At 36.3% G+C, this 109,139-nt stretch overlaps 3 protein-coding genes across 4 annotated transcripts; 2 read left to right on the top strand and 1 right to left on the bottom strand.

Annotated features, from left to right (window-relative positions):
- Nucleotides 1–26,016: 26,016 nt before the first annotated feature.
- MS3_00006122 (uncharacterized protein) lies at nucleotides 26,017–28,155 on the bottom strand. Its single transcript, XM_051214229.1, has one exon. The coding sequence runs from the start codon at nucleotides 26,822–26,824 to the stop codon at nucleotides 26,513–26,515; it is 312 nt and encodes a 103-aa protein (XP_051067380.1). The 5' UTR covers nucleotides 26,825–28,155; the 3' UTR covers nucleotides 26,017–26,512.
- An 11,319-nt stretch (nucleotides 28,156–39,474) lies between these two features.
- Nucleotides 39,475–91,769, top strand: MS3_00010736 (uncharacterized protein). The gene is made up of 26 exons (XM_051219131.1): nucleotides 39,475–39,540; nucleotides 39,580–39,813; nucleotides 39,853–40,094; nucleotides 41,818–41,891; nucleotides 43,818–43,893; nucleotides 46,128–46,322; nucleotides 47,290–47,428; nucleotides 50,006–50,064; nucleotides 51,883–52,056; nucleotides 54,106–54,213; nucleotides 56,606–56,770; nucleotides 58,130–58,249; nucleotides 60,352–60,558; nucleotides 62,712–62,777; nucleotides 65,627–66,009; nucleotides 68,246–68,417; nucleotides 72,666–72,768; nucleotides 73,988–74,137; nucleotides 75,334–75,431; nucleotides 78,162–78,262; nucleotides 79,111–79,276; nucleotides 80,455–80,566; nucleotides 82,198–82,335; nucleotides 84,830–84,915; nucleotides 87,819–87,980; nucleotides 91,515–91,769. Exons 3-26 carry the CDS (start codon nucleotides 39,972–39,974, stop codon nucleotides 91,590–91,592), a joined length of 3,255 nt encoding a protein of 1,084 aa, XP_051067379.1. The 5' UTR covers nucleotides 39,475–39,540; nucleotides 39,580–39,813; nucleotides 39,853–39,971; the 3' UTR covers nucleotides 91,593–91,769.
- Nucleotides 91,770–96,235: 4,466 nt separating this feature from the next.
- Nucleotides 96,236–107,072, top strand: MS3_00010735 (uncharacterized protein). 2 transcript variants are annotated; one of them, XM_051219130.1, is made up of 8 exons: nucleotides 96,236–96,298; nucleotides 96,358–96,392; nucleotides 98,693–98,732; nucleotides 99,720–99,850; nucleotides 101,017–101,094; nucleotides 101,773–101,830; nucleotides 103,256–103,362; nucleotides 107,001–107,072. In XM_051219130.1, the coding sequence occupies exons 1-8, from the start codon at nucleotides 96,253–96,255 to the stop codon at nucleotides 107,055–107,057; spliced, it is 552 nt and encodes a 183-aa protein (XP_051067377.1). In that variant the 5' UTR covers nucleotides 96,236–96,252; the 3' UTR covers nucleotides 107,058–107,072. The 2 variants fall into 2 exon arrangements, with proteins under 2 accessions (XP_051067377.1, XP_051067378.1); XM_051219129.1 differs by lacking the exons at nucleotides 96,358–96,392; nucleotides 98,693–98,732 and adding an exon at nucleotides 106,456–106,509.
- The last annotated feature ends 2,067 nt before the right edge of the window (nucleotides 107,073–109,139 follow it).

Raw genomic sequence — 109,139 nt, 5'->3', positions numbered from 1 at the left:
CTCTGACGTATCTTGTGTGGGATCTGAAGTAGATGTAGGGATCTCGCTAATACGTTTGATAGGTCTAGCAATGGGTCTCAAGTTATTGAGTAGGGCACTGTTATCGACGTGTGCTGGTTTGAGACGATCAATGATGGCGATCTCGACGCGGCCATGTCGACCAGTCTAGAAGGTCTTTTCGTGACGAGAAATCACGTGGAAATTTCCTTTGTAAGGCTGTTGCAGGGGTTTGCGTACCGAATCTACTCGTATGAAAACGTGTGAACAGGTAGATAAGTCTCAAGGGAGAGTGACCTGTCGCTGTTGTATATGAGTTGACACCGGAAGCAGTGTTCGCATAAATTCAGATAGTCTGATTTACCGAAATCGTTACTGCTCCATGGTGTGAAAAGTTCCCCAGGCAGACGCAATCTCGTGCCGTATACCAGTTCAGTGGCGGAACATTGAATATCTGCCTTCAAGCTCGTGCTAATACCTAAAAACACGAGCGGTAAGGTTTCATACCAATTGTCCTTTTCGTGTGCTCGAAGAGCACTTTTAAGTTGGCGATGAAACCGTTCAACTAAACCATTTGATGCTGGATGGTAGGCGGTAGTGCGTATGCGTTCCGTACCAAGCAGCCGGGTCAGCGAGGAGAATAACACGGACTCGAATTGTTGTCCACGGTCAGTCGTGACAGTCGAGGGACAACCGTATAAAGCTATCCATCGTTCTACGAAGCGGTGAGCAACTGTCTCCGCCATGATAGACGTGATGGGTATAGCTTCAGGCCATCTTGTAAAACGATCGATGCACGTGAGTATTTAATCATACCCGTGCGATGTTGGCAATGGTCCCACAATGTCCATATGGACATGATCGAGGCGAGCATCAGGCGTAGCGAACGTGCCGATGGGGGGAGCTACGTGCCTGTTCACTTTTGATCGTTGACATCGTAAGCATTGCTTTAGCCACATGAGGACATGTTTATTCATGGACGGCCAGACGTATCGTGCAGCGATGAGGTGTAATGTGGCTGCGATACCTGGATGAGACAATCCATGTAGGGCATCGAAGACGGGACGACGGCAAGCAGAGGTTACGATGGGTGAGGGGAGACCAGTAGAAATACCACACGGGATAGTACCTGAGCTGGTAGCTAGGGGTACTTTAAGGCACTGAAAGGATGTAGGATGTTGTGTTTCTGCGCAGGAGGGATCGTTTGCTTGGGCTGTAGCCACGGCAGTAAGATCGAGCGCCGGTGAAGTGACTGCATTCACTTGAATACGTGACAGAGCGTCAGCAACGTAGTTCGACTCGCCTTTAATGTGACGAAGGTCTGTCGTGAACTGAGAGATATAGTCCAAATGTCTGCATTCTCGAGGTGAGTAACAGTCAGACTTGGTATGCAGAGCGTACGTTAAAGGCTTACGGTCGGTCAATAAGATGAAATTGCGACTTTCTACAGAGTGCCGGAAATGTTTGATGGCACAGTAGGCTGCTAGCAGCTCTCGACTATAAGCGCTATATCTCGTCTCCGTGGGAGTAAGGCGTCATGAGAAAAATTCAAGAGGTTGCCAACTACCGGAAACGTTCTGTTGAATAATGGCTCGTACGGCAAAATCCGCTGCATCAACCGCTATACTAAGCATGGCTGGTGGGTCATAATGTGCGAAGAGTTTAACTTGAGCTAGATCCGTTTTGGCCCCTGAGAATGCAGTATTCGCGGTATCGTTCAATTCTAATTTGCGTGGATTACCGTGAAGTAAGTCGATTAATGGTCGTGACTGTTCTGCCGCGTGTGGGATAGAACGCCGGTAGAAGTTACCCAAACCAATCTTCGGAAAAATAGTCGTGTCCTTGAGTGATTCCGTGGTGTCGTGTATGTGAGAGATGGGATGGCTATCGAAGCGTGTAGCTACATTTAATGCTCGTTAGTTGCCGCATGGTATCCAACTAACCCCATTCCTTTTGCGCACCATGTAAAGAGGTGAGGCCCAGGAACTATGAGAAGGATGAATAATACCAGTAGCTAGTGAATTGTCAAACTCACGTTTAGCGAAAGCTTACTTGTCCGGTGCCAGGAGGTGAGGTCTCGCCGTGACTTGTGGTCGGCGAATGACTGTGTGGTGTACCACACGATTGGTCACCGATGAAATCCCCTGGAGTGGTTTAGTTAATTCGGGGAATTTCTCGAATAAAGCGTGGAATTTATTGTCACGCGAATAAAAGATGCCTAGGATTCGGTACGCGTTTGTGTGAGCTTTGAAGCCCATGAATTTACTGTTCGACGAAGTATCAATTAGCTGCAGACTACGTGAATCGACTAACAATTCATGGTGCTGTAGGATATCAATACCGAGTATGGCCGTGGGAGAATCGGCAGTAATGAACGTCCTCAGATACTGTCGTCTGTAGCCCAGGTTGACCGCGAGTTGTTGTGTAACATAGGTAGGAATGGCTGAGCCATTCGCAGCGAGTAACTGAAGCGTCGTAGCTTGTGACTTACCTGATTGAGTGGTTTGTCCTCGAGCAGGGCAGTGATCGTTGGTTGGATGTGTGCCGGAAACGATTCGAGCCTATATTTCTTAAAAATTTCGGAGTCGGTTGCCGTAGGTCCCACGAGAGACTGCAGGCACGCGAGGTAGGGGCTCGTCTTAGCATCACACGTGGGGGTGACGTGACGGGTCTCGAACTGAGACTTCAGTGCCGCGAACCAAACTTCGGGATCCTGGGGGATAAAAGATACATGTCGAAAATGGTTAACCTATACATTAGAGTCTATTATACTAATGCTATTCTTATCGTTATCCGTCATTTCAAGTTGTTGCCGAAATATTATATATTGAAAAATATCAATATTAAAATGTGCAACAGACGTGGATATATAAGTAACAGACTCAACTCAATTGTCTTCTTTGGAAGATTTGACCGTGATTGAAAAGTGTTCGTGGTTTTGGCTCACCAACTATAGCGTGGCGTCGAGTCACGTTTGGCTATGATCACCACTACAAGGAGTATTTGCGTACCAGAACAGGCTGAACCTTCGAGTAAACCAGAAATCAGAAGGTGATTGAAGGTTGTACCGAGATATATTTGTCGGTGATGTGGTATTAAAATAATACCGAGATCGTGCCAAAGGAGTACAAGCGGAACTACTGAACAAACGTAAGTTTGTGCAAGGTTACAATCAACGGAAGGAAGAATGTCTTTAATACAGTAAAACAATCATTGGTACAACTGATTATAATAATAATTGCTTTAATTAGACCATTTGCGTTCTCTTGATAAAAGTAGGTTACTACAAACTCATAAACTGACCTGTCAGTTAGAGTTGAATTGAGTGCAACCAAAACGATCATTGGAATGATCATATATACTGGCACCGATAACCAGAGTTGATTGAGAAAATAAAGTTGAACAACCATAATCTATGGATATAGCGTTTTAGTAAGTAGTCATAGTGTTAGAACCCGAAACCCAGTACAATATGATTAATGTATCCTTATTGTTGAGACACGTAGAGTTTAGTTCGATAGTATGAGTGCCACCTGACTACTTTCAACGTTCATCTTACTCGAAACCGCAAAAGTGAATTGAACACTTTTAACCAACCCCATTTTCTCTCACTCATAATTTGTTTTTACATGAATGAGATGACGTTGTTCAGTGGTGGATTCCCGTGTTCCAGTGTTATGCAGAACTGTCTCAATTCTCATAATTGATTCATTGTGTTAGTAGCTTAAACCTGAATAGATACACACTCACGTATTGTTGAGTGTGAATTGTGGAAGTGTTTGCAGATCAAGTTGGAATTGTCTGTAATGGCTTATGAACAGAAGAATCTCATACGACAAGTCAAAGAGCATATGAATTCCCCATATCAATCACTCACTACCTTTTCAATGAACATGAGAAATATACGAAATCTTCCACTTGAGTTAGTCAGAGCAAATATGAAACGTTTGAATATCGATTGTGACAATGTTGCTCTCATAATGCTCAATCGTGCTTCCATTTCTATTCGTGTGTGAGATGAGCTGTTCGGTAGGTTGATTTTCTTGGAGTGCTTAATTCCAATGTGGACAATATTAAGCAACATATGCATAGATTGTGGTTAATCAACTCTACTTTCTAAATCAGCTCTGGTTATCGGTGGCAGTATATATGATCATTCCAATGATCGATTTCGTTGCACTCAATTCAACTGTACCTGACAGGTCAGTTCATGAGTTTATCTATGATTGCCTGCCAGGACTGGTGAAAGATTTAATCTTCACACTATACTACTCAATAATACTGAACCTTTGCATTTGTCTCAAACAGATTTCGTTTGAGATGTGTCGATGAAAATTCTACTGTTTTCAGAAGGTGACATCAAACAACGACATAAAGTTCCAGTCAGTTAACAGTATCCAACTCTGTTGAGCTATCCGATTTTATGTACGAGACCTGATTTAGGAAGGCAGTACGATTGTGAAGTGTTCCCATTATTGTTTAACATACAACAACTAATATCTAATATTTTGTGATCTCATTTTTATTCGTTGTACAGATGCTCTGTCGATATAGCGGTTCATGAAGATAGATCAGCTGATGCAAGAAAATAATCTACCATCTGGACTCGAGTTGATTGACAAATGAATCTGAAAATAGTACTAACTGTTTGAAAATCGGACTCCATATATGATGAGGTATTAGAGAAAATGAGTGATTATGTATTAGTGTGGAGTATGCGAATATTATTTGGATACCAAGTTGTATTGTTTGGGTTAAAACTAGGTGGTTGAATATGTTGTTGTGTCTCATTCCATTGTGTACAACAAACAGAGTCTAATCTACTACTTTTATTCACGTAAACGTACAAGGCAATCTTCAAATCAGATGTGATGTTAGCTCAAACACATCACTAATATTTCACATCGTAGATGCACGACATTAATTGGTGCATAAAAGCCTCAAAAATTGTCAACAGACAGGAAATATCAAGACTACTTCATTTTCATACGTCAACTCATCCTGATAATTTTGAAGAAGACAAACAACAGTGAATATTTCAGTTTATCTAAGCCATCATCGTCCACATGGGACTGATTGGAAATATCTTCTATTGTGGAATGAAATGTTTATGGATGGATCGTTGACTGCCTTCAGTTAGACAACGGTAACCAATCTAGAAGCATTGAACATCTGTTACAGCTTAGTAAGGAGCTCGTTGGCAGTGTGCACACATCACCATGACAAGGATAGAAACCCTCATCTTTGTGTTGACATGGTGAATGGATCACCTTAGATGCACTGAGTTGCAATCGAACATTGTGTGATCAAATTGAATGAGATATTAGTTAGTTTGTGTACCACATGGTGAGTCATGCAGTTCTACGAATATTACTCCAATCCTCTTCTCATATATCTACTCACAATACGCATTCATGCTTCTGTATCGAAAAATGTAAAGGGTAGACTAGTTTGAGAAGTTCCACTAATGTGAATGTGGAAATATTGGAGTGAATAATGTGGATTTTTTCTCGTTGTGGATTTTCATGTTCGGATAACCGGCTTATCATTCTGTGTTAAAGTTTCGGAACGTTCAGTACGTCCAATTGGGGTAGTTGTGTTCGGTTCGATTTACATTGGATTGGTATAGTTTCCTGAATATCCTACTTTCCAGAAGGGTGGACGAGTATCTACAAGGCAATATTTTCTCGATACACTCATACTGATCAACATCGTTCATTCTCATGGCTTCTCACGTCTTCATTACACAATGAATCGTGCTCAGTGTATCAGACACTAAACTAGAGAGTTATGCTCTGACGATAGTGTAGAATGATGAACACGTAAACTAACAAACTCACCACTGAACAACCGTTATCCAAACTGATTCGTCGACGGTTATTTCTCCGAATCGAGAAATGAGAAAAATGTCGACGCTGTCAGTCAGAAAACACTCTTCCTAAGACCTGATTGTAGGGAGGACATGGTGGGTGACATATCGACAAGTCGACGTGGAAGATTGACTGAATGGAGGTTTGACGCTGTTAAGTTTCATGTCACTTTGCTGACACAGTCTCCCGCTCTCACTTTGCAGATAGTGAATATCGCATCGAAATAGAAGAAACATTCCTGTTTTTGCATCCAGCTCCGAATAGTTTGCCGGAAGGAGTAATATTACCACTCCCTTACATAGCTGAAGCTGTCTGCACCGACTTCAAAAAGCCGAACCTATGCTTTCAAAAGAGCTGTGTGCAGCCTACTTAGTTATCTTTGCCCACTATAAGGTTGACGCATACCACAGCCACACACCAATCCAACATTGACACAATCATTCCGACATAAAACATTTCTCCTATTCAACATCGTATTATTAAATTGATCACAGTACACCACTCTTCACACATTTAACATACTTAGGTGAATTTCCAACTTCACAAGTGATACATTTTGCATACAATCCAGACACATGAAACTCACTATTGGATTCACGATTGACACATAAACACATTACATCGATCACAGTTGTGCAATAATTATGGAGTCTAAATTTCAGAGCCTGATGATTAACTTATTGAAAATGTTTTCCCATTCTAATTCCACTTTATTATCTCACTTGATAGTTTTATGGGACTAATTCCCACAACAGTGATGGATCTGGTTGGAAAATGAGAATTCATCTATGAAACAATGCACACATTAGGGATCGAATGAAGATAAATTCAGTTGCGCGATAGTCAGTAGCTACGAGAAAAGTAATTCCTCCATGTGATTGACGAGAATATGCGGATCTGTTGTCCGCAACACAATGAGGTAGATCATTAACACTAAAAATCGACAGTCCAGTCGTTCATGGAGGAGATGAACTACGAACAAGTTGAGTATTGAAGATGGATGCAACTTTGCAAAAACAGACTAAGGGGTGTCGAATTACAAGCAATACGAGTAAGGTGTTCATCAGTCCTCGTTTGGCCATTTGTTCGACCGTTTTTATTTCAACATGCAACCTATTTACAATGATAAAAATATTTGATTGGTATGAAAATTTGTCATCATCAGTTGACGGTGACCACTTTGTAGGGGATGAAATCACAACGATGAGGCAAGTGTTTGTGGACAATCCCTAACCAAATAGTGATCGTTGATGTGAAACACTGTGAAATATGTGAAATTGATGTTCAAATGTGTTCTTATTGTGGAATTCATCGTTGGGACTGAATCAGTGGAGTGATTGTGCACACAACATGGAGAACACGTTCAGCAAGAAAATATCTAGTCATGGAGTAGTTCTGTGAGGCCAACAATGTATATTAGAAATCCACAAATGACAGATATTCAATCACCAATTTCACCTACAGCCTAAATCCCTCATCAAATATATTGAGACGTGTTAATAAACTGGAAGATTTAATTTGGATAGGGTGATAAGAAGACACAGTTTATCAGGATTATGTGATATATTAGCGCAATACATTTCAAACAACCTAATCACACGTATACTGTTTCAAAACATCTATACATAAAAATAGAAATGTCAACTAGACAAATGGAGGTTAGGAGGAGCCCAAGATAATAAGATAAATATGAAAAAACGATTTGAAACCTCATCACGCTGAATAATATGCTGATATTACCAAGAAAGATTTAAGTTGAGAACAAACTTAATTTGAATACATAAAGTGGTTTGAATTTTCATTTGGCTGAGGCTTCAATAAACCCTAGTATACGCCCTTTAACACATTTTGTACAACACCACAAAAGACTTTTTAAAATCAATCTTATGACCTGTTTCAACTACATGTTAGGCAATAAAAGATGATGGATGTTTATCATCTACTCTTATCCGATCATTTGATTTTACTTGTTTCCGCAAACATTTAGGCACATGTTCAGATACCCTAATTTGCAGATTATGGTTACTCCTCCCTGTGTATGTGTGGCCACACGCACACACGCGCGCACTTAAATTGGAAACAGTGTGATATGACGCAATCGCCTTCATGTCTTTTAGGTTTTGGTGAAGCATGGGCCTTGTTTTTCCCCTGATAATGACCTTTTTTATGTAGTACGTTTTGTTAGCAACTGATTTATCACTTGTTTCAGTAAAAGGCTATTTGAATCACCTTTGAACAGTAAGGTTGTGTAGACAGGCTGTTTTGTGCCAAGGCTGTAGTGGGCCTCACTATACCATCATCTTCCTATGTCGGAAACCGGGAAGAGCATTCAAATAGCAATGGACATGAGGAGATACAAGTTAGCAGTACTGGGAATTAGCGAAACCCACTGGACCCAAGCTGGACAGAAAAGGCTAGCTACGGGAGAGTTGCTGCTATACTCCGGTCACGAAGAGGACAATGCTCCACACACTCAGGGAGTCGCTCTTATGCTGTCCAAAGTAGCACGGAATGCACTTGTAGGATGGGAATCTCAGGGATCCAGAATCATCAAAACATCATTCAAAACAAATAAGGAGGGGATCACAATGAATATTATCCAATATTATGCACCCACCAATGATAGCAACCACGACATTAAAGATCAGTTCTACGAGCGGCTACAGTTAATCATTGAGAAATGCCCAAGGAAAGACCTAACTATTCTGATGGGAGATCTAAATGCCAAAGTCGGAATAGACTACACTGGATATGAAGATATCATGGGACGACATGGACTGGGAGAAAGAAACGAAAATGGAGAAAGATTTGCAAATTTGTGCGCGTTCAACAAATTGGTCATAGGAGGCACAATATTTCCACACAAGCGTATACACAAGGCTACATGGATCTCACTGGACCACACTACAGAGAACCAAATCGATCATATTTGCATCAACAAAAAATTCCGAAGGACAATGGGAGATGTGAGAACCAGGAGAGGTGCTGACGTAGCTTCAGATCACCACCTAGTTGTGGCCAATTTAGAACTGAAGCTAAAAAAGAACTGGACAACTGGACAAACAGCACTACAAAGATTCAATACAGCCTTCCTTCGAGATACTGACAAACTCAATGAATTCAAGATAGCTCTCAACAACAGGTTCCAAGCCTTACAAGATCTACTGAAAGAAGAAGAAACTACTATGGAGGACAACTGGAAAGGCATCAAGGAAGCATTAACTTCAACGTGTCAAGAGGTTCTGGGTCTAAAGAAATACCATCATAAGGAATGGATCTCTACAGAAACACTGGACAAGATCAAAAAAAGGAAGAACTAGAAGGCAGCAATAAACAACAGCCGAACACGAGCAGAGAAAGTCCAAGCACAAGCTGAATACATAGAAGCAAACAAACAAGTGAAGAGGAGCATTAGAGCCGACAAGAAGAAATACGTAGAAAAACTAGCAACGACGGCAGAAAAAGCTGCTAGAGAAGGAAATATGAAACAGCTTCACGATACAACGAAGAAACTAGCAAGGAAATACAGTAAACCAGAGAGGCCGGTCAAAGACAAAGAAGGCAAGCCAACCACCGAAATTCAACAGCAGCGGAATAGATTGGTAGAGTGCTTCGACAAACTCCTGAATAGGCCAGCTCCAATGAATTCACAGGACATCGAAGCAGCACACATAGATCTTCTTATTGATGTCACTCCACCAACGGCGGAAGAAATCTGAATGGCTATCAGACAAATCAAGAGAGGGAAAGCAAGAGGACCTGACAATATACTAGCTGAAGCACTGAAATCAGACATCGAAGTAACCACAAGCATGCTTTATCTTCTATTCAAAAAGATTTGGGAGGAGGAACAAGTGCCGATGGACTGGAAAGAAGGACACCTCATCAAGATTCCAAAGAAAGGAGATCTGAGCAAATGTGAAAACTACAGAGGCATCACACTATTGTCAGTACCAGGGAAAGTCTTCAACAGAGTTTTGCTGAACCGGATGAAAGAAGCAGTAGACGCCCAACTTCGAGATCAACAAGCTAGATTCCGTAATGATCAGTCGTGCACAGACCAAATTGCAACACTACGGATCATCGTCGAACAATCAGTTGAGTGGAACTCATCACTACACATCAACTTCATTGATTATGAAAAGGCATTCGACAGTGTAGATAGGAGGACATTATGGAAACTTCTTCGACACTACGGAGTTCCTGAGAAGATTGTCAATATTATCCGGAACTCATACGACGGACTACAGTGCAAAGTAGTGCATAGGGGACAGCTGACAGATGCATTCCAAGTAAGGACCGGAGTCAGACAAGGTTGTTTACTCTCTCCCTTCCTTTTTCTTCTGGTGGTCGACTGGATTATGAAGACCTCAACATCTGAAGGAAAACACGGAATACAATGGACAGCTCAGAACCAATTAGACGATTTGGACTTCGCAGATGACCTAGCCCTCCTATCATGTACACACGAACAGATGCAGATGAAGACAGCCAGTGTAGCAGCAGACTCTGCATCAGTAGGCCTCAGCATACACAAAGGGAAAACCAAGGTCCTCAAATTCAAAGTGAACAAACCAACTTCCAGCTGAAGAAGAAATTAGGAAAAGATGATGGAAATGGATAGGACATACATTACGCAAACCATCAAACTGCATCACGAGGCTAGCCCTAACTTGGAATCCTGAAGGGAAGCGAAAAAGAGGAAGGCCAAAGAACACACTGCGTCGGATAATAGAAGCAGATATAAAAACGATAAATTACAACTGGACGGAGCTAGAAAGGATTGCCCAGTTCAGGGTTCGATGGAGAATGCTGGTGAGCGGCCTATGCTACTTCACGAGGAGTAACAGGCGTAAGTAAGTAAGTAAGTAAATACAAACAACGGGATAATACAAAATAATGCAAACTGCATTGTTCAGTGAATTGATATGTACATTTTCTTATAATTATGAGGTCACAACAGCGAGGCATGGCGCGCACTTGTCTACTAACAACACGTACCTCTCAACAGTTCGAAATATCACAAAAACTAACGTCCGTTCATTACACAATACAAAGCGTACATGGAAAACACTATTTAGAATGAATAGGTTTTATTCATCTCGAATTCAAACACGACTATATTACAGTGAGTTGAATTGAGAGGTGTGTGGAAAAATGGGTAGTGGACAGTGTGACACAAACAAGTAAGAATAATCCACAATTCAACTGGTGCCTCAGTAAGTGCTTGCATAAGTGTTTGGTTTGTAAGCATTGGGTTTGTAAGTATTGGGTTTGCCACCTTTGCCACCTTTGCTACCACCCTTGCCACCGCCATGACCCTTTCCATGGCCATTGTCTTTACCACCACCCTTCCCATGGCCGTTGCCACCGTAGCCTTGATTACCACCATAGGGAGCAGGGAAAGCTTCATCGAAGCCATATCCACAGCCTCCACCATTGCAACCACCACCATAGCCGCCACCGCCACCGCCACCACCACCACCACCACCACCACCACCGTAACCACCACAATCGTCACCATTGCAACCACCACCATACCCGCCGCCACCCTCATAGCCACCGCCACCACCACCATATCCGCCACCCTCATAGCCACCACCACCGCCACCACCATATCCGCCACCCTCATAGCCACCACCACCACCACCATATCTGCCACCCTCATAGCCACCACCACCACCACCATTTCCGCCACCCTCATAGCCACCACCACCACCACCACCATATCCGCCACCACCATACCCACCATCTCCATAACCGCCACCACAATCACTACCGTAGCAATCACCACCGTAATCATTCGGACTTTCATGTGATATTTGGTAGGCGGTGGCGTAACCAATGGCTACTAAGAAGACGAGTGTGAGCGACGATCTCATTTTTCCAATTGTCTGTGTTGTTGTATTCGGTGTGATGATATGTAAACTAGTGTGATTTGTCATTTATATATTGTTTTTGATTATGGATTGGAAGAGTTGTGCCTCTCTAAGTGCATCATTATTCAATACATATTACGCTTGTGCACTCTACTGTTGAACTGTCTTTTGTGTAATCGTTAATGATAGTTGAGCGTGATAATTAAAAATATCGATGAAACAGTTAGTTCACAAATTACTCACTATTTTAATTCCACCGTTGGAATTCGTTAGCATGTGTTTTATCGGAACCGTTGATTAAGTCTTCACTGAATGAGACCAAACTCTTTTTGATGACACTGAAAAGTGATGTATTTCTGGACACACAAATTTTAAATAAACAAGTTAAAGAAAATTTTATTTAAACTTAACTTGTTGACCTCATGGACGATGTTGTAACGACCTTAAATAAGGGATTTCTGGCAGTCAACAGACCATTCTTCATATTGTCATATTTCATACATGACAATATCAATTAATACAGTAAACCAGATACTAGTAATAAAAATACTTCGTTTGTTCAGACTATATTCTCTCAGGAAAGTGTCATATGTCAGTAATTTAGGGACAACAAGGTACAATCATCATTGGATGACCATAAGACAAGCCAGTTTCTATTTCAGATTTAAACTCATTATTAGTATTTGCTTAACATAGTTTATCCTCATTGTTGAGACACGTAGAGTTTAGTTCGATAGTATGAGTGCCACCTGACTACTTTCAACGTTCATCTTACTCGAAACCGCAAAAGTGAATTGAACACTTTTAACCAACCCCATTTTCTCTCACTCATAATTTGTTTTTACATGAATGAGATGACGTTGTTCAGTGGTGGATTCCCGTGTTCCAGTGTTATGCAGAACTGTCTCAATTCTCATAATTGATTCATTGTGTTAGTAGCTTAAACCTGAATAGATACACACTCACGTATTGTTGAGTGTGAATTGTGGAAGTGTTTGCAGATCAAGTTGGAATTGTCTGTAATGGCTTATGAACAGAAGAATCTCATACGACAAGTCAAAGAGCATATGAATTCCCCATATCAATCACTTGTAGTGACTCACATTTATCACGAGAACACGACTGGTTTAATAAAAACAATTATTATTATAACCAACTGTATCAGTGTTTGTTTGAATGTGCTTTTGTTTGACTGTGCTAATGACAGCTATTTTGTGCTTCCATTCTTTTACACACACTTTGATTGTAACTTCGCGCGAATTCGGTTACGTTCTGTAACCAAGCTTGTATCCTGGCACGATCTCGGTATCCTTTCGATGCCACGAGATCGCCAGCAAATATAACTCGACTTGGTCCATTAATTGCCTTCTGATATTTGACTTCTCGGAGATTTTATGGATTTATTTGGTTACGTCCAACCTTCGCCTTCTGATTTATTTGGCACGTGTTTATTGGTAGCGGTGTTCATAGTTTACCTCAACTCGACGCCACGCTACAATTGGTGATCCCAAAGTTTGGGACACGCGACAATTGGTGAGCCCAAAGTTTGGAACACGCCTCAACCTCGGGTCAAATCTTCCAAAGAAGCCAATTTGGTGAGTCTATTATTTACCTATCCACGTCTGTCGTATATTTTCATATTAATTTTTAATATATAATATACACGACATGACGGATAGCGATAAGAATACTATTAATGTTATAGACTCAGACGTACAGGCCATTCATTTTCGACCTGTATCATTTATCCCCCACGACCCTGAGGTCTGGTTTGCTGCGTTAGAGTCTCAGTTCGAGACTCATCACATCACGAGCCAAAGGCAAAAATACGCCTACGCTCTCGAGTCATTACCCGGGGACCATTTAGTAGCTGTTCGTGAGGTTGTTCTCAATTCTAACGTGCCTAATGTTTATGATCGCCTCAAAGAGGCAATTCTCCGACATTTCCTCCCATCAAGGGAGGAACGATTGAGGACACTGTTAGCACGTCACCCCTGGGTGATGCTAAACCAGCCACCACCTCACGCGCCTGCAATCTCTTGCAGGACCAACAGCAAGTGACTCAGAAATAGTTAAGGAATTGTGGCTCGAGTCACTACCAGCGCATATCCAACCCACTGTGACGGCACTGCTCGAGGACTCACCGCTTGACCAGGTAGCCCTCATAGCAGATAAAATTTTAGCGAGGACTAGCAATAAAGACACCTATGTAGTTGCTTCAACGGCACGTCCTAAAGTAGACTTGGACGCCGGTCATTCCTCAGCTCATGGCGACAGGGACGGGTGTATCCACACACGTCTTAGTTTTCAGGACCGTTGTAACGTACCCCAACCCTACGTCCCCCGAGTTCGCTCAAGTTCTCGCAAACGCGTCACCACTCGCCCAAAGGGCATCTTCCAAGCCACGCCGAAAGGCGGCTACGGAAGCGAGTGACAGTTGGTGCTGGTTCCATAGGTCCTTCGGGTCTGGCGCCCGCCGTTGTCGAGCACCATGCTCATACAAGGCGGGAAACGCCAGCGCCGGCGAGTAAAAGCGGCCGTACTCGCCGGCCCTTCATCCCAGGTTGGCCGCCTATTCTATGTGCACGATTAACGCACGAACGCTAGGTTCCTAGTAGACACTGGGGCCCAAGTTTCTGTCATACCACGAGATAGCAGCAAGTCACAAGCCACAGTGCTTCGACTACGCACTGCGAATGGCTCAGTCATTCTTACCTACGGTACACGACAACTCGCGGTCAACCTGGGCAACCGACGACGGTATCTGTGGACGTTCATCATTGCTGATGTTCCCACAGCCATACTAGGTATCGATTTTCTACAGCACTATGAATTGCTTGTCGATTCACGTAGGCTGCAGCTAATCGATACTTCGTCGAACAGCAAATTCATGGGCTGTAAAGCCCACATGAACGCGTACCGAATCCTCGGCACTTTTTACTCACGTGACGATAAATTCCACGCCTTATTCGAGAAATTCCCCGTACTCACTAAACAACTCGAGGAGCTTCCATCGGTGACCAATCGTGTGGTACACCACATAGTCACTCGCGGACCGCCAGTCACGGCACGACCTCGCCGACTGGCACCGGACAAATTAGCTTTTGCTAAGCGTGAGTTTGACAATTTACTAGCTACTGGTATTTTTCGTCCTTCTCACAGTCCATGGGCCTCTCCTCTACACATGGTGCGCAAAAAAGATGTGGTTAGTTGGAGACCATGCGGCGACTACCGAGCTCTAAACGTAGTTACGCGCTTTGATAGCTACCCCATCCCCCACATACACGACATCACGGCATCACTCAAAGGCACGACTATCTTTTCTAAGATCGACCTGGTACGAGCATATCATCAGATCCCGGTCGCTCTTGAAGACATCGAAAAGACTGCTATCACGACTCCTTTCGGTTTGTTTGAGTTCCTACGAATGCCATTTGTATTACGGAATGCTGCTCAAACTTTTCAAAGGTTTATCGATAGCATTGTACGAGACCTCGATTTTGTTCACGTCTATATTGATGACCTGCTAATCGCATCATCAAACGTAGATGAACATTATCAACATCTTACGCTATTATTCCAACGCCTTTCGGATAATGGAATAGTAGTTAACCCAGACAAATGCGAGTTAGGTAAACGAGAAATCATATTTCTGGGTCATGTTATCAAGCAAGAGGGTATTTTACCTTGTGAGGACAAAGTGCAAGCAATAAAGGAGTACAACGAGCCGTCCTCACTCAAGGAACTGAAGGCTTTTCTCGGTTTGGTTAACTTCTACCGTCGTTTCATCCCACACGCGGCAGAACGGTTACGACCACTAACCGACTTATTACGCGGCAACCCACGTAGATTGGAAATGAACGATTCTGCACGTACTGCATTCACTGAAATCAAAACGGCTCTTGCGCAAGCCACTCTTCTCGCCCATCACGATCCGTCAGCCACGCTTAGTATAGCGGTTGATGCATCCGATGTCGCTATAGGAGCAGTTATGCAACAAAACATCTCCGGTAGTTGGCAACCTCTCGAGTTTTTCTCACGACGCCTTACTACCACGGAGACGAGATATAGCGCTTTTGGTCGCGAGCTGCTAGCAGCCTACTGCGCCATCAAACATTTTCGGCACGCAGTAGAAGGACGTCAATTCATTTTATTCACCGACCATAAGCCCTTAATGTATGCTTTGCATACCAAGTCTGACCGCTACTCACCATGAGAGTGTAGGCATTTGGACTATATCTCTCAGTTCACGACAGACCTTCGTCACATCCAAGGCAAGTCGAACTGTGTTGCCGATGCTCTATCACGAATCCAAATGAATGCAGTTACCTTGCCGGTGCTCGATCTTCCTGCTATGGCCGCTGCCCAAGCAAACGATCCCGGTTGTACAAAAGCACCGCACTCTACGTCTCTTCAGTATCAGGAAGTACCTCTAGCCACGACTTCTGGCACCATTCTATGTGATACGTCTACCGGTCTTCCTCGACCCATCGTACCCTCTGCTTATCGCCGTCTCGTATTTGATGCCCTGCATGGATTATCTCACCCAGGTATCGCAGCTACTTTACGCCTCATCGCTGCACGATACGTCTGGCCGTCTATGAATAAAGATGTTCGTATGTGGGCGAAGCAATGCTTACAATGTCAACGATCAAAAGTGCACAGGCACGTAGCCGCCCCCCTCGGTACATTCGCTACGCCTGATGCTCGCTTCGATCACGTTCACTTAGACATTGTAGGACCACTGCCACCATCGCACGGGTATGATCACATACTCACGTGCATCGACCGCTTCACCAGATGGCCCGAAGCTATACCCATCACGTCTATCACGGCGGAGACAGTTGCTCACCGCTTCGTAGAACGATGGATAGCTTTATACGGTTGTCCCTCGACTGTCACGACTGACCGAGGACAACAATTCGAGTCCGCACTATTCTCCTCACTTACTCGGCTGCTTGGTACGGAACGCATACGCACTACCGCCTACCATCCAGCTTCAAACGGTTTAGTTGAAAGGTTTCACCGTCAACTTAAAAGTGCTCTTTGAGCACACGAAAACGACGACTGGTACGAAACCTTACCGCTCGTTCTTTTAGGTATCAGAACGAGTTTAAAGGCAGATATCCAATGCTCCGCCGCTGAACTGGTATACGGCACGACATTGCGTCTGCCCGGAGAATTCTTCACACCACGGAGCAGACCTCATTTCGGTAAACCAGACTACGTCCATCGACTGTCTGCATTTATGCGAACGCTGCCTCCGGTGTCAACTCGAATACAACATCGACAGGTCGCTCTCCCTCGAGAGTTATCTACCTGTTCACATGTTTTCATACGAGTAGATTCGGTACGCAAACCTTGGCAACAACCTTACGAAGGCTCTTTTCACGTGATCGCTCGTCACGAAAAGACCTTCAAGGGTGATCGACATGGCCGCGTCGAGATCGTCAGCATTGATCGTCTCAAACTAGCACACGTCGATGACAGTGCCCTATCTGATAACCTGAGATTCAATGCTAGACCAAGCAAACCTCTTAGAGGGATCCTCAAACCATCTTCAGGTCCCACGCTGGATGCATCTGAGACCTCACTCTCACGTCCCAGTCAACAGCACGCGTCATCTGCACCGTCTACGGACGAGACGACAGTCTCACGTCCAGATCAGCAGACCACGCCGCCCTTGACTTCGGATGAGATTGCAGGCTCACGCGACACGAACGAGACTGCCGTCTCACGTTTCGGTCGCCGAGTACGGTTGCCCGTACGCTTCCGCGACTAGTCGCACAGTGAACAACCGATACGGTGTAGTGTTATTCCTATACTACACGCATGCTACACTCTTCTCTTTTTTGATTTTCTTTTCGTTTCCTGAGCCCACGCCCTCGACCACCTCCGTTTGGTTCCGTCGACTTCAGTCAACTTTGGCGAAAGCTGGACTGGCCACACATGCTCTTGTCAACGCACTCAGTCGATATAGTGGTTTCGAATGCTTGGCATACGCTTGGTCTCGAACATGGTCGTTACGGTCGCTTCTGGTCTTTTGGCTCAACGTGGTTTCGTCCTACGTCTGCAGCGTTTCTGGTCCGCATTCCCTACGAACGCAATCCTCAGATTCTGGATACAAACCACTCTCGTGCAGCATGCCAACTCAAGCAATACATACAGCACATCGCTCCTGGTGTGTTCCAAAATACGGTTCACGAATTGTAGCGTGTTGTTCATGGTTTATCCTCATTGTTGAGACACGTAGAGTTTAGTTCGATAGTATGAGTGCCACCTGACTACTTTCAACGTTCATCTTACTCGAAACCGCAAAAGTGAATTGAACACTTTTAACCAACCCCATTTTCTCTCACTCATAATTTGTTTTTACATGAATGAGATGACGTTGTTCAGTGGTGGATTCCCGTGTTCCAGTGTTATGCAGAACTGTCTCAATTCTCATAATTGATTCATTGTGTTAGTAGCTTAAACCTGAATAGATACACACTCACGTATTGTTGAGTGTGAATTGTGGAAGTGTTTGCAGATCAAGTTGGAATTGTCTGTAATGGCTTATGAACAGAAGAATCTCATACGACAAGTCAAAGAGCATATGAATTCCCCATATCAATCACTCACTACCTTTTCAATGAACATGAGAAATATACGAAATCTTCCACTTGAGTTAGTCAGAGCAAATATGAAACGTTTGAATATCGATTGTGACAATGTTGCTCTCATAATGCTCAATCGTGCTTCCATTTCTATTCGTGTGTGAGATGAGCTGTTCGGTAGGTTGATTTTCTTGGAGTGCTTAATTCCAATGTGGACAATATTAAGCAACATATGCATAGATTGTGGTTAATCAACTCTACTTTCTAAATCAGCTCTGGTTATCGGTGACAGTATATATGATCATTCCAATGATCGATTTCGTTGCACTCAATTCAACTGTACCTGACAGGTCAGTTCATGAGTTTATCTATGATTGCCTGCCAGGACTGGTGAAAGATTTAATCTTCACACTATACTACTCAATAATACTGAACCTTTGCATTTGTCTCAAACAGATTTCGTTTGAGATGTGTCGATGAAAATTCTACTGTTTTCAGAAGGTGACATCAAACAACGACATAAAGTTCCAGTCAGTTAACAGTATCCAACTCTGTTGAGCTATCCGATTTTATGTACGAGACCTGATTTAGGAAGGCAGTACGATTGTGAAGTGTTCCCATTATTGTTTAACATACAACAACTAATATCTAATATTTTGTGATCTCATTTTTATTCGTTGTACAGATGCTCTGTCGATATAGCGGTTCATGAAGATAGATCAGCTGATGCAAGAAAATAATCTACCATCTGGACTCGAGTTGATTGACAAATGAATCTGAAAATAGTACTAACTGTTTGAAAATCGGACTCCATATATGATGAGGTATTAGAGAAAATGAGTGATTATGTATTAGTGTGGAGTATGCGAATATTATTTGGATACCAAGTTGTATTGTTTGGGTTAAAACTAGGTGGTTGAATATGTTGTTGTGTCTCATTCCATTGTGTACAACAAACAGAGTCTAATCTACTACTTTTATTCACGTAAACGTACAAGGCAATCTTCAAATCAGATGTGATGTTAGCTCAAACACATCACTAATATTTCACATCGTAGATGCACGACATTAATTGGTGCATAAAAGCCTCAAAAATTGTCAACAGACAGGAAATATCAAGACTACTTCATTTTCATACGTCAACTCATCCTGATAATTTTGAAGAAGACAAACAACAGTGAATATTTCAGTTTATCTAAGCCATCATCGTCCACATGGGACTGATTGGAAATATCTTCTATTGTGGAATGAAATGTTTATGGATGGATCGTTGACTGCCTTCAGTTAGACAACGGTAACCAATCTAGAAGCACTGAACATCTGTTACAGCTTAGTAAGGAGCTCGTTGGCAGTGTGCACACATCACCATGACAAGGATAGAAACCCTCATCTTTGTGTTGACATGGTGAATGGATCACCTTAGATGCACTGAGTTGCAATCGAACATTGTGTGATCAAATTGAATGAGATATTAGTTAGTTTGTGTACCACATGGTGAGTCATGCAGTTCTACGAATATTACTCCAATCCTCTTCTCATATATCTACTCACAATACGCATTCATGCTTCTGTATCGAAAAATGTAAAGGGTAGACTAGTTTGAGAAGTTCCACTAATGTGAATGTGGAAATATTGGAGTGAATAATGTGGATTTTTTCTCGTTGTGGATTTTCATGTTCGGATAACCGGCTTATCATTCTGTGTTAAAGTTTCGGAACGTTCAGTACGTCCAATTGGGGTAGTTGTGTTCGGTTCGATTTACATTGGATTGGTATAGTTTCCTGAATATCCTACTTTCCAGAAGGGTGGACGAGTATCTACAAGGCAATATTTTCTCGATACACTCATACTGATCAACATCGTTCATTCTCATGGCTTCTCACGTCTTCATTACACAATGAATCGTGCTCAGTGTATCAGACACTAAACTAGAGAGTTATGCTCTGACGATAGTGTAGAATGATGAACACGTAAACTAACAAACTCACCACTGAACAACCGTTATCCAAACTGATTCGTCGACGGTTATTTCTCCGAATCGAGAAATGAGAAAAATGTCGACGCTGTCAGTCAGAAAACACTCTTCCTAAGACCTGATTGTAGGGAGGACATGGTGGGTGACATATCGACAAGTCGACGTGGAAGATTGACTGAATGGAGGTTTGACGCTGTTAAGTTTCATGTCACTTTGCTGACACAGTCTCCCGCTCTCACTTTGCAGATAGTGAATATCGCATCGAAATAGAAGAAACATTCCTGTTTTTGCATCCAGCTCCGAATAGTTTGCCGGAAGGAGTAATATTACCACTCCCTTACATAGCTGAAGCTGTCTGCACCGACTTCAAAAAGCCGAACCTATGCTTTCAAAAGAGCTGTGTGCAGCCTACTTAGTTATCTTTGCCCACTATAAGGTTGACGCATACCACAGCCACACACCAATCCAACATTGACACAATCATTCCGACATAAAACATTTCTCCTATTCAACATCGTATTATTAAATTGATCACAGTACACCACTCTTCACACATTTAACATACTTAGGTGAATTTCCAACTTCACAAGTGATACATTTTGCATACAATCCAGACACATGAAACTCACTATTGGATTCACGATTGACACATAAACACATTACATCGATCACAGTTGTGCAATAATTATGGAGTCTAAATTTCAGAGCCTGATGATTAACTTATTGAAAATGTTTTCCCATTCTAATTCCACTTTATTATCTCACTTGATAGTTTTATGGGACTAATTCCCACAACAGTGATGGATCTGGTTGGAAAATGAGAATTCATCTATGAAACAATGCACACATTAGGGATCGAATGAAGATAAATTCAGTTGCGCGATAGTCAGTAGCTACGAGAAAAGTAATTCCTCCATGTGATTGACGAGAATATGCGGATCTGTTGTCCGCAACACAATGAGGTAGATCATTAACACTAAAAATCGACAGTCCAGTCGTTCATGGAGGAGATGAACTACGAACAAGTTGAGTATTGAAGATGGATGCAACTTTGCAAAAAACAGACTAAGGGGGTGTCGAATTACAAGCAATACGAGTAAGGTGTTCATCAGTCCTCGTTTGGCCATTTGTTCGACCGTTTTTATTTCAACATGCAACCTATTTACAATGATAAAAATATTTGATTGGTATGAAAATTTGTCATCATCAGTTGACGGTGACCACTTTGTAGGGGATGAAATCACAACGATGAGGCAAGTGTTTGTGGACAATCCCTAACCAAATAGTGATCGTTGATGTGCAACACTGTGAAATATGTGAAATTGATGTTCAAATGTGTTCTTATTGTGGAATTCATCGTTGGGACTGAATCAGTGGAGTGATTGTGCACACAACATGGAGAACACGTTCAGCAAGAAAATATCTAGTCATGGAGTAGTTCTGTGAGGCCAACAATGTATATTAGAAATCCACAAATGACAGATATTCAATCACCAATTTCACCTACAGCCTAAATCCCTCATCAAATATATTGAGACGTGTTAATAAACTGGAAGATTTAATTTGGATAGGGTGATAAGAAGACACAGTTTATCAGGATTATGTGATATATTAGCGCAATACATTTCAAACAACCTAATCACACGTATACTGTTTCAAAACATCTATACATAAAAATAGAAATGTCAACTAGACAAATGGAGGTTAGGAGGAGCCAAAGATAATAAGATAAATATGAAAAAACGATTTGAAACCTCATCACGCTGAATAATATGCTGATATTACCAAGAAAGATTTAAGTTGAGAACAAACTTAATTTGAATACATAAAGTGGTTTGAATTTTCATTTGGCTGAGGCTTCAATAAACCCTAGTATACGCCCTTTAACACATTTTGTACAACACCACAAAAGACTTTTTAAAATCAATCTTATGACCTGTTTCAACTACATGTTAGGCAATAAAAGATGATGGATGTTTATCATCTACTCTTATCCGATCATTTGATTTTACTTGTTTCCGCAAACATTTAGGCACATGTTCAGATACCCTAATTTGCAGATTATGGTTACTCCTCCCTGTGTATGTGTGGCCACACGCACACACGCGCACTTAAATTGATAGAAACAGTGTGATATGACGCAATCGCCTTCATGTCTTTTAGGTTTTGGTGAAGCATGGGCCTTGTTTTTCCCCTGATAATGACCTTTTTATGTAGTACGTTTTGTTAGCAACTGATTTATCACTTGTTTCAGTAAAAGGCTATTTGAATCACCTTTGAACAGTAAGGTTGTGTAGACAGGCTGTTTTGTGCCAAGGCTGTAGTGGGCCTCACTATACCATCACCTTCCTATCTATTTATGAATTTTAACGGATAACTACTTTCCATTTGTGTTTTGTTCAACAACCTAACGTCGTCATCAGTATCATAGTCTGTGCAAATAAGATTAATCCTGTTAGATAGGCCCACTATCATAACCCTTTTGCATTGTACTGGGCAGTAACTATAATAAATATGATATTGGCCTGTCCAAGTTGGCTTTCTAAAAATGGATCGTTCGACGGAACTGTCTTCTCTTCTACTTATAAGTATATCTAAGAAAGGAAGTTGGTCACTCTTCTCCTCTTCCCATAACAGATTGATGCAGTTTTGATAAACGTCAAATTTATTCAACAAACATGTCATGTGGTCCTTTCATTCACAGATAACTATAATATCATCCACGTATCTCTTATAAAGTGACCTGCGTTCGACCAGGGTATTCAGCTACATTCATGGTATTCGCCATGAACACATCTGCTGATAAACAATCTAGACAATCGAGTGAAATGGGATAGATGGAGTGTGGTTAACAGTGGAATTTAGGCTGAGCGTGGACTTAATGTAGTTTCATTTCACCTTTTGCAGATTGCCTCCACCCAAACGACGAGTCCGAACTAGAACAAAACGCGTGTCCTAGATTCCACTACTAGCCACATTCCATCTATCCTACATTAGTTCGTGTCATAATGGTTATATCGAGACAATCCACATACGATGTCTATGTGTCAACCAAGACTGGTCAAATTACAGTCAAATATACCAACAACGGGATAATACAAAATAATGCAAACTGCATTGTTCAGTGAATTGATATGTACATTTTCTTATAATTATGAGGTCACAACAGCGAGGCATGGCGCGCACTTGTCTACTAACAACACGTACCTCTCAACAGTTCGAAATATCACAAAAACTAACGTCCGTTCATCACACAATATAAAGCGTACATGGAAAACACTATTTAGAATGAATAGGTTTTATTCATCTCGAATTCAAACACGACTATATTACAGTGAGTTGAATTGAGAGGTGTGTGGAAAAATGGGTAGTGGACAGTGTGACACAAACAAGTAAGAATAATCCACAATTCAACTGGTGCCTCAGTAAGTGCTTGCATAAGTGTTTGGTTTGTAAGCATTGGGTTTGTAAGTATTGGGTTTGTAAGTATTGGGTTTGTAAGCATTGGGTTTGTAAGTATTGGGTTTGCCACCTTTGCCACCTTTGCTACCACCCTTGCCACCGCCATGACCCTTTCCATGGCCATTGTCTTTACCACCACCCTTCCCATGGCCGTTGCCACCGTAGCCTTGATTACCACCATAGGGAGCAGGGAAAGCTTCATCGAAGCCATATCCACAGCCTCCACCATTGCAACCACCACCATAGCCGCCACCGCCACCACCACCACCACCACCGTAACCACCACAATCGTCACCATTGCAACCACCACCATACCCGCCGCCACCCTCATAGCCACCGCCACCGCCACCACCACCACCACCATATCCGCCACCCTCATAGCCACCACCACCACCACCATATCTGCCACCCTCATAGCCACCACCACCACCACCACCATTTCCGCCACCCTCATAGCCACCACCACCACCACCACCACCACCATATCCGCCACCACCATACCCACCATCTCCATAACCGCCACCACAATCACTACCGTAGCAATCACCACCGTAATCATTCGGACTTTCATGTGATATTTGGTAGGCGGTGGCGTAACCAATGGCTACTAAGAAGACGAGTGTGAGCGACGATCTCATTTTTCCAATTGTCTGTGTTGTTGTATTCGGTGTGATGATATGTAAACTAGTGTGATTTGTCATTTATATATTGTTTTTGATTATGGATTGGAAGAGTTGTGCCTCTCTAAGTGCATCATTATTCAATACATATTACGCTTGTGCACTCTACTGTTGAACTGTCTTTTGTGTAATCGTTAATGATAGTTGAGCGTGATAATTAAAAATATCGATGAAACAGTTAGTTCACAAATTACTCACTATTTTAATTCCACCGTTGGAATTCGTTAGCATGTGTTTTATCGGAACCGTTGATTAAGTCTTCACTGAATGAGACCAAACTCTTTTTGATGACACTGAAAAGTGATGTATTTCTGGACACACAAATTTTAAATAAACAAGTTAAAGAAAATTTTATTTAAACTTAACTTGTTGACCTCATGGACGATGTTGTAACGACCTTAAATAAGGGATTTCTGGCAGTCAACAGACCATTCTTCATATTGTCATATTTCATACATGACAATATCAATTAATACAGTAAACCAGATACTAGTAATAAAAATACTTCGTTTGTTCAGACTATATTCTCTCAGGAAAGTGTCATATGTCAGTAATTTAGGGACAACAAGGTACAATCATCATTGGATGACCATAAGACAAGCCAGTTTCTATTTCAGATTTAAACTCATTATTAGTATTTGCTTAACATAGTTTATCCTCATTGTTGAGACACGTAGAGTTTAGTTCGATAGTATGAGTGCCACCTGACTACTTTCAACGTTCATCTTACTCGAAACCGCAAAAGTGAATTGAACACTTTTAACCAACCCCATTTTCTCTCACTCATAATTTGTTTTTACATGAATGAGATGACGTTGTTCAGTGGTGGATTCCCGTGTTCCAGTGTTATGCAGAACTGTCTCAATTCTCATAATTGATTCATTGTGTTAGTAGCTTAAACCTGAATAGATACACACTCACGTATTGTTGAGTGTGAATTGTGGAAGTGTTTGCAGATCAAGTTGGAATTGTCTGTAATGGCTTATGAACAGAAGAATCTCATACGACAAGTCAAAGAGCATATGAATTCCCCATATCAATCACTCACTACCTTTTCAATGAACATGAGAAATATACGAAATCTTCCACTTGAGTTAGTCAGAGCAAATATGAAACGTTTGAATATCGATTGTGACAATGTTGCTCTCATAATGCTCAATCGTGCTTCCATTTCTATTCGTGTGTGAGATGAGCTGTTTTGGCAAGTTGATTTACAGTTTGATATTTTGAAGTCTACTGCATCAACTCATCAAAGCTTTCCAAGAAACCTCACAACAGTCTGAGTAAGCAATCTAGTTAGTTCATCGGTGACAGGTACGTATTTTCCATACACTGATTGGTACTCATGGTAAGTGCTTTTGTTGAATTCACATATACAGTTTCGGACTGGATGTTGTGAATACACTTACAGATTAATGGAATGTGTTCTCGGATAATGACGTTCTTGATTGTAATAACCCTTATTTCGTTTACTGAGATAGTCATGAAACAATTAGTGGACGGAGTAGAAACTAATATTGAATGAATTAGGTTATAGCATGTAGGAATGGTTGTAAACTGGCGTTTGCTCAATAAATGACTAGTTTGCATTATACCATTCATTTGGTTTCATTTGATTTATACGGGTACATTGGTGAACGTCGGCAAAGAGCACAATTGCGATTATTATTGACTGTCAACTTGTGTCTAGCACAAACACGTAGTCTAGAAAACCATCATGTGTGTTCCGAAATTCAATCCAGTAGAACTAATTATAGTGCAAGGCTTGTAATATGCAAATCGTGTTGAAGAATTTGAGTAAGAGGATTTACTAAAATAAGGTATTAGTATAGGTATTAGTAACAGTGATAGAGGAAAAAGAAGTTTTAGTGATAGTGTTAGTCGTCGTAGCAATAATAATAATAATAATATTAATAATAATAATAATAATAGTAGTTGTTGTTGTTGTAGTGTGAGTAGTAGTAGTGGTATTAGTGGTATTGTTTCTAGTGTTCGTAGTATTAGTAGTAGTAATATTTCTCCTTTCTGTTCGGCCAGTGTAGTTGCTTTGTCAGGTACACGCAAATTTATGAATACAATTGTCTGTAACATGAAAGGAGTGCTTGTCAACCTTTGATTGAGTTATTGAACATGTTGTTTTATACAGAATTAATAGTTCGATTGCTGGATAAGTTCTGGCTAATGCAATGTTAAGCCTCCTTCCGATTGTGTTTGCGACGTCATCGCTTCTAAAGTTGAGATTTATAGATATCGGTTTTTCAATAGCTGTAGTCATTTCCGTCTTATTTCCTTTGGGATTTTTATATTTGTCAATAAATTTATGCGGACAACAGTTGTCTGTTAGGTATTTTTCAACGTTCATCAGTTCTTCTTCCAGTTTGTCGGTGGTATTGTGACATGTATATTCAGTGATTTTTATAACGACAAAATAAAAACCACATTTCTTCCGATTTGTCACAGTTTATATGTAACCACATTTATGTTGAATATCTATTGTTTCTCTGTATCAATAGTAAGGAAACGAACATAATTGTTTGGTTATATACACACATTACCGCGATTGTTAAAATGTAAACGCTATCTCCGCCGTCTGTTCTTCTGCTTTATTGGCTACGGTCTTTGATTGAAGATTATAATAGTGTTATAACATCCTTTAGGCCTTCCCTTGCTACGTTAGAGTTTTGAACTGGATCATTATTAATCTTTCTCATTACGCCGTCGGTGCCACCACGTGCAGGGGAACCTTTGTTGGTCAAGTGAACTAATTTGTGGTTGTCATCTCAAAGAGCAGCTTACAAGTAACATTCATTTCATAACAACTGTCATCATTTTGTTGTTTAACATACCATTTATATTGTAACTGTAATTTGTTACCTTTTTGCTTTGCAAATATTCATTCTTACCACCATTCTTTGTGTTTCACTTTATTCAGTATGTTTTGGTTTCTCACTATCAAGTATGGGTTAGGCAAATAATGCTGCAGACTTAATAGTGATTGGAAATACTCTAATAAACCTTCTTCCTCACTCATAATCTTTTCACTTAGTAACTGTTTGTGTGCTTGCTAATGGAAATTTTGTGTAGCAGTATCATTCTCATTACAGCAGATAAAAAGCCTATTTTTACCCAACTTAAATTTAAATGTGCTAATGTCACAGGATCAATCAATATGAGACTAAAAACTGCGTGGACAAGGACTTATCCTGCAGCTAAATTGATTTTTTTATTGGTTTTTTTATCTTCACGTTTTCCATGTATACAAAAAGAAAGAGTAATAAATCTTCTTTACCCTGGTAACAAAAACCCCCTTTATTTATTTATTACGTCATTATACCCACTCTTTCTGAAGTTTAAATTACATCATACATAACTGGCTGATTTCAATTCATATCTTTCTTTATTACCTCTAATTTATTTTCATTTACTTAGTTACACAATCATCTAATATTTGTTAACTTCTTGAGTTCTAATCACTATTTCAATGTTCTGAAACTTTCGAGGCAATTCCAGACAAAAATTTTATAACCTAATTAACTTTAATGGAATGTTTGCTACATCATGATACATTTGTTCATCTTTAATCACCCTCTTATGTTAAGTATGTCAATATCTGTAATAACACTGATTTTCAAATATTTAAGGTTGTAAGCAGCTGATGGAGAAATTAACGAAATAAAATGAATCCATATATTATTCTGCACCAATATTTGTTCTTGCTCTCTTTAAGATAATAAAGGGAAGTATGTGTATATAAAATAATGACCAGATGCTTATTGTCTATGTAAATGATTGATATTACTCACTGTTAGGTTTCCAATAGCATTGATTAATATCAGAACGGGTGGTTATGGACATTATAGTAATTTTAATAGTTCAATGCTTTCAGGTGTTCAATGGTGGTCTTACTTAGGTCGACGAATGAATTTAACTGTTAAAATGACATCGATTAAGGCATTAATTGATTACTTGACATTATTTATTTGTTACTTATAAATGCTTTAAAAGCAAATTTCTCATGTATTTTGATTTGTTTTTTCTAGTCCTGGAGTGTAATGTAATGTAATAGGTTTCTTCAGTTATCTAGATTAAAAGTCATTTTGTATTATATATTCGTGACATTATAACTGATGAGTGATTATGAGCAACAGTAAAATGGTTTTGAGAAACGTTAACTACTTATTAGTGTCAATAGATTTGAATCATAGATTAATGTAATGAACTAAGATCAAGTTTTAGAGTCAGAATTAGAATAAGGATTTTCATAACAAACTGACACGAACTATAATGTCAGACTGTTATTTATCCATAAAGATCAATGAACTTAGAGCCAAAATCTACCATTACCATTTCCATTACGCCTGTTACTCCTCGTGAAGGAGCATAGGCCGCTCAGCAGTGTTCTCCATCCAACCCTGAACTGGGCAATCCTTTTCAGCTCTTTCCAGTTGTTATTCATCCTTTTCATATCTGATTCTATTTCCCGACGTAATGTGTTCTTTGGCCTTCCTCTTTTCCGCTTCCCTTCAGGATTCCAAATTAGGGCTAGCCTCGTGATGCAGTTTGATGGTTTGCGTAATGTATGTCCTATCCATTTCCATCATCTTTTCCTAATTTCTTCTTCAGCTGGAAGTTGGTTTGTTCTCTCCCACAAAAGGTTGTTGCTGATGGTATTCAGCCATTGGATGTTGAGTATCTTGCGTAAACAGCTATTTATAAATACTTGTACCTTCTTGATGGTGGCTGTTGTAGTTCTCCACGTTTCAGCTCCGTACATTAGAACTGTCTTGACGTTGGTATTGAAGATTCGGACTTTGGTAGAGCCAAAATCTAAGTCTCTGTTAAATCTGATTGGTTTTTTCAGAAATTATAGTTTTATCCATGTACATAAATCGGTAATCGATGCATTAACTAAGCATTAAATGATGAAATTTGATTTTCAGCAGTGATTTCAAGTTTAACTACCATTACGTAACTGAATGAATATACATCTCACGAATAATTTTATAATTTGTAGATTTTATAAAAGAAAACTAACACAATAATGAAGTAGTAAATTCGTGAATCGATTGATGATCAACAAGGATCTTTGTATTACAATGGCTTTCCTTTGAACCTAATTGTAACCATATTACATCTTCAAAGATTTACAGATTAATAGAATGAGACATATGACAGAACATTTTTGTTTTCAATATATTTTTCATCTTACATTACTCTTATAATACAGTAATATTTATGAACAAATTCAGCTTCAGCTGTTGAACTTTAGTTAAACGTGTAAATTTAGTCCAGAGTGGATATCAACCATGTGATCCAAATAAATCCATCTGATGAGTTGTAAAGAGGATGAAAAACACATTTTGGATCCCATTAATAACTTAGTTCTATATAGAGGAAATAATTTATGTAACTTCACATTTTTGTAACTGGATACTCTAAGGCAGAAATACAAATTATTTTATTGAGATATAGCTTAAGGTAAGAGTCTGAGAGAGAGAGAGAAAGTGAGCCTTATCTCATGAATATGAGAAAGGTTTGTGAACGAAATTAATCATCACGTTAAATTATGCGATTGGGGCTGTAAGACCCTTTTCGAATCTTTTGTGTGTGAAAATCCCTTCACGTATACATTTGCAGTTTGTTCCTATTGATTCCTTTAGTTGTAAGTTGTTAGTCTTTTTGATTCCACTTGAGTTGTTAATATTTGCATTTTATTATGGTTTTTATTTTTTTTACGCCTTCACTAAGTTTCCGTGTTTCTTCTTGAACTACATTTATGTTGTTTTACTTGGTACTTAGTCTTGGCAGCAGCCATATTGGTTTGTTCCTCCTTTTGATTGCATTGCTTGTATTGACTGGAATTTTGCATTTTTGATTGCGAATTGAGGCACTCTTCCAGAATTTGAAACACTCTGTGTTATAAAGCAACCAAATATTATCTTTTGAACGAATCTGTGCGTGGTCTATCCAGACAGGATAGAACGATATTTATTTGTAGTGATTGGTAATTTTCTCTTATCCTTTATCAACTTCCTTATTTATTGTAATTTAGATTTGATTAATTGAACAATTATTGGTTGGATAGCTGGGTGGTCATATTTGTTTAGGTAACGATGTACATTTAAATTTATGATGAAATATAGAACTGTCATTTTACCCAATTACTTTGTTTTGGTTTCAAACGGGCAAGGGCGCGTATCTAACCCACCTAGACAGCTATTCTTCAGTTCAAACCTTATATTGGATCTTACAGGGACCATTTTATTTTCAATAAACAGATTTGTCTCATCATATAACATGTGGAATGCTGGTTAGCAATGTAGATAAAAGCAATCAAAATCATACTACCACATATTTTAAACTACAAATATAAATGTATTTGCCAAAGTAGCTATATTATTGAAGACAACAAAAGATTTTTACCTGTTTTCATAAATATGCTACACGAAACGTCCATGATTAGGGTACTAATTAACGAAAGATGTTGTCCGAAATCCGCTTAAATCACCTATTGATTTCAGTGAAACATTTGTTCAAAACTAGGAATGATAAATTAACTATTCAGTTCAAGTATACGGGTTTTAACATGTTCATCATTAGATCTACAGTCTTTAGTTGTTATCACATCTAAGGTTGCTATGTGTTCATTCTTGTAGTATCTCGATTGATAACAAAACGATTATCCACAATTCCTCAGTTGTTTATGATTATTGTAAATAATTTACATTAAGAAATTATTTAGAATCGGAATTTTTTCTTAAGTAGATAATAAATTCATTTTGTGCCGTTTGTTTGAATCATCCCATTGATATTTAGGATTGCAATTTATCAGTCTCTTATTGCCACATATACACTGTGTACGGATTGTCTCAATATTGCCTTAAGTCACAAGCACAAGTGACCAGCAGAGAAATTCACGACGCGCGTTTCGTCCTATTGGGACTCGTCAGCTAGATGTACCTGCATTCCAGAGTTGATGTTCACTTCGGGATGAGATGGCATTTGAAGTGAATGGTAGTGGATTCTAGTCATCGAGTCGATATCAACTCTGGGATGCAGATATATCCAACTGACCAGTTCTAAATACGACGAAACGCACATCCTGGATTCTATTACTAACCACAATCCATCTTTGCTTAAGTACATTATATATATATATATATATATATATATATATATATATATATATATATATATATATATATATATATATATATATATATATATATCCATGTCTACTATGGTAACTTTTTAAATAAGAAATTTCATTCATTTGCTTATCACATATTGAATATTAATCTTTGAACATGCCAATTAGATATTTGTAAATAACACTGTTAACAATAGTGTTCTATAAAAAAATAATAAATCATCATTAAGTACATGGTTTACAGTGCAACAAGTACATTCATACATATTTACTCAATCATATCCGTTGTATATATATATATATATATATATATATATGCATCTAAGAAATTATTTTGTAAATAATGCTAATACATGAATGATTGATCTCTAACACAATAATTGATTCCATATTATCGCTTCTAATATTCGTTGAAATTACAATGTATATACTCGTTTACTTTTCTAATTGCATTAATCAAAATGTCATTAGAATTTTGTCAAGGTTTAGAATTAACTGGAAAATTGTCGAGAATCAGACAACATAAGATAACTGTTTAACTGTTGTTTAGGACCTCTTAGTAATGTATTTTTATTATATTCGTAGGTTACTAGTCTTTAATCATATTTGTCTTCGGAGTGTTACTAACATATGTGGGAATTGTTGAGTGAAGATTTCCGAGGTTAAGTACATACTACCACGTAATATGGGTAGACGAGGAATAATATTGTTGACCTTCATCGACTGAGGTGATTCGGACATATATTAGGTATGTCCAACTACCTCCTATTTAAATGCTCAATGTTGGTTGGGTAGTAGGTTGGAAGAAAACTAGAAGAGACTAAATCAAAACGTAGCATCTTTCTATTAATTTATTGGCTGTACGTTTGAGCCATGTACGTGAATACAGATTTCTTGGTTGAGGTTAGCACAGCTATTGAGATCAGTGGTTGGAGACGCTGGATGACTTACATTGAAACTGGTTTCAATGTAGTAGATTCATCCTTTCATTGACCTAGAATATCTGTGCTTAGACTCCGCAGATTTATTCTGTCTCCTTAAATTCCATTACTTATGTCTAGTTTTTTCTACCGCTACTGACACTGCATGTAGTGGACCTCAGCAAAAGAATATATTAAGGATGTGATCTTCAATTTTGTCATCAAAGACATTGTTGAATAAACATGTCACCACATGTTCCTCCTTTATCATGTCATTTGATTTTATAATCTCATCTGGCTGTCCCGATTAAGTACGTCAGTTTGAACCGGTGTAAATATGTGACAGGTTTTACGTTGAAAATGATTGACTACCTGATTGTGTATTTGCGGTCGCATATGTGTTCAAGCCCAAAATTTCTATATATTATGGTCAACAAATTACTGTTATACCGTTGAACTGGTGTTCACTGGTTTGTATTATCAACTTTGACAGTTTGTAACAAACGTTATGTTCAATCCAAAATACTTTATACAAACTGTTCATCTTGACTGACAGTAATATCTGTTTAATACATAAATTTAAAAGTTTTTTTTGACGAAATCATTCACTTAAGCTGTATATTCGTATTTATAGTTGTTTGGTAAATATATGTCTATAGAAGGATAGAAGTGATTGCATCAGGACTCAACTTATCGAATGAGGTTTCATAATAATCAAAGGTTTAGAGAGGAGAATACAAGGATGAAAATAACTTACGGATCAGAATTATAAAGGATAATTGTCCGCTTGACAGATATGGACAAAAATGTAAAACATGAAGGTTGTAATATCAATTGAATAATAATCATGGGAAATTGTTTATGGATAATAATAACTGATTACAGTTTAAAGTAACAAAACACTGACTTGGTATTGTTTGGCTTGTATCTTCCCATTGAGTTTTAAGACTGCAATCGATCAGTCTGTTATTGGCATATGTGCATACCGTGCGTATGCCTCGATATTGCCTTAATTCGCAAGCTTTTTGTAAGCGATGATGGATAGTGTCTAGTGAATTTAAATTCACCCCATTGCACAAGCGAGTGGCTATCATGACTCAGTAGCTGAGTGGATAACGCGATGGCGTTTGGGGCGGATGGTACCGAGTTCGAGTCCCAGAGTGAACATCAACTCTGAGATGCAGGCATATCCAGCTGACTAGTACCAAATAAGATGAAACGCGCGTCCTGGATTCCACCGCTAGCCACTATCCATCAATAATAACAAAACAATCATTCGAAAAATCAAAGAAATCCTAATAATAAAACCAAAACATTCTACAGAAGGGAGTTGAGACTAAGGAAGGACAAGACTTTCGACACATCGCTTCTGCACACAGATTTCGTGGTTGGACTGGCGGGTGGCCAAAGCCTCAGCAGTGCATAAGTTTTTGTTCAACCTCCCTTCGATCCGGCTCCTTTGACCGTGTAGATCAATTTAAAAGACTCCTTCGGAGTGACGTGCCTGAAGCTCATTAGATGCTCCTGTATTGAACAGGTGATTGGTTCGCGTTCTCCTTTTAAGAGCCACTCCGGTAGTGTTCTGAAATGCGTTTAGAAAGTGGCCGCTTTATGCGACCAGTGTAATCTGCCCCGTAGGAGCACGTGAATCTATAGATATATAATGATCTGGCCCAAAGCGTTTTTCCCTAGTACATCTGCGGATGACAGGCCGACGTGAGAAGACAATACGAGCTTACCTGAACAAAAAGTTTATTCAGGGATTTTGAAATCCATTTATTCAAGGGTTCGGCAACCGTATCTTCTTTTAATATGATATTCCTAAAAAGAGCTACTTCTGCGATGTGGTGAAACTATTGCAGCTTCATCAGTTTGTCTACAGAAATCATTATGAAATCTGAATTGCGCATTGGTTATTCACCAATCCAACCACAAAATCTGTGTGCAGAAGCGATATGTCGAAAGTCTCGTCCTTCCTTGGTCTTAACTCCCTTCTGTAGAATGTTTTGGTTTTATTATTAGGGTTTTTGATTTTTTGAATGAGTGTTTTGTTACTTTAAACTGTAATCAGTTATTATTATCCATAAACAATTTCCCATGATTATTATTCAATTGATATTACAACCTTCATGTTTTACATTTTTGTCCATATCTGTCAAGCGGACAATTATCCTTTATAATTCTGATCCGTAAGTTATTTTCATCCTTGTATTCTCCTCTCTAAACCTTTGATTATTATGAAACCTCATTCGATAACTTAAGTCTGGAATCACTTTATGATTCAGTTGTAAAAAATCTTCAAACCACTTTAGTAAAGAATCAATGACTACAAGTACGTAATATTTGCCAAGAAATGAACCACAACAGTCTGGATGAATTATCTGCCAAGCCTCAGACGAAACTGGCTATCGAGTGCACTTCGAAATCTGACTTTTCAACTTATGAGATTTTACACAGTCGTTTGCTGTACGACATATATCTGCATTTGTCTCAGGCCACCAACATGTGAGCCTTGCCAAAGACTCCATTTCCTCAAGACTTGAATGTCCACTATGAAGATCTTCAGGAATAGATTTACACAATGAAGGAGGAATAACAACACGATAATTTAGACACAAAATACCATCAGGAGTAGTGGATAAGTCATCTCGCTTTGAAAAGTAGACAGGAAATCTACGATCCGGATTGGCATTCCATCTTCTCCGTATGGCATTGAGAATGCATCCAAAGTATCTACGAGTTCCTGTAATGAGATCTGGACGTTTCACTGGTAACTGTTGCACCAACAAACAGTCTGAAGTATTAATAGGTCTATCTTGTGATGATTGTCGAGAAATGTAGCCGACAGGTTGAATTTGTTTGACACTCCTGTGCTGGACCGTATATTCACTCAAAGTAATACTCCATCGTTGAACCATAGCAACTGGAGAACGTACTCAAGATTTTTCAGGATGATAAATAAACTTTAAAGCTTCATGGTCAGTAACAACAGTGAATTTCTTTCCGAATAAATGTTTACGAAGTCTCTTGATGGCCCGAAACAAACCTAATGCTTCTCGCTGAGTTTGAGAATAACCTTCTTCAGCAACGGAAGATTTGCTCGAAACACAGATTACTGAGCTAATACCCACAGGTGATGCATCGGTAACAAGTATAGAATGTACACTGGGTGAGTAGGTTCGAAGAACAGCAACACTTCGACAAAAATGTAATAGACTTCCTATGCAGGAAGGATATTTACCATACGATAAACATTTACCAAACTTTCTCTCACCTTTGTGATCTGCTGTGCAATTCCTTGTTGAATCATCTTTCTGTTACAACTTGTTGTTTGAATGTTTATTGTTTTGGCTCTTTTAATGCTACTTTTTGTATCTGGTCGTCGCTGATTGTTATGTCGGAAACGCTTACCACTTATACTCGAAACGAGGGACCTCTGCAATTCCTACGACGCGAAAGTAAGAACACAAAGACTGGTATAAGTGGTGATTCATTAACCCCAAAACACGACGACTCTAGTCGAAAATGCAGTCATTTGTCTATTGTTTGTATTTTCATATTTCCAAAAAATAGGAACCATTTATGAACAAACGCAAGTTTGATCGACTATAATAGTGTGTTTCATCATGACGACCAAATAACGTATCAGAACTTTTCACCGCCCGGATACCAAGTTTATTCACTGCTCCAGAATTGATACATGCAGTTCTGACATCTTGAAACGAACAGTTTGGCATCCTCAATAACTCTCTTTCCAGACGATGCATGTTAATTCCTGCGATTAGTCGATCCCTCAGCTGCACCTGAAGTTGACCATCAAAGTTGCATTTAGCAGCTTGTGTTTGAAATTCAGGGATGAATTCTATAACGTTTTGGCTAATCTGACGAATCATCTTATGAAATTTCGCTCTCTCACTCCACATGATTTAATAGTAGTTCCCAAAGAATCGCATGGGGAAGTGAGATAAACTTTTCTTGAAATGCCAAGGATTTTGATAAACCGTACGCTACTTTCCCAGTGAATGTGACAACATATGCCACAACTTTATCATCCTTCAAATCTTTCCTGGTCATGCTTCAGACTTCAAACCTCGCCATATAATCCTTAAAAGCTTCAGATTTTGAGTGTATACCCATTTGTTCAATCACAGGCTTCATCGCGACGCCAATATGATGTTTAGAATTGTTTGAATTAAATCCAAACTAAGGTTTGAACTGAAGAATACCACGTACAGATTCCTTCGTAAGATATTATTTGGTTGCTCTATAACACAGTGCTTCCAATTCTGGATAAGTGCTTCAACTCACAAGCAGAAAACGCACATTTCCAGTGAATGCAAGCGGCACAATCAAAGGGGAACGAATCAATATGGCTGTCGCCAAAACTAAGCATCAACTAAAGCAACATAAATGTAGTTCAGGAAGAAACATAGAAACTCAATGAAGGCGTAGGAAAAGTGAAAAAACTATAGTAAAATACAAATATTACCATCTCAAATGGAATCATAAAGACTAACTGAAGGAGTCAATAGGAACAGATTACATGTGTATATATAGAGGGATTTTCGCACACAAAACCTTTAAAATGGATCTTATGCCCAAAAACAGCGCAATTCAAACCGAACAGAACTAAGCGGGTAGAAATGAACGTATTGTATTCGGTAATCGAATTAAGGAGGACATCAAGCACGAAGGAATCATTGGTTCATACAAACAACACAATTTCTTTAGAACTTAAATGATACTAATAAATAAGGAATCCATACACCACGAACAACTGTCTTGGAAATCCTATGATTTATCTACTGTTATATTACACGTAAGAATAAGTTCATGATCTTTCACTACAGATTATGGAACATCGGCCTAAATCATGATCCAACAATGACAGCGGAAAAAGCTGTAAGATAAGTGTAGCAGTTTGAACCATCTGCTTTTAGTTTTGATTACAAGATTATCTTAAACTGAGGCTTGTGCCATTACTGTTTTACCTAATAAATGTAAGTGCACTGTTGCCCTTTCTCTCCCTTTTGGTGATTGTCTGGATTATAAAGACCCCCACATTTCAAGGGAAGCACGGAATAGAATGATCAACTTGGATGCAACTAGATGACTTCGACTTCGCAGATGACGTAGCCTTTACTTCCCACACACACGAACAAGTACAGGTCAAGCAAATCAATGTAGCGGAGGCTACTGCATCAGTAAGCCTCAACACACACAATGAAAAGAAACAAGATCCTCAAGTACAACACAAAAAACACCTACACAATCACACTCGATGGCGAAAATCTGAGAGAAGTGGAAGGTTTCATGTATCTAGGTGGCATCACCGTTGCACAATGAGGATCGGATGCAGATGTAAAGGCGAGGACTGACACAGAAAGGGCTGCATTCCTATAAGTGAAGAACATATGGAACTCAAAACAACTATCAACCAACATCAAAGTCAAAATCTTTAATATGAACATTTAGACAGTTAATTCTATAGGACAGAGCTGAAACATGGAGAACTAACACAACCATCATCAAAAAGGTACAAGCAATAGTAGTGTGACTTTAATTTATAGGCGACTTCTGAGAGACAGCAAGGTGACCTTTATACTGTTGATCTGGTTGCTAATGCTGAGTGAATGTTACAAAGCAGTGTGGTGAATTAAACTTATAATTTACTGTTGATGGTTGATGTCAGGAATTGGACATACGATTTTCATCGCGGAATGACATCAGCTGAAAAGTGAGAACTCTATTTAGTCAAAGAAAGAATTTCGCGCCAAAATTCAAAGCCCGCTACCCTGAATCTGGTTGTCTTATCCACAAATTATGGTCTCGCCGTTTTTATAAACAATTGTCTGCGCAAGGTACTCAGTGTCCGTTGGCCTTATACCATCATCAGAAACCTCCTGCAAGTGTGAATAAACCAAACTCCAGCTAAGGAGAAAATTAGGGAGAGGTGCTGGATGTGGTAGGACATTGTTTTATGCATTAAACTGCATTCGTCTAAATTCTCTCTCATATTTTTCGGTTTGGGTAGATCTGAGTAAACATTGTTTTGTCACAGGTCTTTGTTATGAAAAGACTGTGGATCCTCTAGGTACCTTTTGAGATACTTAGCACACAATGTGTTGCAATATGTTTCCTGACTTCTGGGAGTGCAGTAAGATTGATCCAGTTTCTTGACACAACTGCTTATTCATGCCTTTTACCACCGCAAGTTATTGCATGATATGTGTAATCCATTTTACTGGATACTTATGTGCTTAAAACTCTTCTGTTTATTCTGATGATTAATATTTAGCCAAGAATGAGATGAAATCAGCCATGTATGGTTTTTAAAGTTTGATGTCTTCCAAGTTTTCAATCAACTTATACGTATTTTTGAGTCCCTATGTTTAGAGAACAACAAAATGTATTGATAGGAACAGGGGAATGAGGGAACCCTGACGTACATCGGAAGTTGTTTTTGTTGGTATGATTGCACTCGATTCAAAGTTTGTGATATAATAGCAATTGGTTTCGTCCCCAGGTTATTCCATAAGTAACAAACATTTTGATGTATGATTCATTACCATACCCTTTTCTGTTCCAAAGCCATTGCGATTTAAAAGTAACGTCCTGCACTATGTTTTTCTACCCTCATGCTTAGCTGGACATAATTATATTTTTCACGGTTGGTTCTACGCAGTGGTCTTTTTAGTCATCTACTTATTAATAGGTCTTTTTACACTAATCTCAATCGGGAATAAGTGGAGTGGTGATTCAGCTGACTCGCCTTCTCTTCCGCTCGTGCTTTTCAATCAATCAGGTGATGAAGAAATTTCTGTTTTTTAACACAGCTTGACAAAAATTAATTATTTGTGACAAACCTCTTCATGGACAAATGAGTTGTTTAAACTACCTATTTCTAAAGGTGAAACTCTTGACCTACATATGAATGTAAACAGATGGTATGGATACCGCGCAAGTTTGGTCCTTCAAGGTCAAAGGAAAGGATGGTGTTGCCAACTGGTATAATTGTTCCAGAAATATTACTCAGTTTTCTTGCAGTATATGGGATCTGTGCTATAGTCCAGATGGATCGCAACTTATTGTAGCTTCCGGGAACTTAGTATGGGTATACAGGGCCGATAACGGCAGTCTGATTAAGAACCTGAAAGGTCACAAGGATACAGTTTACTGCGTTGCATATGCTCATGATTCCAGTATATTTGCAAGCGGGTCATCCGACAAGTATGTAATCATCTGGAAGTCGTCTACGTTAGAAGGCTTGCTGAAATATGTGTAAGTGCTCGTTTCATATTGATATTGATATATTATCAGGCACAATGAATCAATTCAGTGTTTGGAATTCAACCCTGTTACTGTGCTTCTAGCTAGCACTGGGAGTACAGATTTCGGTTAGTCCATATGTATTATTTAACATACTAGGTTTCTGGACTATGGATCAAAAGTCGGTCGTTAAAACTAAGATATTGGCTCGTCCTACGTGTTGTAGTTGGAAGTCTGATGGACAGCTTTTAGCTATTGGTCTTTATAACGGTGTTATTAGCATTCGTAATAAGGTAATTACGTTTTGATACACCTACATTTTACAAACTTTGTGTGTGTCTTTTTGATTGAAACATATCAAACGTCTGTGCATACTGATGTGTCAAAAATTGATTTCCACTGATTATTTACTACGGTCGTTAGACGATGAATTAAATTACCTCCTAAAAACTGAGTCCATTTAGGCGGATTACAAAACTGGTAATACCTTTGCACTAGTGATTATTGATCAACAAACAATATACTCTCCCAGTGTCTTTAGAAAAATTATGGTAATCTTTGACGGTGTTAGTACTTCAAAGACTTAATATCAATGTCGATATCACTTCTTCTTCTTGTAAAGTGTTTTAGTGGCTTGGTTACCTGTTTGTGTACTTACATATCTATGTAGTCAGAACACTGCATCAACCACAAAAATTACTAGTTTCCATGGATATTTTGGAAAATTTTGATATAGGTTTGGGAATAATATTAACAAGTTTAGTGTTAAACTCACTAAGGAAGCTTGTTTTTGAAAGAAAAGCATTCTATCTTTTATATTCAATTAATCACACCTAGACGATTCATAATATTTATATTTGTTTAATTTGTTACGATAAGGTAAGCACTAAGTATCCATGGTAGATGGATTTCTACCATTAACTCTGAACTCGTGCTATAGGCCGTGATCCACACCGTACAGATTTTGAAATTTTTATATGTACACCATGTTTTGACCTGATGATCATAAATCCACTAACAATGACGTTGCATAACTGATATACATTTCCATGCAATTAGAAAAATTGACTTTTTAGGACATGGCTGACGTCGGTTTTTATGACTTTTTACTTTAATAGCAGTTTTTCAGGTATCACAAAGTGATTTAGTAACAGTGTAATAAAGGTATAGGCAGGTTGATCACTGAGGTTATTATGCTAAAGATTTTTAAAACATTTTAACTATTTTTGTTATTATTGGGATTTATATTTATGTCAAAAATACCCGTAATGTTTTAGCACATTGGTGTGTAATTATGTAAAAACTCTTATCTACTAATGAATTATAAGGGGATAACACTAATCAGAGCATTGAATATATTATATGATAAGGACGTTCCAAGATCTGTTTAAAATGCACTGTAGTTTCTGTGAATGGACCAGCGTTTAAAGATAACAAATATGGTGAACACATATGAAGATATTGCATTAAGAATATAAATAAAGCGTTTGCTAAAACATAAAGCAGTATCATTTCACAGTAATACTAAGTGGAAATACATTTTTAAAGTTTCGAAAAGTGATAAAGACAAAGTTGGTTTGTACTGCCCAACAGCTTTGGGATCTTTCCCCGTTTAACCAGCCAGTAAACAGCGGGGGTAAATGCATTATTAGATATAAAGTCTGGCACCATTACATTACAGCTGATTTCGTATCATTATGACAACCTAATCATCGCTCTTATTCCTGATCGCGAACACTAGTTTCTAATTCTATATTGATACATGCGCCGAGAACTTAAGGGGTTTTGCACGCTAACTAATGCCTCAAAAGTATAGCACAGTTTTGTCGTGATAAAGTTTTACACAGGCTTGCATATTATTGTTTACGCTTGTTTTGTAAAGTCTAATCTTAATAATTGAGGCCTATATATATGGCGCTTGAAGCAGTTATCCTTCAGTAAGTTAGATTACAGTTCATTTCATTTAAATAATTATTTACGTGGACAATATTTGAATGCTTTATATATTTGTTCTAGGAAACTGAGGAAGTAGTGAAAATTGAACGCACAGGCAATCCAATTATATGGCACGTTAAATGGAATCCATCAAAGTAAACTGATATATATATATATATATATATATATATATATATATATATATTTTAATAACTTTTGGTTAATGACGAGATTGAAATGTCTTAGATCAATATTCTCCTCTTATTTTATACACTTTTTGCTGTCTAATGTTGATAACCATAATTTAATTGTCCATTGTAAGTTATTCTCCCAAATTTTTATCCGGACAGTTTCTTTTGCTACAGATGCTCTCACTGACTAATATAAAGGGTAACCGTGGTCGATTTAAGATTTTGCATTGCGTAATCGACGATTCATTCTCTTATCATCTTTTTATTACACCCTTTTCTATTATTACTCACTGTTAAAGAAATAATCGTTGTTTAGTAAACTTACATTTGATGAAAATTATTTTGAATGGAGATCAATGTATTTTGAAACATTTAGCAGTGTTTTCAACTGTTTTTCAAACGTTTAACTCATTATCTTGTCGCCGAAACCAACTACCAATGTATACACCCATATCCATTTTTATTCGAAGCCACTGTTTATCTGTTTTTAAACAAACCAGAATAAACATATATTGTCATCCTCACAATTAAGTCACATGTTTTACTATTGGATATGTAGACAGAAATCAATATTCATGTCAGTACTTCTGGATATTATGTTGATTAGCATTGATGTGTTAAATTTGCCATAGCGTCCGGCTGCATGACCCATATGCGCTTAAAAATTTAATTAAAAAAAGCTTAATCTGAAAAACGGTTCCATTATTATAAGACATATGTGAGTTAGTTGCAGACCTTAACTATTTAGTTATCTCTGATGGTTAACACGCCAGTGTATATGTGAGGGAAAATGCTTCCCGCAGTAAGTCCATAAAGATCCATTATAGCGAAAGAAGTCGATTAACTCATTAAAAAGAATGAAAACGTTTAGGTGAAGAAAATTTTATTTTCGGCAACATCATTTTCTGAAGCTGTATAGGGAAAAACACGTCATTTTGATTGACCTGCACTTGAATAAGTTTAGCCACCTTTGATAATTTTATGGGACCACTGTATTTTTCTATAGACGACTACATGTAAAAAAACCCACATATAAATACGGTAGTAAGGTTTCGGGAAATATCCTCGGGAATGAAATATTCCTCACTTTAAATTCTTCATTCGTTAAAACATACGACAGCGTAAATGACAACTGGTAGCCGTATCTAAAGTTAATGATGACTAAGCGTAAAAAAATATGGAAGCTATTGAGTCTAAACAAACATTCAAGGAATGTACAAAAATCGAAGGTAACTGTTACAAGTGTTGAGACAATGTAATCAAAGCAAAAGGATCCGGTGAATGTTACTAGTTTATGTAAATACTTAAGAATACTCAGGACAACGAATACACTATACACAATTCTTGCTCAAAGGTTATTAAGGATAAACTAGTTACTGAAGACTAGTTAGTAGTATAGAGTAATACACAAAATATGGTTAGATATAGGGGAAGATAAGGACATGTGAACAAACTTAACATTCAGGATAATTGAAACATTGAAATCTATCATCTATTTATGACTTTAGTCGTATGTTTCAGTTTAATTTTTGTCTTCAGTCAATGTATTACTTTTCAATGGTTAGTGAAATATCGATATAACAGATCTATTTTCCAATCGGTTTTGAACACACTAACTATCTATGACTTAAAATACTGTAGTATCGAGCTAAAAAGACTAACAGTTTAAGACTTTCATAGAAATAGTGATACAATAAATATGTATCATATCTTCATCTGGTTATGCTGAACTGTTTTTACGATTGACATTTATCCTGTTTAGCATTCTTGATTTAGGTAAGCAGTGATTAGGCATAGCATAATTCATCTATCAGTCAACTTAGACTGTTTTCAGTAATCTAGCTCATTTAGTTTATTGTTTAATCCCTTCTTTTGTTTTATACGTTTTAGAAATGATCACGGTGAAATATTAGCAGTTGTTGACTGGAATCAAAAGTTATCGTTTTATCAATTATGTGGAAGACAAGTAAGAAAATATTTTCTACCACAGACATCTATCGTATTGTGTTACTTATTGTGGTAATAAAAATATTAGGAGTTTAACTTTCTCGAAGAAAACCATCACCATAAAGTATCTTATTATTACAAGCAGAAGTCTTCTACCTGAAGTTTGTGCTAATGATGTCGTTCAGAAGAATGAAAAAAGCTTCACGACCAAACCATCCAGCTCAGAGAACGAAACTTTATCAAAATATTACAAACCCATCAATAATAAAATTTATAAGTCAGTAGTGTTTTTAATTGGAGGTACTTTACAGAAGGGCTTGGATTTCGGTTTCGTTCTAGCCGGTGCTCATCAGCAAGGCGTATAGAGTTTTAGGACCTACTAATTCTTTCAATGATGTAACAATCCCTTACTAATAAGTACCAATTAACGTGATTTCTAGGTTTACGCATTCCCCCAGAGGTGAACAGCATGGGATCTGATACAAGTTCGTAGTCACAATTTATCTAGCTATGCTGAAGAATAATCTTCCTGACATGTGATAGAAGTTCAACAGATATTAAACATACAGTTCTTGTTTGATGTGGTTAAATTTCTTGTACTATTTCCCGTTTTTTTTACTTTGTTACGAAGAGTGATAATTTGAAATGACCAACCCGTATATGAAGTTCTTCTTTGTTATATCTGAATATGGAAAACAACCATTTCTTGGAAGTCAGATGGTAGAATATTGGCAACTTAAGGATCACTTCTGTGGAATGGACTGTTCTATCTTTAAGCTATCATCGTTATCTTAAATATTCATAGGTTACGAGTTCGAAATAAGTTTTAAGCATGAAATTTTGAAATTGTTATAATAGGGTTCGTTTAGTCGTAAAGGCGAAACTGACCAACTAATTATTTAACTCCTGTTGTTTTCGAACAAAGTTTTATAAGAATTCAGACAATTAAAATGTTCTCATTGGTTTAAGATTAGAAAGTCAAGTTTATTTATAAGAAAGGTTGTATAGATTGTCAAATTTTTTAGCTTGCATCATGGACTGGTTTTATTTAGGCAGAAGGCAATGGACGGCTGTTTCATCATATTATAGGACTACTCAACACTGAACAGTCCCGCGACGTCAACCCAATGGTCTAAATTTTCAATGTCCTCCATGAGATCTGAAGGTCCTTTGTTCAACCTCTGGTGTGGTCAAGTGGTATGCACTGATAAGAAGTTCTGTATTAGGAAGAAACCACTGTTCAGTGCTTCATGGTTTTGAATAGTTTTCTAATTATGAAATTCAAACTTAGTTGAGCAATCGAAAGTTCCCACTATTTCTTTATAATAATCCAACTGTAAAGATTTTTTTGTTTGTTATGTGACTTAAAGATCCTGTTGTTAATCTAATGCAAATTCGTAGGTGAAAACTGTCAAATTGTTCTAAATTTGATCAAAACAGATCCATAATGGTGTCTGATTTTGATTAGTTATCTTTTTGATACCGATCCATCGAATAGTTATATGAATCACATTGAGAAAAGTTTAGAGAATTTGTTTACGAAGATGGCTGTAAAGATCAACGGTTATATGATAAACTGATGTTATGATGGGTTCAGAAGTGAGTTATTTCGATATGAAAACAATCAGTTATGTTGACAGAAATGCATTCATAACAGACTAATGATTTTTCATATCATCCATGTTAAACAGTGAATGATGTAAGATGGAACATTTGCTTTAGGACCGGATAAGATAACTGTACAAATAATTTTAATAGAGAACATGTTGAGAACTACATAATTTCGATTAGAAAAATTTCAAAGTCGATACTTTTTGTTAAAATCTCATTCGTATAGTTAAATCTGGAGTCCATAAACTTAGATACTACCAAATATTTCTCAAATATATCTTGAATTTTTTCAGAATTAACATCAAATTATATCACAATGTGGTGAGACTATAATTTATTGACGACCTTTGAGCGACGCCAGACTGACCTTGAGAGCGTCCACCTAATAACCAGGACCAAATCAAGGTTATAAACTTGTGTGAGGGATAAGAATTATGAATTACAGTTGATAATTAAGGTTAGAAATTAGATTATGTCTTCATCACGAACTGACATCAGCTATGGTGACAAAACTCTATTTAGCCAAATGGATGAGTGAGACCTGTAATCTTTTACCTGACTGGTTCGTCCACAAATTATAGTCTCGCCATAAACCGTTATTATTTATGTTGTTTTTCTATCATCTATACAAATATATTATAGACTGGAAAAGACTATATATTAGGATATGATCCATGCAATATAACATGGTTTGGTAATAAATATGAATCATTGGCAATTTGTGGATCTAATAAAATGTGCCAGTTATATAATAATGAAGGTGTACGTTTGGCATGTATTAATAAACAACAATCATGGATATGGTGTTGTTGTACACGTAACGGATATAATCAAATCGTAAGTAATTATCTTTTCTTTATATGATTATACCTGTTGATTAACCTCTTTTCGAGCTGATTCATTGAATTAATATACTTTCATTATTGTTGTATAGTGTTTACTAAGATCCCAATTGAATAACCGAAATCAGAATTAAAGATTTATTAGAAAGTAATGTACTAAGTATATATATATATATATATATATATATATATATATAATTCTAGTGGGAGATCGTAACCAGTAGAGTTCATCTATGTTGGGTTTCAGACCGTTATACACTGCAGGCAACAAATGAAAGTTACGCAATATTGTGAATTGATTGAAGTCAGACATGTACACAGTTGGATACAGGCTCAGTGATCTGAAGGTCAAGGGCCCTGGTTTTGTCTCTCCAATGCGGTGTCGTGGATGCTTACTTCTGAAGTTTTCCTTACTGGGACGAGACGGTAGCCTAATGCTTCTAGGTTGTCAATAGTGGTCTAGTTAGGATCAGTTCATGGTCTAAACAAAGGAAATTCTACAATCTCCACAAAACCCCTTATACTTAGAATAGTTCTTGCTGATTAATAAAAAGTAAAATTGTCTAGATCCAATATCCAAAGATTTAGATATCTTGGTGGTTGTGTTATAATTTTTTATTTCACATGTCTTTTCGAAATACGTGCATTTTCTCTGAAGTCAAGAATAATTGAAAATCTGGAGTCACTGGACGGCTTTTTCATCTTGGTATGGGACTCTCGACCAATTCTCATCCAAGACCCCGCAACTCAGGATCTGTGGCTACTCTTGCGGACGCCTAACTTCCAAAACACTGAGGCCAGCCTACAGTAGTGCACAAATCTAACCCTTAGTAGGATGAAACAGCGGTCTAGTGCTTCCATGTTTTCAATAGTTGTCTAATTTTGATCGATTCGGTATCTCAGTGAAAGTCGATAACCTACGCATTTCTACACTAACACAAAATTCCTATATATTGGTTTAGGTTGTTGGCTGTCAAGATGGAACATTGGAAACTGTACAACTTCTATTAGATCCTGTATATACCTTTTATAAAGATCGTTATGCATATCGTGAATCGTTAACGGATGTAGTTGTTCAACATTTAATAACTGAACAAAAAGGTTAGTAAATGATATTGCTTTGTTAACCTGATAACTTTTATACGCAAGTGATCATACGTTTATAGTTTAACTTAGATAATGGACTTCAAGTAACTCGAGACGTGTCAGTTCACTATTCTGACGCTCCCTGTAAAACTCGAACCCATTGGATGCAAACATACAGGACTGACCTTTAGATAATAAATAATGTTTGAGTGAAACATCTCCTCCAATAATTCAGTCATCAGGCTCTACAGTTAGAAATCAATAATTATTACATGACAGTGGCTAAAATAAAACGTATACGAAGAAGTAATGTTAACATTTTTTTATTTTTTTAATAGTTTAAATCACCAGCTGATCTGAGTTAGACTATCATGGAAAGACTGAGATCATTGGACAGCTGTTTCTTTGTTGTATGGGACTCCCCAACAATGCACTGCCTCAACCCCACATCCAGAAATCAAGCCCACGACCCTCGGTCTCTTGCTCAAAGGCTTGACCACTAGATTTATGAGCCGGCATCCTATGGTGTATATGTCTATCATCAATCTATTTATAATACTGAGCAACCTCTATTCTTTGTGTGCGATGAATAACTGTTTCACATCCGAAATAGTTGAATTCTATTGGTCATGGCTTCTCATCTGAACTCCAGGAGTTGCTTCACTTTATTTGTTAGAATTGTAAATTTCTGCATTAGCTAAAGTTTAGAATATGGCGTTTGTAAATTTCAAAGGTCACCTAAGAAAAGTGGCAGAAAAACGGTGTGGAGTTACAATCAACATAACAAAATAAATTGTGAATAAAATGCGTCGCAAGAAAATGTTGTTTGAATAACTGAAATGATAGCATTGTTAGTAACAGTAGTGATAATGATAGTAATGATCATCCGTAACCAGTAGAGTCAAACCGTATCAAGTGTGAGACAGTTACCCACCAAAGGCAATGGAAGATTTTCGCGCAATATGATGAACTGATTAAAGTTAGGCATTAACATCGTTGGATACCAGCCCAGTAATCTAGTGGTCAGGCTTTTGGGTGCGAGACCGAAGGCAGTGGGCTCAATTTCTGGATGTTGATTTGTGTATGCTCACTAAGTAGTAGTCCCACACTAGTACGAAACAGCTGTTCAGTGGTCCCAGTTTTTCCATGGTGGTTTAAGTTTGATCGATTCATGATTTCAATAATCATCCAGTAAATGGGATGAAAATTTCATACGAATTAAGAAAGAGGAATGTAAAAAGAATGAGATGATAGTGATAAGTATAAAAGAAGAATGGGTAAAAGGTACAGGTCTATCATATAGTTCAAGTATTGAAGGACACAATCGTGGATCATGACAAGCAGGAAGGTTTAATATAGCTCTTTTAAAAGGAGTAGTTTAGTTTTTTGGATGAGTTTAATTTGTTTATTTGTATACGCCTAAAATGGTCATCATAACACAATATTCATGAATTTATAATTGTAGAGCATGTTGACGAAGTTATTAAAAGTAACTATCTTTTCAAATGTTGTATTTGAATATTCTATGAAGATCTTTAAATTTTTTTATTATTACTTACAACTGGTTTTAAGTAGCAGTTTTCAAAGAGCATTTCAGTCTTTTGGTCATGTTTAGGCTTTAAAATGAAATTTAAATCGTAATCCACTTCTGAACTTATTATTATTATATCAAATCCTTATACTATTGTAACCTTTCAATTCCTTTTGTCAAATAACAAAATAGTTTTCAGCGAAACTATAATTTATGGACGACCTTTGAGCGACGCCGAAATGACCTTGAGTGTGTCCACCTAATTACCAGGACCAAATGAGGGTTATAAACTAATGTGAGGAATTAGAATTACGATTTACAGTTGATAATTAAGTTTAGAAATTAGATTTCGGGTTTTCATCACGAACTGATATCAGCTATGGTGTCAAAACTCTATTTAACCAAATGGATGAGTGGATTTCACTCCAAAACCTGAAACCTGTTATCTTATACGTGATTGGTTCGTCCATAGATTATACTCTCGTCTAGTTTTCATCATGAATTGATTATATCATCTATGAAGGGATAATTGTAAAATATATAGAACATCGAGATGTTGTTTATCACAATGAGAACATTCAATTTCATTTATGACTGAATCTAGAACCATCAACAAATTTGGTAATTAGTTCATCCCCTTTTCTAATGTTAATTGATTAAGAAATTTCAGAAGGATATGTTTTTGCTACTCGGTCCTCCAGAATTAGAAACATCCAATTTTAAAACGATAAAATAAGCCCTTCTAACGTCGAAGGAAATCGTGGAAGTATGGCTCAATTTCGTGGATTGGTTGAAGTTAGACATTAACACTGTTGGATGCCGGATCAGTGGTCTAGAGGCTAGGCGTTCGCGCACGAGACCGATGGGTCCTGTGTTCAAGTCAAGTGGGGCGAGACCATGGATTCGCAATGCTGAGGAGTTCCACAAAGGGACGAAACGGTCTTTTAGTGCTTTTGGGTTTTATATGGTGGTCTAGTTCCAATTGACTCATTATCTCAACTATTAAAGCTATATTTGTTATTCCTATTAGATTCGATTATTTTTTTAATTTTCATATTTAGCACGTATTAAATGCCGAGATTATGTGAAGAAAATATCATTATTTAAAAATTTATTGGCGGTAAGTCGGTTAACTTTGTTTTTCTTGTTGTAATAATAATTATTGTCATTTTCATGTATTTTTATCTAGTATACTACTTATATCTGTCTATATAAGTATTATGTAACGCCGATCGGAAGTGAAAAACCCAGCAGCAGAAGGCTAAGAAGATTGAGTTGAAGAGAATAGAAAGGGAAATAGAAAGAATTGTGAATTGGAAGAACCATACAGAATTTGAGGGACAAATAAGGACATTTGCAAATGAAGTATTCAGTGTATGGTTCTCATATTTTAACTATCATGGCAGCAATCCGAAAATAATATGTGATTGTATTGAGTTTTAGAACTTTACCATTAGGATATGATAAGTACTGAAGGGCTAGACAAATATGATGTTAGTTACCACTCAGTGATCATCAATTTTTAAATATCTTAGTCCCACAAAACTTCATTTACTGCCCAAATGTCTCACTGGTAAAGTTATAAGCTGGGAAATTTAAATTTGAATTCTGCAGGAAGTATCCGTTCTCTCATAAAATATAATCTTTGCTGACTAATGACAAATAGGAAGAAACTTAGTGTTAGGGTATTCTACGAACCATCTCCAAATATCTGAGAAAAACTGAAACAAATTATTCATTTGAAAATCAAAGAACAAGATAGGAATTGATTGAATATTATTTTATCTGTGTAAACCAGTGTACTTACTATAATAGATATTTAACTGGTTACTTCACAATAAAAATGAAGAGAATTCTTTATTGACTACTCGTTCATGATATCCTAATATTGATTTCAAAGTATTTCTTTATTGTTTACATTTAAATCTACAGTTTGTCTGTTCAGAATAATCTCTCCATTTTTACAGAATTCTGCCATGTTTAATAAAATATATGAACATACTCCAATGGATCCATGGTCTTGCGCAACCCTTCATCCAATGTTTGAAGTAGAGACAATTATCCACCTCAGATTATAAGTGAAAGGTTGCTCAAGATCATGGATCGACTGAAGTTAGACATTAAAACCGTTGGATGCCGGATCAGTGACCTAAAGGCTGTGTTCGCGCGCGGGACCGAAAGTCCTGAGTTCGAGTCCCGCGTGTAGGGCCGTGGTCGCGCACTACCGAGGAGTTCCATACTAGGACGAAACGGCTGTCCAGTGCTTTCAGGTTTGCAATGGTGGTATAGCTTAGATCGACTCATGAATTCATCTGTGAAAATACTATAATTTTCACAAATCCCCATACTGATATAAATCTACAGTAAATAAGTCAAATTCTTGTTTGTAGAGATTTAATCACACTATTTATTTAAACACACCAGCATTGGCACAAGGAGGCACCAAACAGATATGCACCACACTGATGATTTGATTTTTTTGAGGGCTGAGATACTGTCCGAGTGCCCAGACCGAAGCATGTGGTTTTCTTAGGGTGCCACGCCCAGAGCCTTTGACTTAAAGTTTCGATCCACAGGGAAGTGGAGCAGCATAAGGCGATGTAGTCCTCTAGTAGCCGGTGACCAATAATTGGTTCATGAGCCATTTGTTCCCTCAGGATCTTGGAGATCATGTGCACCATTGGTTTAGAATCAGGGTTTTCCCACTGCCTTAGGTGGATTCTCCGTATCCACAACTAATCCGGTTAAAGATCCAGATAATCACTTTTCTTCCTCTCAATTTCGTAACCAACATCCCCGTCGCGAGAAGGCCGTGGGAGGGAGAGCTGATTCTCCCCACTCTCGGCCGTACCAAGGTATTTAGAGGCTACAACTTATATTCATATGAATAAATTAGCTAATTATCATCCATATTCTTTTTGTTTTAAAAAAAATCTAGATTCAACTTTCAGAGAAAATCTTAATATATGAATCCTCTTCTGATGATATGAAAGATATGCATTATAGAATATGTGCAAAATTATTACAACAAATTCATTGTCATTATTTACTGATTATTACAAATCATTTAATTATTTGTCAAAATAATTGTTTATCATGTATCAATTTTAAGGTAAGATATTTTTCAAATTATGTTGTTGTTGGGGAGGGGGAGAAAGGGTTAATTGTAATTTTTTTCATTTTTTTCGCAAAACATCAAAGGGTTAATGTTTCTACATGGTCTTTTACCTTTTCAATTTATATTACTAAATTTCAACTGATTGTAAATGATATTCACTTGGTGTTGTTTAACTTGTATCTTCCAATTGTTATTTAGGATTATAATTGATCAGTCTCTTGTTGCCATATGTACATCCTGTGCGGACTGCCTCGATATTGTCTGAATTCACAAGCATTATAGGCAAAGATGGGTAGTGGGTAGCAGTGAAATGCAGGATGCGCGTTTCATCTTATTTGGGACTCGTCAGCTGGATGTACCTGCATTCTAGAGTTGATGTTCACTCTGGAACTCGAACACAGTATAGTTAGCTTCAAACGCAATCGCGTTATCCAAGAAGAGACTGATCGATCCAATTAAACAATACCAAGTGCATTTGAACTTCATCCTATTGCACAACCAAGTGGCTATCAGGACTCAGTAGCTAAGTGGATAACGTGATGGCGTTTGAAGCGAACGGTGGTGGGTTCGAGTCCCAGGGTGAACATCAACTCTGAGATGCAGGTACGTCTAGCTGACAAGTCTCAAATAGGACGAAACGCTCCCCCTGGACTTCACCGCTAGCCACTATCCGTCTTCGATTGTAAATGAGTTGTTGTAAAATAAATGAGTTACATTTAGCTAATAAAAAGCATGGTAGCTGAATGGTACTAGTTTAGAATAAGACAATGGGTAGTGGGATTGTTTATTGATATTATAATGGGTTTAGATAATATGTATACATAACCTCTTACCATTTATTTGCATCTTGTAGTATGTTCTACAATCTAAATTGTCTTCTCGTCTGGTTATCAATCGTTCTATCAAGACCGTGCTTTCGATGTACTGAAACTCTTTATATCGTCTGATGACTGTGATAACTTCAAGGCTACATCACCCTACATATTATTAACAAGCAATCAATACACTGGTTTTAGCTCACAAAACAGTTGCAATATATAATTAATTATGCTAGGCACATTTGAGTTTATTCACTACCTTCCACTGAATTTTGAGTGTTGAATCATTTCAAACTTGATATGTTTCGATCCTGTTTTTTTCCTTAGAATTTTGTTGCTATTCAGTATTCTATTATAGTTGAGTATGAATCGTCTTGCCTTTGCTTTATATCTTGTTAATTCCCTCTATAGCTGGATGTACGAATGTGGTTTTACAACTTGAACCAATAAATTATTGTGACAAGTCTACGCTGATAATAGCTGACTGACGTATTGATTAGTAAACGTAGTTGCGATAAGTTATTTAATATTGTCAATCACAAATCACTACTAGCTTCGTGATATCGACCAGTTAAATGATTTCATTGAACTATCCTCAGGCATTTTTCAACTTGCTATTACTATGCTTAGCAATATAAATCGGGATACATAGTCGATGTCATTAATGTTTATCAAAATAATGAGTTTGTAACGTAACCGAATGAATTTCGGTCATCACTGCGTTATGTTGATGGATGGTGACCAGTATATACCAAATAACATGCCGTGGATAGGTTTTTTCAGATGAACTTGCTACATTTTCATGATATTACATAGTAATCATACGTAATATGACACGTTTTCGATCAGAGATGAATGGTGGCTAGCAGTGAAGACCAGGATGTGCGTTTCCTTCTATTTGCGAGTATACATACCCCCTGGTATTGATGTTCCCTCCGGGATTAGAACCCAGTAGCGTTCACTTCCAGTTAGCTATGTTAGATTGGAGATGCATATCTCGATCATGTACCAATACAAACAGATAAATTAAATAATGATTCACGAGAACAAGAAACTACAAATTCCAATCGTAACCGTTTCTTATGTGACTAAAGTTACTTGACTGAAGTCTTTCCAGCTGGTAGATATTCAGATGTTTAAAATAATAGATTCAAATGTAAAGTTTTAATGGAATCACTTTCTTAAAATAGTCAAAAAAACATTAAATTATTTATTTATTTACCAGGGGATTAAAGAACGTGAATGGATTGTGGATAGCCCAGTGAACTGTATTCGTGTTATCGGTGGGCTACCGAATAAGGAAGGTTTACTACTGGGTCTGAAGGATGGACAAGTAAAAAATGAACTTTTTTTGTATGATTTATAAAGTTTCCCAATCAGTTATTGTTTGTTTAAGATACAAAAGAACAATGAATTTTAACTCTCTTTATTGATATCAGAAGGGCTTTTGTGGATATTATAGTAATTTTAATAGTTGAGATCATGAGTCAATTGAAGAAAGACCATCGGGAAAACCTGGAAGCACTGGACGGCCGTTTCGTCCTACTGTGAGACTCCTCAACAGTGCGCACCCACGATCCTGCCCCTCGAGATCCAAACCCAGGACTACAATCTCCACAACCCCCCCTATGAATATAATTATCACGTGCTCACTAGTTACTGTCTCCAAAAGTTATTTCCTGGAGTTTTAATGAGAAGCCGTCGCCAGTGGAGTTCAACCGGATTTTTTGTGAGATAGTAACTCACTAAAGACCATGGTGGATATGTCTCTCAATTTCGTGGATTAGTTGAAGTTAGACATTAACACCATTGGATGCCGGCTCAGTGATCAAGATATTAAGCGTTCGTGTGCGAGACCGACCGGTCCTGGGTTCGAATCTCGCAAAACGGAATGCGCACTGCTGAGAGGTCTCACAGTAGAACGAAACGGCCTTTCACTGCTTCCAGGTTTTTCATGGTGGTCTAGCTTCAATTGAATCATGATCTCAACTATTAAAATTGCGTTTTTTATTGGTATAAAACACAACTATTCATGATATCAAACCGTTGTTTCTTTGTTTTATTGATTATATCTTATTATAAATCATTAAGAAATGAGTTTTGTAACACTCCTTCAAATAAGTCTGGTATTTTATAAATTGAGATTATAGAGATAGGTAGCTCAAAATAATGATTTTGGAAATGTTATATTCCTTGAGTTTGGTTCTTTCATAGTCATATGATTCATTTGAAAATGAAATGAGCTTTGATAACGTCTCAACATGACAACATGCCCTAGAGGAAAATTTCTAATTAGAGAATGCAATATCTTTAAATGCAGCGTGATCTGTAAATTTGTTGAAAATGGTTGTATCAACCAATCCATTTTTTAATGAAATATATTTACGGTACCCAGTATAATCAGAGAACCATCAGAAATTAACGCCATTCGTTGTGTAAGCTCTTTGGGAACTTACGGAGTCGGAATTTTACATAAATGTATACAGCAAAGAATATCATATTATGTGAATGAATATTTCTCGTAATTATTTCTATACCGTGCAGCCATTCTTTAATGACTGAATGTGAAGTTCCATTGAACCGTTAAATTATTATCCTACAATTTACAGTTTTTTTTGCCAGTATTTGCAAATTTTAACAAGGACGTCTTAATCATACTGCTGAATAGTTCTTGCACATTGTACATTTGTTTTTGGATATGTGACCGATCACCGAAACTTTGATGATATGTAGCATTGTTAATAAATATTCATGAAGATCAACGTAATTACTAAGTACTCACATGGATAGGTATCAACTTGTTATCGATCGGCTATTATGACGCGTTTATAAATTAAATATTAACCATGAAAGTAAGACACAATTGAAGATCACAATTGATTGATCACTGGGCAAAGCTTCTTAACGGCTTCGACCCTGCGTTACTTAGCTTCACATTTAGAGACGTTATCACAAAGCTATCCGGGCTGCAAAGGACCTCCTGTAGGACTGAGATGTATTTACAATTGATTGATCACTGGATGGTGATCAATGTCATGTACATCAGGTCCTTCGTGGTGCAGATCAAATCCTATCAACCAAATTGCAATGTGATCACTAGTCTAGGTATGATTCAACAATTGAAATTTATTTACAATATCAGTATCTCAGATGGGTTTTGTGGAGATTGTAGTAATTTCAATGGTTAAGATCATGAGTCAGTTGAAGCTAGACCACCATGGAAAACCTGGAAGCACTGGACGGCCGTTTCGTCCTATTTTGGGACTCCTCAGCAGTGCGCATCCACGAGGTATATCCTGGAGTTCTGGTGAGAAGTAGTGACCATGGAGTTCAACCAAGTCTGTTGTGAGATAGTAACTCACTGAAGACAATGGTGGATGTGTCGTGCAATTTCGTGGATTAGTTGAAGTTAGACATTAACACCGTTGGATGCCGGCTCAGTGGTCTAGTGGTTCGAATCTCCCAGGGGGCGAGGTTGCGGACGCGCACTGCTGAGGTGTCCCACAATAGGACGGAACGGCCGTCCATTGCTTTCAGGTTTTCCATGGTGGTCTAGCTTCAACTGACTCATGATCTTAACCTTTGAAATATCAGTATCTCTTAAATTTTGATTTCGTAGATCATTCATGAACCGATCAAATGAAAATATGATGATCACAATGTGAAATTAACTTTTTTTTATGGATTACGATTAGTGATTAATCATTTCTCTTTGTTTCATTTAGGTAGTTCAAATTATTCTGGATAATACATTTCCTATATATTTAACAAAAGTAATGAATGAGGTTTACTCTGTGGATATTAGCCGAAATCGTGATAAATTAGCTATAGTGGATAGTAACAAAACAATGAGTGTATACTCTTTGGAAAAACAAGAAAGTTTATTTCAAGTTAGTAAGAGGAAATATTATTCATTAAAATGATTCGAAGACTAGTTACACCATTAAATGACTTTAATTTAGATAGTTATTGAAAAAAACAAGGAAAACTGTCTAGTTATTTGATTACATTATCGGAGTCCTCAGTAATGAAATGAAGAAATTTAAGATTTTGCAGTTTATACTTTATCTTTTAACCCCCATTGAGTTAGCATTCCCTTATTCACAAATTTCAACGATTGATCGACATGATGAATTGATCGAATCTAGAAATTTTTAAATTAATGGATACTATCTTAGCGGTCTAATGATAATGTGTTCACCTGAAGGACTAAAGATCTTGGATTAAATTTCTGTACATGTTGTTAATGGATAGTACTGTCGAACCCCATAATCCTCAATGATTTTAAACATCTTTAAGCTGTGAAATCTTTACGCCCAATTCAGATTACTTCGATTGATTTATTGGGAATTCTAGTATAGGGGTTGTGGAGATTATTAATTTTTTGATTGACATCATGAACTGATTGATGTTAGACCACCGTTGCAAACCTGGAAGCATTGGACGGCCATTTCGTCCTACTGTGGGACTCCTCAGCAGTGCGCATCCACGATCCAGTGAGCGGGAATTCGTTGATTCAGTAATATCTTTTTATATATCTGACTGACTAACTTTTGGTTAAAGAGTAATTGAAAACTAAATAATGATGAAATAGTACATCCTCTCTTCTAGTTTATAACTTGTTAACAGTGATTAATATCAATGAAGGAATAAAAAAGTCGGATGGGTTGATCATTTAAATAACATGGCATAATATCACTTGTGTTGTGCTTAACAACTGAAATGTTCAGGCTCAATGACACTATGACAAAAGAAAATAAAACAAATATCATCTACAAGATAAGTTGTCAAATATATATCACATAAAATATAAACCCTCTTCATCTAATATGAACAACAGTTAGATGTCCGATGTAATGACACCAAAAAATATATTTACAATTGAGATCAATTTCGATAGGAAGATTGTGAAATAAATTATCCCATGGTCTTACTTTCTCTATGAAACACTAAAAATCCCAAACTAGAATAAAACAACTATGTAGTGTTATCGTACTCAAGTTAGCATTTTGTTATTGAAGTTGTTTTCTACGAGATTGAGTAGTATACTTAATGCTCAACTCTCCTCCTTTACCAAGGCTTAAGACTGGCAGTAACTCTAAAAGAGTTGCAAACGAACAATTTCCACAAAACTCTTCACACCAATGTTTTTGTTGTTGTTGTATTTACTGATAGTTCCATCGTGTCTAATTACTTCGAAATGATATAATATTCCCTTCTTAATTTATTCTATTTTTTTAACGATTTAGGAACCAAATGTTTTTAGTATTTCATGGAGTACAACTAATAATGAATTATTAGCTTATACTGGTAATGATTTATTATTTATCAAAAATGGACAATTTCCAAGTCATCGACAATATAATAAAGTAATTGATTACTCTTTTTTTATTCAACAGATGTTTAGATAATAAAGTAGTATTCATCACAGATTGAATTGAGTAAGGAACGTACCTCTGAAAATCAAAGTTAAGTGTTCATCATGAGACTTTAGGTACTGGGTCATTCATGAATAAGCACTATATCAGAGTTCCATACTAAGAAGAAGTAATTCTTAAGTGTTCTCTGATCAGCAAGGATACTCCAAACAAATTCAAGGTACAGTGAATAATATCCTTAAATTAAACGAATCTCTACAAAACTTCTTCATCAGGACATTATAATAATTATACTGTTTCAAATCGTCTTGGTTATTTGATATGTTTATTTCGATACACAATATGTTATAATTAGATAGTGAACGTATTAAAATCACTAGAATTGGAAAATTAATCAAGTGGATTATTTGTTCTTAAAACATTTATAATTCAATATTAAGTTTGTGATTAGTATCCTTATAATAAGTTACGTTGTTTATGTCACTTAAATGTCGTATTATAAGCAAAGATGGATAGTGACTGGCAGTGGAATCCAGGACGCACATTTCGTCCTGCTGGGGACTCGCCAGATGTACTTACCTGCATTCCAGTGGCTAAGTGAATTATGCGACGGCATTTGAAGACAACGGTACTGAGTTTGAGTCCTAAAGTGGATATTAATTCTGAGATGCAGGTACGTTCAGCTGACGAGTCTCAAATAGTATGGAACGCGCACCCTGCATTCCACTATACATCTTTGCTCATAATGCTTGTGATTTCATACAGCATCGAGGCAATCTGCACATGATGCACATATGAGAATAAGAGATTGATTAATTGCAGTCTTAAACAAATAACATCACTTATCTCAATATTGCATATACGTCTTGATGGTTCGTGCCAACTAGCATGATAACTAATTTCAACTATTCTTTTCGATTCTAAAATTTGTGTTACGATCTAAGTAAAATTATAAGGTGTCTTTTTATGGTCTATTTCAAATAGCAAGGTTAGTTCCCTTTGATTTTGAACAGTTTATCATGAAGGCATTTCAGATTTGAATGATTTCTTTAAATGTTACTTACTTACTTACTTACTTACTTCCCCCTGTTACTCCTCATGAATGAGCATAAGCCGCTCACCATCATTCTCCATCCAACTCTGTCCTGTGCAATCCTTTCCAGCTCCTTCCAGTTGTTATTCATCCTTTTCATATCTGATTCTATTTCCCGACGTAATGTGTTCTTTGGCCTTCCTCTTTTCCGCTTCCCGTGAGGATTCCAAGTTAGGGCTTGCCTCGTGATTCAGTTCTTTAAATGTAGTCTAGTTAATAAGTTAAATAACTATTCAGTAATAGATCTGATTCTTCGTATTATTACTGTTACTATTAAGTATAACAGTATTGAGCTATGATCCTATATAAATATGTTATACGTCAGTAACAAGAATGTAGATCAATAGAATGATATAGATTAGCACCAATACATCCATAACCTGTCATGTGATTGAACCCTAAAGCCTTCTAATTTGATAAGGAACAAAGTTGATACTTGAACTAATTTTTCCGTAAATTTCAAAAAGTGAATCTTATTCTTTCTTATGAATTGAGATGGTCACTGATAAAGATCTTTCCAATATAATTACGTCCAAGACTCTAAATTTGCAGCTAATTGCTCTCTTAATATAGCTAGAAATATTCTATTACCATCCTTAAAAGTATCTGAAGTTAACCCGCCAAATCCTGACAATTTTTAACTCCCCTCTTTTCTTCACATAGTTTTCTCAACAGAATAATGTTCATAAGTTATTTTCCTAAGTTCAATTCACCAAAGATAATTATGGCAGTGAACTAGTAATTAAGAAACCGAATATACGACATATGTTGAATGTTCTCAATAGTCTTCCTGTGCATTCATCATCTTTGTAGTTTTCATGGTAATCATCAATTTACATATTCCACTCAAGACAAAATGAATTTTCTGGTAATTTTTTCAAGTTTTACCAATGACCCATTTCGTTTATTTCTTAAATAGACCAATATACATGTCATGGAATATTCAAATTATGCTTATTCTTTAAATTCGAATACATCTATCATTCAATTTTGTTTTTAGGGTCAAATACTTAATTTCACAGGTTCCATTATTTATTGTTTACATGAGAATATTATAAATCATATAGAAATTTCATTAAGTCCTGCTGTTTATCATTATTTGGGAACTGGTCAATTGAATGAAGCCTATCAGCTTGCATGTTTTGGACTAACTGATCAAGACTGGAAAGTTATTGGACGAATGGCTTTAAATAAACTTAATTTAAAAGTAGGTTTTGATAAGTTTCAGTCGTGCTATTCTTAAAAAAACGGTAGGTAATATTTACAATTATAAATGAAAACTGTGATCCCCGAGGTAACTGCGATACTGATTTCTTAACGGATTCTTATATTCCATAAATTTCTACTCCTTAATTCTGAACTAGACGAGAATGTAGTGATATGGATGGAGCTTCGATTTGAAGGTTAATTTATATACAAAAAAATAAAGGTTGTGTATGGGTTTACAAGTGACTTTTAGACAGAAAAAACGTTTATAAAGGATAAAAAAGTTGATTTGACCGTACAAGCCATGAACGTTGGCTAAGCCTCTTTGGAGAAGTCGATCCCCTTGTCTGGACATTAATTTTAACCCAGATAAGCAAATATATCTAGGCTGGGGGAAACATCAAAATTCCAAGATACAAAACTAGATTTGCTACTACTGAGAGGGGATCATGAAAGTTACTCTTAGCTGGCAAATATAAATTACATACATACCAGAAATACACGAGTTTTGGGTTCATACATTTTATAGTATACATATGAGCATGAGCATCTTATGTGGTAGATAAATACCAGCATGTTTGGTTTGCTAAAAATACATTGCATATACACAAGAAATATGTAGGTGCAAAACCTTGGCATTATGTGTTATCTATGTTGCTAAAACTAAATCTTATCAATTAGTTCAAATTAGGAAAAGATTTATTGTTTAGTTACTAACATTAGGAATGCATCGTACTCAAGAATTTCAGTAATATTAAGTATTTGACAGGGACAGACAACTCATAACAGAGCTCCTTTTAACTATTTAACGATCTTAGATAGACTTGATTGGTAGAAAGAGTTTGATTGAGAAATACGCATAACTAATACACTCAATGATGAAACTGAGTTTAGGATATGCTTTCGTAAATCATTGAATTATTTGTCCACTGAGCAGACGCTACCCAGGAAGGTTTAGAAAAATGAAGGAATATGTGACAATTTTTTATTGAATAATATATATATATATATGCCGTATGTCTTCAGAACATTCTAGAAGATGAAAGTCCCTTGAAACTATGAAAACACCAGATTTCCTATAAATAACTGACCTTAGAGTAACCCTTTTACCCACATTTCGCGCCTTTTCTTCAGTGTTTATGTTGAAGCTTATGAGTGATTCGAGGTTATAGGAAACTGCTTTTTCTTTAGTTTGATATTGTTATAACTGTGAAAACGTGAACTTGGAACACGGGAGACTTCCTCTTGCACAATGCCTTAGAAATCACAAAAATTGTTGACAGATGCAGATTTTTCTTTACCTTACGAAAACACAACAGCAACTGCATAATCGAACACAATCATCTGCATATAGAGTTTACCAGTATTTCATGATTAATCAATGAATATCATGCATAAATAAAACAGTCAGTGTGCAGTTGAATTATGTAACAAATGGCACATTGAATAAATACAAAGAATGATACACTTAGTAAATATTACTCTGAATTACCTCTCAATCGCACATTTTATGTCATTCTAACAGATGTGGAATAAAATTTAAAATAACAATTCTGAATAGCTATACATACTTACCCCTGTAACCCCTCGTGAAGGAGTGTAAACCGCTCACCAGCATTCTCCATCAAACTCTGTCCTGGCCAACCCTTTCCAGTTATGTCCAGTTGCTATTCATCCTTTTGGTGTTTATCTCCGATTCTCAGCGATGTGTTTTCTTTGGTCTTTCTCTTTTCCTTTTACCTTGAAGATTTCAAGTTGGGACTTGCCTCGTGAAGCAGTTTGATAATTTCTGCAATGTATGTCCTATCCACTCTTTGTGTCTTTTCCTCTTCAGATGGAGGTTGGCTTGTTCTCTTCCACAGTAGTCTGTTACTGATGGTATCCGGTCAACGGACATTGAGTATCTTGTGTAGACAATTTTCTGTAAATAATTATGTTTTTTTGTTGATAGCTATAATGAGGTTTAATCACTTGGATAATTCTTGATTACATGGATGGTAGGCCTTTATTTTAAGATCCTAGTCAGAGCAACTTCCACAGCTTTTCCTTCATTTTCAAAAGGTGAAACTATCAAAACTAATGAAAATATGCAATCGCCAGTAAACTTTGAAATTTTCAACAATATATGTTTCTTCTACTTCTGTTTGTAAATAGGTAGCGAAATGTGCTTATATACAGTTGGAAGATATACTTATGCTTACTTTTATTCAACAACTTGAGGTAAGTCACTTTTCACTTACCAGCTACATATAATAATGACTTCTCATTCATATTATTTTTTCTGTTAATAATTGTTAATGGTCACTAATAGTCAGCGGGTGATCAACGTGAATAACAGTTGTATAACATGCTTAAACTGGATCCAAGTACACAGTAATATTATGAATAGTAATAATAATAACAACAAGATATGGGTTCGGATCCACCAAAAAGCATCATTTCCCTCAAGATGAAATCGGTCATTATTCAGTGATAAGTCAATTAAAAGTACTTCTGTTCTACTTAGATCAATTTTGGGATATACTGTTTAGTCCTAACAAATGAATGGCTAGGAACAGAAGTTATTCTAAGTAATGTTTACACAACTATCCCTTCGTACTAGCATACATCTCATATCAGGCCAACAGTGATGTGTAAAGGTTAGTTGATTATATTGGACTTAATTAAAATTTTGTGTTCCAATCTACTGATATGCCATGGACACACTTCAGTGAATAGTGGTTAGGAATCGTCAGAATTGTTTTATCTGTTTTACACATATAGGTTATCAAGTAGAAAGCCGAGTAATAGTTTATAATCAAAATGCATTGGATCGAGTTTTATGTCGCGTGTCGCTTATATCACAAGAATCTTGGAATCTAATAGTCACGTTTTCAGTTCTCAAATCAGTACTATCTAACTGGGCACCTTATTTCATGAATTGATACAGCCGAAGTTTAACATTCAGAATTTGCTTGTCAGAAATTCACAAGTATTTATCCTTCAATTGTGTAGAAAAAAATGATGTTTAGTGTTTTATTGTATCGACTGTTGGTTGGCAGTGATTGGTTCCAGTCTGGTTATATTGACCGAAGTACTTGTTCTCTGGTGTTTACCCATGCCAATCTGAATAGTTTAGCCAAAATTTGTAAATTTAGAGTCTGAGGATATAGACATACTATAAGCTGTTCTAACGAGTGTTTACCACATGGTGTTTTTAATGAATATTTGACAGCTCCACAAACGTTTTTTTATTTAATAGTGTTCTAATTATATCAATGATTACAAAATTATTTGGATCATGATTTATTCTCAAAATAAAAGTCTTCATAGAATAAATTCACATGGTATTGCTTACTTGAATCTTTCCGTTAATGTTTAGGACTGCAATTGATCGGTCTCTTATTGGAGTATGCGCGTACTGTGCAGATTGCTTCGATATTGCCTTAATTCACAAGCATTCTAAGCAATGATGAATGGTGGCTAGCAGTGGAATCCAGGATTCGCTTTGGGACCCGTCATCTGGATGTACCTGCATCTCAGATTTGATGTTCAGTCTGGGACTCGAACGAAGTACCTTTCGCTTCAACCACCATCGCTTTATCCACTTCGAAGTGAACGGTACTGAGTCCGAGTCCCGGAGTGAACATCAGGTACATCCAGCATAGAACGACAAGCAAATCCTGGATTCTACTGTTAGCCGCCATCCATCTTTGCTTATAATGCTTGTGAGTTAAGGCAATATCGAGGTAATCCGCAAACGATGCCCATATTCAAATAAGAGACTGATCAATTGCAGTCCTAAAAATCAATAGGAAGATTCAAGTAAAACAATATCAAGTGAGTTAGACAATGTTACGTTTTAAATTAGTCAACTTTAGCGTATGGTACGTTTAAAAATGTTATCAACTTACTTACTTACGCCGGTTACCCTTAATATAGAAGGTTTATTTAAAAAGATGTAGGAATATTCATTGTAAGTTCTATATTTGCGATTAACAAAATAAAATAAATCATATAAATAAAATGCATAGTAGGAGAAATTTCGTCTGATTAACTGGAATGATCAAGACAATGAAAATAGACTTCTTTTAAACCAATGAATCAATTCTTCTAGAGTCAACGCAGATAGATCTCTCTATGTCATAGGGCTTAGCTGCTTTCTACTTTCAGTTTATTTCAACAATTGGGATCATGATTCAATTGAAGTTAGACCACCATGGAAAACCTGGAAGCACTGGACGTCCGTTTCGTCCTATTGTGTGACTCCTCAGCAGTGCGCACCCACGACCCCGCCTCGTGGGATTCGAACCCATGAACTATCAGTTTCGCGCCAGGCGCGGTGTTAATGTCTAACTTCAACTAATCCACGAAATTGAGCGACACATTCACCATTGTCTTCAGTGAGTTACTATCTCACAACAGCCCTGGTTGAACTCCACTGGTCACTACTTCTCACCAGAACTCCAGGATATACCTCGTGGATGCGCACTGCTGAGGAGTCCCACAATAGGACGAAACGACCATTGTCTTTAGTGCATTACTACCTCGCAACTGACCCGGTTGAACTCCAGTGGCCACGGCTTCTCACTTGAATTCCAGGAAACAACTCTTGAAGACAGTCACTGGTGAGCATATGTTAATTAGTATCAGAAGGGGTTTTGTGTAGATTGTAGTGATTTCAACAGTTGAGATCATGAATTTAGTTGGTTAAGCGCCTGGCGCGAAACTGATAGGTCATGGGTTCGAATCCCGCAAGGCGGGGTCGTGGATGCGCACTGCTGAGGAGTCACACAATAGGACGAAACGGCCGTTCAGTGCTTTCAGGTTTTCTAAGGTGGTCTAGCTTTGATTGACTCATGATCTCAACTGTTGAAATTACTACAATCTCCACAAAATCCCTTTCAGTTTATTGTTTTATAACTTGCTATAAAAAAGAAAAAGATTAATAAGTAGAGATAAAATGGCGACAAATAGTAAGATTCCCAAAGTTTCTTTCATCTTATTTGAGACTCATCAGCAAAAGTTTAACATCTTTTAATGTAATGTTCTCTGTTTACTATGTGCGAATTCTTTCTTTTATTATCTAGGAAAGATCTAAACGTGGTGAATGGAATAATAAAGAATTAATTAATAATTCATCAAATATTTCAATGATTCTAGGTGATATTTCAGCATATTTAGGAAATTTCAATGAAGCTGTTATGTATTATACAAAAGCGAATTCAAATTCTAATAAAATAAATCATAAAATCATTGATATGTATACTGATTTACGTCGTTTTAATGAAGCACATGAAATGATCAAATCTAATAATAATGATGATATAAATGAACATAAATTATTATTAAGTAAAAATGCTGATTGGGCTAAATCAACAAATGAGCATAGAACAGCAGCTAAAATGTATATTGATGCAGGTGAATATATGAAAGCTATTGAACTATCTGATTTACATGGATGGACTGATATGTAAGTTGTTTTTTTATATATTAGAAGGGAGGGGGTTTTGTGGAGATTTTAGAGATTTTATAGTTTAGTGTGTGTCAGTCCATTGAAGCTAGACCATCATGGAAAACCTGGAGGCATTGGATGGATGTTTCTTCCTACTGTAGGACTCCCCACTATTGTGCATCCACGGTCCCACCCCACGGGACTTGAAACCAGGACCTATCAGTCTCTTGCGCGAACGCTTAACATCTAGGTCACTGACCCAGCATCCAACTATGTTAATTTCTAACTTCAACTAATCCGAGAAATTGCACGACACATCCACCATCGTCTTCAGTGAGTTACTATCTCACAACAGACCGGGTTGAACTACACTGGCTTCGGCTTCAATTATTTTTATATGTCATTCCAATTTATACTTTAAAAACTTTGATAAAATTTAATTATTTTCATAATTTAAATGAAAAACTGGTCTTAATTAAGTCATCACCGAAAACCAGAAAGCATTTAACAACTTTTTCGTTTCTATGTGGGACTCGTTAGCAATATGCATTCACGACTACATCGCAGGAGATCGAACCGATGAACTTCGGTCTCCAGTGTGAACGTATCATATTAAGTTTCAGTAATAATAGAGTAATATGTTTTAAACGGAAATAATTTTTCAAGGGTATGAAATTTGTTTTAAAACTCCTTATCCATTCACCTGTACCCTTTACCAACCAATCAAAAACACCATTTTAGCTGACCACTGAAATGCCTATTATTGGACCCATGAAAGTAGTGAGTTTATTTCAGCAATGTCAATTCTATTCACCATTGATGCCAGCCATGTCTGTTTCAAATAGTGAAACGGATATAATTTTCAGACAGATATTTATTGGTGTAGGATTTCGGATGGAAGCGAAATTCCTGGGAAAACTAAAAGCTTATGGAAATGTGACTTTTGAGAAGATGGATAAGATTTGTAGCTCAGGTGGATGATTTTGATGGATTTCTATTCTTTGAGCTAGATAGTTTAGTCATGGAGCTTTCATCGTTATTCTGAACAACTTCGTCAGTACAAATTTCACTTAGAATTGAAGTGTTCAATTCCTCCACATATGACTCACAGCTTGTCCTATAGACTTCCATGTTGGTTGGTTATTGTTAACCTTTAACTACATCAAAATGTGACTCTACTGTTTTATTACATAGTATTTAGATTAGTTCAACGCTTCATTATTTCTTATAAAATTTAACTGAATTGTTTTTGATTAGTTAAGAGGACGGATTAAAAAATTTTCCAAATTCAGTGTAACATTCTGTAACATTGACTTTATTCTCAATGTAACACACTAGTCAATACAATATTGAGTTTGTTTTCAAGTGTAACATTGGCGAGACTCTAATTTATGGACGAGCCAGTCAGAGGCGTTTTAGAGAATTCAAGGTTACGGCGCCAACTTCAGTGCTTAATGCTAACGTATGATCGGTTCACAAAGAATTTTGTACAAAACGTGATAATTGAGCGGCTATAACAAATAAAACGGCGAGACTATAATTTGTGAACGGATTAATCAGGCGTAAGATAAAAGATCTCGGATTTTAACGCGAAAGACTTTCATCCTTTTGGTTAAATAAACTCCTGGCATTATAGCTGATGTCAGTTCGTAATGAAAACCCTATATATAACTCCTAACTAAGGCGAATTATGACAATTATTGCAAACTGGATAATAAAAGCACCAGCAACACTGGCTGCAGCCAGGTACTACAATATATACGGATGTTGAAGAGCGTACAGACTCTTACATAGGCTTGGTTATGTGCATCGTGTCGTTATCCACAAGTAGCATTTTGTGTACTCAACAACCGGAGTGCACATAAACAATATTGAAGCTATATGGTCGAGGCTGAAAGAGTTTTTGAGACTTTATCATGGCTCCAGAGGCCGACTATTCTGTAGCCATATGGATGATTTCCTCTACTTCATGAATTACGATTTTAGAACGTCTTTCTAACCTTGACAAGTTTATGAACCATGTAAAAGAAGTGTATCCACTTTATTTCCTTGGTTTTGTATACTATATTTTTACTCTATACTGACTGTTTGCTGATTGGCTAATATTTCTCAAGGTCACTCAAGATTCGTTCATAGGTCGTCCATAAATTAGAGTCTCACCGTAACATTATCATTAAAGCATATTCTAAGAACTCTGTTTACCATTTTTTTTCCAAATTTTTGTTCTTCTTCCATATATATACATAAAAATTAGTTTATTAGATATTAGTCGTCGTTTAGATAAAAGTGATCATGAATATTTAGAACGTTGTGCACGTAGTTTAACTCGACTTGGTGAATATGCTTTCGCTGCAGATTGTTATGCTAAATATGGTGATATTGAAAATCAATTAAATTTATATATTGAATCATACAATTGGGAAGAAGTAAGTTTTATTTGTTGATTATGACAGATATATGCTTTTGTCCAATATGATCTTTGTATTCCCTATATCAATTCTAATGAATTATATTCATTGAGTGATTTCTTACAGTAATTATACATATTTGTTTATATAAAGCTTAATTTTGAGCAAGAATTGGACTATATATCTAGTGTACTTTCGCCTAATGAAGATGCTTTCAGATGACAGGTTTTAGAGATGTATTTAGAAGAATCAATAAAATGTTATTTACGCCAGTATTCTATATTCTTACTTTACGCTGTAAGCATTTCAGTGGTTCCCGTCTAAAGTATAAATAACAAGATATCGGATACAACAGAGGTAACACAGAAATAACACAAAACAGTTTGTAGACTATTAAAGCATACAGCCTGTGGACTTCGAACAAGAGTAAACAATTAATAAACAACACAAGGTTAATTTCCAAGTTTACTGGCGTTACAAAAATAGGTCATATGAATGAATCACTATTACAAATCGAAAATAGAGGTCCCATAAAACTCCTGAATAAAGAAAGATTTCTGTAAAATTAATGTGATTGAATGAAAACAATTCAGCACATGACAAATTTTCTCTTTTATTTTAAGACTCCTTAGCAATTCGTTGTGATAATTTCACCAAGGATCATCACTGAAACCTTCATTTCTCATGGGTATTATCATCAATCGACCACCTTATAAACCTATACAATCAAGAGTTTTCGTTATGAATGGTAGGACGTTAGACCAAATATATAAAGTTTATAAAGATGGATCTTGACTGTTTCACAATTCGAATACCTGCATTCTAGCAAAGTACTCCATTTTAACAGATAATGCTTTTGTGACTAGTATACTTCAAAACTTGACTTGAACCCAGATTGCATATTTTTCTTGAACATAAATACTTTTGTTTACAAATGCATGTTTTTAATGAAAAAAAACAACTTACTTACGTCTCTTACTCCTCATGAATGAGCAAAGGTCGCTCAACAACATTCTCCATCCAACACTGTCCTGGTCAATACCTTCCAGTTGCCATTCATCCTTTTCGTATCTGCCTCTATTTCCCGACGTAGTGTGTTCTTCGATCTTCCTTATTTCCGCTTCCCTTCAGGATTCCAAGTTAGCGCTTTCTTCGTGATTCAGTTTATTGATTTGCACAATGTATGTCCTATCCACCTCCAGCGTACTTTCCTAATTTCTAATTCAGATGGAAGCTTGTTTGTTCTCTCCTAAAGTAGGTTGTTGCTGATGGTATCCAGCCAATGGATATTGAGTATATTGCGTAGACAGCTATTTATAAATACTTGTACTCCGTACAGTAGGATTGTCTTGACGTTCGTATTGAAGATTTTGACTTTGATATTAGTTGATAGTTGTTTTTAGTTTCATTGTAGAAATGCGGCTCTTGTTTTGCCAATCCTTGCCTTTACATCTGCATCAGATCCTCCTTGTTCATCGATGATGCTTCCTATGTACATGAAAGATTCTACATCTTCCAGAGCTTCTCCATCAAGTGTGATTGGTTTGATTAGTGTTCTCTGTGTTGTACTTGAAGATCTTGCTTTTTCCTTTGTGTATACTGAGGCCTACTGATGCAGTAACTACAGTTTATTTTCATCTAGCCAGATAAACACCATGTATAATGTAATAAAGGAAATGACTTAAAGTTTAATTTCTTATTTCCCAGTTAAATTATACTATGCTGATGATACTGAGCAAACCAATCAAATTTAAAGGTAAAATATCTCGAATTTCTGAGCAAAATTTGAAGACACGGTAGGATAGATATTCTCTTATTAAGAATCAGATGTAAATTGTCCATATACAATTTGTAATATTCTTAAAATTGATTTTAAAGAAACATATTTCTTGTGCAAACACACAGTAGACGTGACATGGCATGTAAACATGATTACAAGAAATACCTGCTTCTAGTGTAGACTTCATTTGAGCATTCATGAATTGATTCAGGGCATGTTCAAGGGTGTTTGTGTGGTTAAATATCATACCGTAATCCCTAATCCTTATCTTCATAATTTTATGAACAAAAGGAGGGCGCTTAAATATATGGAGAAACTAATCACATTTCAAATAGCAACCCGTGAAGTTTTGTTACAAAGCATTCTTTCTCATTATATCTAGTGCCATTTTATAATGAATTATCTAACCCTACCTCATAACTCTAACCTAAACATTTAATGCCTAATCTTAGACTTTGTTTCATTTACTAGAAAAAATAATCCACCACATGAAAGTTTATGAATCATGTAAAGACCATTTATTGATTCTAATTCTATTAACATTTACTGTTCAATGTTTGATGCTTAAACACTTTTCTGATTAACTGAAAAGATGTCAATATGGTATTGATGTGAGCGAAAACTCAAGTGGGAAAAACTAATTTATTTTTAATCTGAAATTATAGAGTACCTTCCTTCAGATGTCCCTTACATGCTTCATGAACCTTTCAATTCTGTTCTTATTATAATTCATCTCTGTTTACATTTCTGTTCTTTTCAATTCGATCTTCTGCTGAAGGCATTCCACTTCTGATTAATGTTACATACTACTTATATCCGTCAATATAAGTAGCATACACTATAGTATGATTTTATTGCCTATATTTGATATATTTTTACTGTCACTGATACTATTACTCTTTCTACTACTCTGTGATTCTTTCTGATAATTTCATCTCACTGTGATGGTAATATGATGTGACCATTTGAACAGATGTATTATATGTATCAAATTGTATACGAATAATTAACTGATTAACTGAATATCATTTCTACTTAATACTATATTCTGTGATTGTTTATAATCAGTCATTAGAAAATTGTTCATCCAATGCTAAAAATGAAGATACTAATTTATGAGTACCAATGACTATCGTAACCAGTGATTAGAGACTCTGGGTGATATAGCTCAGAATCGATCACAATGGCGTACGTGTTTACACTCTATGTCTTCCCTTAAACGATGAGATATCTTTCTTTCTAGCAATTAATTCTTTCTTCCTGTACTGTATCCTTATATGCAATCCTTCTTTTATATATGACTATCACTGAAGTGAATACTTCTATGAAATTGGTGTTCATCTTGTTGTGCTAATGAGGTATGGCAACTTAGACCGATGCATATATGTGGCTTGTCCTACGATGTAGCTGACTGACTTAATGCCAAGGTAACACTTGATCATTTCAAATAAATTGAGAATTGGGTAGAAAGTATTTTTGTTATATCCCAGTGAGTAGAGAAGTTGTATTTCTGACATTTCGTGACTTAATATAACCCGCTTCTTCAGAGCAAATAAATAAACGACAATAAATTAACACATGTTTAAATAGTACAACAATCTCCTTGTACAATTTAAACTTGTGTTATTTTTTGTCTGCTATTTATTTGCTCTGAAGAAGCGGGTCATATCAAGTCACGAAACGTCAGACATACAATTTTTCTACTCATTGGGATATAACAATAAATATATTTATTATTAAAGAGATTAATTGTTTTAAAATTCATAAATTGAGTTACATAGTTTATTATCTTCTTTCTTGGTTACTTTGTATAAAATCTATACTTGTAGGCAGTTGAATAGTGAAGATGGAATGTGGCTAACAGTGGAATCCAGGCCGCGCGTTTCATCCTATTTAAGACTCGTCAGCTGGATGTACCTGCACCTCAGATTTGATGTTCCTCCTGGGGTTCAAACTCAGTACTGTGCACTTCAAACGCCATCACATTATCTACTTAGCTACTGAATCCTGATAGGCACTTGCTTATGCAATGGTGTGAAGTTTAAATTTACTTGGTATTGTTTGTTCTGGTCTTCTCATTGAGCCCCAGAGGGGACATCAACTCTGAGATGCAGGCACATTCAGCTCACGAGTCCCAGATAAGATTAAACGCGCGTCTTGAATTCAACTGTTATCCACTATCCATCTTTGCATATAATGTATGTGAATTCAGACAATATCGAGGCAATACACACAGTATGCACATATGCTGATAAGAGACTGATCAATTGCAGTCCTAAACATCAATGGGAAGGTTCAAACAAACAATATCAAGTGAAGGTGAATAGTATATCTACGGAAATTTATTCTATATATGTGATTATTTTTCTTGTTCAGTTTTAAATGAAGTGTGAATGAAGTAATAATGTTTTCTAATCAGTATCAACTTCTGTAATTAGTACAATATTGGTTATATTTTCATACCAAAACTGTTTTGTAATCTCTAGGCATTCAGTTTAGTAGAGAAACATCATGATTACACAAGAAAAGTCTATTTACCATATGCTAATTGGTTAGCAGAAAATGATAAATTTGAAGAAGCTCAAACAGGTAAGTGATCTTACATACATCTGCACAGTATTACTTTGATAGTTAACTTTCTTGAACATTTAACATAGATTTGTATTGTGGTTATGGTCTAATAGTTAGACAGTTGTGAAACTTTTGAGTCCTAGTCATAAAATCTATTTGCAATACCTTGTTTAGTCTCCTGATTTCGTGTAAAAGTTTTAGTAATATGAGAATTCATACAACACATCAATCACGTAACGACTACAGTAACAAGATTAGTGAATTAATGATAAGGGTACCGTTAACAAAATTGCAGCAAATGTTTAGCAGATGACACTCATTCTAGTTTTTATTAATAGATGTTCTTCCTTTTCCTATAATAATAACCATAGTAATATTGTTTCTATTTTAAATGTCCGCATGACCGTTGCCGCTTTCTTATTGGGTATTATCAGTTTTTATTTGCTGATTTACTCGTGTCCTAAGTTTATCCCTTTTAGCCATATATTCTGGACTGTACTTCTCCAAACTTGACTTTGTTGTGCGTCGACCTTTCCCTCCATTGCTGCATTTTTTCGGGTTCCATCGCTTGGAGACTATTGTTAAGGCTGTGTGTTAGTTGCCGTATTATCAAGAGTGTGAATGGTTTGAATTGAAAAATATAGATAAAAAGCCGTTTAAATCCTTGATTCTTATATTCAGTCCATGTTCTGAAACATTTGTCGACATCCGCTCACGATTATTGCATTGCTTAGTTCAGGACCCAAAATTAATCCTTAAAGTGTTGGAAGAATATCGACAGTTAACAAACCCCAAGCACAATAGCAATCTACCCCAAACTAATGGGCAAAGTCGATTTAAAGTTCACACAATCTATCTTAAAGCCAATCCTGGTTTCAAGACTCCAGTATCCCATCATATTACTATAAGAAAAATGAACTAAATGGGGATTGAAAATTCCTCTATTCAGATTTTAGCATTGAAGTGTGTTATATTTCACAACGTCTCTTGTTCGTTCATAAATCACAATTTTAGTAAATTCGTCAGATGCCGTATTATACAGTTTACACTAGTTTCCATTCATATTAATAGAATCTCTACCGTCAGTCAATAGAAAACATTATAGGCCTAACAGAACCAATCACAAGACATAACATATTGATAAACTAATTCTCTGTTAAAACGTTTATTTATTCACATTACTTAATTACATTTTCATCATGTAATGCTAATTCTTTTGTTTACATTAATAAAATAGCATTTATCAAAGCTGGTTTACAAAATGAGGCTATTTCAGTACTTGAACAATTAGCTACATGCGCTGCTAAAGAATCACGTTTTGATGATGCTGGTTTTTACTATTGGAAATTATCTGTTTTATGCTTGAATATGTTGAATAATGAAACAAGTATATATTCATGTGTATTTTTATATTATTGTTTTTGTTGAATACACTGTCGCATATTAATTTCCTTATCTTTTACTAAGTGGTCTGAGATAGCTTGGAGGAAATATTGTTCAACCTAAGTTTCGTGCTAGTTGGCACTTCTTGGCGAGATCAACCTGCAATATTGAGGAAGCTAGCGGAATCTGTGTCAACTGAACTCTTATCATGCAGCCTCACCGTCTAATAAGTTGACACTGAGATATTCAGCTCACTATGGACCTCTTATAAAACTGAGGTATTTGCACTTGGTTAACCAGGATTCAAATCCTAATGAGGTCAATAGTCACTTCAACATTAAAAGTTTTTACCTGTTAGTGAGCCTAAACTCACATGAAATCTAAATCTGACTACCTTCAACCATCTAATTTCGCAACACAGTGTGAACTTAGACTAGTGGTTACATGAAAATGTGCAGAACTCAATTCGATCCAAAGAACTAGATAAACATGATATGAACTACTACTCAGTAATGATTGAATTGTTGTTCGTTTGTTAGCAATTTATGTTCTGGAATTATTTTTGCCACAAACTTGCGTCCACGCGTGAGTTCGATAGGTCCTGGGATCGAATCTTGCGGGATGGGATCGTGGATGCGCACTGCTGAAGAGTCACATACTAGGACGAAACGGCCATCCAGTGCTTATATGTTTCCCATGATGGTTTAGCTTCAATAACTCATAAACTCAACTATTAAAAATTACTAGAATATCCACAAAATCCCCTTCTGATACTAATCAGCATATACTCAGCAGTGACTGTCTTCAAGAGGTGTTTCCCGGAGTTCTAGTGAGAAGCAGTGACCAGTGAATTTCAATTAGGTCTGTTGTGAGATTGTAACCCATCGAAGACAATCGTGGATGTGTCACTCAATTTCGTGGATTAGTTGATGTTTGACAGTGGTTAAGCGTTCGTGCACGAGACTGATAGGTACTGTGTTCGAATCTCACGATGGGGGATTGTGGATGCGCATTGCTGAGGAGTCCCATATCAGGACGGAACGGCTATCTAGTACTTTCATATTCTGTATTAATTGATAAATTCTGGTATTTTTCTTGGTTCAGCAGAATGTTTTAACAAATTATTTATAAATGTGTCTTTTGATAACGTTATACACATGATACTGTTTCTTAACTCATATTTTCATGTTTGAATTACAGTAACAAAAACAGGTTATCAGGAATTGTTAGATAGATATGACAGCTTTCAGAGAAAAGCCGATGTTTATTATGTATATAATAATATACACCATTTTCTGGTAAGTATTACGAATACTATATTAATAATGAAATTAATTTTATCATCTTGATTGTTAGTTATCCCAGATCTATTCAATGTTATCATTAGTTAGGTGTTTATTACATGAATTTAAACAATACTGGTTCGACCTATTAATTAGGAGGAGGATATGGATGATACCAAGTGTTTTGATACAATTCACAGACTAGAGAAGAAGGTTTAACAACTTATAGAATTAATTAGTTTGCTAACAATGTATAAGCATTAATGTTGAGGCATTTCGTGATTTAAATAGTAGGTAGTATTCGTTACAGACTGATCATCATCTGAATGCCATTTCAGACCAAGGAGGATTGGATGACTATGTTGTATTCATATGAGACTCCACAGCACTACATGTCTTCAAAGTTTTATATGAACCAAACCTATGACTTTCATGTCTTGCGATCAGACATTATTTGTTATATCACTTGGTTGACATTCAACGGTAAACATTTTCAACTTCACTCAAAGTATTTAAGATGATACATTTTCATTTCTAGTTTTAGTTAAGACATCAACGCTGAGATTCAGGTGCAGTGCACGAGTGTGAATTCACACAATACCTTTGTAAAATATGGTTAAACTTCTACCGAGAGGTTCACTTGTTGACTTAGAATATGCCGATGATATAGTTCTATTTATTGAAGACGCCGACAAAATGCAGAGTCTTCTGACCACTCTAAGCAACAACGCAGGCATGTTCTGGATGCGATTCTCTCCCTCGAAATGCAAGATTTTATTTCAGGCTTGGGTTGCATCGACACCCGAACTAATAATTGGTAGTGAAGTAGTTGAGAGAGTAGACCACTTCACTTACCTTGGAAGTCTCATCAGCCCTTGTGGTCTGGTGTGTGACGAAATCTCAGAACGGATACAGAAGGCTCGACTAGCTTTTGCCAACTTGCGTCATTTATGGCGTAGGCGAGATATCTGTCTACCAACCAAAGGAAGTGTTTACTGCTCAGCAGTTCGTTCCATCCTACTTTATAGCTGTGAAACATGGCAGGTAAGAGTAGAGGATATTCATAGGTTAATAGTATTCGATCGTAGATGTCTTCGAAGCATTGCTCGTATATCATGGGACCATCGAGTAAGTAACGCAGTTGTTAGGAAACGGTTAATAGGTAAGGATGGCAAATCAATTGATGAAGTAGTGAAACGTCATCAGTTGAGATGTTTGGGACACGTGTTACGTATGTTCAACCACCGACTGCCTCGACGTGCGATGTTTTCTGGTGTGGGAGTAGGTTAGAAGAAGCTAAGGGCGGCCGAACGTAAACATGGCAGAAGTCCATGATGTGACTGACAAGTGGACTGAGTCATATTGGTAGGTGTAGACTAAGTGGTTGGGGACCGCGAGATGATAGCAACCGATGGTTAGAGACCTTGAATGACATGGCTCGAAATCGTTTGCAATGGCACAGGTGTATCCACTCTTTGTGTTCTCCCTAATTCTAATCTTCTGAATCCTTCGTCTCTTTTTTCGCTTTCCAAATTTATTTCACTGTATTATACTACTTGGATAACATCTACAAACCCTACTCTTCCCGATTACTGCTTATACTCTTACTGCCTCTACCACTATGGGATTTGAATCGATAACTGCATCTCTGTGTTAATGTGGTATGTCAACTCGAACTGATGTACGTACATACGAAGTTCCACGTTTTTACTGACTGACTGTAAAATATGGCAATCATACATTAAATATATCGTTTGCATATCTTCCTTGAGTTGCTCTTTACATGCTCCATCATCAATTGCTCTTCGTTTTCCTTCCGCTTCTCTTTATTTCATGCTTCTACTAGTAAGCATTCTATTTCCGATTCCTGCTACACACTACTTATGTCTGTTCACATAAGTAGTACACGCCATTTAAGTACGTATAAGTGGTGAATCCTGAGTAGAACTTGGTTAAAACCTCTATGGATTAAGATGACGTACATTTTATTTCGTTTTACTTATGTAGTCAGAACTTCAATTAAATACGAAATTCTTAAGACTAAAAGCTTAGAAAGCTTGTCTAGAAAACAAATATAATAATGAGTAGTAAAACGATATAAGTCAATTATATTTCTGTAAATCAACTTATAGTAATTAGATTAACTTGCTTAAAACAAACGGAACCGACCGACTATGTTTAGAAAAATTCAGCCTATGAGCCAACTAAAAAACAATACAAATCAATTAGATTTCAATTGGATTCGTATACATCATCGTTAAAATCACGAACTGACCTTAGGTAGACCTAGACCAGCATCGAAAATCTGTAGGCTCTGAACTACTGTTTCTTTTTAGTATGGGATTTGTCAGTAATGGCTCATCCACAACCACGTAACTGAGAATCGAATCCAAATCCTTCATTTTTGAACGTGAATGTCTAACTTATAGACCATAGATATAGACTAGCGGCCATATTATATTTCGACTGATAGGATTCGATCATTACTAACGACTAGACAAATGTGACTTCGATCCCTACTACTCAATGATATATAAATATGACGTTATGAACTAACAAGAGATGTAAAAGTATTTTAGAAACTAATTAACTCTGTGAAGTTGTTTTTAACTGGTATGAGTTTTCTAAATAGTGCCAATCCTATACAATAATACATATTAAGGTTTTCAAGGATCACTTATTCTCAGCCATTACAGTAATAAAATGAATTGACTTCGTTAAATTCTATTCTTTCTTTTTTATTAGCATGAACCATTTGCTTCACATATGTCTGAAACCTACTTCAATATGGCACGTTATTTAATACATATTTTACAGTTTGGTGATATACCGGAAGTTTCAAAAGCGTATTCTTTTTCTGATTTTTTCTTCAATAATCTATTTTGTTTTTGTTCTATATCCTTTTTGATGAATTCAATATGTTAATATATGGAGTTTATGTAATATCCTATATAGTTGTTTGTTATTGATTGAGATCATAAACCGACTGATGTTAGTAAACCATGGAAAACCTGGAAGCACTGGATGGCCGTTTCGTTCTAGTATAGGACTCCTCAGCAGTGAACATCGACGATCCCGCACGCGCGACTCGAACCCACGACTTTTGGTCCACGAAATTGTGCAGCCATCTTACATTATCTGAGGTAGATATTTGTCTCTATCTCAGGTGTATTAGCTCTACTGTTCACGGTGTACAGAATCGTGGATGCTCGCTGCTGATGAGTCAGATATATGGACGAAACGGCCATCCAGTGAATAAAGGTTTTCAATGGTGGTTTAACATCGATCAATTCATGATCACAATCAAAAACTTAACAATCAACACAACCCCATACTGAAAACATAATTCTCACTTCAATTAGTCAAAAACACGCTGGAAATAGTATCATTCTAAAGATGACGATTAAAGCAATGAATATAAAACCATTTCTTATTTACAGTCCAAATTAGTTATTAAGTCATACCATTTCAAACGATTCTAATCACCATGCGTAACTGTTCAAATTTTGGTGATTCCATTTCTCAAAATATCAATATCCTATACAATGGTTATATAGCAGAATGGAGCTATATATATATATATATATATATATATATATATATATATATATATATATATATATATATATAACGGTTTACTTTGCTTTTTGTTACCAACCTTTGAATAATACCTTAACTTGTATAAACATTTTAGTGCAGTTTTGTATACTTTAGCAAAACATGGCCGTGCACTAGGTGCATACAAATTGACCAAACAAATATATGATAGATTACAAACATTGCATTTGCCATCTAAGATGCGTGATGAAGTAGATTTATCTAGTATTACCTTGAATTCTGGACCAATGATTGATTCTGAAGTAAGTTGATATTTTCAAAAATGTACATATCAAGTGTGTGATTGCTAAGTAATAGACGTTTAGGTTATTTTGAATTGGGACTTACGATGTAATTTGGGACATAGGCCTCAATTTTGTAAGCTTTCATTCCCATAGTAACTGCCCTAATTCAATTCTGAATACATTTCTTAGGTATCATAAGTAGTCACTTGTTCTTCGCTACTATAAAAGATATTCCTACTCGTATTACACTTTATTTGATGAAGACAATTGTATAAATCAACAGAAAATACACACTGTTGGATATAGACAATGAAGAGTTGGGACTAGCTCTTGAGAAATTACGAAAATTTGACGTGGAAAATTTATGCAGTAAAATTCCAGTTACTTATAAGTAACGTAAATGAATCATATTGTGTGAGAGTTAGTATGATTTACAGTTGTGGGAATGTTATACAATATCCATGAATAAATATGAGTAATATGATAGAAAGGTTAACTAACATGGTATTGTTTAGAGTAGAGGTCTCAATTATGTTCTAGATTTTATCCTTATTATAGCTTTGCATAAAAATGAGGATATTGATTCTCTCATATTTACACCTACGTGAATCTATTGTACTTAGTTTATAATTTGACCTGACCTCTGTATTTCTCCTATTGGATTAAAACTTGGCTTTTTCCATGCTTGGCATGGACATATATGTTTGCATAACTATTCAGTTTGCCACTAAGTTCGAATCCCGCGTGCAGTATCGTTGATGTGCACTGCTGAGGAATGCCATACTAGTACGGAACGGCAGTCCAGTGTTTCCAGGTGGTCTAACACTGATCGTTTCATGATCTCGACTAAAACTCAACCATCTCCATAAACCTATATTGATATAAGAAGAATTTGAATAGTCAGTGCTTACATATCTAATGAATACTACTTTAAAATACGGATAGAAGCAGTTAAAATAAGGTAAATAACGATAATCAGTGCAAATAGTTGTATATTATACTAGTTTTAGGCTTCATAATAGGATGAACTCATCATGATATATGGGAGCGTATCTGAAAATCCTCAGCTCACCTCACAAATGTACTATAATTAAATGAATGAACGATAGGAAATCTCTATATTGAGTAATCCGATAGATTTTAAGTTACTTACTTTTGACATTTTCTTTTCATCATTATTACTTCATTCTTACTAGGAGATTAGTACTATGTGTTACAGATGTTCAGCAACAAATCCATTATTGAATAGTTTGGGCAATCGATGTATTAACTGTAAAGAACCATTTCTTTATTCTTTTATCAATCTTGGTAAGTGTATATGATTAATAATTTGATTTAAATTGTAGATAGATTACGTTAGTGAAGTATATAGGTAGAGAAGTTAATGTTGATTAACAACTGATAGATTAAATTGTTAGTGTGGTCCTATATCTGACTCTAGTCATATTGTATGAATGACTGCTATCGAAATATATATCTCGGCTACCCACATATATAATCGCCATGGTAAATAACAGAATTAAATAGGTCAAAATAAGAGAATGAATTTCGAATTCGTATATGTCATACAATCGTTAATCTAAATAGACGATCAGAGAAACGAATTGAAGAATATGAAGAGGAGAGAACGAAGTGAAACGAAATGGTGCGCTATGGAAAAGGAGAGTGAACCAATTTGTTTTGATCAAGAGTGACTCAACATTTATATTCAGACAACAAATTACAGACACATAATGAATAGGACAAGCAATTAATACACATACGATCATATAAAAAGTCAGGGTTTATTAACGAAGAAGTGACAAGGTCGAAATGTGGCTTGAGAAGAATGAATAGATTCATCTATCCAGAGGTTAGAATAGCCTATGGGGTCTTGACATAGCACCAGCCACTACAAATTAACATTTACGGTAGTAATCAAAGACAATCTATTTAGTTTAAACGATATTATGTAGTTGAAGACAATCAACAAGATACGGTGGATTGGGATTTCAGGGTAATTGAAACTTCTTCAATACGTAGCTGATACTTCCCTATGAGACTAAACATTCACTGTTACAGTCGGTCCACGAGTACTGTAGAAATAAGATAACCTAAGTTATTGATCACCGAGTAGTAATCAATTTCATATTTGTTTAGTCCTCATTATTGACCAAATTTTATCAACCAAGTTGTCGTGTGATCATTAATCTTAGTGACTCAATATCTGGTGTACTATATTTCCATGTAAGTTGGTTAAAGATATTATTCTTTGACAAGAACCAAGTAGCATGAAACCTAGTTCCATGATTTCTTGACATTTGTTTACAAGTACTTATCATCATAAAACTATAAGTCATACAGGATCATGATTTACAGAATTCCACCAACTCTAAGTACTATAAAGATTTATGTTAGGCTATTGAAGAAAGACAACTAGCTCGTAACTTAGGTTCACAATTTTCTTTCAATCTCCTGAAATCAATTAATATTCTGACCAGTGGAGCTAATCCGTATCGGGTAGAGACAAGTATCTACCTCAGCATAATGGAAGATGGTCGCACAATTTCGTGGATTGTTTGATGTTAAACACTAACACCATCTGATGCCGGCTCAGTGGTCAAGTTTGTTAGACGTTTGCGCGCCAGACTGGAGGCCCTGGGTTCGAATCCTGCGAGCAGGATCGTGTATGCGCACTGCTGAGGAGTCCCACAATAGGACGAGACGGCCGTCCAGTGCTTCCAGGTTTGCAACGGTGGTCTAACACCAATCGATTCATGATCTCAATCAAGAAGATTATATTTGTATTAAAAATCTTTAAACTATTACAGGACCGATAATTCAGTGTTTTCATTTGTTTAAGTCACTCCTCATGAAAAATTGGGAATAACTAACAGAGATAAATGAATAATTTTCATATGTGTTATACAGAAATTATTTTTTATTTATTTTCAAAACAGAACAATTGCCAATAGTTGAATTCATTCCAGAAGATAATTTATCATATGAAGAAGTAAAAAATTATTTACAAAAAGAACCATCATCTTACAGGAATTCGAAAGATGAAGATATAAATAATGTTGAATTAAACAATGATTGTAAGTTGAATAGATTATAGTCATGGTTTTTTGTATTAAACACAAAATTAGAAGATCTGTTTTGTTTATGAAATAACTTTAAGGTAGATAATTATCAATTATAAAAAAGAAACGAACAGTTGTTTCGTTTTAATTTGGAACTCATCAGGAGTTCGCATTCACAATCTTACTTATGTCTGTTACTCCCAATGGAGCATAGGCCGCCGACCAGCATTCCCCAAACCAATCTATCCTCCACCTTCCTTTCTAGTTCGATCCAATTGTTGTTCATTCTTCTCATGTCTATCTCCATTTGTCGGCGTAGTGTTCCTTGGTCTTCCTCTCTTCCTTTGACCTTGAGGATTCCATGCGAGGGCTTGCCTTGTGTCCCATCCACTTCCAGCGCTTCTTTCTAGTTTCTTCCTCCACTGGAATCCGGTTTGTTCTCTCCCACAATAGGTTGTCTGGCCAACGGATCCGAAGTATTTTGCGTAGACAACTGTTAATAAACACTTGTACCTTCTGGATGATGGCTTTCATAGTTCTTCGAGTTTCCGCCCCATATAGTAAAACTGTCTTGACATTTGTATTCAAAATTCTGACCTTGGTGTTGGTTAACAGACAGCTGTTTTGAGTTCCGGATGTTCTTCAGTTGTAAATATGCTGCTATTGCCTTCACATCTGTATCAGATCCACCCTGTTCATCAATGATGCTGCCCAGATATGTAAAGGTTTTTACAACTTCTAAATCTTCTTCGTCAAGTGTGGTTCGATTGTTGCGTGCTGTGTTGTATCGGAGAATAGTGCTTTTCCCTTTGTGTATGTTGAGACCTACTACTTTTAAGGCTGCTAATACAGTGGTCGTCTTCTCCTGCATTTGTTGTTGCGTGTGTTATAGAAGGCCCAGATCATCTGCGAAGTCTAGATCGTCCAACTGCATCCTATCTGTCCACTGTATCCCGTGTTTCCCTTCAGATGTTGACGTCTTCATGATCCAGTCGATCACCAGGAGAAAGAGAATGGGTGAGAGTAAGCAACCTTGCCTGACACTGGTCTTTACTTCGAACGAGTTTGTCAACTGTCCTCGATGTACGATTTTGCATTTTAATCCATCATATGAATTTTGTATGATATTGACTATCTTCTCAGGTACGCCTTAGTCTTGAAGAAGCTTCCATAGTGTTGTCCTGTCCACGCTATCAAATGCTTTCTCGTAGTCAGTTAAGTTGATGTAGAGTGATGAATTTCATTCAATTGATTGTTCCACAATGATCTGTAGTGTTGCGATTTGGTCTGTACACTATCGATCCTTACGGAATCCAGCCTGTTGGTCTCGAAGTTGGGCGTCTACGGAGTCCTTCATTCTGTTTAACAACACCCTGTTGAAGAATTTTCCTGGTATTGAGAGAAGAGTGATGCTTCTGTAGTTATCATACTTGATGAGATCGTCTTTCTCTGGTATCTTGGTGAGGTGTCCTTCTTTGCAGTCTGTTGGTAATTGTTCTTCATCCCAAATCTTGCTGAAGAGAATGTGGAGTATCTTTGCAGTTACTGATACATCTGCTTTCAGTGCCTCTGCTGGAATGTTGTCTTGTTCAGCTCCTTTGCAGCCATCGATTTATCAGATTGTCATGCTGATCTCTTCAATTGTTGGTGGGCCAATATCGATTCGGAGATCCGTGGACGCTAATTCGATGAAAAGTCATAGTTATCTGAACAATAATATGACAACGGATACTGGGAAGTATGAAACGCATCAAATATAATTACCGAGCCTAAATCTGTATTTTTTACATGGCCTGACACACTAATCTGTGATTTCTTTTAACCTTCAATAACGGCAAACAGGTTAGCGCATTGTAGTAGGCAATGAGTAGGATATGTGTTGCACGAGCTAATAAAAGTCTATAGTTTCACTAATCTATTTGGATTTTGAAAGTTGAATTGATGGTTTGATCCAAGCTGGACCACCATTGAAAACCTGGAAGCACTAGAGGGCCGTTTCAACCTAGTATGGGAATACTCAGCATTGCGTACCGATGATCAAGCATAACTAGATTCGAACCCATGACCCATCAGTCTCACGCGTGAGAGCATAAACTCTAGGCCGTTGAGGAGGCATCCAATGGTGTTAATGCCTAACTTCAACTAATCCATGAAGTTACGAAATTCACTATGGTGTAAATGTTATTTGTCAAGAAAGATTCAAAGGCTTGATAAACTTTTCCCGATTTCAACTCATATTCTTATTCTTATGCAACTATTTGTAATAATTAACTAGTTACGAGAATTCACCCTAATTTTAATTATGTTTCAAACGTTGTGTAAATAACTGATTATAATATAGTTCAATTGACTAATCACCACTTAATTGGTAGCAGTCAGTCAATCAGTCAGCCACAACATAGAACTTGAAAATTCATTAAAATTCAAGCAAAAATATACCAAGTGAATATAACAGTATTAACTACTTTGATATATACGTTAAGTTTTCAATTTTGTTTAACATTTTCAGTTTCACAAACATTGAAAATATCCCATAAACAAGAAAATGGATTACTAGATCAAGATCCATTCATGGCTAAATTATTAAATTCGGATGTAAGTTATATCTATCATATATTTGTTGCTTTTGTATAAATTTCTAACCCGTCCATTATAAACCAAGTTATGACTTGATATCATCGAAGAAAAATTGATTTATCTGGATTAATAGACATATTAACACTGATTCTCTATCACGTTTAACTCTCCCTTTCTAAACTGGAAACATTTATTCTAGCTAATTAGTGGATTAAGTCATCCCCTAGTACACCTGGTATAGCTTTTTATCATAGGAGTAGATGTCATGGTAATTATATTTTCTCTGAAGGGGTCTTTTACATCCTTGATTTGTCTACCCACTTTTGTGCGCAGGATAACTTGTCTAATCTAGATTAAGACCTTGAAGCGATAGGCTGACTGACTCAACCTTAAGGTTTGGATGCATGTGTTCGAAGTGAGACCAACTGTTTGGGTTAGAGAGACGAAAGCTATTCTACCTCCTAATTGGCTGACAAGCACGCGAGTGAGAGAAGACAAGCCAACTGGAACACTACTCCATTTATTCCCAATTTCGACCTGGTTCCCGATTTTCAGATTTGTGTAAAAAGATACGTGAATAAATAGATAACTAACCAGACCACAACGCACAACAATTAGGAAAATACAATTATGTTCAGAACTAGAGATTAGCGTAGAAAATAGAGTACAAAATGCTACGTTTAAATTACGATAACTTTGGGACAAAAAAGGTTATTTCAGTGAATCACACATCAAACAAAAACTTATGATCTGTAGAATTGACTAGGGACAAAAATAAATGTTACTGTTTTACAAGCTTTGAATTAAATGAAATAACGTCCCAAAAAATAGTTTCCGTAGTTTGTCAGGACTTCTTGTTTCTCCGTTCACATTATGGGCTTTATGGAAATTTTAGTAATTTTGTGGTTGAATTCATGAGTCAATCGAAGCTAAAAAACCTTGGAAAATATGGAAGCGCTGTACGGCCGTTTCGTCCTTATATAGGACTCCTCAGCAGTGCAGAGACTGATAGGTTCTGGATTCGAATCTCGCGGGACGGGATCGTGGAAGCACACTGTTGAGAAGTCCCATACCAAGACAAAACTGCCGCCTGGTGCTTCCAAGTTTTCTATGTTGGTCTGGCTTCAATTGACTCATGAATTCAACTATAAAATATATATTTATAGAAAAACTAAAGATATAAAAATGTAGACAGTTTTAAGACAGTGTATACACTCATTCTTACCGCCCTCATTTCAGTCAAAAATTTTCATGAACAGAAAGATATTAGATTGAGTAAAACTGGTAAGAGAATAATCAAATGGTTACTAAATAGTACCTAGGATAATATCACTTTTCTTGTAAGTGGAATGAAATTAAAGATGCAGTCTATCTATGCTATCAGTTGTAAGATATGTTACTCATATTCCGTAGCTGTTAATTCTAAATATCTCCTGTAGGAAGTTTACACCTCCAAAATTGACACTTGAATTAGCTATATATTTATCTATTCACCACTTATACAGAAGGTGAAAAATTGGCCAAAGAATGGACAAGGGTGTCACAGATTCCTTCTAAACACATAAACTAGGATTAAATATTCGGATCACTACATATTTTGCCATATCTGGGAGATGGGATTGAACTGCGTTGGGAGACGATGAAGATACATGCTAGATCACTTGAAATGATTTGGTTTTATCTAAAATATGATCACCATCAACTAGTTTTGCCAAGATAGAGTTACGAATTGTCTTTGTTTGACCCAAACCAACGGGAGATTTTCACTCATCCGTTGTTAGTTAAGTTCCATGGCAATACATCCAATATAGCTATCTCCATAACAGTAGTTGAATTTGTAGATACACATCGAGGAAGCCGACCTAGGTAACTTATCCTTTCTTTGGATAGATATCAATGATGTGCTGGAAAATTTCAATGCAAGATTAGCTGCATAGAATGTCTTATTAACTACCCTCACTAGTCTATCATGTAGGGAATCGTTAGCCACATCTCCCTTGTATTGTCCTTTTAGGAATAGAGATTTCTTACAAGCGGTCAATATCTGCAACGCATTTTTTCCTTCACCCATGTACTTTTCAAAAAACTTCTCGGGTAGCCTATTTCTATCAATACGTTATTAGTAAACTCCAATTGCATTATGGTATCGCTGCTTATTTCTTTCAAACTTACTTTTACACTACATGATATTCGAAATGGGTTCATTATTTTGTATAACCCTAAAGTTTCAATTCACTTTTTAGTAGCATTATGAAAAATGTGTAAGTTTAACTAATAAAATTATGATTTGTACTGATTATTGTGCCCTCGATTCACAATTCTTACTGTGTATGTTAAAAGTAGGAGATTTGCAAATCGTTGTTCACTGGTCTTTTATGTAGCATTGACTTAGTCCAGGTAACGTTTGAAATCTGAAACCAAATTTCATCCATTTAACAAAGAAATTTAAATAAAACAGTTTTGGAGATGAAGTTTTGATATTGTGCATGTGTCATCTTGTATTTGAAAGGTTAGAGACCAACTTCCTAATAGCTTCTTAGTGTAAATAGGTCATTTCCTCTTGTTCTCCAAACACCATACAAACGGAGAGGATTTTGCTCCCGAGGTTGCTTTAGTTACATAAAACGAGGGTATTTATAAGACTATACGTCACCCTTATTTCCCAGAATTCTCTGGAAACCATGCCAAAATTGGAAATGGTTAGTCGCTTTCTATGTATTTCCTGTTAGTCTCCAAAGAATGCTGACTGATCGAAATGCTATCAGGATTATCATGGCTTCTGTACACTTTTTAAACTTCTCTAAACAGTACAATAAATTCACTATTATCTTTCTAACTTATTTAATATAGAGTAATATTGTCGTTTTGTATATAGTATGCTGTGCTATAACTATAATGACTACTGTATTCGTTTTCTTCAGCTTATCTCTGAATCATATTCTCCTGTCCAATTAGATATTGCTACACTAAAAGCAATGTCTTTTAATGAAGTGATAATTGTCAATAATCCCCCATTAAAACCACGGTATTACAAATCTGTCTTACCTGATGTTAGTATTACACAATGTACCGTATGTCACAAGGTGAGAATAATTTATGTCACATTATTAACAAGATTTTTACAGAAGTTATATAATTTTAAAATTTGGAAGTTTAACTATGAACTGATTGTATTTAGGCATCCACTGAAAACCGTCATATATTGAACATGTGGTTTGACTGATGATGAAACTTCAGTAATATACTGTCATCAGTCTCATGGTATCGAATTTAAGCTTTACATGTCACTCTGTAAGCACAGTAAATCTAAGTTACTGAGTTAGAATCCAAAATGGTTCAAATTTTTAACTTCAGTTATAAGTATTTATTGTTACGAAGTCTTATACTGGGATGAAGCGATTGCCCAGTTCACCCTTGTTTTCAGTGCATTTTTAACTATGAAGTCAGTCCGTCAAGTAAAATATCTTAAAATCGTATTATATTATAATTTGAAAATGAAAACAAATGTTTATCATATGGATCCAGTTTTTGCTGAAACGTTTCGCAGGAAAATTTGAAGTAATTCTTCAGTATGAAATGGGAAAACTAGTAAGTATTGGATAATTGTTTCAACATTATATGGGATTCATCATTAGTGGACACTTTAGGAATCCAATATATTACAATCTTGTAACAGATGGCATCAAAGATTTTATACCGAAATTCGATGACGGACATATTCAACTACTTGGTTGATGTAACAAGTTCAACGAGGTAATGATTGGACGGTTACAGTGAATGCTTTTCACTAGTTACTATTTTAAGAAACTTAATTTTGATAATAACCTATTTCAGTTGATTGATATAATAATACTTTTAAACATCAGAATTACTTTATTTTGTTTTATTTCTGAACTGTTTTCTAAAGTATTCATTATTATTTTCATGTACACTTTCGACCTAACTCATCGTCATGCGGTTATTATTGATCCTGCTATCAACTGTTCAGTATCCACATTTTAATCTACAGAGATATTGTTAGATCATGGATTGATCTCAGTTGGACTATCATTTGAAAAGTCTAGCCATGACCGCATACGTTGTATAAAAGTAACATTAGGCGACTAGAGGTATTAAACTAGAAACCGTCAATTCCGGTTCCTTGCTAGTTAATACCCATCAACTAGGCGTGCCTGTAACTTTGTAGTAACTGACATTCACTGTAAGATACGTAGACACGTTACCCAGCTTCACAATCTGAGACGTTAACACTGAGCCATTTAGCCGAAAACTAAACTTTTGTAAGACTGATATATCATTACTCAGTGTTCAGTCAACTTGATTTGTTTTTGCCTTCATTTTGGTTTATGTTCGTCCACTCTTACTAATAAAACAATCATACTCTTCCCGATTTACGTTGGTTCACATAGACATAAATAAAAATTAGTAACACAGTAAGATGTGATGTAACCGTTTGTATGTTGTTTAGGTTTCTGCCCGACGACCTTGATTGGATGGTATGTTCTACTGGTAACAAATTTAATTCTTCTTTTCATTACAAGATTATATGATCCACTTATGAATTGTAGGGTGATGTATACAAACTGTATAGGTATTTTTAAATCTACTATGGTCTTTCCGTGGGTTTATGAGAGTTAATGAATGCCACGAAGTGCCTTAATCAAAGGAGTTAGTATGGATGTTTGAAACAGAAGTGAAAGTTGAAATGAATGGAAGAACACAATATATGATATTAAACCATGTTAAGAGTTTGACGCGAATTTCGCTAACGCGGATTAAGTTGATATTTACATACGAGGATAGCCGACATGAATGCTTCAATAGCAATCATTTACACGATCAACCAGGAGTCAGATTAAGGACCACTAAAATGGTGAGCTCATCGGCAACATCGTCTGATCTAATTGGTGTCAAAATAACAGGCCACTAAAGTCTATCCAAATTAATAATCCGAAAAATGGACAGGTTTATGGCAAAGTGAATCGTTTATATTGTTATAGCATGTGAATTTAGCATTGTTTTTAATATAGACAATGTTAACTTAAATCAGCTTATATATTAAAAGAAATTATGAAATTCATTAACAGAATAAATATGGTTAACATGGGGTTGAGAGAGATAATAGTGTAACTACAGATTCGATCAAATGTTTAATGGGAAGAATGCAAAGTAAATGAATCATGTATTCGGGAGACTAATAATAATGTTAAATCAATAATAATAATAATAATATAAATATATTTAAATAAAGATGACAAAAACAATTATCAGTATAGGGTTGTCGAGATTACTAGGTTTTTGATTGGGATCATGAACTGATTGGTGTTAAACCACCATTGAAAAACTGGTTGTACTGGACGGCCGTTTCTTCCTATTGTGGGACTCCTCAACAGTGCGCACCCACGATCTCGCCCCGCGAGATTCTCGTTCGTGAGCGAGACTTATAGGCACTGGGTTCGAATTTCGCGAGGAGGGATTGTGGATGCGCACTGTCGAGGAGTCACACAATAGAACGAAACGGCCGTCCAATGCTTCCAAGTTTTCAATGGTGGCCTAACATCAATCAGTTCATGATCTCAATCAAGAAACAATTATGTTTGACTAAAAAAGGTTGTAAGTCTATTGATCGAACCAGGTCACTCAATATCTTAGATTATGATTGATTAATTTACTCTGAGGTTGACCAGGGGAGGAGAAGCGGTTAAAGATATTTCTTGTGTACATTTAACTTCATTTTCCTAATTCAGATGACTACTGCTTCCGCAGTTTGAAGAACTTTGAATCTGACAGGCTTTGGCAAAAATTTACTGACTCGATAAATAATTGAAAAGGATCGACTTATACTGGTAGTATAACCAGTTTGCGTTAAATGATCCAATATCTATCTGTTCACTTTCTTCACTAGACTTTTGCTTAGCCACGTTGTGAGGTGTTCGCGAGCACGAAAATGTGAATTCTTGTAACTTCGACCAGCATAACTTCCTCCATAAGAGCAGTCTAACTGATAAACATAAAACAAGGTAGTTATTCTGGATAATTTATCATTTAGGCTCGGTGTCGCGAGTAAAAAACACCAGTAGTTTTCTATCGTTGAATGATTTCTGGGTTAATATTTCGCTAGCTGCATCCTCTCTTAATTGTAGGCGCATAAATAGGGATTTATTATTTACTGTTTTTATTTGGATTGTACTAACCCTCATGGTCATGTATGTTTTTAAACTTTCTAAGGTATCCGTTCACCCTAAGTTTATTACGCCAAGTGTTTAGCTCTTTAACTATAACCGTACAATATACAGTATGTATTCGATAACTACGAGTTGTGAACAGGTTTCTTTTGTACTGTAAAAGAATAAAGCTAAGGAAATAAGTTTACTGCTTTGCTCAGATATTTTTTATCTGTTTAAATTCCGTATTAATCCATCAGCTCTTGTGATTAAAAGAACGTCCAAAAAGACCATTCTACCTTCATTTTCTCCCGATGTGAACTTAATGACTGAGTGTACTTCATTAAATTGCCTAAGAACCTCCATTTGTAATCTACTATCTTATTATTTTTACTTTGTCCAAGGAGAATATTATCCTGTTTATCTATGTTGTTTATTTTCTGTAATCTCAAGCTATTTTACACTGACGATTATGAATTGGTCTCATTACAACAGGGTCGTTGTCCATATTGTCATACAATGAAAGAATAAACAGCAATATCTCTCTCCAATATGCACATACAAGCACACTTAAACACATCAGTAAAAAACACCGATAATGTGTTGAATTAAAGTAAACATTAAACTTTGAAGCACATAAACATTGAATATTGTACAATTACTGCATAAGAAATTTGTTTTACTAAATAAATATGAAAAATACTTTCGAATTTTTCTTCTTCTCAATGAGTTGAATTTAAGGAGTTGTAGTCGGATAATAGTTTATTTGAACATGTTATAAATAGTTTATTTAGTAACAGTATCATCTAATGTGGAAACGGTGAACTGTGTTTTGTAACATTGTAAATTTATATATGATATGATTTACAACCTAGTTGAGAGTGTCGAACACTTCACTTATCTTAGAAGTCTCGTCAGTCTTTGTGATCTGAATTGTGACGAAATCTCAGCACGGATACAGAAGGCTCGACTAGCTTTTGCCAACTTGCGTCATTTATGGCGTAGGCGAGATATCTGTCTACCAACCAAAGGAAGTGTTTACTGCTCAGCAGTTCGTTCCATCCTACTTTATAGCTGTGAAACATGGCAGGTAAGAGTAGAGGATATTCATAGGTTAATAGTATTCGATCGTAGATGTCTTCGAAGCATTGCTCGTATATCATGGGACCATCGAGTAAGTAATGCATTTGTTAGGAAACGGTTAATAGGTAAGGATGGCAAATCAATTGAAGTAGTAAAACGTTATCAGTTGAGATGTTTGGGACACGTGTTACGTATGTTCAACCACTGACTGCCTTGAAGTGCGATGTTTTCTGGTGTAGGAGTAGGTTGGAAGAAGGCCAAAACATGGCACAAGTTCATGAAGTGAGTGACAAGTGAACTGAGCCATGTTTATAGGTTTAGACTACCTAGTGGTGATCACCGAGACGATAGAAATCGATAGTAAGAGACCTTGAATGACATGGCTCAAAATCGTTTGCAATGGCGCAGGTGCATGACTCATTATGTTCTCCCAAATTCTGATCTTCTGAATTCTTCATGTCCTTTATTTTCTTTCCAAATTTATTTCACTGTATTGTAGTGCTTGGATAACATCTACAAACCCTAAGTTTTCCGATTGCTGCTTATAGTCTTACTACCTGTACCACTATGGGATTTGAATCGATAACTGCATCTCTGTGTTAATGTGGTATGTCAACTCGAACTGATGTACGTACGTACTAAGTTCTACGTTATTATTGACTGACTGACTGCTACCAATTAAGTGGTGATCAGTCAATTGAACTATATTGTAATCAGTTAGTTACACAACGTTTGAAACATAATTAAAATTAGGGTGAATTCTCGTAACTAGTTAATTATTACAAATAGTTGCATAAGAATAAGAATATGAGTTGAAATCGGGAAAAGTTTATCAAGCCTTTGAATCTTTCTTGACAAATAACATTTACACCATAGTGAATTTCGTAACTTCATGGATTAGTTGAAGTTAGGCATTAACACCATTGGATGCCTCCTCAACGGCCTAGAGTTTATGCTCTCACGCGTGAGACTGATGGGTCATGGGTTCGAATCTAGTTATGCTTGATCATCGGTACGCAATGCTGAGTATTCCCATACTAGGTTGAAACGGCCCTCTAGTGCTTCCAGGTTTTCAATGGTGGTCCAGCTTGGATCAAACCATCAATTCAACTTTCAAAATCCAAATAGATTAGTGAAACTATAGACTTTTATTAGCTCGTGCAACACATATCCTACTCATTGCCTACTACAATGCGCTAACCTGTTTGACGTTATTGAAGGTTAAAAGAAATCACAGATTAGTGTGTCAGGCCATGTAAAAAATACAGATTTAGGCTCGGTAATTATATTTGATGCGTTTCATACATCCCAGTTTCCGTTGTCATATTATTGTTCAGATAATTATAACTTGTGTAGTAGAGCTTTTTTTGATTGCATAAGTGTTTTGGTACTGTAGCACTGCTAACTGGTAACTTACTGATATATTATTCAAGGTTATTCATAACTGAAGTATTAAAAGTTAAGCCTAGTTATATCTAGACTGTAGTACTGAATAATGTTTTCAAATATGACAATCCCTTGTTTATAAATTTGCACTATTAATTCTGCATAGGAAGATAACAAATAATAAACTTAGGTCACTTTGAATAAGTAGTAATTACAAGAGTACAAACTTCATCTTTATTATTCATAATAATTCAAGTCATGAATCTCGGTATAAAACTACTCTACAGGAGCGATGTCGGTTAGTAGCTGTTTAATTGTAGTTAGATAAGATCATTCGGTGAGGCTATAATTTATAGACGACCTTCGAGCAACGCTAAAATGACCTTGAGAGTGTCCACCTAATAAACACGACCAAATGAGGGTTATAAACTAGTGTGAGGTATTGAAATTGCAATTTACAGTGCATGACTAAGGTTAGAAATTAGATTTCGGGTTATCATTTCGAACTGACATAAGCTATAATGCCAAAACTCCATTTATCCAAAATCCGAAACCTGTTATCTTATACGTGACTGGTTCGTCCATAAATTATGGTCTCGCCGATCATTCAAATGCGTTCAATTATTGTTGAGTATTATCTAGCTCTGTATTTTATGTCTTTTTCAAGCTCTCTCTGTAGGCTACAACTAACTTGTGTTCTATGTTTAAATCATTTGTAACGGCTGAACCACATTCTCTATTAAATCTAATCTTCATTACTTGAATTTTACAACGATATAAATGATATCTAGATGTCAAGTGAATTCATGATTAGTATTAAAGTTCTCTAAGTATACTACTTATTAGTAACTCATATTCTGTTACAAAACATCAAGCCTTCAGCTCGTTGAAGGAACATAAAAAAGTCATTTATTGTCATTTTTCGATTACAGGCTACTAAGCAAAACTTATTACCTATCATCACATGTATGATAACACCACAGTTAAAAGATACATTCATGCTTGGTGAGTACCATGATTGAAAGTAGTATTTTAAATAGTATATTTAGATTTGAACTTTGCAGCCTATTTTGATTAATTAGAACAATCTACATTACCGGATAATTCGTAAAATTAGATACTGTAATATACTGGGAGTTGTGTAGCGCAATAAAAATATGCTAAGACTTAATTTATCATTATCGGGATTGTGGAGGTTGATGGCTTATACGTTATTAAGCATTTGAACTTGAGACTAGAATTGTTTGGTTCAGTTCTCAACTGTGAGGTTGTGAATGCGCACTATTGATTACCCCTTTTCCAGGATAAAACAATTGTTCAGATTTTCAATAGTTATTTACTTCTTCTCGACCTTTATTTCATGCTTGTTAGAGCCCTAAAAGTGGATTCAAATCTTACAAATTGTTGGGGACGTTAGATCCCCAGAACTCAATCGGAAAAGAACGTAATTTTGTAATTTTATTTAGGAAATTTGAATTTCTTTGTTTTCGCTCCAAAATCACCTTCTTCACCTTCATGTCGCATTTCTCACTTGGGAGAATCTTAAACGTTATTGGTCCGTTGTGTTTTTTAGTATGCCATTTTGTAACCCTTCCCAAGGACGGTTTTGTGCTGTATATATACGTTTTGATTTGTGTCTGTTGTTATCGTTCGTGCTTCTGGCTTTTTGCAGAATATACTTCCCCGTTCGCACTTCCACTTCTCTTTCTAATTAGCGGGGCTGAGACACAATAGAATAGCTAGTTTATTGGTCTTTGGTCACAATTTTTGTTCTGTTCGCAGTCTAAATGAACTAGTAATCGCTTCAAACCCAGTAAATTCAGCGACATGGATGGGATTCGAACTCAGGCAAGGAAACCCCAATGGAAACCTCAATAGAAAACCTAGCACAAACGAGCCTCTTTCTTCTCAAAATGATAAACACATTCTTCTTTTGATTATCAATCAGCACAAAACTTTTCAAGTACAATTTCTTCCCAACTATTTCAGCGACCAGATGTCTAAATACACTATACAAGTCAACAATTCAATATCCTTACATCATAGTCATGTTTATTCTCTCAATTAATTGTTATAAAGATCTAATCCAAACAAATTTGGCATGATTTAAAATGTATATTATTTCCACTAAAGTTTTTTTTTAAAAAATAATAATTTTTATCAAATGGATTACAGGTTTATGATAAAGAGATAAACAAATGTATCACCATAGTAACCTTTGAAACCTTTTAAAAAAAAGATTAAATATTGAAATAGATCTAATTCAATCTCAAAGTTCGTTGGAATTGGCAACTCATCTCTTTGATGATGATGATGATAATAATAATAATACACATATTAACCCGTAAACAACAATGTTAATTAAGTAATTAAGAATAAAAACACTAAATGATCAGTTACTATTCGTTTTTTTTCAAAATATACCTCATACCACTAATGATGACGTAATACGTAGAAACGAAATTATTTACATCATTGATAAACACATTAAAACAAACGATGTAATCAACTTGATGTATTTGATACTTTGATTCTATGAAAATAAACTTTACTCTTTTATTTAAACAAACATTTGAAATTCAATAAATTGAACATTGAACGATTGAATTATGAATAGTTCAGTTCCGTTCAATAACAACAACAACAACAAGAAAGAAGAAGAAGAAAAATGGTATAAGTACAACATTAAAATTGAATTATGTTTTAACTGACATAAACAATAATGAAAACCATACTGAAGCAATTTTACATTTTGATTGTTTTATTAAGTAAATAAACAATAACAAAAAGTGTATTTTTTTGTTACTTTATATTTTATTGTTTCTAGGTATCAATGAAGTAACCTTAGGAAATGAAGAGAATGTAAGTATATAAAGTATAAGTAATCTTTTGCTTAATAAAATGGTTTATCTCCTTTAAACGAAATATTAAATAGGATGATTTCTTATTGGATCATTGAACGGTTGAAGGTTCTCGGTTCGAATCTTGCGAGACGAGATCGTGGATGCGTACTACTGAAAAGTCATATAATAGGATGAAATGACGGTCCAATACTTCCAGGTTTTCTATGGTGGTCTGGTTTTAATTGATTTATAGTCTCAACTATTGAAATTACTAGTATAGGGGTTGTGGAGATTATTAAGTTTTTGATTGAGATCATGAATCGATTGATGTTAGACCACTTTTGGAAACCTGGAAGCACTGGAAGGCTGTTTCGTCCTATTGTGCGACTCCTCAGAAGTGTGCAGCCACGATCCTGATCGCAAGATTCGAACCTGGGCCTTTGGTCTATTGAAATTAATATAATATCTACAAAAACCGCTTTTGATCCTAAGATATATTTGTCAAGTTAGTGTTCATAATAGATGTATCATAAGATAGTTTTATAATTGAACGTCAAACTTTAATACCAGTTTTAAAGCATATACTATTTTTCATAGTTGAATTCATCAGTCCATTGAAGCTAGACCATTATAAAAAACCTGGAGGCACTAGATGGCCGTTTCGTTCCAGTATGGGACTCCTCAGTATTGCGCATCCACAACCTCACTCACAGGATTCGAACCGAAGGATTTCGGTCTCGCGTGCGAACGCAAAGTTGTGGATATATACTGTTGAGGACAAAACGTCCGTCCAGTGCTTCCAAGTTACTACAATCGCCACAAAAACCCTTTCTGATAATGTTTTTTTGTCAAAACTTTGTTTTAACTATTTAAATATCGTATATTTTTCTAAGTAAAATCAATAACCGATTAACATAGAATTCACCTTTATAAACTATTCGTAGATAAAGATTAGCATAGGAACTGAATAAACAGCTGATAATGATTACTTACAAACTGTTGATACATATTAAGGAGGAGAAATGTATTTGTAAAATCTCAGCGAATGAATTTAAAGTAAATCCAAAGTTTTGCCTGATAATCTGGTCCAAGCTTTTACAACGAAGTATAATCAAACATCACATTTATCAAATATAAATAAGTACATCGATCAATTAAAGTTAGACGTTGACATCGTTTGATGCCGACTCAGCGGTTTATAAATTAAGCATTCTCGGGCGAGACCAAAACTCCTGGGTTTGAGTTCCTATGGTGCAGGATCGTGGATGCACATTAATGAGGAATCCCAACCTAGGACGAAACGACCATCCAGTGTTTCCAGGTTTTCAGTGGTGGTCTAGCTTAATCAGACTTTTGAAATAAACCGTGAAAACACCTCAATCTCCACAAATCCCTACACTAATAATGTGTTATTCTTTGAATGATATGATGTTTTAAGTTACTAGAAGTCAGTATATCAAGTAATAAAATTTCAAAATGTATTTAATGATTTATTTCCCATTTAATGAGTAAACTACACAACTACTTACAGCATTGTTGGTTACATTACTTTGATTGTTAGTTCGAAAAGTGAAGTGTAACTTTTTTATAATCAGAGTCGTACGAATTAGGCTTGTAACATCGTGATAACTTGAGTAGGCGGTATTGCGTTCAACCAAAAATTGAAATTTCACAATCACCGCTTGATGTTGGATTTTAATTATATAAAAATAAGTTAGTCGTCTGACGTTATTTCCAGTTGGTATCTGTTTGTCATAAAAATCTGTTTCAGTATCAGTTCTGTTTTGTAGGAAAACTACACTAATAAATCTGGTTTTCACTAAGATTTTGAGATGATGGAAAAGATTTGTAGTTCAAATGAATGATTTTGATGGAGTTTTGTTCTCTGAGATGGCTGGTTTGGTTGTGAAACTTTCATCGTTCTTCTGAACGACAACATCAGCACAAACTTCAGATAGAAGTTTGTTATAATAATACTTACATTTAATACAAATCTTAGTCATAGGGAGAGAATACAACTAAGATGACATTACTTACTTACTTACGCCTGTTACTCTTAATGGAGCATAGGCCGATGACCAGCATTCTCCAACCCACTCTGTCCTGGGCCTTCTTTTCTAATTCCATCCAATTCTTCTTCATTTTTCTCATTTCTATCTCCATTTCTCGTTAAAAAAACGCTAACCAGAAAAATTATTCGAACCTTTTAAGATGACATTATAACAGTGATAATATCTACTTAACTATTCAGATTATATAATATTCTTTTTAAAATCAATATTGTTTATCTCATTTACAAACATTCATACTTTTCTTTAGATATACGGTGAACAATTGAAAAGACCACAATGTCATCTCCGTAAGACTTGACTCATTTCATCTTTTTTTTAAAAAAACATTTCAAGTTGCAGTTCATTTGGTGTTGTTTTACTTGCATCTTCCCATTGTTATTTAAGACTGCAATTGATCAGTCTCATGTTGGCATATGTGTATCCTGTGCGGATTGTCTCGATATAGCTTTGTAAGCAAAGATGGATAGTGGCTAGCAGTGGAATTTAAAATTCACCCCATTTTACAAGCAGGTGGCTATCAGGACTCAGTAACTAGGTGGAAGTGAACAGTACTGGGCTCGAGTCCCGGCGTGAACATTAACTCTAGGATGCAGGTACATCCAGCTAACAAGTCCTAAATAGGACGAAACGCGCATCCAGGATTCCACTGCTAGCCACTATCTATCTCTGTTTAATTTCAAGTTGTTTTTAACTTAAATCTTGTTCATATAAAATGGATTAAAACATTTTACAGTAACAGTTATGATAAAAAGGGTAATACTTTTCATTAAACATTCTATTTCATATGTTGTGATACGCATCTACAATAGGATCGTACGTTGAATGGTAATCAATCTAACTCTGAATCAATTTTGATCATCAATAATTGCAGTTGACCAGTGCAAGATAGTGACGTATGAGTGATGTTGTATGGTATTTTGAAGTTCTAAGAGATTATCAAATTGTGGCTGATTGTTTCTTGGTACTTTTTCAAATAAATGCCTATATGTGAATATTTATCCCCCCCTGTATAAGAAAACATTCAACAAGCTAGTTTAAAATTTAAGCTTATATAGCTACACTGGAAAGTTCTGTGTTTGATTCCCAATAAAGTTATAAGTATTCATTATTGATGAGTTCCATACTAAGACATAACACTTCTCCAGTACTTCCTAGTACCTTCAGTAACATTAAACCATGATAAATATCACTTACGAAATTTATTTATTATACAAGAATTCTTCTTCTTCTTAGATTAACGGAATAATCATAATCGTTTGTTTTTTTTCTTTTAGTATGCGGAATTTGTAGACGTATAGGAAGATTGATAAAAACGTTCATTGAACATGAACCATTCCTCCCATTAACCTCAAAAATAATATCTCAGATATGCAAATTAATTCCTGAAGAACAGTGGAGAGATGAAGTAATATACTTACATTATTACTAATTTTTTTTGTATAAAATATTAACGTATTTATCTTCAATTAAGAGGTTTTAAATACTACTTATAAGTAGTACTCTTCTGCAGCAATTTGGAAAACTCTCCCGGTCTCCAACATTGTACGAGTATCCCATGTACCTAAATAAATGATTGCTCTGATTGTCAGAAGAGGCATCAGCCTCATGACTTCCTAAGAAACTCGGATTTCATCATGAGGCGTCATAGTTCTTCTAAATGAAGACTTTCTGACTCCCAGGGCAGAGTTTAAAAGGTTTGAATAATTTTTTCTGGTTAGCGTTTTTTTAGCGAGTTGGTTTTCTACGGGATGAGGACGCTAACCCCATGTCCAATCCTGCTCCTTTATCCGGTTTTGGGACCGGCAGTAGCCGCCGGAGGGTTTCCAGGCGTTGTTAAGTAGCACTCTTCACAGTACAAAATAATAATGTAATATTTCATGTTCAAAATAAATGGGATTAAGCAAAAAATCTTAATTGCAAACTGATGAATAAGGATCGAGTTCTTTGATTATATTGAACACTTTTTCAAATCTAAATTTTGAAGCGCTTTAATTGAAAATATAAGATTATGTTGTATTCAAATATTGGGAATGTATACTTTTATAGTTGAATTCATGAGCCATTTGAAGCTAGATCACCATGGAAAACTTGGAAGCATTAGATGACCGTTTCATCTTAGGTTGAGACTCATCAGCAGTGCCCATTCACGATCATGTCCCGCAAGATTCTTGAGGAGAATGTACACTTTGTTTAAAAATAGATGGTCAACAAATGACTTTAGATACAAATTCCATGCTATTTGGCACTTGTTAGCAAAACGTACATGTAATCGTGAATGGATCTGTGCTCCATGCTAGATCTTATCACGTGTCACCCAACCTAAAAGTCAGAGACGATACTACTAAGCCTCAATTCCTCCACGATTACAGATAAACCTTGCTGACAATTGCCATATATATATATATATATATATATATATATATATATATATATATATATATATATTATGATGGAGTTTTGTTCTCTGAGCTAGATGGTTTTGTCGTGGAGCTCAGAGAATAAAATTCCATCAAAATCATCCATCTGAGCTGCAAATATTTTCCATCATTTCAAATTGTCCATTTTTAACAGTGTCTAGACATTACAAATTATTTACCGAGGACAATTCATCAATTGGCTCATCATATGAATGTTACCTTAGAATGTTCTGTAAGTAAACTATTTATTATTATTATGTTTTTTGTTTTAATCATTAAATTTCCTGTTTCTTTATTTTGATACTTGAAGTATTACGTAAGCTAATAACATTTTACACAAAATCCATATGACTTAAGTAATATATGTAATGATCAACCAGGCGGTTAGCTTGAATAAATTGTAATCATATAAAACAGACAGTTTCATAAAATAATTCGTTCTTAATAACAACTTCATTTTAAAAATATATACAATTGTATTTTATAAGTAAAGATGGATGATGATGGCCAACAGTGGAATCCAGGACTCGCGTTTCGTCCTATCTGGGACTCATCAGTCAGACATATATTTCCATCTCAAAGTTGATATTCTGTCAGTGACTTGAACCTAGTACCATTCGCTTCAAACGCCATTTCGTTATCCATTTAGCTATTGAGTCCTGATAGCCACTTGCTTTTGCAATGGTATGAAGTTTAAATTCATTTAGTATAGTTTTTTTATATTTTCTCATTGTTGTTAATCGAGTCCCAGAGTGAACATTATCTCTAAGATACAGGTACACCTAGTTGACGTGTCCAAAATAGAACGAAACGCATGTCCTAGATCCCATTGCTAACCACTATCCATCTTTGCTTATAAATATAATTTATGTGTTTCAATCAGTTATATAATTCTTTTTTTATATATTAGAAACTAGGTTTCTGTCACCATAAACACACAATGTTATCAGATTCTGAAATTTCATCATGTAAGTATAAAATTTCTTAAATACATATATTCTCGATGAATTGCTTATAATGTTCTATTGAAGTTAGTCAATGGAGCATTTACCATTTCAACTGCTTAATATTGGCTTTTTCTACACGTCAAATTTTACAGTTATAAAGTTGGGTAATCTAGATTCAATAATATACAATTATTAGTATAAGGTTGTGGAGATTGTTGAGCTTGTAGGGGTTCGTACTATGTCAAGATCACATGGGTTATTCTAACCTCTGGACAGATCAATCTATTCATTCTTCTCAAGCCACTTTTTAACCCAGTTAATCATTCGCTTATCAACCTTGACTGATTTTATGTGAGCGTATGTTTGTACATCTCTTATCTTACTCATGACTTGTTTGTAAATTATTTTTATCTGCGGGGAGTTGGTTCACTCGGCTACTCCACTAAGTATCACTTAGTTTCATTTCTCTCTCTCTCTCCCATTCGCTTCCTACTCTCTGTCTCCCTGATTGTCTGTTCAGATCAACGATTGTACGAAATATACGTATTTGCAGAATATACTTCTCATCAAATTTGATCCTATCCCTGTCGCAAAATTTGCTAGGTTTGAAGCTATCACGAGTTCACTTAATCTGCGAACGAGAAACAAGACTCGGTGACCGAAGACCAGTAAGCTAACTATTGATGCGTCCCAGCCCCGCTAACTAGAGGGAGAAGTTCAAGCTTGGAATGAGAAGTATATTCCGCAAACAGCCAGAAACGAGCGAACACAACAATTGAAAACCGTGAACACTGGTGTAAAACACGATAATAGAAAAGAGGACTGTGTTCGATATGAGAAGTTACAAAGTAATTATATACTCAGTTGAACAGAGACTTCAGTCTTCCGCTGGCATCTTACGATATGTTCTGCTATATAAACTGTCATCTCGCCTGGTCTCCAAGTGTTTCGCCAAACCTGTGCTTTCGATGCTCTGAAACTCTTCACTCTATCTGATAATGGTAACAACTTTGACGTCACGTACTTCCACACACTACTTACAATATTATGAATGACGTCCACTTTACTGGATGACCGTTTCGTCGCAGAATAAGACTTCTCAACAGTGCTCATCCAAGTTCCTGCACGCGAGGCTCCAACCCAGCACCTTTAGACCATAAAGTCGAGACCAAATGGTGTTAATACCTACTTTTAACCAATCCACGATAGTGTACGCCCATCTTTCATTGTCTTTGGCTAGTAAAATTGATAAATAACATATTGTATCATTCCCAAATCTTTCAATCTAGAGATAAGAAATTTATAAAAAGTGTTAGTTTGTTTTAATAAAGTTGGATTGTATAGTTTTCAGTTTACTTCGTAACAGTTTAACTCCGATGTTTTGATGACTTATTTTAGGAAAAAGACCCTATTGATTTTCAAGACATTATTCTTTTTTCAATTTAGGTATTAATGAGCATATAAATTATGGCTTGTCTTTAGCCAAATCACCAGAATATGAAGAGATAATCATAAAGAATATGTGTAAACATCATGCAGCTGATAAACACAAAGTAAGTGTTCATAATTTTTGAGATGGTTTTCATAATGGGGAACAATAGATCAATATTGTGAACTCATAATCTCATGTTAGTGCATGTGATTCAAGTTGAAAATGTAATTTTTTTCAGTTCCAATTTAGCTATTTTTATTATTTGACTTCACCTTAATTGCTGTTAGAGGTATGAGAACAGTTATCATTTCATGGTTGCCCACCCCAAGAAAAGGTTCTTCTCGAGATACCTGAAAAGGAAATTGGATTAAAGGTGGTCTTAGTGACCTGAGAGAGTGACTGCAGTGACCAAGGGAAAACTGCGGGAGGTCGGTCACACACGATCTTTTTGTGATCGATTTTCGTGTTAGCTCCATACTTGTTGAGACCTTACCAACGGAGACGGATATCCGTGGGATAAGGTGAGATGTGCATTTTCAGGGTCGACCTTTTCTAACCCCACCCCTCCTTGTGAGAAGGCAGCATCACTGTCATGCTGGCTGTTTGAAGGAAACACCTTACTACCGTCACGAATCTGTACAATCAGCAGTACGACATCGCCTTCGGACCTTGGATTTGTTGCTTTTAGTTTTACCACTCTTCAACCGACCTGTCTGATATGGTAGGACCTTGAGGAACGATTGTTTGGTTGATCACGATAGGCAAGCCCGGCCACCACGTCAAGGTAGCAGCAGTGGTCGGGTCATAGTCGATCACAATGGCGTCGGTGTATACACTCTCTTTCTTCCCTGAAATCGTGAGATTAAAATTACTTTATACCTTTCCTACTAATTCTTTCCTCCTGTACTATCTCCTTATACACAATCTTTCTTTTATATATTACTACCTTTGAAGTAACTACTTCTATGAATTTGATGTTCATCTTGTTGCGCTAGTAAGGTATGGCAACTTGAACCGATGCATATATGTGCCTGGTCTTACGTTGTAGCTGATGGACTGACGGACTTCATCTTGAGAAATGAAGGATATTAATTGTGATCAGTTGTAAAATTTTGAATGATCAATGTTTCAAATTAGAATGAAACAATTATTTTCAGTGATTATTCATCTGAACTTTTTTTAACATCAACAAAAGTTTCCAGAAAACAATTTAATTCAGTCATTTAAACTAGAGATCGATGGTTGGAAAGCGGTAAATTTGAAACTTGACAGTACATCGAACCTGGGAATCGAAATCAGAACTTTTGATTTAGTATGTAAAAGCTTAATACCTAGACCGCTGAGATTTGATATAGTTGTGTATGTGTCGAATTTCATTCAGTCCACGATATTTCATGACCATCCTTCTTTGTCTTCGATCGGCATCTTCCTCACAACCGATAAGGTTGAATTATGATCTGTTCATGGTCGCAACGAAATTCAACAACCTACACAAGCTTATACTGACAATACAAGTCTTTGTATAAACATTTTCAGATATATTGCGTCCTCGAACTACTTGCCGGTAGCGTTTTTCAAAGACATTTTCGTTAATAAAATAAGCTGTTTGAAAATAAAAATTTTAAAGCTAATAAGAAGAGCACAATTAATATGATCATCGGGTCGACTTTTAATGACATGCATTTATGTGACGAATGCTACCTACAGAATAAATTGATCTTCATTAAACCACTTCAACTAGAGCTAAATTATGATCTCATTAGTGATTCAATTCGTGATACGTTCCTGAAGTTCTAGTTAGAAGTCATAGCCCATGGAGTTGAAAAATCTCGGTTGAGAAAAAGTCGACACTAGTATTTTTTGCTGATAATCGAGATACAATGAATTTCTTGAATTTGAGATTGTTTTCCAGCAAATTATATCCCATCGGTTTTAATGAGTGAGTACTCTACCTCAAGACCTTAACATCCACGATTCTATCTTTGGTGTGTGGTTTTGAAGTATACCCTTCTGACGAGCCCTACGTGTAGATGAAACAGATATCCAGTGGTTCCTGGTACTCAAAAATGATCGATCAGGGGTTAATATCGTCTGAAGAATAATATAATCTTTCCGTCTACAGTAAACAGCAGGAACGTACACAGTAAAATTTCATTATATTACTGATCAAAATTCTATATACTGGTCAATTGAATATGGAAAATAAAGGTTTATTGATTCTATACTGTCAGAATTACCAATTTGTTGAGAAGTTCATTCCCCATGCATATACTCTTTGACTCTCGTCTCATTGTGACTGCTGTCGACTAAGTATTAAGCACTTTCTATTTCATTCTTTTTTAATTATGTTAAGCGTGTCATTAAAATGATAGATCAGATTCTTGATTAAATCATTAGTAAGACAACTTTTCAGTCACTATATTACTTATGCAATTAATCAAGATATGAATGACTTTATTTAATCCTTTCTTGTATGGTTGCATAACAGACAATTAACTTTAGAATTTACTGATCAATTAATCACTAACAGTAAAAACGAATCTGTTCTGCAAAAAAGGGGTGTATCATTGCCAAGTAATAGGCATAGTAAGTATTTTTACTGTTATTGTACTAAACGAGAACACAAGTGGGAATAATCAAATGTATTTAAACTCAAAATTACAGAATCCCTTAGTAAAATCTGATAACCATACAGTAAATACTTCATTTGGAAAATGTCATTCATTTTTTATTGTTCTTTTGTTTCCACATCAATCACTCTTTGTTCTTGTTCTCTTTTCTTTGATCTTCTTCATCTTATGCTGCCAAACATTTCAATTTCGATTGATAATACATACTACTTATATTTATCGACATCAGTAGCACATATCATTTCAACTGAATCCATTTTTGTAATGCAATTTTTTCCATCCTCCTATAGACATACATTTTCCATATAATGATATAAAAAAATATCTATAATATAAAATAATACAAACACTTGATTGTTACTATTTCGAATATTTATCAACTCTCTAATATAAGTTTTTTTCATCAGGATCATGGACTGATTGATATTAGACCACCGTGGAAAACCTGGAAGCACTGAACGGCCGTTTCGTCCTATTATTGGACTCTCTAATATAAACTAACTCTTCATTAATATATACTTGTTTTTCAGATTCAATATTTCAATTTCTATCTAACTAAATATCTCATTTGATTGTTCTTTTAGTGCTTAGAAACTATAGAGACAATAATGACATTTCTACTTGAAATGACCGCTTAAGTAAGTTTATATTACTATGAATAAAAGAAAACTATGATCATGTATCAGAAGCGGTTTTGTGGAGATTTTAGAAATTTCACTTATTGAAATCATGAGTCAACTGAAGCGAGACCACCATGGAAGACCTAGAAGCATTGGACGGCCGTTTCACCATAGTATGGGACTCCTCAGAAGTGTTCATCCACGATCCCACCCCCCGCGAGATTCAAACCCAGGACCTATCAGTCTCGCTCCAGGTGCTTAACCAACTAGAACACTGAGCCGGCTGGCATCCAACGGTGTTAGTATCTTACTTCAACCAATCCACGAAGTTGTGCACTGCTAAGGAGTCCTGTACTAAGGTGAAACGGCCGTCCAGTGCTTCCAGGTTTTCCATGGTGGTCTAGATTCAATTGACTCATGATTCCAATCAGTATGATCATGTATAGTTTTTTTGAAGTTCATAGAGTAATTCAATATTTAACATGAACTATTTTGTTTTATTATTTCAGATTTACATATTGAATTATGAAATTTTAACCTCTTTAATAAATAATACAATAAAATAATAATAATAATTGAAAGTAGTTTTGTTTATTTTTGAATGGTTGGTTAAGTGGTTAAGCGCTATTGCGCAAGACTGATAAGTCCTAAGTTCGAACCTTGCAAAGAGGGATCGCGGATGCGCACTACTGAGAAGTCCCACAATAGGACAAAACGGCTGTTCAGTGCTTCCAGGTTTTCCATGGTCGTCTAGCTTCAGTTGACTTATGATCTCAATCACTGAAAAAAAAAGATAAGATGAGCAGAGAAATTATATTTCTGATATTTTGTGACTTAATGTAAGCCAATTCTTCTTAGTAGATTGACTCTGAAAAAGTATCTACTTACCTACTCCTGTTACTCCTCGTGGAGGAGCATAGGCTGCCCACCAGCACTCTCTATCTAACCCTGTCCTAAGAAGTCCTTTTCAGTTGTTATTCATCTTTTTTATATCTGCTTCCATTTCCTAACGTAGTATGTTATTCGAACTTCCTCTTTTCTGTTTCCCTTCAGGATTACAAGTTAGGGATTGCTTCGTGATTCAATTTGTTGATTTGCACAATGCATGTTCTATACATTTCTAACGTCTTTTCTTAATTTCCTCTTCAACTGGAAGCTGGTTTGTTCTCTCCTAAAGTAGGCTGTTGCTGATGGTATCTGGCCAATGGGTGTCGAGTATCTTGTGTAGAAAACTATTTATAAATACTTATAGTTTCTTGATAATGGTTGTAGTAGTTCTCCATGTTTCATCTCCGTACATTAGAACTGTCTTGACGTTCGTATTGAAGAATCTGATTTTGATGTTGGTTGACAGTTATTTTGAGTCCCTATGTTCTGAAGATGTGGCTTACTTTAAGTTATGAAACGACAGAAATATAGTTTTTCCACTCATTGGGATACAATAAATAAATGTATTATTAACTTTCTAACAAATGCTCGATTTATTTGAAACTGTCAAGTCGAACCTTGATATTGATACCTATAAAATAATTTAAGTCATGACCAGACCACCGTCGAAAACCTGGAAACACTGGACTGTAATAAATGAATGGTTGAGTAAGATCATAAATCGATTAAAGTTAGACACTGACACCATTGGATGCCGGCTCAGTATTCTAGAGGTCAAGCGTTCGCCAGTGAGACCGAAGGTCCAGGGTTGGAGTCCCATGTGCCGAGATCGTAGATGTGCACTGCTGAGAAGTCGTGTTCTTGAACGAAACAGCCGTTGAGTGCTTGTTAACATTACTTGATGAAATGATACACTTACATTTAATAGTTCAGCTGTTATATTGAAAAACTGAATATCGATCAGTACAATATATTGTAGAGGCTAATTTCCTCTATATCTGACTCCAATAAATAGTATCCCGTTAACTGAGTATTTAATGCAGACTAAATCTCCCAGTAGAATTATGAATTTAATCGAGATCATTCAAAAACCTGAACATCAGTTATAGAGATAGTTCATTGTTAAAGATTTGTAAAATCTGCAGGCGTACAGGAGGCAAGCAGGTAGGGAAACCAAGAGTGTGTGTGTGTGAGTGCTAAAAATCCATATATATTTTGGAGTGTTAATCAAGTATGGATAAATTATTGATTATCTGTGTATTACAACCAATGAAAGAATAGATTGGAAGTTGATGTGCAGACATGTGCTCAATCATACTCACACAGAAAATTACATGATGGATCAAGTGTCTTGTTAGGTTCGTTAAGCTTGAATGCTACTACTGATTCGGTTTATTCGGAACTGAACGAAGTATCAGGATTCAGAGACTCAATAGGCTATTCTGGTCCATTGTCCCCGACTCAGCTAACTCGATCAAGAAGTCTTGGTAAGACGTAGAAGTGTATTCTACAGGCAACCAGCAGATACCAGGTCAATCAAGCACACAAATCAAGCGTATTTATACAAATATTTATAATCGATATTGTCATGGAAGTTTTTTTAAACATTAATCAGTAAGTTCGTCAATCGACTGCCATTCAAATATTTAAACATTTAATCGATAAGTTCGTTAATTGACTACTATTTAAACATTTGATCGACTAGTCCATCAATTGACTGCCATTCAAATTACGAAATATGAGTTTTGAGGATCTATCAT

Source organism: Schistosoma haematobium, chromosome 2, assembly GCF_000699445.3.
Source record: "Schistosoma haematobium chromosome 2, whole genome shotgun sequence".
NCBI classification, from domain to species: Eukaryota; Metazoa; Platyhelminthes; class Trematoda; order Strigeidida; family Schistosomatidae; genus Schistosoma; species Schistosoma haematobium.
This window is presented reverse-complemented; position numbering and strand designations above follow the sequence as displayed.

Bases quoted from the DNA above. Each gene is read 5' to 3' on its own strand.
- MS3_00006122 (XM_051214229.1), bottom strand. From the start codon at position 26,824: ATGAACGTTGAAAAATACCTAACAGACAACTGTTGTCCGCATAAATTT.
- MS3_00010736 (XM_051219131.1), top strand. From the start codon at position 39,972: ATGGATCAAAAGTCGGTCGTTAAAACTAAGATATTGGCTCGTCCTACG. The intron at 79,277-80,454 runs GTAAGTTGATAT...CATTCTTACTAG, and splicing joins GACCAATGATTGATTCTGAA to GAGATTAGTACTATGTGTTA. The intron at 87,981-91,514 runs GTGAGAATAATT...TGTAATCTCAAG, and splicing joins AATGTACCGTATGTCACAAG to CTATTTTACACTGACGATTA.
- MS3_00010735 (XM_051219130.1), top strand. From the start codon at position 96,253: ATGAAAACCATACTGAAGCAATTTTACATTTTGATTGTTTTATTAA. The intron at 96,299-96,357 runs GTAAATAAACAA...TATTGTTTCTAG, and splicing joins CATTTTGATTGTTTTATTAA to GTATCAATGAAGTAACCTTA. The intron at 96,393-98,692 runs GTAAGTATATAA...ACTTTTCTTTAG, and splicing joins CCTTAGGAAATGAAGAGAAT to ATATACGGTGAACAATTGAA.